The sequence below is a fragment of the Acipenser ruthenus genome, chromosome 22 (genome assembly GCF_902713425.1).
Source record: "Acipenser ruthenus chromosome 22, fAciRut3.2 maternal haplotype, whole genome shotgun sequence".
NCBI lineage: Eukaryota > Metazoa > Chordata > Actinopteri > Acipenseriformes > Acipenseridae > Acipenser > Acipenser ruthenus.
The window spans coordinates 18,787,942-18,906,012 of NC_081210.1; the positions used below are offsets into that span (position 1 = coordinate 18,787,942).

General features: G+C 41.0%; 6 protein-coding genes, 2 long non-coding RNA genes and 22 other non-coding genes across 37 annotated transcripts; 17 read left to right on the plus strand and 13 right to left on the minus strand.

Moving 5' to 3' along the window:
- The first annotated feature begins 13,548 nt into the window (after window positions 1–13,548).
- On the plus strand, window positions 13,549–13,633 carry trnal-uaa (transfer RNA leucine (anticodon UAA)). The gene has a single exon. It is a non-coding gene; the product is annotated as a tRNA-Leu (tRNA).
- Window positions 13,634–14,180: 547 nt separating this feature from the next.
- trnam-cau (transfer RNA methionine (anticodon CAU)) lies at window positions 14,181–14,253 on the plus strand. The gene has a single exon. It is a non-coding gene; the product is annotated as a tRNA-Met (tRNA).
- Window positions 14,254–14,881: 628 nt separating this feature from the next.
- LOC117969793 (protein Red-like) lies at window positions 14,882–16,530 on the plus strand. Its single transcript, XM_034917740.2, has 6 exons — window positions 14,882–14,986; window positions 15,199–15,256; window positions 15,389–15,477; window positions 15,622–15,730; window positions 15,973–16,007; window positions 16,258–16,530. The coding sequence occupies exons 1-6, from the start codon at window positions 14,952–14,954 to the stop codon at window positions 16,283–16,285; spliced, it is 354 nt and encodes a 117-aa protein (XP_034773631.2). The 5' UTR covers window positions 14,882–14,951; the 3' UTR covers window positions 16,286–16,530.
- A 1,114-nt stretch (window positions 16,531–17,644) lies between these two features.
- Window positions 17,645–17,717, plus strand: trnam-cau (transfer RNA methionine (anticodon CAU)). Its single transcript has one exon. It is a non-coding gene; the product is annotated as a tRNA-Met (tRNA).
- A 3,924-nt stretch (window positions 17,718–21,641) lies between these two features.
- trnav-aac (transfer RNA valine (anticodon AAC)) lies at window positions 21,642–21,714 on the plus strand. The gene has a single exon. It is a non-coding gene; the product is annotated as a tRNA-Val (tRNA).
- Window positions 21,715–23,000: 1,286 nt separating this feature from the next.
- On the minus strand, window positions 23,001–23,081 carry trnam-cau (transfer RNA methionine (anticodon CAU)). Its single transcript has one exon. It is a non-coding gene; the product is annotated as a tRNA-Met (tRNA).
- Window positions 23,082–25,895: 2,814 nt separating this feature from the next.
- LOC131699433 (uncharacterized) lies at window positions 25,896–29,840 on the minus strand. The gene is made up of 5 exons (XR_009308141.1): window positions 29,755–29,840; window positions 29,368–29,564; window positions 28,324–28,632; window positions 28,066–28,171; window positions 25,896–27,501 (listed from the first exon to the last, which is right to left on the minus strand). It is a non-coding gene; the product is annotated as an uncharacterized LOC131699433 (long non-coding RNA).
- Window positions 29,841–37,808: 7,968 nt separating this feature from the next.
- Window positions 37,809–37,880, plus strand: trnad-guc (transfer RNA aspartic acid (anticodon GUC)). Its single transcript has one exon. It is a non-coding gene; the product is annotated as a tRNA-Asp (tRNA).
- Window positions 37,881–41,650: 3,770 nt separating this feature from the next.
- On the plus strand, window positions 41,651–41,723 carry trnav-cac (transfer RNA valine (anticodon CAC)). Its single transcript has one exon. It is a non-coding gene; the product is annotated as a tRNA-Val (tRNA).
- Window positions 41,724–42,114: 391 nt separating this feature from the next.
- On the plus strand, window positions 42,115–42,187 carry trnam-cau (transfer RNA methionine (anticodon CAU)). The gene has a single exon. It is a non-coding gene; the product is annotated as a tRNA-Met (tRNA).
- A 234-nt stretch (window positions 42,188–42,421) lies between these two features.
- LOC117431358 (uncharacterized) lies at window positions 42,422–50,912 on the minus strand. 3 transcript variants are annotated; one of them, XM_058996067.1, is made up of 5 exons: window positions 50,825–50,910; window positions 50,447–50,636; window positions 49,403–49,711; window positions 49,145–49,250; window positions 42,422–48,581 (listed from the first exon to the last, which is right to left on the minus strand). In XM_058996067.1, the coding sequence occupies exon 5, from the start codon at window positions 46,238–46,240 to the stop codon at window positions 45,134–45,136; it is 1,107 nt and encodes a 368-aa protein (XP_058852050.1). In that variant the 5' UTR covers window positions 46,241–48,581; window positions 49,145–49,250; window positions 49,403–49,711; window positions 50,447–50,636; window positions 50,825–50,910; the 3' UTR covers window positions 42,422–45,133. The 3 variants fall into 3 exon arrangements, with proteins under 3 accessions (XP_058852050.1, XP_058852049.1, XP_058852051.1); XM_058996066.1 differs by having other exon boundaries at window positions 50,447–50,912; XM_058996068.1 differs by having other exon boundaries at window positions 49,455–49,711; window positions 50,447–50,903.
- On the minus strand, window positions 43,532–43,604 carry trnav-aac (transfer RNA valine (anticodon AAC)). The gene has a single exon. It is a non-coding gene; the product is annotated as a tRNA-Val (tRNA).
- trnam-cau (transfer RNA methionine (anticodon CAU)) lies at window positions 43,971–44,043 on the minus strand. Its single transcript has one exon. It is a non-coding gene; the product is annotated as a tRNA-Met (tRNA).
- A 670-nt stretch (window positions 50,913–51,582) lies between the features above and the next one.
- On the plus strand, window positions 51,583–51,697 carry LOC117969821 (U5 spliceosomal RNA). Its single transcript, XR_009308192.1, has one exon. It is a non-coding gene; the product is annotated as a U5 spliceosomal RNA (small nuclear RNA).
- Window positions 51,698–52,204: 507 nt separating this feature from the next.
- On the plus strand, window positions 52,205–52,276 carry trnad-guc (transfer RNA aspartic acid (anticodon GUC)). Its single transcript has one exon. It is a non-coding gene; the product is annotated as a tRNA-Asp (tRNA).
- A 714-nt stretch (window positions 52,277–52,990) lies between these two features.
- Window positions 52,991–53,063, plus strand: trnav-cac (transfer RNA valine (anticodon CAC)). The gene has a single exon. It is a non-coding gene; the product is annotated as a tRNA-Val (tRNA).
- Window positions 53,064–53,451: 388 nt separating this feature from the next.
- Window positions 53,452–53,524, plus strand: trnam-cau (transfer RNA methionine (anticodon CAU)). Its single transcript has one exon. It is a non-coding gene; the product is annotated as a tRNA-Met (tRNA).
- A 1,338-nt stretch (window positions 53,525–54,862) lies between these two features.
- trnav-aac (transfer RNA valine (anticodon AAC)) lies at window positions 54,863–54,935 on the minus strand. The gene has a single exon. It is a non-coding gene; the product is annotated as a tRNA-Val (tRNA).
- Window positions 54,936–55,301: 366 nt separating this feature from the next.
- trnam-cau (transfer RNA methionine (anticodon CAU)) lies at window positions 55,302–55,374 on the minus strand. The gene has a single exon. It is a non-coding gene; the product is annotated as a tRNA-Met (tRNA).
- Window positions 55,375–58,090: 2,716 nt separating this feature from the next.
- LOC117431227 (uncharacterized) lies at window positions 58,091–62,025 on the minus strand. Of its 2 annotated transcripts, XR_004661151.2 has the most exons (5): window positions 61,940–62,025; window positions 61,562–61,751; window positions 60,518–60,826; window positions 60,260–60,365; window positions 58,091–59,696 (listed from the first exon to the last, which is right to left on the minus strand). It is a non-coding gene; the product is annotated as an uncharacterized LOC117431227 (long non-coding RNA). The 2 variants fall into 2 exon arrangements; XR_004661150.2 differs by having other exon boundaries at window positions 61,562–62,002.
- Window positions 62,026–62,721: 696 nt separating this feature from the next.
- On the plus strand, window positions 62,722–62,836 carry LOC131699538 (U5 spliceosomal RNA). The gene has a single exon (XR_009308193.1). It is a non-coding gene; the product is annotated as a U5 spliceosomal RNA (small nuclear RNA).
- Window positions 62,837–63,343: 507 nt separating this feature from the next.
- On the plus strand, window positions 63,344–63,415 carry trnad-guc (transfer RNA aspartic acid (anticodon GUC)). The gene has a single exon. It is a non-coding gene; the product is annotated as a tRNA-Asp (tRNA).
- A 714-nt stretch (window positions 63,416–64,129) lies between these two features.
- trnav-cac (transfer RNA valine (anticodon CAC)) lies at window positions 64,130–64,202 on the plus strand. The gene has a single exon. It is a non-coding gene; the product is annotated as a tRNA-Val (tRNA).
- Window positions 64,203–64,590: 388 nt separating this feature from the next.
- trnam-cau (transfer RNA methionine (anticodon CAU)) lies at window positions 64,591–64,663 on the plus strand. The gene has a single exon. It is a non-coding gene; the product is annotated as a tRNA-Met (tRNA).
- Window positions 64,664–66,001: 1,338 nt separating this feature from the next.
- trnav-aac (transfer RNA valine (anticodon AAC)) lies at window positions 66,002–66,074 on the minus strand. The gene has a single exon. It is a non-coding gene; the product is annotated as a tRNA-Val (tRNA).
- Window positions 66,075–66,440: 366 nt separating this feature from the next.
- trnam-cau (transfer RNA methionine (anticodon CAU)) lies at window positions 66,441–66,513 on the minus strand. The gene has a single exon. It is a non-coding gene; the product is annotated as a tRNA-Met (tRNA).
- A 7,737-nt stretch (window positions 66,514–74,250) lies between these two features.
- LOC117431270 (protein Red) lies at window positions 74,251–82,414 on the minus strand. Its single transcript, XM_058996069.1, has 20 exons — window positions 82,244–82,414; window positions 81,320–81,386; window positions 80,555–80,647; window positions 80,267–80,326; window positions 79,834–80,001; window positions 79,434–79,548; window positions 79,075–79,145; window positions 78,753–78,799; window positions 78,477–78,640; window positions 77,530–77,638; window positions 77,250–77,289; window positions 76,806–77,025; window positions 76,456–76,474; window positions 76,151–76,223; window positions 75,749–75,832; window positions 75,481–75,538; window positions 75,260–75,348; window positions 75,007–75,115; window positions 74,730–74,764; window positions 74,251–74,523 (listed from the first exon to the last, which is right to left on the minus strand). Exons 1-20 carry the CDS (start codon window positions 82,257–82,259, stop codon window positions 74,496–74,498), a joined length of 1,665 nt encoding a protein of 554 aa, XP_058852052.1. The 5' UTR covers window positions 82,260–82,414; the 3' UTR covers window positions 74,251–74,495.
- A 185-nt stretch (window positions 82,415–82,599) lies between these two features.
- LOC117431283 (NADH dehydrogenase [ubiquinone] 1 alpha subcomplex subunit 2-like) lies at window positions 82,600–84,344 on the plus strand. The gene is made up of 3 exons (XM_034052060.2): window positions 82,600–82,756; window positions 83,549–83,655; window positions 84,129–84,344. The coding sequence occupies exons 1-3, from the start codon at window positions 82,653–82,655 to the stop codon at window positions 84,218–84,220; spliced, it is 303 nt and encodes a 100-aa protein (XP_033907951.1). The 5' UTR covers window positions 82,600–82,652; the 3' UTR covers window positions 84,221–84,344.
- A 141-nt stretch (window positions 84,345–84,485) lies between these two features.
- Window positions 84,486–90,924, minus strand: tmco6 (transmembrane and coiled-coil domains 6). Of its 3 annotated transcripts, none has more exons than XM_034052059.3 (14): window positions 90,749–90,922; window positions 89,904–89,998; window positions 89,612–89,721; window positions 89,295–89,404; window positions 88,915–89,098; window positions 88,493–88,597; window positions 88,309–88,394; window positions 87,712–87,828; window positions 87,497–87,611; window positions 86,803–86,983; window positions 86,496–86,590; window positions 86,241–86,408; window positions 85,475–85,597; window positions 84,486–85,161 (listed from the first exon to the last, which is right to left on the minus strand). In XM_034052059.3, exons 2-14 carry the CDS (start codon window positions 89,992–89,994, stop codon window positions 85,141–85,143), a joined length of 1,506 nt encoding a protein of 501 aa, XP_033907950.1. In that variant the 5' UTR covers window positions 89,995–89,998; window positions 90,749–90,922; the 3' UTR covers window positions 84,486–85,140. The 3 variants fall into 3 exon arrangements, 2 of the variants coding, with proteins under 2 accessions (XP_033907950.1, XP_058852053.1); XM_058996070.1 differs by lacking the exon at window positions 90,749–90,922 and adding an exon at window positions 90,276–90,397; XR_009308142.1 differs by lacking the exon at window positions 84,486–85,161 and having other exon boundaries at window positions 86,241–86,380; window positions 90,749–90,924.
- Window positions 90,925–96,017: 5,093 nt separating this feature from the next.
- Window positions 96,018–106,279, minus strand: LOC117431383 (nucleolar and coiled-body phosphoprotein 1-like). 3 transcript variants are annotated; one of them, XM_034908468.2, is made up of 15 exons: window positions 105,846–106,242; window positions 105,455–105,510; window positions 104,783–104,919; window positions 103,961–104,082; window positions 102,577–102,816; window positions 101,829–102,084; window positions 101,236–101,381; window positions 100,430–100,700; window positions 100,121–100,218; window positions 99,496–99,706; window positions 99,131–99,217; window positions 97,563–98,081; window positions 97,180–97,313; window positions 96,635–96,677; window positions 96,018–96,332 (listed from the first exon to the last, which is right to left on the minus strand). In XM_034908468.2, the coding sequence occupies exons 1-14, from the start codon at window positions 105,960–105,962 to the stop codon at window positions 96,642–96,644; spliced, it is 2,430 nt and encodes an 809-aa protein (XP_034764359.2). In that variant the 5' UTR covers window positions 105,963–106,242; the 3' UTR covers window positions 96,018–96,332; window positions 96,635–96,641. The 3 variants fall into 3 exon arrangements, with proteins under 3 accessions (XP_034764359.2, XP_058852054.1, XP_034764358.2); XM_058996071.1 differs by lacking the exon at window positions 96,635–96,677 and having other exon boundaries at window positions 101,829–102,080; window positions 102,573–102,816; window positions 105,846–106,279; XM_034908467.2 differs by lacking the exon at window positions 96,635–96,677 and having other exon boundaries at window positions 105,846–106,276.
- Window positions 106,280–118,071: the final 11,792 nt, after the last annotated feature.

Below are 118,071 nucleotides of genomic sequence, written 5' to 3' on the forward strand. Positions count from 1 at the left end.
TGTAGGCTTTGTGCTTAACCAGCCTGAGGGCTGCACTGAATACATATAATTGTATTATGTTATTGAAGTATTAAATGCTGAAGCTTGTAATAAACTTAGGATTGCTAATTATTGTTACATGTTTTCGGGTTTTGGTAGTATGCGCAAACTACTAAACCAATATTAAAGGCATTTTAATAAAACGAAGGAGCGCTGATGTTGCTCTGATTCGTAAAACTTTGAATAAATGAGTCTGAGTGATTTTCTTGATTAAATAAAAAGGTTTTAAGGACACACCGCTCGTCCAGTGCTCGAACATAAACCACTAGGAGTTTTAAACATCTCTGTCCTCCTTAACGTCTCCCCTGAGTTAAGAGTGTGTGCAGAGCGAATAATATAATAAAAGAGAACGTGAAAAGTGAAAACGTGACATTCTGCATGAAATGTCTAGAGAGAATCATGATACTCTAGAGAGTGTAGTTGATGTGGAAAAACAAATAGGGGGAGGCTTGAACGAGGGGGATTGCCATGATGATTCTTTTAGCATAAAAGTCCCGGGGGGTGGTGTATTACATGATGATCAAGTGGCTGGTCCTTCTGGTTTACAGGTCTCCCATAGGGATAGCGACGGTGATACAATTGGTAGGGAAGGTGTACAGCGTAGACATAGACCTATGTTTAACAATTTCGAATTGAAACAACCTCTTAACTTTACACATCTGTATGACTTGGATTCCTACGCTGAAGTTTTTACGGTGTTACATGAAACGTTAGAGAATATGTTGAGTGAGGTTTCTAGAACGCTAAGACCCGCAGACGTAGTGCAGCTTGAATTACGAGCAGGATCCTTAGATATACCAGTGTATGTAAAAATGACTGGAGCCAATTTAAGTCTAGACGATTTTCTCAGTCAGATTGAAGCTCTCCTTCAAAGTCATAGTGAAATTTTGGCTGATGACTCTTTGATGTTGATTGTCCAGGTTATTAGGTGTCCAGAAGGAGGTGGTGTTAGGAGATGTTTGCAGACCTTAATGAAAAGTGAGCTTATTAGAAAAAAAGCCAAGCATCTGATTATATGTTACAACAGAGACAATCAATTATGTTTTGCCTACAGCGTTCTGAGCTTGTTATTTCCAGAATTCAGGGGGCTTATGATACGTGTATGGCTGAGGCTTTAAAACTTCAACAGAGTGTGGGATTAAGTGAACATCAAATGGTGTCGTTTGTAGACATAGATAAATTTGAACAGGCCTTAGATGTTAAAATTGTGGTCTGGTACAGATGTCCTCAAAAGGATGTGTTCCTGAATCACCAAACAGATACTCGAGCAAAAAACAAAACTGTATTTCTGTTTCTTCATGAGAATCACTTCTATGGTATTGTTAACTTGAAAGGTTTTCTGGGTGCAGCCTATCTGTGTAATTACTGTTACACAGCATATAGTAACCGATCTGGACATCACTGTGAAGGACACTGCAATGTGTGTTTTTCACCAGCTTGTAACAGCGAGTCCTCAGTAAAGGTAAAATGTAACGATTGCAATCGTTATTGTCGATCACAGCTCTGTTATGATGAGCATAAGATTCTCCGAGATAAAGCCAACAGTGAAAAACAGGTTTCTATGTGTGACATTTGAAAACTTTGTACAAGGTGCTATTCTCTCTATAAATGTGACCCGACAAAGCCACAGACTCATAAATGTCTTATTCCTTACTGTAAGCTATGTAAAGCCGTGTTGTTACCTCACAGTGATCATAAATGCTTCATTCAAATGCTTAAACCTAAGGAACCCACAGACAAATATGTGTTTTATGATTTTGAATGTCAGCAGGAAGCAGGCGTGCACATTCCTAATTATTTGTACTGCATGCACATGGGTGGTGAATCATGGTTTTGGGAGGGCGAGGAATGTGTGAAAAAGTTTTTTGAGCGGTATCGTAGACCTTGTTATGCAGGCTATACTTTCTTGGCACACAATGCAAAGTCTTATGACAGTTATTTACTGATGAATTATTTAGTAACCAACGGAATTAACCCACATATCATAGCTCAGGGTAGCAAGTTGATGTGTTTTACAGACGAGGCTTTTAAGATGCGTTACATTGATTCCTTTAACTTTTTACCCATGAAGTTAAGTGCCCTGCCTGCAGCTATGGGATTTGAAGCCAAAAAATGATATTTTCCTCATTTTTTCAATACTGCTGAAAACCAGAATTATGTAGGCCCTTATCCTGAACCCCGTTACTATGGTGTTCACCAAATGATGTCTAAAGATCGTGATGCCTTTTACAAATGGTATGATTCGATTAAGAATGGCATTTATAATTTCAGAGACGAAATGGCGTTCTACTGCAAAAATGATGTTGAAATTTTGAAAGAGGCCTGTATGAAATTCCGTACCGAGGTTTATGCAATAGGGCAGATAGATCCATTCCAATGTACCACCATTGCTTCACTGTGCATGGCTATGTATAGAAGTAAATTCATGCCTAAAGACACAATAGCGATCATTCCTCCCGACAATTACAGTGAGCAGCAAAAAAGCTTTTCAAATGCCTCGATACAATGGTTAATGTATGTCGCAGAAACTGAAAATGTTTTCATTCAACATGCTTTAAACTACGGAGAGCTTAAAATAGGACCCTTTTTCTTGGACGGTTATGCTGTGATTAATGGTAAGCGTACGGCTTTTGAATTTGCAGGGTGTTTTTTTCATGGTTGTCCCTTGTGCTATGATTCGGCCGATGTAAACCCCTTAAGCAAAGTATCGTGTGGTACGATGCGTCATCACTTTGATGAAAAGATTGAAACATTGCAAAAGGTTTCACTAGTTTGTATCCGTTTGTTAACAAAACAAAAGTGTATCCCGTAGACCATCCTACTGTAATTTACCATAATTTTCAAGACTTGAGCCACTACTTTGGATTGTTCAAATTAACTGTTCTGCCTCCTAGGGGTCTTTATTTCCCTGTACTGCCAGCCCGCATCTGTGGTAAATTAATGTTTACCCTCTGCCGCTCATGCACGGAAACACTAAACCAGACTGGGGTATGTAATCATACCTCTGGAGAAAGAGCCATGACAGGGACATGGTGCAGTGTAGAGGTAGTTAAAGCTCTTGAGAAAGGTTACAAAGTGTCTAAAATACATGAAGTGTGGCATTTTCCTCAGAAATCTGACACTCTCTTTACAGGTTACATTAATAGTCATCTCAAGGGGAAACAGGAAAGTTCAGGATACCCTGCTCATTGTACCGATGAGGAGCGTAAAGAGCGTTATATTGCTGAATATTTTCAGAAAGAGGGGGTTCAATTAGATCCTCAAAACATTAATGTTAATCCTGCTAAAAGACAAATCTCCAAACTATCCCTCAATAGTTTGTGGGGAAAGCTAGCACAGAGAACTAACCAGCTCTCTACAAGCTTGGTAAAGGATCCTGACCAGTTTTTCCATTATCTCTTTTCAAAAAGATATCAGGTTTTGCATTTTTGTTTTGTAAGTGATACTGTGGCTCAGGTTCAGTGGCGTTACGCTTCTGATACCTATACTCCCACAGGTAATGTAAACGTATTCATAGCGGCCTTTACAACCGCTTACGCCCGGTTAGAGCTCTATAACCTCTTGGATCGGCTGCAGGATCGATGTCTGTATCATGATACAGACTCTGTAATCTTTGTCAACAGGCCCCGGGCTTGGCGTCCAGAACTAGGCGATTATCTTGGTGATTTAACTAGCGAGTTGAAGCCGGGGGAATACATTACAGAGTTTGTGTCAGGGGGCCCTAAAACATATGGATACGTCACAAACAATGGAAAAACATGTCTCAAAGTAAAGGGGATTACCCTAAACTATGAGAATTCCAAATTAATTAACCTCGCTTCATTAAAAGACCTTGTACAAAACTTTGTGAATCATGATAGAAACACCCCTGCAGAGCATATCATGATTCGAGGCTCCCAGATTCATCGTAATAAAAAAGAATTTCAATTGGAAAACAAACCACTCCAGAAAACCTTTCAAATAGTCTACAACTGATTTCACATCAATTCCTTATGGGTACTGTGGCAAAGTGGTAATGACGTGCAGGTGAGTGCAGTGCAGAAGAATCACACAGACAACGTTGGTACAGGTGCAAGGGTGTTTATTTAATTTAATAAATGTCCAGAGCCTTAAGGCAAAACCTGCAAATAATAATAGTGCTGGAAGTGATACAGCGGCGTGTATCACTTCTATTTGTAAATCCTACGGGTTTGCGTGGTGAAGTCCGGGTTTTTCGCTGGCCGGCGGCTGCAGCTCCGGATCGTGCTCAGTAATCTTTGTGAGAAACGACACACAAGACAAACAGTGTAAATACACAGACAAGCAATCACTCACGGTTTTTAGCACAAACAAGACGGGCTCCTTCTAGGTTATTTGGTTTAACCATCTGCAAAGGAACAGATCACTCAAGCCATGCCCCCTATTTATACCCTCGCCCATGACCCCGAGGTTAACGAGCGCATCCGCTCCTCCAGTCCTCGGATGCCACGCCGCTTACCGTCTGGGTCACTGAGCTCGGGTGCCATGGCTCCGCCCCCTTCCGAACTGATCGACTTCCATCTACCCTACGGAATAAATTGTCGTGCCATTTCATTAAGGGTACTCTGTTCCTCGTATACCGTGCTCTCACAGATCGAGAGGGAGATCTAACACTAAGACTCATTCGATCTCTGTCACAGTACTGAAGAAGGTTTTGATATTAGACTATCCGTGCCTTTTGCAGCTATAATATCGGGACCCTCCAATTCAGGGAAAAGTTATTTTGTGAAGCAGCTTTTAGAAAACTCTCAACAGATCTTTTCCAAAACCCCTGAGAATATCATTTGGTGTTTTAGTTGCTGGCAGGCATTATACAATGAATTGGCCCTTAAATTTAAAAATATCAAATTTATTGAAGGCATACCAGATTCATTAACCGATGATAATTTAATGCCTCCTAACAAAATCAATTTACTCATTATAGATGACTTGATGGAAGCAGCTAGCGAAAATGATGAAATACAGAAAGCTTTTACAAAATACGTTCATCATAGGAATTTATGCGTACTGTATTTGGTTCAAAATTTGTTTTTTCAAGGAAAAATGAGTCGCACCATAAACTTGAATGCCAATTACATTATTCTGTTTAAAAACCCTCGAGATAAACTTCAAATCAACACACTAGCCCGTCAGATGTACCCCGGTAACTCCAAGTTTTTCTTAGAAGCGTTTGAAGATGCGACAAAAAACCCTATGGTTATCTTTTAATAGACTTAAAGGCCCAAACCCCCGAAGCATATCGTCTAAGAACTGGTTTATTTACTCCTGATTGGCCAGTTGCTTACATCATGAGAAATACCAAATCAAAACACTTATAAGCGGCCGGTTATTGCTCTAAAACTTTTATTTATCTAGGCTTTGCAACAGCGCAGCATGTCGGCTAGAATAAAACGTAACCTCCATCTCTTAAAGAGCATAGTTCATAGCTCTGCTCATCAGAGAAGAGCAATCTTACAAAACGCTTCAGACGATTTTATCAAATCTATTGTGGAAATTGCCTTAAATGCCTTAAAGGGTCACATCCCCTTAACTTCGAGTCAGTTAAACACTCTCAAAAAGCAGCGGCGTGTTATAAAGAGCCTATGCAATAAGAACCATTCAATTAAAAAGAAGAAAAAAACTGTGAATCAGATTGGTGGTTTTATTGGCGCATTAATAAGGATTGCATTGCCTTTTTTATCAGGACTCTTAGCGCCTCAAAGTTAATTTGTAAAAATGACTCACTCCCAGAAAATGTTTCTGATACCACAACATCAACTCGATAGACTTAGGCAGCCTGAGCCCCAACACCCCGAGACTATTAAAAAAGCAGTTGAAAGCCGACTTGACTCTGAAATGAAAAGCATTCTACTTAGAACCGACATCAGTGACCAAGAGAAAGTTAAGCTATACACCAGCTCCTTACAGAGATATCTAAACTTGCTTAAACAGAGTGAAAAAGAGTTTAATACCCTGACATTAATTACACCCCCCTCTGAGGAAACGGCTCAACCGGCTGCTGAATCTGAATCTAAGATAGTGACTGCAGTTATGAGTAGCGTTCCCTCCAGATCTAAGAAAAATGCTAATTTTATTTTAAACGCTATGTCTCAGAATGCTTTGGTTACCTCATGGAATGATCAAGGGGAATTCATTCTTAGGGGCAAGAACATTAGAGGGTCGCATATGGTTGATTTAATCAGGGCTGCAACGGGGCATACCCATATCCCTGAACATAGGTTACCTGTAGGATGGGCCGAATTCAAACGAAGGTTTGTCTGTAATAAATGTCCCCTATTCTACAGTACCTAATTCTCAAACCCGACAACTCATAGAAGCTTATAAAAAACGACCTTAGAGACCCCAATGCCTAAGAAGCAGAAAAAAGGCAGCAGTTATGGGAAACTTATTAAGATGTTACTGTTTTTCTTGAGTTTACATATCTGTACATTTTGTTGTATATTCATGCAAATGCTGTGTAAACATTGTCTGATACATTTTGTTTTATATTTATGCAAATGCTGTGTAAACATTGTCTGATACATTTTTTTTATATTCATGCAAATGTTATATAAACAATGTCTGATATATATGTCTTTACAGCAATAGAAATATTTATTCACCATTTACATTGTCATAAGTTTTTTTTTTGAAGATTAACATTCATAACATTTTTTTAAATCATGATGAGTCTTGACACACTGCATGCATTAAAATATATTTATACAGTTCTGTTTTTTAGGGTTAGACATACAATGTATAAATTGGGACACCATCAGATCATTTTTGTTTAAATCAGAGCTGTAGAGCGCCATAACCTCAGGGTAAGTAAGTCCTTTGGCTCGATGATGTACAAAGAAAACACAGTGATGGCCGCATGTCGTGGTCATAAGACCTTGTAGAGGCTGATTATTGTACACTGTTTGTTTGACGTTGTTGTCTAAAAAGTTTGAGATAGTCTTAGGAAAATAAATAAAATCTGGAGGGTTTCCGTAAGAATCAAAAAACTCTCCCTGTCCCTTTTCTTTTAGATAAATCCCTAGCCAGTGTTCTCCCGGATAATTCTGGGGGTCCGTGTTGACAATGAGTATCGCCGGCAGTTTTTTTATTTTTCCTTTAGGTAGTTGATCACTAGCTAGAACCCCATAAAAATACTTTGCAGTCAATGGGTTGCTGGATAGCAGCGCTGTAAGCTGCGTGGTATTCATTTTTAAAAGGATCAATGTTGTATCAAACTTTTCAGTAATCAAAGAGAACAGCTCTTTGGTGGGAAACCTCAACCACGTTCTCAAAAACAGCATATACAATCATATTCACCGTCTCTGGCAGAGCATTGGCAAAACGCATTTCAAGGCGCATATTACCATTTTTCACTAAGGAAAAATGATCTCCACATTCTTGATCAGGGGTCAAATCAAATGCATAGAGCGTATAGCCTCTAATAAAGTCTGACCTATCAATTATCAGCGGTTTGTCTTTGAGATGTCTACCCGTGGCTTGTATTAGACTGTAATATTCCCTGACGGGGTTGTGTATTGCTGTATAGTGGGGTTGTAAAGGTTTTGAGGGGACTTGTTCACCATCGACGTACATAGCTATAAAGTTCCCAGCATAGTGTTTAAAGTTAAATGGGTTTTTAGCGTAGGAACCACTAAATGCGTCATTATCTGTTAAACCAATAACCACAAACTTTGGTAACTGCCCCAGAAACAAATTCTCCTGATTACATACCCTACTCCCTCTAGGAATACTAAAAACTTTCATAGACACTCTATCAATAGGATATCGGGCATTAGAGGTCATCAAGGCCTGAGCTTGGGCAATTCTGACCTCAGGGGACACTTTTACTTTTTTAATATAGAGAGAGGCCTCTCAAATTTTAAGTTTGAACTCTTCTGCGGCATCAGACATTAAACAAAAAGTGTCATTGGCCCTCACCATTTTAATTTTCAGATCAATCCTATTCAGCATGAGTTTCTCTTGAAAAAATATATCTGCATGCAGAGGTCCTAAAAGTTCAACAGTATGACTCATTCTGGTAAACGCATGCCGTTTAACTAGACCTTCATTAGCCCCTGCAGGATCAGTCTCATCCATATGTCCTGGGGTATCTTTGTAAAACAAGCCGGCAGTGAACTGTGATTCTAGAGTGTCCTTACTAAAGTTTAGCATTGCTTCTATAATGCTCCTGTAAGGATAAGTATTACTGCTTTGACTAATTAAGCGATTTCCTAAAGTTACATCCACTTGTGAAAACATGGTAGCTACAGGGTAATTGATAATACCAACTATACTGCCTCCAACTAAATCGGCGCCATCAGCCCTAGTAATTTTGCATGAAAGTCTTAAAAGAGTATTATTCAAATCAAGATAATCTTCCCCATTTCCCGCTATGTAAAATTCGATGGGGGCCGTGTCAGACAAGGCAGACAGGGGGGGAATTTCCACATAAAGGTTTTTTTCAATACTTGTCTGGGTATAAGGTATAGTAAACAGATCCAATTCTGATTTCACACATTCTTGAGACATATGATGTACCAGCGTCATGATTTAAAAGATGTTTCTCTTTTTCGCTGTTCTGTGGGTCTTTGGTTTCTTACTCCTTCTCCGGTTACCGCTACTAAATGACCTCAATGTAGCTGGTTTAGCCTTTTTGTGTGGATGATAGCGAGATCCTGGGGGTTTGCCACGTTTTCTCTTGTATCCTCGGGACATCACCATCAATCCCTCCCCTGACTGGCTCTTGTTATGGCTATGAGGGTTATGACTTGTTAGGACATTTGACACTACGTCACTAAAAAAAATTTTAGCTGCTGATTTAAAATGAGGTTTAACCCTTGCGGTCCATTTATTAATCGCGCGTCAGGCACGCCAGGTCTAATTAATTTTCACACGCGCAGTTAATTTTATACGCGCTGTTTAAAAGTATTTTTTTTCACAGTCAAACAGGTTTAAATGGCCCTGCATATCAACAAAGCACACACTAGGGATCTCCAGCCCATCCCCAGCCTTTTGTTTGCTATAGCGTTCAGCTGTGTAATAAATAAATAATAATAATAATAATAATAGTCGTACATACCGATCGATCATCTCCAGATCACTCGTTTTATCACCAAACTCCTCAATAATGCGATCCAAGTCATTATTTTATTACTATAACATCTCAAAAAAGCTCTGCAAATGTCCATGTTATTCTCAGTGCGCTGACGCACTTAGCCAGCTTGTTTATTATGGACGCCCATTATCTGATACCTGATACCATGTATGACTATTCATGAAATACGCCTTTTTTTTTTTTTTTTTTTTTCGACTTGTCTCGGCTCCTGTCGCTACCACTCGGCAATTGAATGGTTTTCTCGGCTTTTTCCGGAGAAAAAACGACTAAACACCCGTTTATTGCGTTGCTATAATGATGTCGGACCCAGTCCGACAAAGGACCTGTGAGGAATAATTGCAATGTCGGACCCAGTCCGACAATGGACCGCAAAGGGTTAACTATTTCAAAACCCCTTCTAAGTAACGGTAAAGCTTTTCTGAAAGACTTCTAAAAATACCCCCTATACCAGCTCCGTACATTACTGGAGCTCCAGAAAATCCAGGCAAACCATTATCAGCTTGATTTTTGTAATAATTAATATAAGGATTGACATATCCATTAGGGCCCATTTTCAATTATGTGTAAAAAAGAGGCTTTACAGGTCGGAAATGCAACTTCACTACAACCTTCCCAAAACGGAATGGCACTAACTTGTTTTGGTCCGTCTTAATTTGTATAGTTAACGTGTCAAAGTTGGTCTTGCTGAGGGGCACGTAATGAGGTCTGTCGTAAGTTACCGTGATTATATCGTTGTTTTTGCCTTTAATAGGGACGCATCTTAGAAGAGGCACGTAACTATCTCCAACGGCTTGATGTGTAATGATATCAGTATAGACATACAGGGTATAAAATCCCGCTCTGATATCGGCTGGGTAGAGAGTCCTCAAATGAGCACTATACACTTTAGCCTCAATAGGGCCCAATAGTTCAATAGTTTCACCCTTCATAGTTTCTCGAAACCCCAACATTTGTCCGAGATGTTCTTTGGCATAAAACATATATGGTGTAGTACTTTTTATATAAATTCGTCTTTCTATAGGTTTATAGACTAATTTCACATCATTTTTATATTGTTCATCGGGAGCTTTGTCACCTTTCTGATCTAGTCCTTTTCCGAGCATGGCATCGTTCATAGCTGTTATTACATCCTGAAGGGTCTCATAATATCCTTTTGGTATAGTATAATCACGTTTTACCACTTTTTCTATATCATAAGTAATAAAAGTGCTGTCTTTAAGGCTTATATTATCCCAGGTATGGGGATATTGAATCTCTGCTAAGCAAACTTCCCATTTTCCCGGTAGATTCAGTGTTTTAACCAATTTGATAGTAAAATTGGATATAGCGTTTTTAGGGAAAACCTCCTGTGAAGCGTTACTAGGCAGAGTTACATAAAAAGAGTCTTGAGACATCATGAATAATGTTTTAAGTGTAATTAAATACAGTCAGTTCTTGTTAACTCTTTAGATCCACCACCTGATGCTCAGCGACCCAACTGTTAAATTTTTCAGGCCAACCGGCCCATTTTATGAGATAAGACTTTTTGCCATTTTCCTTTTTCTCGGCAACTATCTTCTCTATCCTAAACAGCGTACCAGTCTTAACATTTATTTTCTGCAATTCTGGTTCATAAAAGGTGCCCATTATAGGCTCTTCATCGTAATCACATAGTTTATACACCGGTGGAAATCTTGGTATACATTCTGTTATAGTAAAAATCTCTGATGTAAACGTCTGTTCATAACCTTTTATAAAGGGAGCTCTTAACTTTGAAATTCTTACGCTGTCACCAGCGGCAAACTTAAACTTTATATGTTTAGGGCTTTTCTTCTTGGAGTATAAAGTTTTAAACACTTTAAATGAATTATCTTCATTAACTTCTGAAGGTTTCATTTGAATACTACGGTGGAAGGAGTTGTTATAAGCCTGTACCATTTCTAAACCATTAGTTTATCCATATACTTGTGCGTGTTAAAAGCGGTGAAATATTTCCACATTTTTTATTTAAGAGTCCTGTTGTATCTCTCAACAATAGATGCTTTTAGTTCATTCCCCGTGGTAAAGTGTAGAATATTATGTTTTTTTAGCATGTGCTGAAATGCTTTGTTTAGAAATTCGGCCCCTTTATCAGTTTGTAGTTTTTTAGGTTTCCTACCAGCGCTGATGATCCTCTTGAACGCCTCTGTCACAGTCGTAGATGACTTATTTTTCAAAGGTAAGACCCATGCATATTTGGATAAGATATCTATACATGTTAACATGTACTTATAACCTCCATTTTCTTTTGACAAGCTAGACATATCCACTAAATCAGCTTGCCACTGTGTGTCGATATTAGATACAAATACGGTGTTTCTTTTAAAGTTTATTTTAGAGGACTTATGCAACGTATATGAGTCTTGCTCTGATAAAAAGGCAGTTAAGACCCTCTCAGAGACTTTAGGCCCATCAGACCTCAGAGCTCTTTGAAGAGTCTGTAAACCCCCTAAACCTCCAGGATTTGAGGGATCGTAGTATATTTTTTTCATACGCTGATGTGTCATCTTTAACCAAAATAACACAACTGCGACCAATATGACTTTCAAAAAGTTTTTATTCAAAGGTTATCATAACACCTCAGAGACATGTGGGAAGTTCAAAAGTTTTATTCACAGTTTATCAAGAAGATTAGGACATTTTAGAAGAGCTATAAAGTTTTTACACAAACATTCATGATTAGTCACTAAATAATCCACGACATTTTGCACAACTATCGATATATCTTCATCTCTTAAAAACCTTGCCAGGTTATAAAAACATACATCAGTCACATAAGCATACAAAACAATGATATGTGTGCATTTGCAATCTTCTATTTCATCAAACATTTTAGGTAATATATTCATTAAAAATGCATTTAAGGGTTTACAGTGTTTTACATGTGTATTTACCAACTCTGACCATTCTTTAGTATCAATATCTTTACGGATTAAATCAGTTACACTTTTTAAATTGCTGAACATTTGTACATTTACGGGGATCAGGTTTTGAAAGAGTCTCTTACAAGCCACTTTCTCAGCTATTAACTCAAACAGCAGCCCCTCCAGGGTTTTCCTCAGTTTTGCTGGAGTCTGGACGTTCCCCATTTTCAAAGTCACAGGCCCCGTAATATGCTAATGGCGCACGAGGGTTTGTAAAACTGCGATGGTAGAAAGCTTTGGTTATTTTGTTAACGATGTCTCGGGTCTTGTCATCCAGGGTTTCTTGTAGATGAATCAGTTTACGTCTAATGCTGTGTTCAGGTCTTAGCTCTGTTAAAATATCTTCCACCAGTTTCTGAAGTTTTGTCAAAGATGGATGAAAATTGAAACACGCTAGAGCTTTAGCCACCAGAAGCTTCAGCCACGGGACGTGTATTTTTTCTAGTATTTCTTCAAAATGTTGATCAAAATAATTGGGGGCCGCTTCAAAAAGGCAGCTGTGTCTCAGCTGGCTCGGGTGGTCAATTTCGCAACCACGGCAATTTTTCACCATATCACGGTCAATGATCACTTCCAATAGAGAAGCCACGAGCCCCATAGAGATCTTTAATACTTTTTCAAAAGAGATGCCTAAGACTCCGTCAACGTCGTCAGACTCTGCAGGGTTGAGGAGCGGGACATTTTCAAAGTCTTTTATAAGCTGGGTCATTTCTTCACTGGTCCAATCCATCTCAAGATCGCAAGGTTCAAGAATGGCATTTTCAGAGAAGTATCTAAAGTTTGCAGAAGCCATGGTGTCAGACTCCTTCATTCAAAAGGACATGTGGGGAGCCCCTTTAGTATGCTCCCCATGATTAGGTTTCGGCCTATGAGGGTGTTGACGTCTCAGGCACCGTGGGGGATCCTTTGAGATGACCTATCAGAGATCCATGAATGGGTGGTCCTTGAGGCGACGCCCCTAGGGGCGTTTTCAGAGTTACCCTAATACATCCGCCCCTCTCTCTCATTGATGTTTGTTTTCAGTTCAGTCCACAGAGGAGGTTGTACAGTACACAGAGGATCATTGGGACGGATGCTTGAAGGCCCCTTGCTTGGACTCTCTCTTGAAACTTTTTTACAAGCCGTGGTTTCTTTCGCATCTGTGGAAGGGCTAATGTGCATTTTTTTAAAGGCTTTTATAAGTTCAGACATTTCCCGATCCTCAAGATCCCCTTTCTCTGAGCAACAACTAACAACGGTACGAGACATCTTGTGTAACACTCTAATAAACTGCCCAAATATTTTCCTCCTTTTTATGAGGTCTAAAAAAACATGCCCAGACTTGCCCCTTTAAAACAAAAACCCTTCGTAGTCTCCATCTGTTCAACCTTTTGCTCAACCACCATACCACCTTGATTCTCTGAAACCCCCGGTAAGCAGAATACTTATTTTTTATTTATTAATGTTTTAAGAAAAACTGTTGTGGCCGAGTGGTTAAGGCAAAGGACTTAAGATCCTTTTGACTTAATTGTCAGCGTGGGTTCAAATCCTACCAACAGTAATTATTTTTTTTTCATACTCTTTTACATTTATAAATATTTAATGTTTATAAGCACTTGTTAAATATATATATATATATATATATATATATATATATATATATATATATATATATATATATATATATATCAATACCAATATTCCATACTCCTATATAAAATCCACGGCCCCCTCATTATATATTCATAAATTCATAAATCCTCGCCCCTCATTATATATTCATAAATTCATACCTATAAGGTCAAAAAAAGGTCAAATGGGTCATAAATTAGACTTTGTATCATAGCGACAGAAAGAGAGAGGTTATGGAATATCTAGACTTCAAGGTGGATCTAGCCAATGTTCTGCTTGCTTGCAGAAAAACATTGCAATGAAGACCAGCTGCCACTCCAGAGGAAGAGCACACCAATGCCAGCAAAGGTGTTTTTTTCTGAATAAAAAATAGCAGGATCTTCGGGTCTGAGCAAATCTCGAGATCCCTGCTTTGAAACCTTTAGCATTGCATAGATCCCACATTCCTCAATCCTGGAACGGAAAACATTTTCAAGGCCTCGTTAGCGCAGTAGGTAGCGCGTCAGTCTCATAATCTGAAGGTCGTGAGTTCGATCCTCACACGGGGCAGCGCTTTTATTCTTGGGTAGGAGTTATTTAAACATAAATACCAAAATCGTTTAAGGCTGGGGTTGCCTTAAAAACTGTCAAAACGCTCTTCATGGTCGTAAATACTTAGATGTCCTTATTATTTTAAAACTGGGTATCAACAAAGCATCTGGACAAATGTAGAACTGCTACAATTTGTATGTGAGCACAGGAATGGACATTAACATGTACGCGCTTACACTATAAAACGTATCGGGGCTATATTATATATTAAGGGCTTGTATTATTTATGGTGTTAAATAAAAACTATATATGTTAGTAAGCTACTGTACATTTTAATTAAAGCACAGGGTGGCCCATTTGGAGCAGTCTTTTCTTCTCATCCAAATAAGCTACCCAGGATTTAGAGGGTTAAAATGTGTACATTTCAATTCAAACACAGGGCAGCCCATTTGGAACAGTCTTTTTCTCCAAATGAGCTTCCTCACATTGTTCGCTTTAGGTAGCTCATCTGGATTTTGTATTTGCCTCCGGAGTGAGGAATGTATTAATTACACACTTGTTATGCCCCTTCTTGGGATGAATGCAGACGATTTCAAAGCAAGAGTTGCTATGACTTTGAAATGTATTATTATTGCTGCTGTGCTGTTTTTTCCTTAACACCAAGTACTGCAGGAACCAAGCGTGAGGAGAAGAAGCACCTCGGGGATTTCTTTGGCATGTCTAACAGCTATGCTGAGTGCTATCCAGCAACGTAAGTGACCTTAAATGAAATCTATTACTGCAGTCCCATGTATTTGCTGTCCTTTTCTGTATACAGGTAGCCACAGTATCTCAGAGAAGTTATTAGGACTGTGCTAAATGTTAATACTTGTAAATAAATTTCCCTTTTGATTATCTAACACTAACATGCCGACCCTTGCACTCCATCTCCTTCACTTGTGTTGATGAGTCTCTCTTCTACAGAATGGACGACCTGGCTGTGGACAGCGATGACGAGGTTGATTACAGCAAAATGGATCAGGTAAATTTCAGCAAGATGCTGCATATGCCAGGAGGTAAAAACGGAAGGGAATGTCTAGCTCTAGATCCTGCTGTCATTTATTTTCACCCACACTGAATGAAGCTGATGCTGTCTCTCTCCTCTTCCTGGCAGGGTAACAAGAAGGGTCCTCTGGGACGCTGGGACTTTGACACGCAGGAGGAGTACAGTGATTACATGAATAACAAGGAGGCTCTGCCCAAGTAAGTGCTTGGGCAGTACTGTGCGTGATCAGACACATTTACAGAACTGCAACATGTCTTTTCATTTAAGACCTGGCAAGCTGTCATGTATTGTGCTTGGTTCTATTTGTATAAACATTGCCCATTGTCCCTTTCTCTCTGCAGAGCTGCCTTCCAGTACGGCATCAAAATGTCAGAGGGGCGGAAAACCCATCGTTTTAAGGAGACTAATGAGAAGGCCGAGCTGGATCGGCAGTGGAAGAAGATCAGTGCTGTAAGTTTTTTTTTTTTTTTTTTGTAGAGATCCAGTTGTTCAGACAAGGTCCTAGTTTCAAAAGAGCACTGCAACTGAATGATTTTTATATATGACATGCTTTTTTAGAGTAAATGCATATATTCATGCCAAATAAGTGTGTTGCCGGACTTCCATCAGTAATGAGCTTAAGGCAGAGTAACAAGTCGCAGTCCACCATGCTGTGGGAAGTAACACACATGTTGTTTGTTTGGTTTTTTTAGATTATTGAGAAGAGGAAAAAAATGGATTCAGATGGGTTAGTATTTATTTATTTATTTATTTATTTATTTGCTTGTTTGTTTTCTTAAACTACTTCACTTCATGTGCTTCATGATTTTTCCAAAAACAAGTTTTTCTTGCTCCTATAAAGAGAGCAGCACAGATAAATGTTCTTAATAATAATAATAATAATAATAATAATAATAATAATAATAATAATAATAATAATAATAATTTAAAAAATGTAAGCCCTGTTCTGCAGTAATGCTATAAATCTTTTACTACAGGGTTCAAGTGAAGAGACCAAAATATTGAAGACCCCCAACCCCCATCTCTGTTAACATCTTTATTTTCATAATTGTTCTTTTTGAACAAAACAAAAAAGTTTGTAGTGCTTTATATTTAAGGTGTGTAACTTTTTTTTTTTCATCAGCATGTGGAATAAATTAAGTAGACTGATGATATTTTACATTTAGTTTACTGTGCATATATGTAATTCCTTCATTTTCTATTTTATCTTGTGTTATGAAAAATAACTGAATAAATGTTACTGTACCAAATCTGTCCTTTTTCTTTATCAAATCAATTTCTAACATCAAGCATCAAGTGTGATGTTTCCACTGCAACATGATCAGTCTGTTGATACAGTAATTAGTTTAAACATTGTCCACATAGAACATGTGAATTGCTACACCGAGGAATACTGTGGTGTTGTTTCATTCACTACAAACATCCCTTTTTTTATTGAATCAGTTATATTTTATTAGACGTGCCTGCATTTTTGTAACAGCATGGCGAATGGCTGCATTTATTTGAGTACTGTACATCCAGATTATCCTGTGTATCATTCATCGGGTCAAAATTTGATAAATATCTTACTTGCACAACAGCCTCGTCCCACCCAGCCAAAAATCGGTGTTCAATCTCGGTAATATCTTGGTAGGTTTGACCAATCTTAGCCCGTGTCGCTACCAAGAATGGACCAGGAAAGAGCCAATCAGATTTCGCAGAGCTACCAAGAATCAAGTGACGGAATTATCCAATCAGATCTCGTAGAACTACCAAGACTACTGAGCGTTTTCAACGACGGTAGATTATTGAATCTTGAAGTCTTTTGGTTTATTTCGAAATACAATCATCTGAAGGTAAGAATTTTATTACAGTATTATTTTAATTCTCACTAGTACGGTACATATAGTCACCAATAATTAAAAAATGCCAATAATAATATATGTTCGTATTACAAATGTCAGCTGTAGAAATGCGCGGATAGTAAACTAAATATTTTGTAATATTATCAATAAAAATACACGATTGACATTTTTACAATCGGTGTCAGTTCTGAGTGTTAAAAAATGTAATATTTACAACAGCTAGAAACTTGTTTGAGAGACTGTTTTATCTAAAGCGCAATTATATTTAATACAGTTGTCCGTTATAATGGTACTGTAATACTTGTATCCGGGACAACAGAAAATGCACGTATCGCAAACTGCAATATACAGTACATTATCTGTATGTATTCAAATTTCAATGTATTTGAAATTCATGGTTTCTGAAATTCATTAAATGTGTCCTTAGTGTAGTGGTGATCACGTTTGCCTAACACGTGAAAGGTCCCTTGTTCACAAACATCCCACCTTTCTCAGCCTAGGACCAGGGAGCGTTTTCAAGGCCTCGTTAGCGCAGTAGGTAGCGCGTCAGTCTCATAATCTGAAGGTCGTGAGTTCGATCCTCACACGGAGCAGAAGTTTTATTATTGGTTAGTTATTTAAAAATAAATACCAAAAATGTGAAATGCTGTCAGAACGTTGTTCATGGTCATAAATAGTTAGATGTCCTTATTGTTTTAAAACTGAGTATCAACAAAGCATCTGGACAAATGTGGAACTGCTGCAATTTGTATGTGAGCACAGGAACAGACATTAACATATACGCGCTTATACTATAAAACGTATCGGGGCTATATTATATATTAAAGTCTTGTTCTTTCATTTATGCAATAAGTTAAATAAAAAAATACTTTGCAGAACGAGTTCAATATAATGTACTCCCTTCACTCAAGCAAGATGCTAGTAAGATACTATATGATCCTTGTGAACCCGGTCAGACAAACCAGCATAAGAGAGAAAAGAACCTCAACGGGCACAAGCCTGGAGTTAAATGGCCAAGAGCTTGTGAGAAAACTGCATGGGACACAGTAAACACAGATCTCTGCGTTGCATTGGAAAGATTAAGTGGAACAGTTGAAAAGAAGCTGGATAAATTTGGGGACATCATCTACGCATATGGAAGTGAGAGGTTTGGAGTTGAAAAAAGGAAGGAAAAAGTACAAACTATTCCTGGAAAGTCTAGACGGCAGCAAGAGATTGAACGCTTAGTTAGAGAAAGGAGACAGCTGAGGAACCAATGGAGAACAGAACAAAGTCAGAAGGAGGGACTCAATCTCTTACAAAGGGTCATAAAAGATAAGCTTGCAACATTGCGCAGAGCTGAGCGCCTACGGAAACGCTACAAAAAGAAGGAGCGTGCGAGAGCTAACTTTTATAAAGACCCATTCAAATTTGTAAAGAAGTTATTCACCAGTGAGAAGAATGGCACACTAAAAGCATCTAAGGTTGAGCTGGAGAGATATTTGGAGGAAACACATACAGATTCAAAAAGGCAGGAGCCTATGTCAATTCCGTCAGACATCCCACCTATCAATCCACCAGAATACCAAATGGAGGACTGTGCACCTAAGTGGAAAGAAATAGAGCAAGCTGTGAAAAAAGCAAGGGCTTCATCATCTCCAGGGCCTAATGGAGTTCCGTACAGAGTGTACAAGAGTGCTTCAGGAGTTCTACGAATTCTGTGGAAATTGATGAAAGTGGCATGGGAAAAACAGGTTGTACCAAGAGCATGGCGCCGAGCAGGTGGAGTCTTTATACCTAAAGAAAAAGATTCTACAAGCATCAGTCAGTTTCGTCCCATTTCCCTATTAAACGTAGAAGGCAAGATTTTCTTCAGCATTATTGCTCAGAGATTGTCAGCTTACCTATTAAAGAACTGCTTCATTGACACTTCAATACAAAAAGCGGGCATTCCAGGTTTCCCAGGTTGCTTAGAACACATCAATGTGATCTGGCAACAAACTCAATCAGCTAAAAAGGAGAGGAAGGAGCTCCATGTGACATTCCTGGATTTGGCTAATGTATATGGTTCAGTGCCACATGAACTACTTTGGGCAGCATTTGATTTTTTCAGTGTACCGATGACAATAACAAATTTAGTGAAAGCCTATTTTGGAGATTTGCAATTCAGTTTTTCAACTTCAGAATTCAGCACTACATGGCAATGCCTAGAGGTTGGAATAATGGCAGGATGCACCATTTCTCCACTGGCTTTTACCATGGCAATGGAAGTAATCATTAGGGCATCAAAATGGGTAGTAGGAGGAGAGCGCTTGGCTTCTGGAATGCGACTACCACCAATTCGAGCATACATGGATGACATGACAACCATGACTACAACAGTAGCATGCACTAATCGATTATTGGGCAAATTAACCAATAACATTGAATGGGCACGAATGCAATTCAAGCCCACTAAATCAAGGAGCATCTCTATAATTAAAGGCAAAGTAGTAGATAAAACATTCTTCATTAATGGTGAGGCAATACCAACAGTGTCTGAGAAGCCAGTGAAGAGTCTTGGGAGATGGTACGACGGGGATCTAAAGGACACAGTTCGTGTGGGAGAAGTTAGACAACAAGCAGTGGAAGGGTTGAAGAGCATAGACAGCTGCGCTCTACCAGGTAAACTAAAACTCTGGTGCTTTCAGTTTGGTCTACTGCCAAGGTTGCTGTGGCCACTGACTGTGTACGAGGTTTCTTTGACAACAGTAGAGAAGCTGGAAGCTTTAATCAGTTCATACATCAGGAAATGGTTGGGAGTTCCACGCTGCCTCAGCAGAGTGGGACTTTATGGTAAAGGAATACTGCAGCTACCAGTCTCTGCTCTAACCGAGGAGTTTAAGTGCGCCAAGGTCAGACTGGAAATGACTTTAGTAGAGTCACGCGATAAATGCGTAAGGGAGGCAGCACCTGTGTTGAAAACTGGAAGAAAGTGGGCGGCAAAGAAAGCTGTGGAAGATGCAAAGGCTGCCCTTCGAATTGGTGATATCATGGGGCAAGTTCAGCATGGAAGAGGGGGTCTTGGTTTCAGTTCAACTCCTCCTACATGGCACAAGGCGGCCCCAGCTCAAAGGAGGAAGCTGGTAGTCAACGAGGTGCAAAAGCAGGAGGAGAGGATGAGGTGTATAAAGGCCATTTCCCAGGCCAAGCAGGGAGAATGGATGAGATGGGAGAGTGTGGAACAACGCAAGATTGGCTGGAAAGACCTATGGTCAATGGAACAGAGCAGGATCAGTTTCCTCATCAGGTCAACATATGATGTTCTCCCATCACCACAGAACCTAAACCTCTGGGTAGGAGAGGATCCCTCATGTCCTTTGTGTTCATCACCTGCAACATTAAGGCACATTTTGACATGATGTAAGGTGGCTCTTAGCCAAGGACGGTTTACTTGGCGCCATGACCAGGTGCTGCGATGTTTGGCCTTAGCATTGGAAGACAAGCGTAACATGACCAATAAGTTGTCACCTGTTCCATCAAAACATTACACACAAAAGACAACATTCCTCCGCCCAGGAGAGCAACCACCAAGAAAAGGTGTTAAAACCAATTCTCGCCCAGGACAACTGGAAGCTGCTAGAGACTGGAAAATGCTGGCAGATGTTGGTCAACGGCTTATTTTTCCACCTGAGATTGCCACCACTAACCTTCGACCAGATATTGTCTTGTGGTCTGGATCAGCACGCCTTGTTCACCTGGTAGAGTTAACAGTGCCATGGGAGGATGCTGTAGATGAGGCGTATGAGAGGAAGAAACTGCGGTATGCTCAACTAGCCACTGAAGCGGAACAGCGAGGATGGAGAGTTCGGGTTTACCCAGTGGAAGTGGGTTGTCGAGGATTTGTGGCACACTCTACAACCCGGTTTCTCAGAGACGTCGGATTCAGTGGCCAAGAGTTGCGTCGCACAGTGAAGAACTTATCTGAAGCAGCAGAGAGGAGCAGCAACTGGCTGTGGTTGAGACGGAAAGATTCTGGCTGGGGACAGGTAAGTAAGCTGGGCTGAGTTGAGTGGGGGACGGAGGGGGGTGATGCTGGGATGCCAGAATCACCGTCGAGCCCTCTTGAGGTGTTGTGGGCTAGTCGACGAAACACTGAGGATGGAAGGTGCCCACTTGAAAACCCCAGAGATGTACCCTACTTAGCTCAATCCAGACGGTTGTCATGCTGATGCGCTGGGGAGGCCGCACTTTGGTTGATCCCCGGAGCCAGCATCGCAGCCGTTGTGTGTGCTGATGCGCCAGGGAGGCAAAATGAGCTGATCCCTGGAGCCAGCATTACACTTCAGCCATTAACACCAGACAGGAGGATATCTACATCATCATATGGAAGGAAACGTAAATGGATGGAGACACATATGGATCACATTAGTTTACTGTAAAGCTACGTCTTAGTTGGTGCTTATCTTGGCGAGAGCCGAGTTCAAATCAGCATGTTGTTTTAACATCTACTCTCGTGTAATGGAAATCATTATGAATAGGGGAGGTTGACACGATGTGTTTCCGTAGTGTAGTGGTTATCATGTTCGCCTAACACGCGAAAGGTCCCTGGTTCGAGACCGGGCGGAAACATTAATTTTTGTAATTTATTTTAAAATAACAACCCATTACAAATATATTTATTTTTTATACGTCTTAGATTATACTGCACGTATCGCAAATTGCACAGTACAGTACAATTCTTATTGTCTATTTGTAGGTGATTGTGGTTGATAAGTGGGTTCCATGTCTTTCCGGCGCCTCCTTAAGACTCGCCTCTTCAAACAGCACCTGTAGAACTCCTCTGTTTGTATCCTGGGGCACTATCACCCTTCATGTAAATGTGCTTTATTTTGCTCTTATCTGCCCCCTATTTTACTGCATTTAATCCTGTACTTCAGAATACTGTAATCTGCCAAGTGTTTAACCTGTAGTACTTTGTATTTAATCACATCCTGATGTAACTATCACTATTTAATCATATCCTGATTAACTATCACTATTATCTGCTGTATTATTGAATTGTGGTTTGTCACACTTGTACTTTGCTTGAACAAAAGTTATTGTATTTCTTGCTCTTATTGTATTACTTGTATTGTAACACTTGAAATGTATTTGCTTACGATTGTAAGTCAACCTAGATAATGGCGTCTGCTAAGAAATAAATAATAATAATAATAATAATAATAATGTCTTACTAAATGTTTCTGTAGTGTAGTGGTTATCACGTTCGCTTCACACGCGAAAAGTTCCCGGTTGGAAACACGTGTGTATTTTTATTATTATTATTATTATTTTAATCAGTTATATTTATTAGACGTGGCAGCATTTTTGTAACAGCATGGCTGATGGTTGCATTTATTTGAGTACTGTACAAATAATGCACTGTATATTGCAGTTTGCGATATATGCAATATGATCTAAGAAGTATAAAAAAAATGTATTTGTAACGGATTGTTATTTTAAATAAATTAAAAAAAAATGTTTCCAACCGGGGACCTTTTGTGTGTTAGGCGAACGTGATAACCACTACACTACGGAAGGACGTCTTGTGACACGGTCCACTATTCATATAGTAGCTTACTAACATATATAGTTTTTATTTAACCATAAATAATACAAGCCCTTAATATATAATATAGCCCCGATACGTTTTTTAGTGTAAGCGCGTACATGTTAATGTCCATTCCTGTGCTCATATACAAATTGTAGCAGTTCTACATTTGTCCAGATGCTTTGTTGATACCCAGTTTTAAAATAATAAGGACATCTAAGTATTTACGACCATGAAGAGCGTTTTGACAGTTTTTAAGGCAACCCCAGCCTTAAACGATTTTGGTATTTATGTTTAAATAACTCTTACCCAAGAATAAAAGTGCTGCCCCGTGTGAGGATCGAACTCACGACCTTACGACCTTCAGATTATGAGACTGACGCGCTACCTACTGCGCTAACGAGGCCTTGAAAATGTTTTCCGTTCCAGGATTGAGGAATGTGGGATCTATGCAATGCTAAAGGTTTCAAAGCAGGGATCTTGAGATTTGCTCAGACCCAAAGATCCTGTGATTTTTTTATTCAGAAAAAACACCTTTGCTGGCATTGGTGTGCTCTTCCTCTGGAGTGGTAGCTGGTCTTCATTGCAATGGTTTTCTGCAAGCAAGCAGAACATTGGCTAGTTCCACCTTGAAGTCTAGATATTCCATAACCTCTCTCTTTCTGTCCCCTAAGGAATAGCGATCTTGTCAGTATTGTAACCATGCATTTGCTGCTGACAAATCCAGCATGTGAACGATCACCTTAGCTATCCATTTCTTGATCCTGGCTTTTGCCCTGTAGTAGGATATGCAGCTGTCAATCATGTCAGCTCCTCCCATTTTTTAATAGTAATCTCTGGACAATTGACCTCGATTTATTTATCATACATTCTAAAATGATTCAGCTGTCAGGCCTACATTGTAAATGAATGAAAAGCATCAGAAAGGGGTTGTACATAAACCCCAAAGTTTAAGAAAAAACTTGATATAAAACAGTAAATAAATAAATAAAAACCCAAGTAAAACATATGAATCATTTTTATTTAATAACAAGAATTGACACCTATTGTAAAAATGTCAATCGTGTATTTTTATTGATAATATTACAAAATATAGAGTTTACTCTCCACGCATTTCTACAGCTGACATTTGTAATACGAACATATATTATTATTGGCATTTTTTAATTCTTGGTGACTATAGGTACAGTACTAGTGACAATTAAATAATACTGTAATAAAATTCTTACCTTCAGATGAGTGTATTTCAAAATAAACCAAAAGACTTCAAGATTCAATAATCTCCCATCGTTGAAAACGCTCAGTATTCTTGGTAGTTCTACGAGATCTGATTGGATAATTTCGTCACTTGAGTCTTGGCAGCTCTGGGAAATCTGATTGGCTCTTTCCTGGTCAATTCTTGGTAGCGACACGGGCTATGATTGGTCAAAACTACCAAGATATTACCAAGATTGACATCGACTTTTGGCTGGGTGGGAGCGCCAACGAGGCTGTGAGAAAGTAACCCTTCGTTGAGAGTCATAATGCAAATCACATATTAGGAATATATTGTATGGCAGAATAAAATAATTATATTATATTATATTATATTATATTATATTATATTATAATAACCATCCAACTTCGCATTAGTCAAACTCCCTCTCAAATGTAATTATTACTGTATTCTTTAGTTTGCTCTTATCTGAAGTTGGATCTTATTTGCTACTGATTTTATTGTTCTTTTTACGGCTCTTCTCTGTAATGTGATATTTTGTAACAATTGTAAGTCGCCCTGTATAAGGCGTCTGTTAATAAATAAATAAATAAATAAATAAATAATAATACAATACCTAACCCCTGTGATGTGCCTAGTGTTCCCGCCTCATTAAACGGCAATAAATGATACATTAAATGTTCATTCCGATCACCCAGTTGCAAGCACCGATCAGAATTTAATTCTTGACATTGATGTTGCGGTATAGTGTCCCAGTATGCAGCCCCCACCCCGTCTAATTCTGCCACAAACAAATCCATGTTGTTCTGGGTTGACTCAGTGGCCCTCTGTAAATCCATGAGAAGCACATTTTCTATGTGGACAGTGCTTAAAGTAATTACTGTATCAATGGATCATGTTGCAGTGGAAATATCACACTTGATGCTTGATGTTAGAAATGGATTTAATAAAGTAATTGTACAGTAATTGTGTTGCTATTTTATTCTAATACAGTTGAAGTTCATGGAACAGAATTCAAGTTATAATTTGTTCCATTGTTTTATCTCTAACGCTACTAACACATCTAATAATACGCAGTTATAACCATTTTGTTTTTCTAATCACTGTTAAAGCACCAATGTGGTGGTGCTGTGTCGGGGTCTTGCTGGTAGACATCGGCCCATATGAGTGTAACACTCGACCCAGTGTCCTCCAGCGCAGTGCAGGGGACCCCCTCTATGCTGACCAGGACGTGACTGAAGTCACGGAAATAAAATGCAACACATGGAGACCACTGAAAAATAATAATACAGAAAAAAAAAGCTGTTTCCGCCCGGGGACTTTTTGCGTGAGGCGAACGTGATAACCACTACACTACGGAAACTTCACGGAAGACAGCGCTCAAGCACTGAGCACAGCAAGTGCTACAGGTCGATGGTGATGTACGTGTTTAGTTCATTTTCTAAGTACAGGCGTATCATCACTTCAATAGTCTATATTTTTCAATGGGAAGCCATATGTCTGTTTATCCCATATAGTTGTAATAGCGTTAATTTGCTGTTCAACTTTCAAATAGTTGAGTTTTAGATAAAACATACTGACTGAAAACAGAACGACGCAGAATAGGTAGTGTAGTGGTTATCACGGGCGCCTAACACACATAACATACATACTCCTGACTTTTAAGAATGAGTTTAACATTTATGTATTTAGCTTTTTCTATTTACAGAACTGCCCGTTTAGTCATAGTCACGCCCCCCCTCTCCACGGCCTCTTTTTTATTATATTACATATGAAGTGGTGGCCAATGCTGTTTTGAGTGATGAAGAATAAGAAGTTGTCCCTTCTCATATAAGGTAAGAATGAGTTGGATGGTTAAAATAAAATTATACATGGCGATGATTAATAGATTAAATTATACCGTTTCCATGAATGTCCTGAAGAAGCCAGTGTAACAAACCGGTAGAGTACCCCTGCGTGATACTCTATTACTGCTTCCACCGACTGGCACAGACACGAAGAACGTTCAGGCAACTAACTTTTATTTACAATATTTACACAAGTCAACACTTTCTTTGTATAGATTATTGCCCTGTACGGGTCACTAACTGGCTCACTTCTTTGCCCCTCTCTAACTATTTCAGAATACCGAGTTCTACAGGCCGAGGCCTGTGCAAGTCCTTTCCCCGTGGAATTGAGTCCACTGGGATGAACTTAGCAGGAAACTCTAGCTGAGGAGCCTGGTAAGTGTCAGGAAGGATCCTTCGACCCAGGTGGGTCAGTCCACAGTTACGTACAGGCCACCTCCCTCCGCTGGAGTAGTTCTGTACGCTGGTAAGTTCAATGTAGGCTTTCCCTGCCGGGGTAGCTTTGTATTCCAAGTCAGAAGTGGCTTCCCCCTGCTGGAGTATTTCTGCAACACTGGTAAGGGTGGAACAGACTCCCTCTGCTGGAGTCTCTCTGCAACACAGGTAAGGATAGCGCAGACTCCCTCTGCTGGAATCTTGCTGCAACACAGGTAAGAACAAAGAAGACACCCTCTGCTGGAGTGTCTCTGCAACACAGGTAAGGATAGCGCAGACTCCCTCTGCTGGAGTCTTGCTGCAACACAGGTAAGAACAAAGAAGACACCCTCTGCTGGAGTATCTCTGCAACACAGGTAAGGACAAAGAAGACACCCTCTGCTGGAGTATCTCTGCAACACAGGTAAGAACAAAGAAGATACCCTCTGCTGGAGTATCTCTGCAACAAAGGCAAGGATAGCGCAGACTCCCTCTGCTGGAGTCTTGCTGTAACACAGGTAAGCGTAAGCAAGTATGGAATGGGCCCTCCCAGAAGAAGGGCTCTGTTGATAAAGAATTGTATCCAGGCTGTGGGGAAGGACCCCTGCAGCTGACGTCCCAGTCGTTCACGGAAACACGGGAGTGTCTCCGAGTTCAAGCACAATATCCATACTGTCCACACCACCTGTGGCTACTGTTGTTCATGTGTGTCACAATAAAGCACGTCCAGAAAACCAGACTGCTGCCTCAGTTCTCTCTGTTACAGCCCGCTGTTCCTGCAGCGCATGAATGCGCGCTTTCCCTCCGAGTCCCGAGTCAAACACACATACACAAATAGACGGCAGTTGTGACGGTTCCCAATCGTCACGAAAACTGCGGAACTGTTTTAAATTAACTACCGAGAGGCAGCGTTTATCTACCAACGTTTCATAAAATAAATTAAACTTTGTCAAAACAAAAGACTACCTCACCAAGAGGAAAACGCTCACGGTATAAACAAAACACAACTCTTGTTCAAAAAAGAAACCAAACGTTCACTTTACCTTACAATACTACGTAATGCACTCTCAACCTTCTGGGAACTATTCAGCAGGACAAACCGGTGGTGCTCCCCAAAATCACCCCCTGCTGTCCCGCTCCACTTCCCTTTATACCCAGAAACCCCGCCTTGCCCATTAGTGCTAAGGTTCCTGGGTTGCGTAGTCTTTCAAATGGCGTCGCCATTTCTTAAAGGCGACACCGCTCTTTCTTACACCTGTGATACGGCATTTAGTCTCAAGAGAACAGTCATCCTCATCATCATCTTCCTCCACATTCAGTGTGGGCCAGGTGATTCTTTCAAGGATCATCTTGAGGAAAAAAAAGAATGAATAGATAAATGAATGAACGGCAGGGGATCTCTTGCTGAACCTTATTGGCCATTATTGTTCAATTCCAATATTGAAATGGCTCAATACCAAGCTTCATCTCAAAGCTCTATACAAGCTGGGTTTTATATTGTAGACCAAAACACCAAAAAATATATAAACTTCAGAATTAGAAATATAACTAGTAAATCACATTATCAAAACACTGAAACAGTAACACACTACCACAGGCATTCAAAACTTAATTAGGGAACAACATGTAATAAAATGTAACACACCTGGGAGGTGTATAGTGTGTCAGAATTTCAATGTGCTGAATTAAGCAGGTGAATTTGTTAAATGAAGTCCTTTAGTGATTGTTTCAACTAAAAATTCCCTCTTCAGACCTCAATCACAAGAGTTTCCCTTTTATTGAACAAATTTGCTGGATAGGGGCTCTCCATGACTGGGTTTGGCCACCCCTGCTGTAGGTTATCAATTAATTACACAACTAACCAGTACAATGAGTAAACCGAACATGGATATGCACGAAACAAACCTACTTACAGCGTGAAGGAGGAGTTTGTCCATTAGCCAATGCCGATTTTCTTCTGTCACCCCTGGAAGATCCAAGCTTAATGCCAATTGCAGTATAATACTTTTGTCTTCTTCACTGAGAAAAAAATTTTGTAAGACAACATTAGCATAAACATTTCCTGAAACCCACTACATGCAAATTTCTTCATTTTACTGCAAGTAAACCTTTCAAAATAGTTAATGTACTGTATTTAACATTGACCAATTACATTAACAAAAACTCTATACCTGCTGCTACAGCTGTCACTGTGACTATTTCTGAGAAAGAAAAGTCTCTCACAAAAGAGGCACTTCATCAGGGGCCCAGTGGATAAGGACAGTCCAGGAGCCTACAAAATGAATTGCAGCAGACAATTTGGGTTTCTGGGTCCCTTAAATATTTTGCTGAGTACCCCTCATTAGGGCAAGGAATAACAGCCTAGATCCGGCTTCTCGTAGATCCTGAAATCTTCATTTGTTCAAATCCACCACCTTCACTCAGTTTGGGATAAGATTTGAATAACTGGCTTCTGAATCCTTCACAGCTGCTGTCACAACCTTGACATAAAAAAGAACACAAATGTAATAAATGTGAATCTAGCGAACATCTTACACACTGATACACAACCTTGTATTTTGCTGCTACTAAAGCGGCATAGGTTTTTTATTGGTTTTATTTTTGTATACCATCAACACAAAGCTGAATGGATCACTAACTGCAAAACAATCCAAAACTAAATTCCAGACATTTACTTTGAGTGGCATCTAAAAGGATTTTGGGAGCTTTATGATACTAATAGTGGTTGATGACATTTCAGTAGCATTGAGCAGTGGTTTAATAAAAAGTCTAAAATATCGAAGGTACAGGTTACATTGCATTGAACTCTACATCGCGTTATTTGTTATTATAGACCGTCTCATTAGGTTTATTTGTATCTGATTTTAGAGTCGTGATATATACTGAGCATCGAAAGAAACTTTTTAGATAACATTCTCTAGAATGACAAATTCTGTTTTACAGCAGGTGCAGTAAGATTGTAATGTGCTGATTAACAATTGACATTGTACTGTATGTAGTTATGAGGGGACAGGGTACTGTGAAATTCACAGGCAAGTACTAGCGTGTGGCCACCGTTGCTGAGCAGTAGACATTTTGTCAATGTCCATCATGTATATACCTCGTTTTTTTTCCGAATTAAATGTGTAATAATACTGATACGTTTCTTGTGATGTTCAGTATATGTACTATTAAATAAACCGTTTCATTTTGACAGAATATTTGCATAAACGTACCTTGAAAGGAGATTCTTTTCTCCCCCAGTCCTGCTACATTCAATTCGTCTTTTTCTGCTGTCTAGTCGGCACCGTGGAAATGGTTTTCCGTTAAAACTTTTAGACAGCAGAAGTTGTGAGTGTAATAACACCAACACGGCGCTGGAGTGGGAACGTTCGTCTTTTTGAAGACGATCCTCTGTATGGGGCGAAAAATCCTTGAAAAAAAAAAAAGGGACAAAAATATAAACTATAAAATATTACTATACCACTATAGCATGCAGAAATTGTGAATCTAACCCACTTAAAACAGACACAATACGGTTAAGAACAAATTGAAGGAGAATGCTCAGCAAAACAATTAAACTACTAGCTAAATGCAACTGGCGCTGAAAACAAAATGCTCACAATAATACACGGCCTTCCAACACACAGTGATCTAGCGAGCCCACATCGGCATCGATTGTGTTCCCTGGAGCAGGGAGAAACAAACTTCCTACAGCCAATAGTGTACTTGATACCGCCCACTGAATGAATAAATAAATAAATGAATAGATGAATGAATGAATAAATAAATAAATAAATAAATAAATAAATAAATAAATAAATAAATAGAATGAATGAATGAATAAATAAATGCATGAACAAATAAATGTTGCAATAAATCAATATTTCAACATTTATTTATTTATTTATTTATTTCTCTATGTATTTATTTTTAATTTTGCCATGGATAGTCCTCCATACTCCATAAAATACAGCGATCTGATAGTAAAACGTATTTTGGTAACTTGGAAAACGAATACCTTGGGTTGAGCACTACTGTTGGGTGGAAACCGCGCTAGCAGGGATGAATCACATTTGCATACCCATAATGCACGTTGCCAGAATCTAATTTCCTCTTATGTAATGTATGCTTTTAAAATATCATATTTAAATATAAATGTCAGCATACAGTACTTGTATACTGTTTTGGTTGTTTTTCTCAAGACGTAGATGTTAAAATGCTCGTTTTAAAAAAAACTTTAAAAAAATAAAAAAATAAAAAAAAAAAATCTAAAAAAACTAACCGTCCCTTGTTACAATAGCAATATGAGTAGGTTGCTTACTGCACTAACAAATGTTAATACACTCTGGCTTCTCTTCAGTTCGAATAAATCTTTCTAAGACTAAGGCTTAGAGGGTAGTGGCATTGCCCGCTCCCTCCGAGGGTCTGTGAGAGGTTTGTTCGGGTGAGGAGGAACAGAATTTTTTTTTTTATTTTTGACTGGCTTTCTTCAGCTCGGCAACTTTTTGGAAGACTAATGCTCAGTCTGGTTTTGGCTTGCCCAATCCAGGCCGAGGGTCTTTCAAGATTTTGTTGACTGTTGAGAGCAGTTTTTTCTTTTTCAGGCGGTTCCAGTTTTTTTCTTTTTCAGGCTTTTCCAGACGTTCCTGGAGTTAGAGAGAAGGAGGACCTACCATCCAGACGACCTTTGAGGACCCTTTGATGACCTAGACGACCTCATCCCCAGCCCTTGATTGTAATCGAGATCCAGACCGAGAGAGCAGCAGGCGCCCAGCAGAGGGTGCCATCTGGGAGGAGCAGAGGGCGGCCCCGGACCCCGAGGAGGCGTCACAGCCACGATTCTTCCTACGTGGTCTCGGTGCCAAGCAGCGCCCCCTACTCCGCCAGGGAAGGACACCGTTCACCTGGGGAGGGGGTCCCTCTTGCGAGGCGACCATCTCCTCAGGGACTAAAGTAATAGTTCCTTCAACTGCCCAGATTTGCTGCTTACGTTGTTTCTTTTCCGTAGAGAGAGACAACCCGGACGTCCAGAGGCTTCTCCCACCCCAATCGGAGGAGCCAGCTGAAGGATGGCGTTCCGGCCAACCCAGGAGACTAGGAGGCACAATGCGGTGCGCTTCACAAGGACCCAGCAAGAGGAAACGGAACCAGGACTGACGAGACTGGAGTTCAGCCGGACCATTCTTCAGAGGGGTATGGGTTTTTCCCCTTCTGACTTGAATTGTTTGGTGAAATTGCCAGGGCTTAAGGAAGTGTTTGAGGTCAGTTTTAGGAACCCCCAAAAGTTACAAGAAATGTGGTCCTTTTGGGGGGAGAATAAATATCTCGCTCCATACAAAGAATTTTGTGTGGATGCACTGACAGACAGAGAAATGAAAGTTGTTACTGTCCAATTTTTCAATGAGGCTGTTAGCGACTATGATATTACAACATGGCTTAACCGCTATGGGAGGGTGTCATCAGAAGGGAGGAAAATTACAGATGAAGATGGGGTTTGGACAGGAGCCAGAAAGTGGCTGGTACGCCTTAATGTTGATCCATCGGGCATTGGAGGCGTCCGCCACATTCCAAACTCCATAGTGTTAGGGCCCAACAGAGGGCTGGTATTCTATAATGGGATGCCAAAACTCTGCAGGAAATGTGGGGAATTAGGACACCTGGCGGCCGCGTGTACTGTAGTCAAGTGCAGGAACTGCGGCGCCCCCCACGAGACCAGCCACTGCAGAGAAGAGAGGCAGTGCAATTTGTGTGGAAAGAAGGGGCACCTGTTTAAGGACTGCCCCTCTTCCTATGCCAACATGGCCAGAGCCAGCAAGGCAAACACAAACAAGCCTAGGCCTGAGCAGGAAGAGGGAGCAAGTAACAAAGATCAGTCCACATCACCACCAACAGTATCCAAGACCCAGACTCCAGCACCACCATCATCACCAGCACCCCCCTCACCCCCCCGCCCCCGAGACATGTCCCGTTTTACGAGGACCCCTTCCCCCAGCCCAGAGAGAGAGTACAACAGCTACTCCACTAGCTCCTCCAGTAGCTCCTCTGATGCAGAACACGAGGCAGGGAGGGAGCCCGGACCCAGCAGCGGCCCCCCCCTGAGTAGGGCCCTCTCAGCGCCAGCACTCCCCCTCGGCTCTCGTTATGACGCCATAAGGATTGAGTCCGTGGGGGAGGAAAGCGAAAGCGACAGTGAAAGTGAGAGTGAGAAGGAGGGGAAGGGAGTGAAGAACCAGCAGAGGGTGGGGAAAAGAAAGGGTAGAGACGAGGGGGGGAAAAGAAAGAAGATCAGGATCAAAGACAGCAAGTTGCAGGTGGCCCCCATAGATCCAAAACCAGCTAATGTCCACACAAAGTCCCCAGTCTTGCCCTCGCAGGCAGAGACGGAGGCGAGTGGGACGGCTACACTGCCGCCTAGTGGGCAGGTAGCAGCCAGCCAGGGCATCCCCAGCCAGCCTTCCCAGTCGTTGGCACAAACCCTAGCACACCTCGCAGAAGAGGTGTTCACTAATGCACCGAGGGAGAGGTCGGGGTCAACACCTTCCCTGACCAGCAGTACCTCGGTAGCAATGACCCTCTTCAAGCGAAGGGCCTCCCTTCAAAGCATCCTTGACCCCCTCCCTTGTATGGGCAAAACCAGGGGCCCCCTAGAGGTCCTCCTAGATACAGCACTGGAGGACATGGGAATACCCCTGGACGCGGTAAGCCAGAAGTCTGCTAACAGCTCCAATTCAACAGACGGTAACAGCCAAAGAATGCTGTCTGTCATAACCCCCCCCCAGGACAAAGCTGACCCACACGTTCCGAGGGGCCCTGAGCAAGTTCCACCAGACTTACCTTGTGGGGAGTTGAATAGCCCCAACAACTCCACGTACTGTGCATATAAAGACGGTGCCTTCTTGGACGAGGCAGCAGTGAGTACCTTCTCAGGGTTGATGGGAGTTGCAAATAAGCCCAAGCCCCCTCGAAGCAAGCGTAGAGCTAAGAGTAGGAAGAGTGTCCCGACCTCCCAATCATAGTCGCTATGGGGTGGACGCAGCGACTCCTTTTCTTGTTAGCTACCCTGATGGCCCTGATATGTGTGTCTGTTAATGTCAGGAGCATCAGGGAGACACAAAAAAGATTTGATGTACTAAACTATCTAGCTAACTTGAAAGCAGATCTCATCTTTCTGCAGGAGTGTGGTATTTCGTCGAGCCCTGATTATAGGGACCTGAAGGAGAGTTGGACCCTGGGGGACTCCTTCTGGTCGGGCTCCAACATAGCCAGAGCCGACGGAGTAGGTATCCTGTTTAAAAACCCATTTATTACCTCCCGCAGCAGCAGGGAGGTAGAACCTGGTAGAATTCTGAGCGTGGATGTGACATACAACAACACTCCCCTCAGACTGGTCAATGTCTACGCACCCACTAACCAAAACGAAAGAGTTCAATTTTTTCCACAGCTGCGTCCACTCCTGCTGGGGAACGTACCCGTCATCGTGTCAGGTGACTTCAATTGTGCTCTGAGGGACGTAGACCGGAGCAGGCCACGCAACGACCGCTCTAGTAGAGTTTTGTCCTCCGTAATATCTGATTTCTCCCTGTGTGATGCAGGTAAGGACCTGGTGCCTCCCTTTACCTGGGTGAGCTCATCTGGGACCTCCTTCTCCCGTATAGATCTCGTCCTGCATACCAGCTCCCTTACGAAGACGGCAGTAGACACCCAGGCCGTCTTCTTCTCTGACCATAGGCTCCTGCAGGTAACATTGCAGGTCCCTCAGACCTCCCAGATGGGGTCAGGGGTCTGGAAATTAAACACCTCCTTACTCGATGACCCCTCCATAGCTGCAGCCTATAAGAGCAGGCTTGTTGAGTGGACCACTTTGCGTGACCTATTCAACTCCCCTATAGAGTGGTGGGAGATGGTCAAAATGAGAACTAAGGGTTATTTCATAGCAGCAGGCAAGAGGAAAGCAAAAGAAAGGAGGGCCAAATATAAATACCTGAATGCTGCCCTCCAGCGTCTGAGCCTGCTTCAGCTTCGGGGGTTCCCTGTAAGCGACGAGATAGCCCAGACCAAGCTAGATCTTTCAGTGCTTTGTAGGGAGGAACAACGAAAGGTCATGCACAATGCAAAAGTGCAAAAAATGGAGGAAGACGAAAAGTGTACTCGCTTCTTCTTCCAGAAAACGAGGGAGAAGCGGCACTTGATGTCCTCCATGCTCGACAGCAGGGGGAGGATAGTAGAGGATAGTGAGGGAGTGAAAAAAGTGGTAGAGAACTTCTATAGGGACCTGTATAACATCAAAGCTACAGATGACACCCTGATAGAGTGGTTCCTGAGCCAGTTGGAGCCTGACTCAGTGCGGGACGAGGAGGAGGAGGAGAAGGACCCAGAACTCACGCTGGAGGAGCTCACCCAGGCGGTTAAGACCATGAACACCGGTAAGACGCCAGGTCCAGATGGCATCCCGGGTGAGTATTACCATCTTTTTTGGGACACGCTAAAAGTCCATTTAGCGGAGGTCTACAGAGCGGTCTATAGGGAGAAGCGGTTGGGCCCTTCTATGCGGGAGAGTGTAATTACTCTCCTTCATAAGAAAGGGGAAGTTAAAGATCTACGGAATTGGCGCCCAATCAGCCTCCTTTGCGTGGATTACAAGATACTAGCCAAAGCTCTGATGCTCCGGCTACAAGTACACCTCCCTTTGGTCATTGGCCCTGACCAGGCTTGTGGCGTCCCAGGGAGGTCCATCACGGATATTTTAATGTTAACAAGGGACATTCTGGCTTATTCTAGAGAACGGAACCATCCCCTCTGCCTGTTCAACCTTGACCAGGAGAAGGCGTTCGATAGGGTAAGCCATGAATATATGTACAAAGTGATGGACCAGATGAAATTCGCTCCTGGACTTAGGGAGTGGGTTAAAACCATATATACAAACATTAGTACCCGAGTCTTGGTGAACAGGCACCTGACTGGTAAAATATCTATCCAGTCAGGGGTCAGACAGGGTTGCCCACTATCCCCACTGCTATATGTCGTGTGCATTGAACCCCTCCTGCAGGCAATTCGTAGGGATACCAATATAACTGGTTTCCAGCTGCCTGGATCCAACGGGGTCCAGGTCAAAACAACAGCATATATGGACGATGTGTCACTCATTTGCACCAACACATCGTCGGTACCTCGGATTAGTAATATCCTTGAGAAGTACTGCACGGCGACCGGGGCAGTGATTAATAAGTCCAAGAGCGAAGTCTACGTGTCTAAAAATTGGCAGGTAGATAGGGAACTGTCGGACATGTACCCTGTCAAAAAGGACAAAATCAAGATTCTGGGCCTCATTTTCGAGAACAATAGCTCGGGGGCCCAGAGCTGGACGGCGGCCATTAACCAGGTCCGTAAAAAGATTGGCGGATGGAGCACAAGATCCTTAACAATGACGGGTAGAGTATTAATAACCAAGTCTATACTGTTCCCCATCCTCTCTTATGTAGGAAAAATCTTTCCCCCAGACAGGACCACCAAAAAAGTGGTGGACCGCATTATCCACCGCTTTATCTGGGGCAGCAAGATGGAGAGGGTAAAGCGAGCCACTCTGAGTAAAGCCGACAAGAAGGGAGGTAAGGGGGTCCCGGACGTTGTGCAGCTCACCCGAGTGCAGGGGCTCACGCAAACTATCAAGAACATCCAGGCCCTGGACAGGAAGGTATGTTACATGAATCGTTTCTATTTTGCCACCTGTCTCAGGGCCTTGGGCCTCTGCACTATTGATAACACCGTGCCGTACTCCTGGGACCCCCCATTGTATTATAGAACCTTAAGGGACACTATATATAAATTGGGCTTAGATAAAGCAAAATTGGCCTCCTGGGAATACAAGGCTGTAACTAAATATCTTGCCGGTTCCCAGGAAATTGAAAAAGTAGCTACTTTCTCCCTCACCCAAAGCCAAAAAATCTGGGAGAATGTGTCTCACAGCTGCCTCAGTAATGTCCAGAAGGATATAGCATGGAACACCGTCCACAGTGCACTCCCCACTCGAGCGTTCATGTTCAGGAGGGGACTAGCCCAAGTAGAAACATGCCCCTATGCAAAGTGCCGCAAGAGAGAAACACCAGCCCATATCTTCTGGGAGTGTGATGTGGCTGGCAGTGTCTGGCTCTCTGTCTCTGTCTTCCTAAACAGGTTTGCTGACACGGCCAAGATGACCGCTGAGACTGTGCTCTATGGGCCTGCGGGAGGAATCACTACCAGCACAGCTAAGTGCGTTTGGCGTGTCATCAATGTTGTCAAGCAGATCCTGTGGGAAGGCCGTAACGTCTGTGTCTATCACAAGCAGGAGCTAGACACTATCACCACGACCAGAAGGGCACAAACTCTTATCAAGGACTTTGTAATTCTGGACATCCGGACCCTCGGGAAGGACAAGGCCTGCGCGGAGTGGAGGATCGCCGGACTTCAGGACGTGAAGATGGAATAAGGGAAAAAACTGGAACCGCTAGCTCCTAGGAGCGGGACTACGGGGCACCGCTAAGCCTTTTATTTATTTTGTCATGCCAGCATTCCGCCCTTTTTAGCTGGCATGACCGTTTTTGAACGGTGCCCTGGTTTTATGTAGTCTTTTTGTTTCAGTTTTATGGACTTTTATTTGATTTATGTTGAATGTTTTATTTGATTTTGTTTTGTTTTATGTATCTTTAAGATTTTTAATGTAAACTATTAAAAGTTACATTTTAAGTGTTTTAAAATTTTAGAATTTTAACTCACTGTTCCACACACTGTCCCTTTTCCCCTGTCCCTGTTTTAGTAATATAGTTTTATGTTCACTTTTGAACTTTTAGAGAGCACTCCCCGGCCCTCACAAGCACTGGTTTTTTATAGATGGTTCTTTTTTTCCAGTCACTTTTAAAACAGCACAGGTTTTTTTCATGTTGATTTTAATCTGTGTCTGTTTTAACCATGTACAAAGCACAATTGTCTTGGTGTTTTTAAATGTGTTTTAAATGCTTTTAAAACAAAATGTATGTCTGTATGCATGAATGTCATCTTTAAAAGAAATGTAAAATGAATGAAAAAACGAATGGGTGTAAATGTAAAAAAATGTAAAATCTCAATAAAAGAGTATTTTACTAAAGATTTATGAGTTTTAACTAATTTTTTGATGTCCTGTTTCGGCGGGGCTTCCTTGTGTTGTAAAATAATAGAACTGTGGTATGTATTGTTGGTTCGGAAAATGGGCGTGCTATTCACAGTAACCTCCGTTACAGACTGCAGACTTTTTGCTCAAACTAAGGAAGTGGGTGTTTTAGTTGTTTATGTATAGTAGAACCGATTGTACCCCACTTTCATCCAATCACTCAACCATTCGTGCAAGATGGTGGGAAGGGAAGTGAAGCCTCCGAATCATTTGGTTCGCAAAATTCACTGAGCCGAAGCAGATAAAACGCTTCATGCTCTTTAGTGCCTTCTCTTGGTAGATCTGCACAACTCAATACATTAAGTTTAGGCACAGACCTGCACAACAGCGCCAAAATCATGTTGCGGCGGCAGCAGTATTACATCCGTAGTGGTTTAGCACTACCATAAAGAATGAATGAGAAATAGTTTAGTGCGGTTTAGCTAAACAATTCTCGACAGGGGGGGCCAGTGCAGTCTTCCTGAGAGTACAGAACGGTCGCTTTTCACGCATTCCTCGTTAGTATAGTGGTCAGTATCCCCGCCTGTCACGCGGGAGACCGGGGTTCAATTCCCCGACGGGGAGATATATATTTTTTTTATTATTTTTTAAAAACTTTCCTTAAATATTTTACGCACAAAATGTAGTTGACAATTATTTACCAGATATGGTATATATTCGCTTTTTTATCTATACCTATATACGTAATCCTTACCCGCTGTACCATATTTACAGTATTATTCGTTGAGTTTAACTATTTATTATTTGACCTGTGCTTTTGTACATTTCAGAATATCATTTTTATAGACGATTTCTATTGCTAAAACAGTTTGTGCAAGAATACTCTTGTCCTCACTGAAAAAAAAGTGTTTCGTAAAAAAAAAAAAAAAATAGAAACATAAAAAACAGACCGTGGAGAGTCACTAAGGGGGCGTGACTATGACGAAAGGGGCAGTTCTGTAAATAGAAAAAGCTAAATACATAAATGTTAACAAACACATTCTTAAAAGTCGGAAGTATGTATGTTAAGCGCCCGTGATAACCACTACACTACCTATTCTGCATCGTTCTGTTTTCAGTCAGTATGTTTTATCTAAAACTCAACTATTTGAAAGTTGAACGGCAAATTAACGCTATTACAACTATATGGGATAAACACAGACCCATTGAAAAATATAGACTATTGAAGTGATGATACGCCTGTACTTAGAAAATGAACTAAACGCGTACATCACCATCGACCTGTAGCACTTGCTGTGCTCAGTGCTTGAGCGCTGTCTTCCGTGAAGTTTCCGTAGTGTAGTGGTTATCACGTTCCCTTTCAAGTCGAAAATAACCATCAAGGTATGGGACATTGCCGTCAGGCAGTAGGGATTGGCTGAGCTTTATGTCAAAGCTGCCGATAGGCCTCCGCGCAAGCTGCCGTGTAAGCCCGCCCCCTTGGGAGCTTACTATACGCAGCGCGCGGAGAGTCACTTCCTCTTTTTCCTTCAGCATCAGTAGCGGTAGGACTTAGAGCTATTTTGACTGATTGTACTCACTAAGCTTAGGCTTGAGAAGCTGGTTTATCCCCTTCTCCGAGTTTATTTCAGTTATTATTATTATTATTATTATTATTATTGTATTGTATTATTTTAGGATATATTTTGTGTCTACATTATATATTCCTTTTCGCTTTGCTTCGGCATTGCGTTCTTCGTGGTCTCCCCGTCTTTCCTCTGTTCCTTATATTTACTGTGTGGGTTTTTTGTATATATATTTTCTATATATATTATATTTTGTGTAATTATATTGTTATATATATTTACATTGTGTGTCGGACGCGTGTTGGGTTGGCCTTGGCCACGCGCAATTGCATCCTCGGTCTAGCTTTGGCTAACCGTGTGTGTGTGCGGGTAGTCTGCTCTGCAGTGTCCCCCCCCGCGGCGCGTTCCCGCCACGTGGTATTGCACTACACTCCCTTTCCTTTTGCAGCGTCCACAAAAAAAAAAAAAAAAAAAAAAAAAGTTTTTCCCTTCACTATACAGAGGAAGACAACCACCAACGTGCAAAATCCCCAGCACCTTCAGGTAGGTATTGCACAGCACCAGACACTGTACCAGCACTTTGCGTCTCCGCTTGGCGGGTCAGCTGACGCTTAGGCGTCTGTGCTAGCGTTCCACGCTCGGTACTCGCGCTTCGGCGCTCGCGCTCCGGCGCTCGCGCTCCGGCGCTCGCGCTCCGGCGCTTTTGGTGTCAGCGCTTGTGCGCTTGGTGCAGCGCTTCGGCGCTTTGTGCAGCGCTTCTGCGCTTGGTGCTTAGTGCTTCTGCACTTGGGGCTCAGTGCTCGACGCTCGACGCTTCGGCGCTCGACGCTCGGTGCACGTTCCATCAACGTCGGTGCTCGACGCTCGGTGCTCGACGCTCGACGCTCGGTGCACGCACCCTCGACGCACCTCGGTGCTCGACGCTCGGTGCTCGACGCTCGACGCTTCGGCACTCGACGCTCGGTGCTCGGCGCTTGGCGCCTCGACGCACGCACCCTCGACGCTCGACGCACGCGCCTCGACGCTCGACGCTCGGCGCTCGACGCTCGGTGCACGCACCCTCGACGCACCTCGATGCTCGACGCTCGGTGCTCGACGCTCGACGCTTCGGCGCTCGACGCTCGGTGCTCGGCGCTTGGCGCTCGACGCTCGGTGCACGCACCCTCGACGCACCTCGATGCTCGACGCTCGGTGCTCGGCGCTCGACGCTCGACGCTCGGTGCACGCACCCTCGACGCACCTCGATGCTCGACGCTCGATGCTCGACGCTCGGTGCTCGACGCTTCGGCGCTCGACGCTCGGTGCTCGGCGCTCGGTGCTCGGCGCTTGGCGCCTCGACGCACGCGCTCGACGCTCAACGCGCGACGTTCGACGCTTCGGCGCTCGGCGCTTCGGCGCTCGACGCCTCAACGCGCGCACCCTTGACGTCGACGCACGCACCTCGGTGCTCGACGCTTCGGCGCTCGGTGCTCGACGCACGCACCCTCGACGCCTCGGTGCTCGACGCGGCGGCGCTCGACGCACGCACTTCAGGTGCTTGACGCTTGGTGCCCAGCGCTTCGGCGCTCGACGCGCGCACCTCGGCTCTTCGTCATTGACGTCAATATGTCTGGGTTCCACCGTTGTGTGACCTGTCAGGCCAAGTTGCCTGCCAGCGACCCTCACGAGGACTGCGTCGCATGTTTAGGGCCGGACCATGCAGCATCTGCCCTGGCAGACAGGGCATACTGCCAGCTATGCGCAGGGTTTCAAACACGCACCCTGCGCCAGAGAGCTAGGAAGGCGGTGGGAGGTCGTTCCCCATCTTCGGGCTCGTCCCACACCGTCTCGGCCCCACCATCGTCTATCGTGTCGCTGCCGGCGACGTCTCAGCCTATGAGCCCATCTTCCCAGCTTACAGCTGGTCAAAGGTCTCCAATTAGGCGTGCTCGGGAACGTTCCCGCAGCCCCTCCTCTCGCGGGGCTCGCCCCCGTCGGCAGTCGCGATCCAGATCTCGATCGCCTCGCCGGAGAAGGCACTCCCGCTCCCCTCGAAGGGGTAGACGGCATCAGGACACATCTGGGGTGGCTGAGCCTGTCACGCGGGAGACCCGGGTTCAATTCCCCGACGGGGAGATTTTTTTTTATTTTATTTTTTTAAAACTTTCCTTAAATATTTTACGCACAAAATGTAGTTGACAATTATTTACCAGATATGGTATATATTCGCTTTTTTATCTATACCTATATACGTAATCCTTACCCGCTGTACCATATTTACAGTATTATTTGTTGAGTTTAACTATTTATTATTTGACCTGTGCTTTTGTACATTTCAGAATATCATTTTTATAGACGATTTCTATTGCTAAAACAGTTTGTGCAAGAATACTCTTGTCCTCACTGAAAAAAAAGTGTTTCGTAAAAAAAAAAAAAAAAAAAAATAGAAACATAAAAAACTGACCGTGGAGAGTCACTAAGGGGGCGTGACTATGACGAAAGGGGCAGTTCTGTAAATAGAAAAAGCTAAATACATAAATGTTAACAAACACATTCTTAAAAGTCGGAAGTATGTATGTTAAGCGCCCGTGATAACCACTACACTACCTATTCTGCGTCGTTCTGTTTTCAGTCAGTATGTTTTATCTAAAACTCAACTATTTGAAAGTTGAACGCCAAATTAACGCTATTACAACTATATGGGATAAACACAGACATATGGCTTCCCATTGAAAAATATAGACTATTGAAGTGATGATACGCCTGTACTTAGAAAATGAACTAACACGTACATCGCCATCGACCTGTAGCACTTGCTGTGCTCAGTGCTTGAGCACTGTCTTCCGTGAAGTTTCCGTAGTGTAGTGGTTATCACGTTCGCCTCACACGCGAAAGGTCCCCGGTTCGAAACCGGGCGGAAACAGCTTTTTTTTTTTTCTGTATTATTATTTTTCAGTGGTCTCTATGTGTTGCATTTTATTTCCGAACGTTTAAAACCCGCGGGTTAATTATTTATTTATTTTTTTTAAATGCAAGCGTAAATGTATCATAGCGACAGAAAGAGAGAGGTTATGGAATATCTAGACTTCAAGGTGGATCTAGCCAATGTTCTGCTTGCTTGCAGAAAACCATTGCAATGAAGACCAGCTGCCACACCAGAGGAAGAGCACACCAATGCCAGCAAAGGTGTTTTTTTCTGAATAAAAAATAGCAGGATCTTCGGGTCTGAGCAAATCTCAAGATCCCTGCTTTGAAACCTTTAGCATTGCATAGATCCCACATTCCTCAATCCTGGAACGGAACACATTTTCAAGGCCTCGTTAGCGCAGTAGGTAGCGCGTCAGTCTCATAATCTGAAGGTCGTGAGTTCGATCCTCACACGGGGCAGCACTTTTATTCTTGGGTAGGAGTTATTTAAACATAAATACCAAAATCGTTTAAGGCTGGGGTTGCCTTAAAAACTGTCAAAACGTTGTTCATGGTCGTAAATACTTAGATGTCCTTATTATTTTAAAACTGGGTATCAACAAAGCATCTGGACAAATGTAGAACTGCTACAATTTGTATGTGAGCACAGGAATGGACATTAACATGTACGCGCTTACACTATAAAACGTATCAGGGCTATATTATATATTAAGGGCTTGTATTATTTATGGTGTTAAATAAAAACTATATATGTTAGTAAGCTACTGTATGAATAGTGGACCGTGTCACAAGACGTCCTTCCGTAGTGTAGTGGTTATCACGTTCGCCTAACACACAAAAGGTCCCCGGTTGGTAACATTTTTTTTTTATTATTTATTTAAAATAACAATCCGTTACAAATACATTTTTTTTATACTTCTTAGATCATATTGCATATATCGCAAACTGCAATATACAGTGCATTATTTGTACAGTACTCAAATAAATGCAACCATCAGCCATGCTGTTACAAAAATGCTGCCACGTCTAATAAATATAACTGATTAAAAAAATAATAATAATAATAAAAATACACACGTGTTTCCAACCGGGAACTTTTCGCGTGTGAAGCGAACGTGATAACCACTACACTACAGAAACATTTAGTAAGACATTATTATTATTATTATTATTATTATTATTATTATTATTATTATTATTATTATTATTATTATTATTATTATTATTATTATTATTTATTTCTTAGCAGACGCCATTATCCAGGTTGACTTACAATCGTAAGCAAATACATTTCAAGTGTTACAATTCAAGTAATACAATAAGAGCAAGAAATACAATAACTTTTGTTCAAGCAAAGTACAAGTGTGACAAACCACAATTCAATAATACAGCAGATAATAGTGATAGTTAATCAGGATATGATTAAATAGTGATAGTTACATCAGGATGTGATTAAATACAAAGTACTACAGGTTAAACACTTGGCAGATTACAGTATTCTGAAGTACAGGATTAAATGCAGTAAAATAGGGGGCAGATAAGAGCAAAATAAAGCACATTTACATGAAGGGTGATAGTGTCCCAGGATACAGAGGAGTTCTACAGGTGCTGTTTGAAGAGGCGAGTCTTAAGGAGGCGCCGGAAAGACATGGAACCCACTTATCAACCACAATCACCTACAAATAGACAATAAGAATTGTACTGTAGTGTGCAATTTGCGATACGTGCCGTATAATCTAAGACGTATAAAAAATAAATATATTTGTAATGGGTTGTTATTTTAAAATAAATTACAAAAATTAATGTTTCCGCCCGGTCTCGAACCGGGGACCTTTCGCGTGTTAGGCGAACGTGATAACCACTACACTACGGAAACACATGGTGTCAACCTCCCCTATTCATATAGTATCTTACTAGCACCTTGCTTGAGTGAAGGGAGTACATTATATTGAACTCGTTCTGCAAAGCATTTTTTTATTTAATTTATTGCATAAATGAAAGAACAAGACTTTAATATATAATATAGCCCCGATACGTTTTATAGTATAAGCGCGTATATGTTAATGTCTGTTCCTGTGCTCACATACAAATGGCAGCAGTTCCACATTTGTCCAGATGCTTTGTTGATACTCAGTTTTAAAACAATAAGGACATCTAAGTATTTACGACCATGAACAACGTTCTGACAGCATTTCACATTTTTGGTATTTATTTTTAAATAACTAACCAATAATAAAAGTGCTGCCCCGTGTGAGGATCGAACTCACGACCTTCAGATTATGAGACTGACGCGCTACCTACTGCGCTAACGAGGCCTTGAAAACGCTCCCTGGTCCTAGGCTGAGAAAGGTGGGATGTTTGTGAACAAGGGACCTTCCACGTGTTAGGCAAACGTGATCACCACTACACTAAGGACACCTTTAATGAATTTCAGAAACCATGAATTTCAAATACATTGAAATTTGAATACATACAGATAATGTACTGTATATTGCAGTTTGCGATACGTGCATTTTCTGTTGTCCCGGATACAAGTATTACAGTACCATTATAACGGACAACTGTATTAAATATAATTGCGCTTTAGATAAAACAGTCTCTCAAACAAGTTTCTAGCTGTTGTAAATATTACATTTTTTAACACTCAGAACTGACACCGATTGTAAAAATGTCAATCGTGTATTTTTATTGATAATATTACAAAATATTTAGTTTACTATCCGCGCATTTCTACAGCTGACATTTGTAATACGAACATATATTATTGGCATTTTTTAATTATTGGTGACTATAGGTACCGTACTAGTGAGAATTAAAATAATACTGTAATAACATTTTTACCTTCAGATGATTGTATTTCGAAATAAACCAAAAGACTTCAAGATTCAATAATCTACCGTCGTTGAAAACGATAGGTTGCGGATGCAACCCCGGTTCCCTGAAAGAGAAAATAACCATCAAGGTATGGGACATTGCCGTCAGGCAGTAGGGATTGGCTGAGCTTTATGTCAAAGCTGCCGATAGGCCTCCGCGCAAGCTGCCGTGTAAGCCCGCCCCCTTGGGAGCTTACTATACGCAGCGCGCGGAGAGTCACTTCCTCTTTTGCCCTTCAGGCCGTGAAGGCCTCCAGAGCGACCTCGCGGCTTGATGGTTATTTTCTCTTTCAGGGAACCGGGGTTGCATCCGCAACCTATCGTTCCCTTTCAAGTCGAAAATAACCATCAAGGTATGGGAACAGTGTACCCAAGCCGTCGCGAGGGAGGATTCTCGGCAGTAGGACAGACTTACGTCATAACGCAACTGCGTAGGCAGTACATCTACACATATGCGGAGCTGCGCCTCAGCGTCTATGCTCGCAATGACACCTGTCCCAAGGTGGAATAGTCACACCATATTGTACCTACTCTAGACGTCCGCAACCTGAGGCGTCATAGAGTGCAACACAGATGCTCCAAATGACGGAGCAGAGGATTCCAGCACATTTAGCCTGTAAAACCTCATGAAAGTATGCGGCGTAGCCCAACTGGCTGCCGCGCAAATATCAGACACCGGCACCCCTCGAAAGAGGGCCCAGGATGTCGCCATACCCCTGGTAGAATGCGCCTTCAACTGCCCTGGTGGAGGAAGGCCTGCAGATTCATACGCTAATTTAATAGCATCCACTATCCAGTGGGAAAGGCGCTGTTTAGACAGCGGCTGACCCAAAGATCTAGAACCATGGCATATGAACAACTGTTCTGTCTGCCTCACAGTCCTTGTGCGGTCAATATAACACCTCAATGCCCTCACAGGGCAGAGCATGTGTAACCGCTCTTCCTCTGGGGAAGAAAAAGGAGGATGGAACGCCATCAACTCGACTGACTGGTTCATGTGGAACGGGGATATAACCTTTGGTAAAAAGGCCGGATTAGGGCGCATGGAGACCTTAGAACCGTCTCCTGCAAAACGAGTACAAGAAGGATGCACTGACAGTGCATGTAACTCGCTCACGCGTTTTGCTGATACCACAGCCAGCAAAAACGCAGTCTTAATAGATATGAGCTTCATATCCACGCTGTGGAGAGGCTCAAACGGCGCCTTGGCAAGGGCTTCCAGCACCACATCAAGGCTCCACGACGGTAAACTGGTCGTTCTTGGAGGCCGCAAGCGCCTTGCGCCTTTCAGAAACTGAGATGCCAAAAAATGGCAACCAGGTGATAACCCGTCAATGCGTACGTGGCAAGCCGAAATAGCGGCCAAATACACTTTAAGTGTAGAGGGAGACTTACCCTCGTCTAACAGCTTCTGCAGAAACTGTAATATCACTGCCATAGGGCAGGAGACCGGGTCATGGCCCTCAGCCAGACACCAACTCTGAAATAATTGCCACTTATACGTATATTGCGACCGAGTGGAGGGCGCCCTCGCACTTTGAATGGTCGATATAACCGCCGTCGAAAGCCCTAAGGCTGACAGGCGCTCCCGCTCAGGGGCCAAGCCCATAGCTGCATGAGCTTGGGGTTCGGATGCCATAGCCCTCCTTGGGCTTGGGACAACAGGTCCGCTCGCAGAGGGAGCTCCCTCGGGCGACCGTGCAACAACTGATAACCACTACACTACGGAAACTTCACGGAAGACAGCGCTCAAGCACTGAGCACAGCAAGTGCTACAGGTCGATGGTGATGCACGTGTTTAGTTCATTTTCTAAGTACAGGCGTATCATCACTTCAATAGTCTATATTTTTCAATGGGAAGCCATATGTCTGTTTATCCCATATAGTTGTAATAGCGTTAATTTGCTGTTCAACTTTCAAATAGTTGAGTTTTAGATAAAACATACTGACTGAAAACAGAACGACGCAGAATAGGTAGTGTAGTGGTTATCACGGGCGCCTAACACACATAACATACATACTCCTGACTTTTAAGAATGAGTTTAACATTTATGTATTTAGCTTTTTCTATTTACAGAACTGCCCGTTTAGTCATAGTCACGCCCCCCCCTCTCCACGGCCTCTTTTTTATTATATTACATATGAAGTGGTGGCCAATGCTGTTTTGAGTGATGAAGAATAAGAAGTTGTCCCTTCTCATATAAGGTAAGAATGAGTTGGATGGTTAAAATAAAATTATACATGGCGATGATTAATAGATTAAATTATACCGTTTCCATGAATGTCCTGAAGAAGCCAGTGTAACAAACCGTTAGAGTACCCCTGCGTGATACTCTATTACTGCTTCCACCGACTGGCACAGACACGAAGAACGTTCAGGCAACTAACTTTTATTTACAATATTTACACAAGTCAACACTTTCTTTGTATAGATTATTGCCCTGTACGGGTCACTAACTGGCTCACTTCTTTGCCCCTCTCTAACTATTTCAGAATACCGAGTTCTACAGGCCGAGGCCTGTGCAAGTCCTTTCCCCGTGGAATTGAGTCCACTGGGATGAACTTAGCAGGAAACTCTAGCTGAGGAGCCTGGTAAGTGTCAGGAAGGATCCTTCGACCCAGGTGGGTCAGTCCACAGTTACGTACAGGCCACCTCCCTCCGCTGGAGTAGTCCTGTACGCTGGTAAGTTCAATGTAGGCTTTCCCTGCCGGGGTAGCTTTGTATTCCAAGTCAGAAGTGGCTTCCCCCTGCTGGAGTATTTCTGCAACACTGGTAAGGGTGGAACAGACTCCCTCTGCTGGAGTCTCTCTGCAACACAGGTAAGGATAGCGCAGACTCCCTCTGCTGGAATCTTGCTGCAACACAGGTAAGAACAAAGAAGACACCCTCTGCTGGAGTGTCTCTGCAACACAGGTAAGGATAGCGCAGACTCCCTCTGCTGGAGTCTTGCTGCAACACAGGTAAGAACAAAGAAGACACCCTCTGCTGGAGTATCTCTGCAACACAGGTAAGGACAAAGAAGACACCCTCTGCTGGAGTATCTCTGCAACACAGGTAAGAACAAAGAAGATACCCTCTGCTGGAGTATCTCTGCAACACAGGCAAGGATAGCGCAGACTCCCTCTGCTGGAGTCTTGCTGTAACACAGGTAAGCGTAAGCAAGTATGGAATGGGCCCTCCCAGAAGAAGGGCTCTGTTGATAAAGAATTGTATCCAGGCTGTGGGGAAGGACCCCTGCAGCTGACGTCCCAGTCGTTCACGGAAACACGGGAGTGTCTCCGAGTTCAAGCACAATATCCATACTGTCCACACCACCTGTGGGTACTGTTGTTCATGTGTGTCACAATAAAGCACGTCCAGAAAACCAGACTGCTGCCTCAGTTCTCTCTGTTACAGCCCGCTGTTCCTGCAGCGCATGAATACGCGCTTTCCCTCCGAGTCCCGAGTCAAACACACATACACAAATAGACGGCAGTTGTGACGGTTCCCAATCGTCACGAAAACTGCGGAACTGTTTTAAATTAACTACCGAGAGGCAGCGTTTATCTACCAACGTTTCATAAAATAAATTAAACTTTGTCAAAACAAAAGACTACCTCACCAAGAGGAAAACGCTCACGGTATAAACAAAACACAACTCTTGTTCAAAAAAGAAACCAAACGTTCACTTTACCTTACAATACTACGTAATGCACTCTCAACCTTCTGGGAACTATTCAGCAGGACAAACCGGCGGTGCTCCCCAAAATCACCCCCTGCTGTCCTGCTCCACTTCCCTTTATACCCAGAAACCCCGCCTTGCCCATTAGTGCTAAGGTTCCTGGGTTGCGTAGTCTTTCAAATGGCGTTGCCATTTCTTAAAGGCGACACCGCTCTTTCTTACACCTGTGATACGGCATTTAGTCTCAAGAGAACAGTCATCCTCATCATCATCTTCCTCCACATTCAGTGTGGGCCAGGTGATTCTTTCAAGGATCATCTTGAGGAAAAAAAGAATGAATAGATAAATGAATGAACGGCAGGGGATCTCTTGCTGAACCTTATTGGCCATTTTTGTTCAATTCCAATATTGAAATGGCTCAATACCAAGCTTCATCTCAAAGCTCTATACAAGCTGGGTTTTATATTGTAGACCAAAACACCAAAAAATATATAAACTTCAGAATTAGAAATATAACTAGTAAATCACATTATCAAAACACTGAAACAGTAACACACTGCCACAGGCATTCAAAACTTAATTAGGGAACAACATGTAATAAAATGTAACACACCTGGGAGGTGTATAGTGTGTCAGAATTTCAATGTGCTGAATTAAGCAGGTGAATTTGTTAAATGAAGTCCTTTAGTGATTGTTTCAACTAAAAATTCCCTCTTCAGACCTCAATCACAAGAGTTTCCCTTTTATTGAACACATTTGCTGGATAGGGGCTCTCCATGACTGGATTTGGCCACCCCTGCTGTAGGTTATCAATTAATTACACAACTAACCAGTACAATGAGTAAACCGAACATGGATATGCACGAAACAAACCTACTTACAGCGTGAAGGAGGAGTTTGTCCATTAGCCAATGCCGATTTTCTTCTGTCACCCCTGGAAGATCCCAGCTTAATGCCAATTGCAGTATAATGCTTTTGTCTTCTTCACTGAGAAAAAAAATTTGTAAGACAACATTAGCATAAACATTTCCTGAAACCCACTACATGCAAATTTCTTCATTTTACTGCAAGTAAACCTTTCAAAATAGTTAATGTACTGTATTTAACATTGACCAATTACATTAACAAAAACTCTATACCTGCTGCTACAGCTGTCACTGTGACTATTTCTGAGAAAGAAAAGTCTCTCACAAAAGAGGCACTTCATCAGGGGCCCAGTGGATAAGGACAGTCCAGGAACCTACAAAATGAATTGCAGCAGACAATTTGGGTTTCTGGGTCCCTTAAATATTTTGCTGAGTACCCCTCATTAGGGCAAGGAATAACAGCCTAGATCCGGCTTCTCGTAGATCCTGAAATCTTCATTTGTTCAAATCCACCACCTTCACTCAGTTTGGGATAAGATTTGAATAACTGGCTTCTGAATCCTTCACAGCTGCTGTCACAACCTTGACATAAAAAAGAACACAAATGTAATAAATGTGAATCTAGCGAACATCTTACACACTGATACACAACCTTGTATTTTGCTGCTACTAAAGCGGCATAGGTTTTTTATTGGTTTTATTTTTGTATACCATCAACACAAAGCTGAATGGATCACTAACTGCAAAACAATCCAAAACTAAATTCCAGACATTTACTTTGAGTGGCATCTAAAAGGATTTTGGGAGCTTTATGATACTAATAGTGGTTGATGACATTTCAGTAGCATTGAGCAGTGGTTTAATAAAAAGTCTAAAATATCGAAGGTACAGGTTACATTGCATTGAACTCTACATCGCGTTATTTGTTATTATAGACCGTCTCATTAGGTTTATTTGTATCTGATTTTAGAGTCGTGATATATACTGAGCATCGAAAGAAACTTTTTAGATAACATTCTCTAGAATGACAAATTCTGTTTTACAGCAGGTGCAGTAAGATTGTAATGTGCTGATTAACAATTGACATTGTACTGTATGTAGTTATGAGGGGACAGGGTACTGTGAAATTCACAGGCAAGTACTAGCGTGTGGCCACCGTTGCTGAGCAGTAGACATTTTGTCAATGTCCATCATGTATATACCTCGTTTTTTTTCCGAATTAAATGTGTAATAATACTGATACGTTTCTTGTGATGTTCAGTATATGTACTATTAAATAAACCGTTTCATTTTGACAGAATATTTGCATAAACGTACCTTGAAAGGAGATTCTTTTCTCCCCCAGTCCTGCTACATTCAATTCGTCTTTTTCTGCTGTCTAGTCGGCACCGTGGAAATGGTTTTCCGTTTTAGACAGCAGAAGTTGTGAGTGTAATAACACCAACACGGCGCTGGAGTGGGAACGTTCGTCTTTTTGAAGACGATCCTCTGTATGGGGCGAAAAATCCTTGAAAACAAAAAGGGACAAAAATATAAACTATAAAATATTACTATACCACTATAGCATGCAGAAATTGTGAATCTAACCCACTTAAAACAGACACAATACGGTTAAGAACAAATTGAAGGAGAATGCTCAGCAAAACAATTAAACTACTAGCTAAATGCAACTGGCGCTGAAAACAAAATGCTCACAATAATACACGGCCTTCCAACACACAGTGATCTAGCGAGCCCACATCGGCATCGATTGTGTTCCCTGGAGCAGGGAGAAACAAACTTCCTACAGCCAATAGTGTACTTGATACCGCCCACTGAATGAATAAATAAATAAATGAATAGATGAATGAATGAATAAATAAATAAATAAATAAATAAATAAATAAATAAATGCATAGAATGAATGAATAAATAAATAAATAAATACATAAATAAATGAATGAACAAATAAATAAATAAATAAATGCATGAACAAATAAATGTTGCAATAAATCAATATTTCAACATTTATTTATTTATTTATTTATTTCTCTATGTATTTATTTTTAATTTTGCCATGGATAGTCCTCCATACTCCATAAAATACAGCGATCTGATAGTAAAACGTATTTTGGTAACTTGGAAAACGAATACCTTGGGTTGAGCAATACTGTTGGGTGGAAACCGCGCTAGCAGGGATGAATCACATTTGCATACCCATAATGCACGTTGCCAGAATCTAATTTCCTCTTATGTAATGTATGCTTTTAAAATATCATATTTAAATATAAATGTCAGCATACAGTACTTGTATACTGTTTTGGTTGTTTTTCTCAAGACGTAGATGTTAAAATGCTCGTTTTAAAAAAAACTTTAAAAAAATAAATAAATAAAAAAAAAATCTAAAAAAACTAACCGTCCCTTGTTACAATAGCAATATGAGTAGGTTGCTTACTGCACTAACAAATGTTAATATACTCTGGTTTCTCTTCAGATCGCATAAATCTTTCGCCTTTTACTAAAGATTTCCGTGGAGAGGAACATTTATGAGTTTTAACTAATTTTTTGATGTCCTGTTTCGGCGGGGCTTCCTTGTGTTGTAAAATAATAGAACTGTGGTATGTATTGTTGGTTCGGAAAATGGGCGTGCTATTCACAGTAACCTCCGTTACAGACTGCAGCCTTTTTGCTCAAACTAAGGAAGTGGGTGTTTTAGTTGTTTATGTATAGTAGAACCGATTGTACCCCACTTTCATCCAATCACTCAACCATTCGTGCAAGATGGTGGGAAGGGAAGTGAAGCCTCCGAATCATTTGGTTCGCAAAATTCACTGAGCCGAAGCAGATAAAACGCTTCATGCTCTTTAGTGCCTTCTCTTGGTAGATCTGCACAACTCAATACATTAAGTTTAGGCACAGACCTGCACAACAGCGCCAAAATCATGTTGCGGCGGCAGCAGTATTACATCCGTAGTGGTTTAGCACTACCATAAAGAATGAATGGGAAATGGTTTAGTGCGGTTTAGCTAAACAATTCTCGACAGGGGGGGCCAGTGCAGTCTTCCTGTGAGTACAGAACGGTCGCTTTTCACGCATTCCTCGTTAGTATAGTGGTCAGTATCCCCGCCTGTCACGCGGGAGACCGGGGTTCAATTCCCCGACGGGGAGATTTTTTTTTATTTTATTTTTTAAAAACTTTCCTTAAATATTTTACGCACAAAATGTAGTTGACAATTATTTACCAGATATGGTATATATTCGCTTTTTTATCTATACCTATATACGTAATCCTTACCCGATGTACCATATTTACAGTATTATTCGTTGAGTTTAACTATTTATTATTTGACCTGTGCTTTTGTACATTTCAGAATATCATTTTTATAGACGATTTCTATTGCTAAAACAGTTTGTGCAAGAATACTCTTGTCCTCACTGAAAAAAAAGTGTTTCGTAAAAAAAAAAAAAAAAAAAAATAGAAACATAAAAAACTGACCGTGGAGAGTCACTAAGGGGGCGTGACTATGACGAAAGGGCCAGTTCTGTAAATAGAAAAAGCTAAATACATAAATGTTAACAAACACATTCTTAAAAGTCGGAAGTATGTATGTTAAGCGCCCGTGATAACCACTACACTACCTATTCTGCATCGTTCTGTTTTCAGTCAGTATGTTTTATCTAAAACTCAACTATTTGAAAGTTGAACGCCAAATTAACGCTATTACAACTATATGGGATAAACACAGACATATGGCTTCCCATTGAAAAATATAAACTATTGAAGTGATGATACGCCTGTACTTAGAAAATGAACTAACACGTACATCGCCATCGACCTGTAGCACTTGCTGTGCTCAGTGCTTGAGCGCTGTCTTCCGTGAAGTTTCCGTAGTGTAGTGGTTATCACGTTCGCCTCACACGCGAAAGGTCCCCGGTTCGAAACCGGGCGGAAACAGCTTTATTTTTCTGTATTATTATTTTTCAGTGGTCTCTATGTGTTGCATTTTATTTCCGAACGTTTAAAACCCGCGGGTTAATTATTTATTTATTTTTTTAAAATGCAAGCGTAAATGTATCATAGCGACAGAAAGAGAGAGGTTATGGAATATCTAGACTTCAAGGTGGATCTAGCCAATGTTCTGCTTGCTTGCAGAAAACCATTGCAATGAAGACCAGCTGCCACACCAGAGGAAGAGCACACCAATGCCAGCAAAGGTGTTTTTTTCTGAATAAAAAATAGCAGGATCTTCGGGTCTGAGCAAATCTCAAGATCCCTGCTTTGAAACCTTTAGCATTGCATAGATCCCACATTCCTCAATCCTGGAACGGAACACATTTTCAAGGCCTCGTTAGCGCAGTAGGTAGCGCGTCAGTCTCATAATCTGAAGGTCGTGAGTTCGATCCTCACACGGGGCAGCACTTTTATTCTTGGGTAGGAGTTATTTAAACATAAATACCAAAATCGTTTAAGGCTGGGGTTGCCTTAAAAACTGTCAAAACGTTGTTCATGGTCGTAAATACTTAGATGTCCTTATTATTTTAAAACTGGGTATCAACAAAGCATCTGGACAAATGTAGAACTGCTACAATTTGTATGTGAGCACAGGAATGGACATTAACATGTACGCGCTTACACTATAAAACGTATCAGGGCTATATTATATATTAAGGGCTTGTATTATTTATGGTGTTAAATAAAAACTATATATGTTAGTAAGCTACTGTATGAATAGTGGACCGTGTCACAAGACGTCCTTCCGTAGTGTAGTGGTTATCACGTTCGCCTAACACACAAAAGGTCCCCGGTTGGTAACATTTTTTTTTTATTATTTATTTAAAATAACAATCCGTTACAAATACATTTTTTTTATACTTCTTAGATCATATTGCATATATCGCAAACTGCAATATACAGTGCATTATTTGTACAGTACTCAAATAAATGCAACCATCAGCCATGCTGTTACAAAAATGCTGCCACGTCTAATAAATATAACTGATTAAAAAAATAATAATAATAATAAAAATACACACGTGTTTCCAACCGGGAACTTTTCGCGTGTGAAGCGAACGTGATAACCACTACACTACAGAAACATTTAGTAAGACATTATTATTATTATTATTATTATTATTATTATTATTATTATTATTATTATTATTATTATTATTATTATTATTATTATTTATTTCTTAGCAGACGCCATGATCCAGGTTGACTTACAATCGTAAGCAAATACATTTCAAGTGTTACAATTCAAGTAATACAATAAGAGCAAGAAATACAATAACTTTTGTTCAAGCAAAGTACAAGTGTGACAAACCACAATTCAATAATACAGCAGATAATAGTGATAGTTAATCAGGATATGATTAAATAGTGATAGTTACATCAGGATGTGATTAAATACAAAGTACTACAGGTTAAACACTTGGCAGATTACAGTATTCTGAAGTACAGGATTAAATGCAGTAAAATAGGGGGCAGATAAGAGCAAAATAAAGCACATTTACATGAAGGGTGATAGTGTCCCAGGATACAGAGGAGTTCTACAGGTGCTGTTTGAAGAGGCGAGTCTTAAGGAGGCGCCGGAAAGACATGGAACCCACTTATCAACCACAATCACCTACAAATAGACAATAAGAATTGTACTGTAGTGTGCAATTTGCGATACGTGCCGTATAATCTAAGACGTATAAAAAATAAATATATTTGTAATGGGTTGTTATTTTAAAATAAATTACAAAAATTAATGTTTCCGCCCGGTCTCGAACCGGGGACCTTTCGCGTGTTAGGCGAACGTGATAACCACTACACTACGGAAACACATTGTGTCAACCTCCCCTATTCATATAGTATCTTACTAGCACCTTGCTTGAGTGAAGGGAGTACATTATATTGAACTCGTTCTGCAAAGCATTTTTTTATTTAATTTATTGCATAAATGAAAGAACAAGACTTTAATATATAATATAGCCCCGATACGTTTTATAGTATAAGCGCGTATATGTTAATGTCTGTTCCTGTGCTCACATACAAATGGCAGCAGTTCCACATTTGTCCAGATGCTTTGTTGATACTCAGTTTTAAAACAATAAGGACATCTAAGTATTTACGACCATGAACAACGTTCTGACAGCATTTCACATTTTTGGTATTTATTTTTAAATAACTAACCAATAATAAAAGTGCTGCCCCGTGTGAGGATCGAACTCACGACCTTCAGATTATGAGACTGACGCGCTACCTACTGCGCTAACGAGGCCTTGAAAACGCTCCCTGGTCCTAGGCTGAGAAAGGTGGGATGTTTGTGAACAAGGGACCTTCCACGTGTTAGGCAAACGTGATCACCACTACACTAAGGACACCTTTAATGAATTTCAGAAACCATGAATTTCAAATACATTGAAATTTGAATACATACAGATAATGTACTGTATATTGCAGTTTGCGATACGTGCATTTTCTGTTGTCCCGGATACAAGTATTACAGTACCATTATAACGGACAACTGTATTAAATATAATTGCGCTTTAGATAAAACAGTCTCTCAAACAAGTTTCTAGCTGTTGTAAATATTACATTTTTTAACACTCAGAACTGACACCGATTGTAAAAATGTCAATCGTGTATTTTTATTGATAATATTACAAAATATTTAGTTTACTATCCGCGCATTTCTACAGCTGACATTTGTAATACGAACATATATTATTGGCATTTTTTAATTATTGGTGACTATAGGTACCGTACTAGTGAGAATTAAAATAATACTGTAATAACATTTTTACCTTCAGATGATTGTATTTCGAAATAAACCAAAAGACTTCAAGATTCAATAATCTACCGTCGTTGAAAACGATAGGTTGCGGATGCAACCCCGGTTCCCTGAAAGAGAAAATAACCATCAAGGTATGGGACATTGCCGTCAGGCAGTAGGGATTGGCTGAGCTTTATGTCAAAGCTGCCGATAGGCCTCCGCGCAAGCTGCCGTGTAAGCCCGCCCCCTTGGGAGCTTACTATACGCAGCGCGCGGAGAGTCACTTCCTCTTTTGCCCTTCAGGCCGTGAAGGCCTCCAGAGCGACCTCGCGGCTTGATGGTTATTTTCTCTTTCAGGGAACCGGGGTTGCATCCGCAACCTATCGTTCCCTTTCAAGTCGAAAATAACCATCAAGGTATGGGAACAGTGTACCCAAGCCGTCGCGAGGGAGGATTCTCGGCAGTAGGACAGACTTACGTCATAACGCAACTGCGTAGGCAGTACATCTACACATATGCGGAGCTGCGCCTCAGCGTCTATGCTCGCAATGACACCTGTCCCAAGGTGGAATAGTCACACCATATTGTACCTACTCTAGACGTCCGCACCCTGAGGCGTCATAGAGTGCAACACAGATGCTCCAAATGACGGAGCAGAGGATTCCAGCACATTTAGCCTGTAAAACCTCATGAAAGTATGCGGCGTAGCCCAACTGGCTGCCGCGCAAATATCAGACACCGGCACCCCTCGAAAGAGGGCCCAGGATGTCGCCATACCCCTGGTAGAATGCGCCTTCAACTGCCCTGGTGGAGGAAGGCCTGCAGATTCATACGCTAATTTAATAGCATCCACTATCCAGTGGGAAAGGCGCTGTTTAGACATTGCAATGAAAAATAACCATTTTGTTTTTCTAATCACTGTTAAAGCACCAATGTGGTGGTGCTGTGTCGGGGTCTTGCTGGTAGACATCGGCCCATATGAGTGTAACACTCGACCCAGTGTCCTCCAGCGCAGTGCAGGGGACCCCCTCTATGCTGACCAGGACGTGACTGAAGTCCAGCACCGAGTCCTGCCTACAGTACCACCACCATGGCCAAGGAACATGATAGTAACTGGAAGGTACGGATTCTGTGAAGATTTATTTTTTTATTATAATTTGTTTTCTTAAAATTTGAGAGCCTAGTTATTCCTGTGCTAAAAAAAATAAATAAAAGTCAGGGCATGCCTTATGATTGCTATAATTAATATTAGTCCGGTTGAGCACATTTTCTAGTAAAATCACAAATAGTGTTCCAGGTGGCACTGCCTACACAACACAAACTTAGAAATCAGTCAGACTCGACTCAGAATGAATGCATTGGTCGTAACAAAAAGTTACAAGAAGTGCTGCTATCGCTATGATACATTTACGCTTGCATTTAAAAAAATAAATAAATAATTACCCCACGGGTTTTAAACATTCGGAAATAAAATGCAACACATAGAGACCACTGAAAAATAATAATACAGAAAAAAAGCTGTTTCCGCCCGGGGACTTTTTGCGTGAGGCGAACGTGATAACCACTACACTACGGAAACTTCACGGAAGACAGCGCTCAAGCACTGAGCACAGCAAGTGCTACAGGTCGATGGTGATGCACGTGTTTAGTTCATTTTCTAAGTACAGGCGTATCATCACTTCAATAGTCTATATTTTTCAATGGGAAGCCATATGTCTGTTTATCCCATATAGTTGTAATAGCGTTAATTTGCTGTTCAACTTTCAAATAGTTGAGTTTTAGATAAAACATACTGACTGAAAACAGAACGACGCAGAATAGGTAGTGTAGTGGTTATCACGGGCGCCTAACACACATAACATACATACTCCTGACTTTTAAGAATGAGTTTAACATTTATGTATTTAGCTTTTTCTATTTACAGAACTGCCCGTTTAGTCATAGTCACGCCCCCCCCTCTCCACGGCCTCTTTTTTATTATATTACATATGAAGTGGTGGCCAATGCTGTTTTGAGTGATGAAGAATAAGAAGTTGTCCCTTCTCATATAAGGTAAGAATGAGTTGGATGGTTAAAATAAAATTATACATGGCGATGATTAATAGATTAAATTATACCGTTTCCATGAATGTCCTGAAGAAGCCAGTGTAACAAACCGTTAGAGTACCCCTGCGTGATACTCTATTACTGCTTCCACCGACTGGCACAGACACGAAGAACGTTCAGGCAACTAACTTTTATTTACAATATTTACACAAGTCAACACTTTCTTTGTATAGATTATTGCCCTGTACGGGTCACTAACTGGCTCACTTCTTTGCCCCTCTCTAACTATTTCAGAATACCGAGTTCTACAGGCCGAGGCCTGTGCAAGTCCTTTCCCCGTGGAATTGAGTCCACTGGGATGAACTTAGCAGGAAACTCTAGCTGAGGAGCCTGGTAAGTGTCAGGAAGGATCCTTCGACCCAGGTGGGTCAGTCCACAGTTACGTACAGGCCACCTCCCTCCGCTGGAGTAGTCCTGTACGCTGGTAAGTTCAATGTAGGCTTTCCCTGCCGGGGTAGCTTTGTATTCCAAGTCAGAAGTGGCTTCCCCCTGCTGGAGTATTTCTGCAACACTGGTAAGGGTGGAACAGACTCCCTCTGCTGGAGTCTCTCTGCAACACAGGTAAGGATAGCGCAGACTCCCTCTGCTGGAATCTTGCTGCAACACAGGTAAGAACAAAGAAGACACCCTCTGCTGGAGTGTCTCTGCAACACAGGTAAGGATAGCGCAGACTCCCTCTGCTGGAGTCTTGCTGCAACACAGGTAAGAACAAAGAAGACACCCTCTGCTGGAGTATCTCTGCAACACAGGTAAGGACAAAGAAGACACCCTCTGCTGGAGTATCTCTGCAACACAGGTAAGAACAAAGAAGATACCCTCTGCTGGAGTATCTCTGCAACACAGGCAAGGATAGCGCAGACTCCCTCTGCTGGAGTCTTGCTGTAACACAGGTAAGCGTAAGCAAGTATGGAATGGGCCCTCCCAGAAGAAGGGCTCTGTTGATAAAGAATTGTATCCAGGCTGTGGGGAAGGACCCCTGCAGCTGACGTCCCAGTCGTTCACGGAAACACGGGAGTGTCTCCGAGTTCAAGCACAATATCCATACTGTCCACACCACCTGTGGGTACTGTTGTTCATGTGTGTCACAATAAAGCACGTCCAGAAAACCAGACTGCTGCCTCAGTTCTCTCTGTTACAGCCCGCTGTTCCTGCAGCGCATGAATACGCGCTTTCCCTCCGAGTCCCGAGTCAAACACACATACACAAATAGACGGCAGTTGTGACGGTTCCCAATCGTCACGAAAACTGCGGAACTGTTTTAAATTAACTACCGAGAGGCAGCGTTTATCTACCAACGTTTCATAAAATAAATTAAACTTTGTCAAAACAAAAGACTACCTCACCAAGAGGAAAACGCTCACGGTATAAACAAAACACAACTCTTGTTCAAAAAAGAAACCAAACGTTCACTTTACCTTACAATACTACGTAATGCACTCTCAACCTTCTGGGAACTATTCAGCAGGACAAACTGGCGGTGCTCCCCAAAATCACCCCCTGCTGTCCTGCTCCACTTCCCTTTATACCCAGAAACCCCGCCTTGCCCATTAGTGCTAAGGTTCCTGGGTTGCGTAGTCTTTCAAATGGCGTCGCCATTTCTTAAAGGCGACACCGCTCTTTCTTACACCTGTGATACGGCATTTAGTCTCAAGAGAACAGTCATCCTCATCATCATCTTCCTCCACATTCAGTGTGGGCCAGGTGATTCTTTCAAGGATCATCTTGAGGAAAAAAAGAATGAATAGATAAATGAATGAACGGCAGGGGATCTCTTGCTGAACCTTATTGGCCATTTTTGTTCAATTCCAATATTGAAATGGCTCAATACCAAGCTTCATCTCAAAGCTCTATACAAGCTGGGTTTTATATTGTAGACCAAAACACCAAAAAATATATAAACTTCAGAATTAGAAATATAACTAGTAAATCACATTATCAAAACACTGAAACAGTAACACACTACCACAGGCATTCAAAACTTAATTAGGGAACAACATGTAATAAAATGTAACACACCTGGGAGGTGTATAGTGTGTCAGAATTTCAATGTGCTGAATTAAGCAGGTGAATTTGTTAAATGAAGTCCTTTAGTGATTGTTTCAACTAAAAATTCCCTCTTCAGACCTCAATCACAAGAGTTTCCCTTTTATTGAACACATTTGCTGGATAGGGGCTCTCCATGACTGGATTTGGCCACCCCTGCTGTAGGTTATCAATTAATTACACAACTAACCAGTACAATGAGTAAACCGAACATGGATATGCACGAAACAAACCTACTTACAGCGTGAAGGAGGAGTTTGTCCATTAGCCAATGCCGATTTTCTTCTGTCACCCCTGGAAGATCCCAGCTTAATGCCAATTGCAGTATAATGCTTTTGTCTTCTTCACTGAGAAAAAAAATTTGTAAGACAACATTAGCATAAACATTTCCTGAAACCCACTACATGCAAATGTCTTCATTTTACTGCAAGTAAACCTTTCAAAATAGTTAATGTACTGTATTTAACATTGACCAATTACATTAACAAAAACTCTATACCTGCTGCTACAGCTGTCACTGTGACTATTTCTGAGAAAGAAAAGTCTCTCACAAAAGAGGCACTTCATCAGGGGCCCAGTGGATAAGGACAGTCCAGGAACCTACAAAATGAATTGCAGCAGACAATTTGGGTTTCTGGGTCCCTTAAATATTTTGCTGAGTACCCCTCATTAGGGCAAGGAATAACAGCCTAGATCCGGCTTCTCGTAGATCCTGAAATCTTCATTTGTTCAAATCCACCACCTTCACTCAGTTTGGGATAAGATTTGAATAACTGGCTTCTGAATCCTTCACAGCTGCTGTCACAACCTTGACATAAAAAAGAACACAAATGTAATAAATGTGAATCTAGCGAACATCTTACACACTGATACACAACCTTGTATTTTGCTGCTACTAAAGCGGCATAGGTTTTTTATTGGTTTTATTTTTGTATAGCATCAACACAAAGCTGAATGGATCACTAACTGCAAAACAATCCAAAACTAAATTCCAGACATTTACTTTGAGTGGCATCTAAAAGGATTTTGGGAGCTTTATGATACTAATAGTGGTTGATGACATTTCAGTAGCATTGAGCAGTGGTTTAATAAAAAGTCTAAAATATCGAAGGTACAGGTTACATTGCATTGAACTCTACATCGCGTTATTTGTTATTATAGACCGTCTCATTAGGTTTATTTGTATCTGATTTTAGAGTCGTGATATATACTGAGCATCGAAAGAAACTTTTTAGATAACATTCTCTAGAATGACAAATTCTGTTTTACAGCAGGTGCAGTAAGATTGTAATGTGCTGATTAACAATTGACATTGTACTGTATGTAGTTATGAGGGGACAGGGTACTGTGAAATTCACAGGCAAGTACTAGCGTGTGGCCACCGTTGCTGAGCAGTAGACATTTTGTCAATGTCCATCATGTATATACCTCGTTTTTTTTCCGAATTAAATGTGTAATAATACTGATACGTTTCTTGTGATGTTCAGTATATGTACTATTAAATAAACCGTTTCATTTTGACAGAATATTTGCATAAACGTACCTTGAAAGGAGATTCTTTTCTCCCCCAGTCCTGCTACATTCAATTCGTCTTTTTCTGCTGTCTAGTCGGCACCGTGGAAATGGTTTTCCGTTTTAGACAGCAGAAGTTGTGAGTGTAATAACACCAACACGGCGCTGGAGTGGGAACGTTCGTCTTTTTGAAGACGATCCTCTGTATGGGGCGAAAAATCCTTGAAAACAAAAAGGGACAAAAATATAAACTATAAAATATTACTATACCACTATAGCATGCAGAAATTGTGAATCTAACCCACTTAAAACAGACACAATACGGTTAAGAACAAATTGAAGGAGAATGCTCAGCAAAACAATTAAACTACTAGCTAAATGCAACTGGCGCTGAAAACAAAATGCTCACAATAATACACGGCCTTCCAACACACAGTGATCTAGCGAGCCCACATCGGCATCGATTGTGTTCCCTGGAGCAGGGAGAAACAAACTTCCTACAGCCAATAGTGTACTTGATACCGCCCACTGAATGAATAAATAAATAAATGAATAGATGAATGAATGAATAAATAAATAAATAAATAAATAAATAAATAAATAAATAAATAAATAAATAAATAAATAAATGCATAGAATGAATGAATAAATAAATAAATAAATACATAAATAAATGAATGAACAAATAAATAAATAAATAAATGCATGAACAAATAAATGTTGCAATAAATCAATATTTCAACATTTATTTATTTATTTATTTATTTCTCTATGTATTTATTTTTAATTTTGCCATGGATAGTCCTCCATACTCCATAAAATACAGCGATCTGATAGTAAAACGTATTTTGGTAACTTGGAAAACGAATACCTTGGGTTGAGCAATACTGTTGGGTGGAAACCGCGCTAGCAGGGATGAATCACATTTGCATACCCATAATGCACGTTGCCAGAATCTAATTTCCTCTTATGTAATGTATGCTTTTAAAATATCATATTTAAATATAAATGTCAGCATACAGTACTTGTATACTGTTTTGGTTGTTTTTCTCAAGACGTAGATGTTAAAATGCTCGTTTTAAAAAAAACTTTAAAAAAATAAATAAATAAAAAAAAAATCTAAAAAAACTAACCGTCCCTTGTTACAATAGCAATATGAGTAGGTTGCTTACTGCACTAACAAATGTTAATATACTCTGGTTTCTCTTCAGATCGCATAAATCTTTCGCCTTTTACTAAAGATTTCCGTGGAGAGGAACATTTATGAGTTTTAACTAATTTTTTGATGTCCTGTTTCGGCGGGGCTTCCTTGTGTTGTAAAATAATAGAACTGTGGTATGTATTGTTGGTTCGGAAAATGGGCGTGCTATTCACAGTAACCTCCGTTACAGACTGCAGCCTTTTTGCTCAAACTAAGGAAGTGGGTGTTTTAGTTGTTTATGTATAGTAGAACCGATTGTACCCCACTTTCATCCAATCACTCAACCATTCGTGCAAGATGGTGGGAAGGGAAGTGAAGCCTCCGAATCATTTGGTTCGCAAAATTCACTGAGCCGAAGCAGATAAAACGCTTCATGCTCTTTAGTGCCTTCTCTTGGTAGATCTGCACAACTCAATACATTAAGTTTAGGCACAGACCTGCACAACAGCGCCAAAATCATGTTGCGGCGGCAGCAGTATTACATCCGTAGTGGTTTAGCACTACCATAAAGAATGAATGGGAAATGGTTTAGTGCGGTTTAGCTAAACAATTCTCGACAGGGGGGGCCAGTGCAGTCTTCCTGTGAGTACAGAACGGTCGCTTTTCACGCATTCCTCGTTAGTATAGTGGTCAGTATCCCCGCCTGTCACGCGGGAGACCGGGGTTCAATTCCCCGACGGGGAGATTTTTTTTTATTTTATTTTTTAAAAACTTTCCTTAAATATTTTACGCACAAAATGTAGTTGACAATTATTTACCAGATATGGTATATATTCGCTTTTTTATCTATACCTATATACGTAATCCTTACCCGATGTACCATATTTACAGTATTATTCGTTGAGTTTAACTATTTATTATTTGACCTGTGCTTTTGTACATTTCAGAATATCATTTTTATAGACGATTTCTATTGCTAAAACAGTTTGTGCAAGAATACTCTTGTCCTCACTGAAAAAAAAGTGTTTCGTAAAAAAAAAAAAAAAAAAAAATAGAAACATAAAAAACTGACCGTGGAGAGTCACTAAGGGGGCGTGACTATGACGAAAGGGCCAGTTCTGTAAATAGAAAAAGCTAAATACATAAATGTTAACAAACACATTCTTAAAAGTCGGAAGTATGTATGTTAAGCGCCCGTGATAACCACTACACTACCTATTCTGCATCGTTCTGTTTTCAGTCAGTATGTTTTATCTAAAACTCAACTATTTGAAAGTTGAACGCCAAATTAACGCTATTACAACTATATGGGATAAACACAGACATATGGCTTCCCATTGAAAAATATAAACTATTGAAGTGATGATACGCCTGTACTTAGAAAATGAACTAACACGTACATCGCCATCGACCTGTAGCACTTGCTGTGCTCAGTGCTTGAGCGCTGTCTTCCGTGAAGTTTCCGTAGTGTAGTGGTTATCACGTTCGCCTCACACGCGAAAGGTCCCCGGTTCGAAACCGGGCGGAAACAGCTTTATTTTTCTGTATTATTATTTTTCAGTGGTCTCTATGTGTTGCATTTTATTTCCGAACGTTTAAAACCCGCGGGTTAATTATTTATTTATTTTTTTAAAATGCAAGCGTAAATGTATCATAGCGACAGAAAGAGAGAGGTTATGGAATATCTAGACTTCAAGGTGGATCTAGCCAATGTTCTGCTTGCTTGCAGAAAACCATTGCAATGAAGACCAGCTGCCACACCAGAGGAAGAGCACACCAATGCCAGCAAAGGTGTTTTTTTCTGAATAAAAAATAGCAGGATCTTCGGGTCTGAGCAAATCTCAAGATCCCTGCTTTGAAACCTTTAGCATTGCATAGATCCCACATTCCTCAATCCTGGAACGGAACACATTTTCAAGGCCTCGTTAGCGCAGTAGGTAGCGCGTCAGTCTCATAATCTGAAGGTCGTGAGTTCGATCCTCACACGGGGCAGCACTTTTATTCTTGGGTAGGAGTTATTTAAACATAAATACCAAACTCGTTTAAGGCTGGGGTTGCCTTAAAAACTGTCAAAACGTTGTTCATGGTCGTAAATACTTAGATGTCCTTATTATTTTAAAACTGGGTATCAACAAAGCATCTGGACAAATGTAGAACTGCTACAATTTGTATGTGAGCACAGGAATGGACATTAACATGTACGCGCTTACACTATAAAACGTATCAGGGCTATATTATATATTAAGGGCTTGTATTATTTATGGTGTTAAATAAAAACTATATATGTTAGTAAGCTACTGTATGAATAGTGGACCGTGTCACAAGACGTCCTTCCGTAGTGTAGTGGTTATCACGTTCGCCTAACACACAAAAGGTCCCCGGTTGGTAACATTTTTTTTTTATTATTTATTTAAAATAACAATCCGTTACAAATACATTTTTTTTATACTTCTTAGATCATATTGCATATATCGCAAACTGCAATATACAGTGCATTATTTGTACAGTACTCAAATAAATGCAACCATCAGCCATGCTGTTACAAAAATGCTGCCACGTCTAATAAATATAACTGATTAAAAAAATAATAATAATAATAAAAATACACACGTGTTTCCAACCGGGAACTTTTCGCGTGTGAAGCGAACGTGATAACCACTACACTACAGAAACATTTAGTAAGACATTATTATTATTATTATTATTATTATTATTATTATTATTATTATTATTATTATTATTATTATTATTATTATTATTATTTATTTCTTAGCAGACGCCATGATCCAGGTTGACTTACAATCGTAAGCAAATACATTTCAAGTGTTACAATTCAAGTAATACAATAAGAGCAAGAAATACAATAACTTTTGTTCAAGCAAAGTAGAAGTGTGACAAACCACAATTCAATAATACAGCAGATAATAGTGATAGTTAATCAGGATATGATTAAATAGTGATAGTTACATCAGGATGTGATTAAATACAAAGTACTACAGGTTAAACACTTGGCAGATTACAGTATTCTGAAGTACAGGATTAAATGCAGTAAAATAGGGGGCAGATAAGAGCAAAATAAAGCACATTTACATGAAGGGTGATAGTGTCCCAGGATACAGAGGAGTTCTACAGGTGCTGTTTGAAGAGGCGAGTCTTAAGGAGGCGCCGGAAAGACATGGAACCCACTTATCAACCACAATCACCTACAAATAGACAATAAGAATTGTACTGTAGTGTGCAATTTGCGATACGTGCCGTATAATCTAAGACGTATAAAAAATAAATATATTTGTAATGGGTTGTTATTTTAAAATAAATTACAAAAATTAATGTTTCCGCCCGGTCTCGAACCGGGGACCTTTCGCGTGTTAGGCGAACGTGATAACCACTACACTACGGAAACACATCGTGTCAACCTCCCCTATTCATATAGTATCTTACTAGCACCTTGCTTGAGTGAAGGGAGTACATTATATTGAACTCGTTCTGCAAAGCATTTTTTTATTTAATTTATTGCATAAATGAAAGAACAAGACTTTAATATATAATATAGCCCCGATACGTTTTATAGTATAAGCGCGTATATGTTAATGTCTGTTCCTGTGCTCACATACAAATGGCAGCAGTTCCACATTTGTCCAGATGCTTTGTTGATACTCAGTTTTAAAACAATAAGGACATCTAAGTATTTACGACCATGAACAACGTTCTGACAGCATTTCACATTTTTGGTATTTATTTTTAAATAACTAACCAATAATAAAAGTGCTGCCCCGTGTGAGGATCGAACTCACGACCTTCAGATTATGAGACTGACGCGCTACCTACTGCGCTAACGAGGCCTTGAAAACGCTCCCTGGTCCTAGGCTGAGAAAGGTGGGATGTTTGTGAACAAGGGACCTTCCACGTGTTAGGCAAACGTGATCACCACTACACTAAGGACACCTTTAATGAATTTCAGAAACCATGAATTTCAAATACATTGAAATTTGAATACATACAGATAATGTACTGTATATTGCAGTTTGCGATACGTGCATTTTCTGTTGTCCCGGATACAAGTATTACAGTACCATTATAACGGACAACTGTATTAAATATAATTGCGCTTTAGATAAAACAGTCTCTCAAACAAGTTTCTAGCTGTTGTAAATATTACATTTTTTAACACTCAGAACTGACACCGATTGTAAAAATGTCAATCGTGTATTTTTATTGATAATATTACAAAATATTTAGTTTACTATCCGCGCATTTCTACAGCTGACATTTGTAATACGAACATATATTATTGGCATTTTTTAATTATTGGTGACTATAGGTACCGTACTAGTGAGAATTAAAATAATACTGTAATAACATTTTTACCTTCAGATGATTGTATTTCGAAATAAACCAAAAGACTTCAAGATTCAATAATCTACCGTCGTTGAAAACGATAGGTTGCGGATGCAACCCCGGTTCCCTGAAAGAGAAAATAACCATCAAGGTATGGGACATTGCCGTCAGGCAGTAGGGATTGGCTGAGCTTTATGTCAAAGCTGCCGATAGGCCTCCGCGCAAGCTGCCGTGTAAGCCCGCCCCCTTGGGAGCTTACTATACGCAGCGCGCGGAGAGTCACTTCCTCTTTTGCCCTTCAGGCCGTGAAGGCCTCCAGAGCGACCTCGCGGCTTGATGGTTATTTTCTCTTTCAGGGAACCGGGGTTGCATCCGCAACCTATCGTTCCCTTTCAAGTCGAAAATAACCATCAAGGTATGGGAACAGTGTACCCAAGCCGTCGCGAGGGAGGATTCTCGGCAGTAGGACAGACTTACGTCATAACGCAACTGCGTAGGCAGTACATCTACACATATGCGGAGCTGCGCCTCAGCGTCTATGCTCGCAATGACACCTGTCCCAAGGTGGAATAGTCACACCATATTGTACCTACTCTAGACGTCCGCACCCTGAGGCGTCATAGAGTGCAACACAGATGCTCCAAATGACGGAGCAGAGGATTCCAGCACATTTAGCCTGTAAAACCTCATGAAAGTATGCGGCGTAGCCCAACTGGCTGCCGCGCAAATATCAGACACCGGCACCCCTCGAAAGAGGGCCCAGGATGTCGCCATACCCCTGGTAGAATGCGCCTTCAACTGCCCTGGTGGAGGAAGGCCTGCAGATTCATACGCTAATTTAATAGCATCCACTATCCAGTGGGAAAGGCGCTGTTTGCCTCACAGTCCTTGTGCGGTCAATATAACACCTCAATGCCCTCACAGGGCAGAGCATGTGTAACCGCTCTTCCTCTGGGGAAGAAAAAGGAGGATGGAACGCCATCAACTCGACTGACTGGTTCATGTGGAACGGGGATATAACCTTTGGTAAAAAGGCCGGATTAGGGCGCATGGAGACCTTAGAACCGTCTCCTGCAAAACGAGTACAAGAAGGATGCACTGACAGTGCATGTAACTCGCTCACGCGTTTTGCTGATACCACAGCCAGCAAAAACGCAGTCTTAATAGATATGAGCTTCATATCCACGCTGTGGAGAGGCTCAAACGGCGCCTTGGCAAGGGCTTCCAGCACCACATCAAGGCTCCACGACGGTAAACTGGTCGTTCTTGGAGGCCGCAAGCGCCTTGCGCCTTTCAGAAACTGAGATGCCAAAAAATGGCAACCAGGTGATAACCCGTCAATGCGTACGTGGCAAGCCGAAATAGCGGCCAAATACACTTTAAGTGTAGAGGGAGACTTACCCTCGTCTAACAGCTTCTGCAGAAACTGTAATATCACTGCCATAGGGCAGGAGACCGGGTCATGGCCCTCAGCCAGACACCAACTCTGAAATAATTGCCACTTATACGTATATTGCGACCGAGTGGAGGGCGCCCTCGCACTTTGAATGGTCGATATAACCGCCGTCGAAAGCCCTAAGGCTGACAGGCGCTCCCGCTCAGGGGCCAAGCCCATAGCTGCATGAGCTTGGGGTTCGGATGCCATAGCCCTCCTTGGGCTTGGGACAACAGGTCCGCTCGCAGAGGGAGCTCCCTCGGGCGACCGTGCAACAACTGCACCAGACTCGGGAACCAAATCCTCCGAGGCCACCGAGGAGCGATCAGAATCACTGTCGCTTGCTCTACCCTGACCTTCTCCAAGAAGGCGGGGAGCATCGAAATCGGTGGAAATGCGTACAGGAGCCCTGGCGGCCATTCGTGAGCCAGTGCATCGACTCCTAGGGGGCTGTCGAGGTCCTTCACCGAGAACCATAGGGGGCAGTGCGTGGTCTCTCGCGAAGCGAAGAGATCGACTTGCGCTGTGCCGAACCAGTCCCAAATGTGCTCTACCACCCGAGGGTGAAGACGCCATTCGCCCGCAAGAGGACCTCCTCTGGACAGGAGATCCGCTGCGTAATTGACTCTGCCCGGCAGATGAACTGCACGCAGAGAGGCTAACCGCGGTTGAGCGCACTAACACGTGCTTGTCTAGAAGCACTGGCAAGAAGTGCCGAAGGGCGAGGTCCACTGCTCTGAGTTCCAGAGCGTTGATGTGGGCTGACCTCCAGGGTCCTGACCACACTCCACGGGTCCCTGTCCCGTTCCAGACTGCTCCCCAACCTTGGTTGGAAGCGTCGGTTGTGATAACTTCCCTTCGGAAGATGGGACCCAAGCGCACGCCCTGGCGGATGTTCGACTGAACTCTCCACCAGCGTAATGCTTCCCAGCAGGTTCGGGATACCCTCAGCCTGCGGTGCTTGTCTCTCCGCGGGTGCAACGCGAAGGCATTGAACCAGGCCTGCAGAGGTCTCTGGTGTAGTAAGCCCAAAGGAAGGGCTTGTGAGGCGGCAGCCATCAACCCCAGCATGCGCTGACAGAGCTCCATGCTGACTGTTTCTCTCAACCTGAATAGGGAGAGACACCGCTCTAATGAGGCAACTCTTTGTGTCGATAGGGTCGCTTCCATGGACACTGAGTCCAGATGCAGACCCAAAAACTCGGTCTGTTGGCTGGGCACGAGGCGGCTCTTGTCTGGATTGACCTTCAGACCTAGCCGCTGAAGATGGTCTGTAACCATCACTGTGTGCTGTGCCAACTGCTCCTTTGACTGCGCGCAGACGAGCCAGTCGTCCAGATAGTTCAGCAGTCGAACGCCTTGAACCCGCAAGGGGGCTAAAATGGCGTCCATACACTTCGAAAAGGTTCGAGGAGCTAGAGACAGGCCGAATGGCAGGACACAAAACTCGTAGACCCTGCTCTGAAATGCGAAACGTAGGTACTTCCTGTGACCCGGACAGATGGGAACGTGAAAGTACGCATCTGTGAGGTCTACGGTGGTAAACCAGTCGCCCTGCCGGACAGACTGGACAATGTGCCTGTGCGTAAGCATCTTGAACGACAACACCCGTAGGTATTTGTTCAGTACACGCAGGTCTAGAATAGGGCGGAGCCCGCCGTCCTTCTTTGGCACAAGGAAGTATTTGGAGTAGAACCCCTGGTCGGTCAGAGCAGGGTCTACTAGTTGAATGGCACGCTTCTTGAGCAATGCCTGTATTTCTGCATTTAGAGCTGAGGACTGAACCGAGTCCTTCACTGCAGTTACCACCACTCCCCTGAAGGGGGGGGGGGGTTTAACCGGAATTGAAGGGTGTACCCGGTGATTATAGTTTTGCGCACCCAGATGTCGTTGGTGCATTGTTGCCAGAACAGGAGCTGTGGAACAGTGTAGGGGTGGGTTAACGGCTGCCGGGGTTTCTCAGGGCTGCTTAGGCTGCGCTCGCTCACGAGGGGCCTGACCAGAGCCACGAGGACGTGGTCTGCTACCTCCTCTGGGGCGCCACCCTCCGCGCTGCGGTCTCGCAAATGCGGGTTGGCTGCGTGCTGCAACCCCCGAGGGGGCGGTTTTACTGCCCTGTGGGTGCGCCTGCTGCTGCGGCAGCGCCCTGCGCCATTGGCGCTCCTGCGGCCGCCTTGGCTGGAAAGGCTTGCTTGGCCACATCTTAGCCAACTGCTGCGAGGCCTCACGCGCCTTGACGGAGCGTTGCAGCATCTCCTCCACCGCTGGGCCAAACGTGTGCCCCGGGGATATAGGAGCATCTAACAACGGGGCCTTATCAGGCTCCTGTACCCTGGCCTGTGAGAGCCATAGCTGCCTCCTTGCTACTACTAGGGAAGCAATGCTCCTGCCCTGTGCTCGCGCATTTAGCTGAGCCAGCCTGACCAAAAGCTGTGCAACTGCACCCAGCTCGGTCCTGAGCCCGACGGGTGGGGATTCAGGCAGGTCGCGAATCAGCGCCGCCTGGTAGACTGTCAGGAGGCTGGCCACGTTGGACAGTCTAACTGCCTCTGTAGCCGCGGCATAACCCTTTTTTAGGTGGGCCTCCGTAATCCTACACTGCCTGTTAGGGCAGGAAGGGTCCTTAGCCAGCCCCGAAAGTGTCGGCGTCTTTACTAGTGCGGCGAACGCGGCGCCCACTGGCGGAAACAACGCCAGCCCAGCTTCGCTCGCCCCGTGCATGGTGAAGGCCGAAGCATTGCGAGAAGTCGCAGGGGCGGAGGCCGGTGCTCCCCAGGTGGACTGCACCTCCTTAATAAAATCCGGGAATGCCGGGAGCATCCTGGACTGAAGGGGCGGAGCCGATGGCAATTCAAACAGAGAGCGACGTGTTGGCTCTGATGCGGGCCAGTCCACGCCTAGATGGCAGGCTGCCCTCTCCACCACTGACCAGATAGGGTCATTAGTATCCAGCACTTCAGGGTCGTCCTGCCCAGAGTGCTGGGATGCCACCTCAGGCTCTGTGTCTTCAAAGAGCGGGTCTGCATAAGATGCGTCCCTTGAGACAGCATCGGCGTCCCACTCTACTTCCTGGGGAACTGGTGGAGGAACCATCGGCTGACTAGCGCTGGGTCCGGTAACCATCTCTGGGGCCCGAGGCGCCACGTTCGCTAGAGTCATGAGGAGGGATTGTTGTCCCATCATGAGCTCCATGAACTGCGACATCTTGGAGGTGAGCTCAGCCACCCCAGATGTGTCTTGATGCCGTCTACCCCTTCGAGGGGAGCGGGAGTGTCTTCTCCGGCGAGGCGATAGAGATCTGGATCGCGACTCTCGACGGGGACGAGCCCCGCGAGAGGAGGGGCTGCGGGAACGTTCCCGAGCACGCCTAATTGGAGACCTTTGACCAGCTGTAAGCTGGGAAGATGGGCTCATAGGCTGAGACGTCGCCGGCAGCGACACGATAGACGATGGTGGGGCCGAGACGGTGTGGGACGAGCCCGAAGATGGGGAACGACCTCCCACCGCCTTCCTAGCTCTCTGGCGTAGGGTGCGTGTTTGAAACCCCGCACATAGCTGGCAGTATGCCCTGTCTGCCAGGGCAGATGCTGCATGGTCCAGCCCTAAACATGCGACACAGTCCTCATGAGGGTCGCTGGCAGGCAACTTGGCCTGACAGGTCACACAACGGTGGAACCCAGACATATTGACGTCAAAGACGAGAGCGAGGTGCGCGTCGTCGAGCGCCGAAGCGCTGGGCACCAAGCGTCAAGCACCTGATGTGCGTGCGTCGAGTGCCGCCGCGTCGAGCGCCGAGGCGTCGAGGGTGCGTGCGTCGAGCACCGAGCGCCGAAGCGTCAAGCACCGAGGTGCGTGCGTCGACGTCAAGGGTGCGTGCGTTGAGGCGCCGAGCGCCGAAGCGTCGAGCACCGAGGTGCGTGCGTCGACGTCAAGGGTGCGCGCGTTGAGGCGTCGAGCGCCGAAGCGTCAAGCACCGAGCGTCGAGCGCCGAAGCGTCGAGCGTCGAGCGCCGAAGCGTCGAGCACCGAGCGTCGAAGCGTCGAGCACCGAGCTGCGTCGAGGGTGCGTGCACCGAGCGTCGAGCGTCGAGGCGCGTGCGTCGAGGGTGCGTGCGTCGAGGCGCCAAGCGCCGAGCATCGAGCGCCGAAGCGTTGAGCACCGAGCGTCGAGCACCGAGGTGTGTCGAGGGTGCGTGCACCGAGCGTCGAGCACCGACGTTGATGGGAACGTGCACCGAGCGTCGAGCACCGAGCGCCGAAGCGTCGAGCGTCGAGCACTGAGCCCCAAGTGCAGAAGCACTAAGCACCAAGCGCAGAAGCGCTGCACAAAGCGCCGAAGCGCTGCACCAAGCGCACAAGCGCTGACACCAAAAGCGCCGGAGCGCGAGCGCCGAAGCGCGAGTACCGAGCGTGGAACGCAAGCACAGACGCCTAAGCGTCAGCTGACCCGCCAAGCGGAGACGCAAAGTGCTGGTACAGTGTCTGGTGCTGTGCAATACCTACCTGAAGGTGCTGGGGATTTTGCACGTTGGTGGTTGTCTTCCTCTGTATAGTGAAGGGAAAAACTTTTTTTTTTTTTTTTTTTTTTGTGGACGCTGCAAAGGGAAAGGGAGTGTAGTGCAATACCACGTGGCGGGAACGCGCCGCGGGGGGGGGGGGGGGGGGACACTGCAGAGCAGACTACCCGCACACACACACGGTATAGCCTAAGCTACCCGCACACACACACGGTATAGCCTAAGCTAGACCGAGGATGCAATTGCGCGTGGCCAAGGCCAACGCAACACGCGTCCGACACACAATGTAATATATAATAAATATATAATTACACAATAATACAATATAAATAGAATATATATATAAAAAACCCACACAGTAAATAATAAAAGAACAGAGGAAAGACGGGGAGACCACGAAGAACGCAATGCCGAAGCAAAGCGAAAAGGAATATATAATGTAAACACAAAATATAACCTAAAATAATACAAATACACAATAATAACAATAATAACTGAAATAAACTCGGAGAAGGGGATAAACCAGCTTCTCAAGCCTAAGCTTAGTGAGTACAATCAGTTAAATTAGCTCTAAGTCCAACCGCTACTGATGCTGAAGGCAAAAGAGGAAGTGACTCTCCGCGCGCTGCGTATAGTAAGCTCCCAAGGGGGCGGGCTTACACGGCAGCTTGCGCGGAGGCCTATCGGCAGCTTTGACATAAAGCTCAGCCAATCCCTACTGCCTGACGGCAATGTCCCATACCTTGATGGTTATTTTCGACTTGAAAGGGAACGCTCAGTATTCTTGGTAGTTCTACGAGATCTGATTGGATAATTCCGTCACTTGATTCTTGGTAGCTCTGCGAAATCTGATTGGCTCTTTCCTGGTCCATTCTTGGTAGCGACACGGGCTAAGATTGGTCAAACCTACCAAGATATTACCGAGATTGAACACCGATTTTTGGCTGGGTGGGACGAGGCTGTTGTGCAAGTAAGATATTTATCAAATTTTGACCCGATGAATGATACACAGGATAATCTGGATGTACAGCACTCAAATAAATGCAGCCGTCTGCCATGCTGTTACAAAAATGCAGGCACGTCTAATAAAAAATAACTGATTCAATAAAAAAAAGGGATGTTTGTAGTGAATGAAACAACACCACAGTATTCCTCGGTGTAGCAATTCACATGTTCTATGTGGACAATGTTTAAACTAATTACTGTATCAACAGACTGATCATGTTGCAGTGGAAACATCACACTTGATGCTTGATGTTAGAAATTGATTTGATAAAGAAAAAGGACAGATTTGGTACAGTAACATTTATTCAGTTATTTTTCATAACACAAGATAAAATAGAAAATGAAGGAATTACATATATGCACAGTAAACTAAATGTAAAATATCATCAGTCTACTTAATTTATTCCACATGCTGATGAAAAAAAAAAAGTTACACACCTTAAATATAAAGCACTACAAACTTTTTTGTTTTGTTCAAAAAGAACAATTATGAAAATAAAGATGTTAACAGAGATGGGGGGTGGGGGTCTTCAGTATTTTGGTCTCTTCACTTGAACCCTGTAGTAAAAGATTTATAGCATTACTGCAGAACAGGGCTTACATTTTTTTAATTATTATTATTATTATTATTATTAAGAACATTTATCTGTGCTGCTCTCTTTATAGGAGCAAGAAAAACTTGTTTTTGGAAAAATCATGAAGCACATGAAGTGAAGTAGTTTAAGAAAACAAACAAGCAAATAAATAAATAAATAAATACTAACCCATCTGAATCCATTTTTTTCCTCTTCTCAATAATCTAAAAAAACCAAACAAACAACATGTGTGTTACTTCCCACAGCATGGTGGACTGCGACTTGTTACTCTGCCTTAAGCTCATTACTGATGGAAGTCCGGCAACACACTTATTTGGCATGAATATATGCATTTACTCTAAAAAAGCATGTCATATATAAAAAATCATTCAGTTGCAGTGCTCTTTGAAACTAGGACCTTGTCTGAACAACTGGATATCTACAAAAAAAAAAAAAAAACACTTACAGCACTGATCTTCTTCCACTGCCGATCCAGCTCGGCCTTCTCATTAGTCTCCTTAAAACGACGGGTTTTCCGCCCCTCTGACATTTTGATGCCGTACTGGAAGGCAGCTCTGCAGAGAGGAAGGGACAATGGGCAATGTTTATACAAATACAACCAAGCACAATACATGACAGCTTGCCAGGTCTTAAATGAAAAGACATGTTGCAGTTCTGTAAATGTGTCTGATCACGCACAGTACTGCCCAAGCACTTACTTGGGCAGAGCCTCCTTGTTATTCATGTAATCACTGTACTCCTCCTGCGTGTCAAAGTCCCAGCGTCCCAGAGGACCCTTCTTGTTACCCTGCCAGGAAGACGAGAGAGACAGCATCAGCTTCATTCAGTGTGGGTGAAAATAAATGACAGCAGGATCTAGAGCTAGACATTCCCTTCCGTTTTTACCTCCTGGCATACGCAACATCTTGCTGAAATTTACCTGATCCATTTTGCTGTAATCAACCTCGTCATCGCTGTCCACAGCCAGGTCATCCATTCTGTAGAAGAGAGACTCATCAACACAAGTGAAGGAGATGGAGTGCAAGGGTCGGCAGGTTAGTGTTAGATAATCAAAAGGGAAATTTATTTACAAGTATTAACATTTAGCACAGTCCTAATAACTTCTGAGATACTGTGGCTACCTGTATACAGAAAAGGACAGCAAATACATGGGACTGCAGTAATAGATTTCATTTAAGGTCACTTACGTTGCTGGATAGCACTCAGCATAGCTGTTAGACATGCCAAAGAAATCCCCCAGGTGCTTCTTCTCCTCACGCTTGGTTCCTGCAGTACTTGGTGTTAAGGAAAAAACAGCACAGCAGCAATAATAATACATTTCAAAGTCATAGCAACTCTTGCTTGGAAATCGTCTGCATTCATCCCAAGAAGGGGCATAACAAGTGTGTAATTAATACATTCCTCACTCCGGAGGCAAATACAAAATGAGACCTATCATGAAAAAGTACGTTTTTAAAAATATTTTATATATATTTCATGAAGGAATAGATCTTCTAATGTGATTTGCAATTTATCCTTCAACCTCTTCAAAAGTGGACATCTCCAAATAGTAGAGAGACTTTAAAATCCAAATCCGACAGAAAGGATATGTCTCTGGCCAACCAGCTGCTCCAGTAAACTTATCGTTTATGGATTTGATCAGATCCTTCGTAGACCCAGGACCTAGACGTGAATACAGGAGGAAGAAACTGTTCATAAACCTGTGAACATCTGCCTCTGGAATGAATTCCAGATCTCTGCCCCCAAAAAACATTCCTTTATACTACCACCAAACTGTAGCTTAGTTTCCTCTGCTCCAAACCTGATCACAAGCAACATACCACCAGTTAAATCACAGGGAAATACAGTTGATATAAAGCAGCTGATGAGTGAAAAAAATATATCAATGTCTTACCTTTTTCTATGTCCAAAACCTGAAAAACAAAAACAAAAAATAAATATTAATTCTTCTAAACCTATTCTTAAACATGGTGCTGTTGGCCATTACATGAAACTGGTACACAGAAAGTGATCGATATCTAGCAAGCCTAAGTTTACAGTGATGGGTCTATACAATAATGTACACAGAAGTTGTATAAATAAGAATCTGATATTAAGGACTTTTCCAATGTAGTAGCACAGTGTACATTTTCCACGGAATGGTCCATTTGTACAGTAGCACTGTGTATGTGTTCACAAATACGATTTACCTGTACGGTAGCTGCCTTAAATCCATAGTGTATACATTTATTATAAAGATCTTACCTCATCATCCACCCTGGGTTTCTCAAAGTAGCTATGCCTCCTCTTCTCCTCCTCCCTGTCCCTTTCTTTCTCCCGCTCCTTCTCTCTTTCACGTTCTCGTTCCCTGTCCCTTTCTCGCTCCTTCTCTCTCTCTCGTTCCTTCTCTCGGTATCGCTCTTTCTCCTTTTCCCGAATGGCCTTCGATGTTGATGGCACGTAATCTCCAATGTCATCAAAGATACTGGAGGTGCAGCAAACAGTAAACATTATGAAACGACTGCATACCTTCTGTAGTTATTCTCAGGGAAAGATGCTATGCAAATAAGTGCTCCAATCACAACCCAGTTCAATCTTTATTCCTAGTTCAACAAAAAGTAGTGGTGTGTAAAATCCTAAAGGAAATGTGAAACTGCAGAATTCGTTTTTCAAGTTGTAATGACTGGGAGAAGTGATGCTTGTGCTTACCCCAAATCAGCTTCAGGGGGTTTCTTTTCATCAAGTTTTCCTGAAAATAAAACCAGACAGAAATTAATAACACACACTCTCTCTCTCTCATTAACAAGGCGTTTCTACCTGCACACTTTCATTCTCTTCATAAGGACTCACTCACAGTACATCCCGCAACCATAATCATCCTCCACCCTCTCCTTAAAGAGGGGTTGGGACTGAAGGTTTCAGACAAGGTACAAATGCCTCGAGACTTTCAAATCAAAGTTTAGATTGCACCTGACTGACTGTGCCATACCCTTTTCCTTCTTTTTCATCTTCTTGTTGCGTGTTCCTTGTCGCAAGTAGGACAGGATCTGAGTCAGTTTACTGATCACAATGTCGTTTGTTGTCAGAGTTGTCTGGGCCTGAGAAAAAGATTGAAGATGTTTAATATTATACACCCAAAAATGACTGGGTAATAATTTGTCTTGAAGGACGGCATAATTGAATCAGTATTTCTGTATATTTAAATATTCTTAACCCTTTGCGGTCCATTGTCGGACCTGGTCCGACATTGCAATTACTCCTATCAGGTCCATTGTCGGACCCTGTCCGACATCATTTTAAAAACACAAAAAACGGGTTTCTATTAGTTTTTTCAGCGGAAAAAGCCGAGAAAATCATTCTATTGCCGAGTGGGAGCGACAGGAGCCGAGACAAGCCGAAAAAAAAAAAGTCGTATCTCATGAATAAGCATACATGCCCCTGGCATTACAATAGGGGTGGGTATAAGGACACACGCTATGTGATACCACACCAGCGCACAGAGGCTATCACGGACATTTGCAGAGCTTTTTTGAGATGTTATAGTAATAAAATAATGACTTGGATTGCATTATTGAGGAGTTTGGTGATAAAACGAGTGATCAGGAGATTATCGATCGGTATGTACGACTATTATTATTATTATTATTTATTTATTAGCATCTGTGAAAGCAATAGCGAACAAAAGGGTGGGGCGGGGCTGGAGATGCCTAGTGAGTGCTTTGTTGATATGCAGGGCCTTTTAAACCTGTTTGACTGTGAAAAAAAATACTTTTAAACAGCGCGTCTAAAATTAACTGCGCGTGTGAAAGTAAATTGGACCCGACGTGCCTGACGCGCACTTAATAAATGGACTGCAAAGGGTTAAAGATCATGATTTGAGTAACTGAAACAGGGTGTCAAACAGAATGGCACCAGAGTACAGAGAGGGTGCATTACCTCCATGGTGGGACAGTCAGCTTTGCTCCGGATCAGTGTTGTAGGAATATCAGTGTCAGCGTATTCATCTTCCAGATCTACCACATAGGCCATCCTGCCAGGCAGGAAGAGCTCATTCCTCTCATACTGCCTGCTCTTGAACACAATGCGATAGATGTGCCTCCCTGAAGAATGACACAACAGAGGCTTTACATTAATATCTACCAGCAATGGATCACATGGTGCAAAATGCTATCACACATTTACAAACTGCAGCAAAAGTATTATGGTTCTTACCAAGACGGGTCTTAAATTCAATTTTCTGTTCTGGGTCTTCATCTTTCCTGGTAAAACAATACTGTATAGTGTTACACACCAGGAGTTACTGATTGCTACTTTAGATAAGTCATCATTGTCCAATATCAGACTTGTTACCTGTCTTGTTTTATAGTCAGCATTAAATGGTACAAACTGTCCAGCCCCTTGAATACCATAAAGCAAGGAACAACTACATCAGGTTAGTACATGTGCATATCGGACCTTCATTTCTCTCTATCCGCCAAAGCAGTAAAAATGGGTGTAAGCAGAGGTAAATAGGAAAACTAGTATGAATACCTACTTGACTTCCTTTTGCACCTTTTCCATTATATCTTCCTCCTCCCTCTCCTTACTGGTGATCTCAGCACGTACCTGAAACACAGATCAACCACATCAAAAATAATCTTTAAAGGTCCTGGCCCAAGGCGAGGCAGCTATGGCATTGTTTCTGGTGTTTATCTGGGGCAGTATAATACAGCAGTCACACAAACAGCTGGATAACCTTTTGGTTTCTTGTTTGTTTGTTTTTTTTTCTCTCCTCAGAAACCAGGCAACTACCACAAGACAAGCGCAACTGTACCGTCTCCTTTAATTTATTTTAAAGACCCAAATTCATTACTAACCCTGTTTTCAATGCTACTCCTATTTAACAAGACTCACCTTTTGCAGCAGGGCAAAATCCAACCCTTTCACCAAGTGAGTGTGCTCCATGTCACCACCCAAGAACTTGGACTCCTGGATCAGCTGCCTTCTCTTTTCTGCTGCCGATTTGTCTCTGTCAATTGGGGGAAACAGTATAAGGAAGTGATGAATGCTGACAAAACAGCGGTCACAGTACAAAACTACCTGTCAACTCTGTATCTTGAGTCCAATAAGTAACAATGCTGCCTTTAGAGTTCTGAAACATAAGCAAAGGGGGTGGAAAAGCTCCTTTACACTTTTAGTTTAACCTGTTCTGATGACGATAAAGTTGAAATGACAGGGAGCCCTTGCATACATACTGGGTCCTGAAACCCATGTTCCAATGCAAAGACCGTCTTACTCTTTCCCCCACACTTACGCCTCAGCCGTGGGGCCCACAGCTCTGTAGTTGGCAGTGGTGCTGATGAGTTCTGTCTCCTCATAATCCTTGTTCACACCGTCTCTTCTCTCCCGCGCTCTGTCTCTGTACTTCTCCGCCAGTTCACGTTCACGCTCCAGTTCCTGCTGCCGCAGCTTGGCATAGTAGCTGGTTACCAAAAGAGAAAGAAGAATTCAAATTATTATACATAAGAAATCAAACCAAAACAAAAAAAGAAAAATTGTTTCTACAAAATGTAAACACAATTATAAGTACTATCCATCTGACCATTTTTATGTGTAACAATAATGATAAGACTAATGGGTTGTAACACTGCAAAATCAGACAGTTTTAACTATTTCAGCTCAACTACCAGGATTACCAGTTGAGAGATTGCATACACTTCAAATCAAACTGGAAATCAAAAGATTACCTTTTCTTCTTCCTCCTCCGGGCAGCTGGGTCCTCATCTTCATTGTACTCCCTTGGCATTCTAGAGGATACAGAGCGCCATCAGTTAACTTATCTAGGCACTCTCTAAATCTCTCAGAAATGACTACATGGATCAGTTACAGACATTTGCACCAGAAGATACAGTTACATAAAAAAAAAACAATAAAATACATATTTTATGGATGCTATACAAACACTCCTAACAGATTTACCAAACATAACTATTTTACAAGCACAGACATGAGAAATACAACGTTATGCTACTCACTCATGATGGCGGGATTTGGAAGGTGGGGCTGAGGATGGCGTTGCCCGTGGGGTCATCAACAATTTACGGAAATCCTCATTGGTCAGCTTGGACCTTTGAGAAAAAAAAAAACAAAAAAAAACACGAAATTCACTACTCAAGAAACAGATCAGGATCACACACCTTCAAATCTGTTTGAAACAACTTCATAAACTTAACTTAATAAAGGGGTGTCATCACAGATGAGAAAGAATGCTTTCTGTACCTTATTTGTTTCTTTTTTAGAGTCAATCAATGCTATTGGGTTATTATTGCTTTCCCACTGTAATTTCTGCAATTATAAAAGACTATTTTTCAAGATATGCCCATTTGGCTTCTTTTTCAAAATATTAATCTGAAACAATGTTACTTTAACCACTAAGAGTTTTTTTTTCAATGTTGTTATTATAATCATGATCAATTTATTATTATTATTATTATTATTATTATTATTTATTTTTTATTTTTTTAAGCCGCAGATGGGCAATAAAAGTGATTATCCCAGATCAATCAAGAAACTATTTTAAATGGGATCTAAAAAAGGCTAGTGATTAACCTAGACATAATCAAACTCACACTGAAAATAATATTCAAAAACGTGACATGAAACTGTTGTTAATTTCTTATTCAACTGAATACCTACTGTAATTAAAGCACCAATATCGCCTTCTATGGGTTAGCAAGATTTTACTTTTAACAGACAATTCCAGTAACAGTATTGCAACGTTTAAGAGATGAGGTACTTACTGGAGGGCTGACAGATGGTCCTCCACCTCATGGTTATCTGGAGCCAGAGGGTTTGAATACTGCTCACCTGGAAGAAGAGGAAGTTCATCAGTAATGGGTTTGACCCTTATATGCAGGGATTACAAGCTGCTAGGGGTAAACAGGACCAGTCAAGTGCCAGGTTGCATTCTGTTTTTTTAGATACTGATTAAACGCATATGTAACGAGTGCAGAGAAATAAAAGAACTGGCATTAGTCACTGACTTCTGACAATACAGTTTGTCCAGAGCCTATCTATATATGTAGAACATTTGGAACATGCTGTATATTTTTAAACCTACACAGCAATTTCTTTAATCAGTATGATGCATCAACAAGAAGTCAAACTACACAAGCTACTGTAAAACAAATAGATATACAAGGAACTGAGATGAAATTGTATAATAATACTACTAATAATAATAATAGTAATAATAATAATAATAATCTGCATTTTACAATAGATTACATTTAATAAACTACCATTTTTAGACTTATGTATATTGTACAGTACAGGGGATCCAATAATAATACATCTAGCGGCACGTTATTTTTATTATTATTTTTTTTATTTATTACCTCTTGAATATATCTATACAGCTTTAAAAACATGAATAAAAGCGGTATTTTCATGTAAATCTAATTTCATCGTACTGCATTTCCAACATAACAACCCCAAATATAAACGGTACTAAATACAATGTATCCTTCTTTATTTATTTTACTGATGTTCACTATTGGAAGTAATCTCCTAAACGTCAGCAATGCAGAACTTTGGACACATTACCACTGCAAAACTGAACTCTTTAGCGCAGCCGTGTACTTTCGTGCTTACTGGGCAACGACAAAATACGGGTTCGGTGTTAATTATTGTTTTAGAAGGTAAAAAAAAAAAACAACACTTACTGTCTCTCTCAGGCATCTTCAGGCAGTGTAGATCTCCTTATTTTAATTAAAACTAGTTTATGCTGTTTTTAAGAAGAAAAAACACCATTGAAAAGGTTTTACACGGCAAGACGACGCACAATACAACCCACTTCCCACTGTGTACACCACTGGCGGAAGTGAAAGGAAAAGTAATCAAACCTGCGCGCATATATGATGCTAACAAACATTGATTAATCAGGGCTTGAAAAAGACTGGCAAACCATTGGTCAGTGGGACTAACAAACGATGCGTTGATTGGTAGTTGAAGGTAGGATACTTGTAGGTTATTGGTTACATTAGATCCGTCGTAGTTTCATTGGTTTATGACGTGCCTCTTGGACAACTAGTAGGCGGGATCCAAACTCGATCCTAACTAAAGGTGACCATCATGGCAGCTTCTGTAGTGAGAAATGTGGGGTCAAATCTGAGGAAAAACCTGAGAGAAATACGCTTACATCTGTGTCAGACATCCGAAGCTAGTCAGGGGGTCAGGTAACTATCAATTAATAACATATGTGGCCGGGTAATGTTAAGGTGTATTATGGGATGAAACAAGTCTATTTTAGATGTAAAAAATATATTTTGAGATGAGTTGTTAACGTATAAATAAAATAACCTAATGCTTCCAATTGTGTGCGAATCGTTAGTGCTAAAACAGTGCAGTATAGTTTCAGTACATGATTATCAACTGCTTCTTACACGCTCAGATACCGACAAGCCAATGCTACAAACACTGTAGTTTCACTTGGTGGTTGCACTGTGCACAGTACATGGAAGCATTTTGGTGGATGTGCATAATTTAAACTGCTTTCCCAATTACCATTCTCTGTAACATAATACATTAAGGTACAAAAAAAGAACATTTTAAATCAAACAATTGAGTAAAATATGTTCCCACCCAACATTCAGGAATGGACTTGTGTTGAAGTACTTTTTGGACAATTGTCCAGTTTGCATCATTATTGCACCTCCTTACAAAAATATAAATATAAATGGATTTAAGGAATTGTGAGCTACCAGATCACCCCAGGCATCCTGCACCGTGTGCAATCACAAAACAATGGGGCAGATTCACGAAGCAAGAGAGTCTGAGGGATACTGCAAAACCTTCATTCTAGGGCCTGTGCAGAGATTTGTTATTTAGTAACATTAACCCTTTATTTTTCTCTGAGACAAACAGGTGTAAATGTTGCACTTGCATAAATTTTAGTAAATATGAAGCACCTATTTTTTAAAGGTCTTGGAGTGCATACCTTGTAACTGTTTGCCTTTTTGTTTTAACAGGAATTTCATTGAACAGCATTATGTGACTTTGAAGAAGGCTAACCCTGAGTTTCCATTCTTAATCAGAGAATGTTCTGGAGTCAAAGCTAAACTATGGGCCAGATATGGTAAGTTGAAAAAAAAATAAAAACACTTTGTAACAATGAGACAACCCTCTCGGGTGGCTATGCCTTGTGCTTCTGCAGCCGTGCACCTTCTCATTTGTTATTGCTTAAGCAAACATGTAGTTTAGGACTGAAATCCGTCATGAAACAGGAACACTGACTGCATCATCATCTGCATGATTCATAGACAATCCAGCCATGTGTAGTCTCACCATTGTTTATGGTTGGTTTGATATACAGTAAATCTAGCATACAGAATGTAAGGAGGGAGTGAGCTGCCTTTCTATTAAGGGACATCGACACTGGGGGCATTGCTTGTTCACAGTAGAGCAAGACATCTAAAGTAGGTTAGGACTATGGGGGTGGGGGTCTTGCAAGAGCATAACTGTCCCAAAGCAGCATCATTGGAAAGCAGTCCACACCTCCTGCCTCCAAGCGACTAAGTTTAGTATTATGTTAATTGTTCTGTTTTGTAGATTTTGGTAAAGAGAGGAGCGTACCCCTGGACAACATGAATGCAGACCAAGTTCTCAAGGCTTTGGAAGCAGCAGTCAATGTCAAACCATGAAGATCCATCACAAAGTGGTTGTAGATGTGGGCTCCTATTATATAGACTTTACTGGAACATAGTTTGTGTCAATGTAATGCATTTGAAATCCCAGTGCATGTTAATAAAATTAAGTCCAATTGTATATGCTGATTATTTTATTTTAAATATCCATAACTATTAAATGCTCAACAGTGCTAATCTAAACTTAGTTTCTCAGTATTTCTTATTTTTTTTAATAATAATAATAAAAATATAGAGGCAACAAATGACAGGAATGCAGTAATTATGCACAATTGATTTTTAGTTGACTTCATGAGAGGACAAAACAGACATTTTTAATATAAGAAGCCTGAACACCTACTGTATGCAATACTCTTTGCCATCTTGTACAAAAAAAAAAAACATGGACAGAATACACATCTCAAAATAGAAAAAAAAATAATGTTGGCATATAAATACTATGAAATACAGTATGATGTTTATAAGAGGATTAAAATGTTTAAAATATTTGAGTAAAATATGACAGTCAATCTCCAGCTGCATGTGAGAGGACTAGGGGTCCAAATAAGGCTTATTCTGTGCTCTTGCATTAATTCAACCGTTCCCTTTCCCTGTAAGCATGGAATTTTTTTTTTTTTTTTTACAAGAAAATACTCCATATTGGAGCATTCATAAAATCCCAATTTTCATTATCACATCATTTCTGTAGCTTACTTACAGTGCAAAGGTAAACTAAGGGATTTTAACACAGTAATGGCAAAAATATCAGTTTGCTGTTGCTTTAAATTAGAAAGCTCTATCCACCCTAGGGTTGAAATCTATAAATAGGAAATGTCATGTTGTAATACGATTAATTGGGTTCCACAACCAACTCAATGTGATTCCTGAGGTGAACTGTAAACATTCTCCTTGGAGCAGACCTCCTCGGTGTGCTGTATTTATACTGCAGGAGTATTAACCTGAAAAGCAAATATTGAAAGACACAATTATACATGAAACATGCAGAATTAGATACCACAAATTTCACCCCAGTGCTAAGTTTGCAGCATTATTTTTGCCACGGTCTATGAAAAATAACATCAGTGTAGGAGTTCTTAAATAAACCCAGTTATTAAAACACTTTGACATTTATTTATAAAATCAGAACTGGAGCAAATGCTTCATGAATATGATTAATGACATCTGATATTATTCAAATTACTGACTTGCTATCTAATCAATGCTATCAGAATAAACCTGTTTTAAATGGGATGTCTTGTGTTGGAGCCCTACCTGGATGTGCTTATGAAGGTAGCGGTCTAATATGTAATTGGCTCGCAGTCGAATCTCCTCATCACTGTTGTACTGAATGGCCTCCAGGGCTGAGATTCCCTTCTCAGTAAACTCATCAGCCACCTGAATATAAAGGGAAGGACAATTCCTTGAGTGAAGCCACAGTGTCAAAATACATTGCTGTGAAATCCAACTTAAGAAGCATTCTATGCCTCAGAGTATTAATAAGATTGCAGTTCCGGTGAATGTTTTTGAATCTTTACTGAACGTATAACCGTGCACATGGGCTTATAGTGGTACTGTACGTGCTGTATTCTGTGAAAGCACAGCTTGGATTCACATACAAGCCCATACGTCCCTACTGCTGAAAATAAGGGTAAATGCAAGGAGAGGGGGCTAAAATGTTTATAAAGCTGCAGTACTTTACACCTGCATGGACATTCTTTTTTGTAAAACCTGTGATGCCTACACGAAGGGCCCATTAAATTTAAGTTTGTTTTGTATTAGGCTATAATGTCAGAAAATGGATTTTAAAACCATGGCTATCACTCATTTTAAGGCTGTGTATATCAGGACTTAATTCCCACCAGTTTATTAATTTATATATTATGTTCTTAAGTGCTCAAATAAACTTGAGAGAGCATCAAGTTTTAAATGTGGGACTGAAAGGCAATTACATGGTCTCAAGACGTTTTGATCATAGACTAAAACAGCCACCAGTGAGTATCACTGATGTAGGTTATGAGAACAAGGTAATGATCCTTACCTGCGGGATGCTTGCCACAATAATGTGGAGCAGTTCCAAACTGAGACGGACTACCTCGGGCTCGGCCATTCTGAGGGTTGCATGGAGTGCAGAGAAGATCTCTTGTTGCTGCAGCTGCTGGCAGTACACAGGCCCTTTCTCTGCAATGTTACACAGCAATCTGAGGACCTAAACCAACATGGCATGAGATTACAGGCACACTGAAAACTCGCCTACGGAATTTACAGCAACAAAATATCCCAAATTCCCTCGTACCATGATATTTATCCCCTTGGAGAAAGGGAGAAGCTGCATGAACACAGGTACCAGGTTCAGGTAGAACACAGCTGAGCAGAATACAGGATCGTCAGCTAGAAAAAAAAGAAGCAAAATATCACTTAATACAGTAGAGGTTTTTGTGAGCTAGTTAGCCAAGCAGGGTGACATAGGCATGGTCAGAGTCAATCCTGATTGCAGTACAAACTCTCGCTTTTACTGACTGACAATCCAGACACATGGGACCTGACCACACAGTGCTGAAGGGGCACTGACGGGTCCGATCACAACAGCCGCTTGTTCTTACCTGTGAGGTTGTTGATGACCCACAGGCTTTCCCGTGCCACAGATGGACGTTGCTGTAAAAAGCCTTGGATGAAAGCACACAGCGCCACCAGCACTCTGCTGTCCCTCATCTGCTCTCTGCAGCTCTCCATCCCATGATTGGCCAGCAGGTTTCCAAGACAACGGAGCACAGGAGAAATCACCTGCCGGGTTTTGTTTATTGAAATGGAGGAAACTAGCTAAGAAGCTGGCAACGTCAAGGTGAAACAAAGCTAAATGCCACCAGAATGGGCTGTCTTTCATGGAACATAAAGTCATGCAAGGCTTTAAGGGGCACCATATCTCTCACCTCTTACCTTTTATAAGCATTACAAATGTTTTACAAGTAATTTACTCTTTTGAACATAGTTCAGTATTCCAGACTATATTTTCACTTTGGTGAAGTCCGTTTAACCTGTCAAAACTCAGTGGATTCCCTGCCTGTGCAACAGAAGAACCCACCCTGAAACTCCCTTTCCTACACAAAAGACAGAAGGAATGAACCTGCAGTGTGGTGGCAGGATAAACAGGCTTCATTCAAATGTTAACGGACCTTCAAGAAAGTTGAAATGCTAGTAAGTGACCTTTTTATACTCCATCGTGGTCTGGCTAATGGAGAAGTTAATTAGCAAAAGTTAATGTCATGTTCATTTTATATGCAGCAATAAAAGGCTTACCAGATCCATTCCCTCTGTTGCGGTGCCTGACGCTACAGCTCCACCTAGTGCTACTAGCAGGGATGTGCACTTTGAAACAGCACCTTGAACCATCAGAAGGTTTGTGTTTGCATTGCTGTGCAAAAGGCAATAAACAAACAGTCACATTCCCTGTGATTAAAAACACAAGAGTTTGATTTCACAAACACCAGGGTTTTGAAGGATAAATGTGTTACCTTGAGATAATGTAGTGCAGACACCAGGCACACTCAATCGCTGCCCCAATCCCAAACTCTGAATCAGACTGCAGCAACCTCAGCAGATGGGACGTTACACCAGACTCTAAGACTGACCTGAGAATCAGAGAGGGTCTAGTTAGGACCAGTGGTGGTGATATTGAAAATGAAACTGTACCTAGTTGAGCATAAATACTGTAATATACTGTCACGGATAGCAGCGCTTTGTTTTTGTTAAATGTTACATTCATACATCTTTGAAAACGAGAGTAATGCATTTTGTGTGCGGATATTCATAAAGCATTAGTGTGCCATTAAATGCATGGGACTGCTAAGTAAATACTGGTACTGGTATGAATGTCTCTGGTTGAAACAAAAACTATAAGGTCTATGCAGTTCAAATAATTGATCAAATAAAACATTCTTGTACCTCCCGAGCCAATTTCTTTCATCACCTGACAGCAGAAAAACAGCACTCAGGTGGGAGGTAAATATTACTCACAATCACAACAGGAGTTGTATGCTACTTACTCTTGGACTGTGAAGTAGTGGTACTGCTCCGTGTAAAGTCAAATAATCAAACTATCATCTGCTTACGGTATAATTTTCTCAGGTGCTTCTTTAGCCTGTAAAAGCTGGGAGAGTGTGTAGCCCACAGCTTCCACCACTGCTGCATGAGGTGACTAGAAATACAGAGTGAATAAGAGACTCAATATCTATAGTGCTCTAGAGCAGTCTGTAAATCATATATCAAAGTTGAATAAATACTGAGGTGTATTACCTGTATACAGGAGGCCAGTGCTGGGACGATGCCCTGTGCCAATAGCTGCTTCCGAACAGCTTCACTCTCTGCAGTCAGGTTCCCCAGAGTGTACAGACACAGCTCCTAAAGAAACAGGCACAATACAAACAGCCATGTGGGTTCATTGATTCGATTGACTTGATTATTTTAATACAAATCAGTGCCCAAGATTCCAGCACTAAAAAATCAAAGCCCAATTCACTTCTTCAGATATTTCTGTACTATTGTATTTATCAGGATTATGCTTCTCTATTGTATAGAATCTCATGAAAGTGCAGTGTCTAATACAAAAGTTATATACTGGCCCGAGTTGAGTTAATAAACAAATTGTACAAAATCAACATAGCCGAATCAGTCAAAGTATATTTCTTAGTATGTTAATCAAGGGACAGCATGCTCACCGTGAACTTTGCACTCTGCCCTGAGAGGTAGGTCAGTAAGTATGGGGTGGCTGGAAGGCAAGCTAGGGCGATGCTGGGCTCGTCTGAGTGTGAGAGTTCATGCAGACAATGTGCAGCTTCCAGCTGCCAAACCGCATTCGAGCCACTGAACAAACCCACCAGCAGATGCATACTGTTCTCCAACCTGCAAATTACAAGAGGAACAAAACAGAGTATCACAAAATAACATCCATCTAAAGGGACTGCACATGCTGGTTTCCCTAGGACAGATGTAAAGAAACAGAGGAAGCTCCACTCAGCCTTTATGGCAGAAAGTGGTGCCAGATTTGGCAGTCACCATTGCACCCCACATTAGTAACGCCTGAGATGGCTTCACTCACTTGACAAAGATGTGCTGTGTCTCTTTATGTCGCAGTGCCCTCCTGAAATCACGCAGAGCATTAACCCTTTCCTCACCGCTCTGCTGGATCCCTCGGAACAGCTGCACAACCTATGGATCCAAATCATAAAGTTAACCCATTCCAAAACTCACAGCAAACATGATACCCCAAGTATTACATTTTTATGCGCCTTGGAGAGATCAGAAATCACTGTTGAAAGCTCATCTAACTTTTTAAATTCTGCATTTATCAAGTTTCACAATTCATACCTGGCTTTTCTATTGGGTGTATGTACTCTCGGTAATTCAGTGACCAACCTCTTTCTTTGACAGCACTTCAGCTGCAATCTCCATTCCTTCATGGTCACCCTCCTCCTGTAGCAATCGTTTACTGACCAGCAGCTGGTCCTTCCTAGCCTTCCTTAGCGCTGGAGAGAAACGTAGCATTATTAAAAGTGAACTGAATAGCATTGGTATCACTGAATCAGACTAAAATCTATTTGACGTGTTTCAAAAGAAACAAAGCTAAAACAATATAGTGCTCCCTGGCTCATTGTTTCACGACTCTGATAACCAGGCAAGTTGAATAGCTCCTGAGGTTTGCGCTCACCTTTCTCATACTCCCTCCTCTTGAATTGAAACTCCTCCAGGTTGCCACATTGAGGATGCACCTTGTGCCGCACAGCTTTTAACCTCCACATCTCCCTGCACAAAAAAAATATTCGAAACCATATATATTGCTTTAAAGGCATACTAATAACTACGACTTTAAATCCTTTTACTAGCATATACACATTACCATACTTTATTTTCATTTATCCTGCCACAGCGAATGTACACAGTTCCCCCCATAACGTTTTGCATGCAATTTTTGTATCTGTCTGTATACGAACCCATATACAGTCGTTATCTATACTGAGTAGAGAACGCAAGATTGAGTTTGAATTGGGTCAAAGTAAGAAAAACAAAATCGCTCCTCTACCTTTTCCCAACTGTATGCAAATAGTTTGGTTTTCTGTAATTTCATGTTCTTCTACCATGGTACTATTTTAGTTTTATATTTATCGATACACGTTATTAACTTCCAGGGAAACAGCATGAAACCTAAATCAGAATCTTTTTTATGTGTTTTTTTTTTCTTGATTTTTATATTTTGCGAACCATTGAAACGTGCTTTTAACACATTGCAAACTGTAGCCATGTTGGCAGTATGTTGCCACCAGTTACCTACAGTACACGTCTTTGTTTCGAGTATGTTCGGGTCAAATGGTCATTGTAGTAGGTTTTTCATACACAGCCTGACAAGTAAAAACCAGTGAATTATATCTTACAACAGCAGCATCACTAGTGCAAATACGATAGCGCTGCTAATTTAATTTACACTTGGAAAACGCTATGACTGAGTGATTGACACAGAGAACAACACATTAAAAAGATACAAACGAGTGTACTCACACAGGTCACTAACAATAAATCTCATTAATATAAATTCATTCAAATATTAATAAACCACATTTTGAGTGAAAGAAACGACTAATAAAACAACAAACAAAAAAAACCCCTGTCAATCCACGGGTCGCAGGTTGATGAGCTAATGAAAAACAGTCTAACGGCAGTGACTGAAAGGCGAGAGGGCCACCTAGTGGTGAAACAATGGAACGTCACGAAGTACAGTCACGTTGGAGATAAATACATACATACATACATACATACATACATACATAATTAATTATTTAATTAATAAAATTAATTAATTAAATAAATAAATAAATAAAAATCTTAACGATTGTTTAAACTAGTATGGGTCACTAAACTTTTAAAATAGTACCAAACCCAGGAAAAAATGTTGAGGCAATATAACGTCAGATCTACAATATATATTTCAGATGTCGTTTATAAAGTATTTTAAATATTTATCAAAATGAACAAAACAATACACTTTTAGTTAAATGATTATTTTATGTTTTCATATTTTACAGATATCTTAGTAATTTTGACATACTGTACTATACAAATGATCTATGTCTACATAATTCAATTCAGAGTCAGTTGAAATTATATTTGCTAAAATACATTATCACAGTAAACAGCAAGTCAATCTAATAATGATGGAGTCATGTGTCTAAAACTGTGATTTTATATATGACTGTGTAACTTTAAAACACCCTACTACACCCCAGGAAATCACTTTAAATACGATGTTACATCTCAGTTGTGTAGTTGGTGTGTAATTGGCAATAACAGTGAAAAAAATAATGTACCGGTAAGAGCATAACATTTCTAACAAATCAAATGTCATACAGACCCAATCTTCACTGTATTTTAATAAAAGGAGATCTTATCCTCAGAAAAGTGTACAGGAAGCCATAATAGTTGTACAGTATCATGTTAGATTTCAATGTGTCAGTTTTTCGGCAAGTATATGGAAAACTACAAAGCAGTATGTAATTCAATGTGTTAACGTAACATTATTCAGCAGGTTTCATTCAACTTTATGAAGCAAAATTAGTTCATTTTATAGGGTGATGCAAAATGTTTGGCCACAGCTGTAGGTGTAAAAGACTGCCAGACAGGCGCCTCTGTATACCCCCAGATGCTGATACAATAACTAAAGAATGTCCGAAGTTTCTACACAATTAGATTAACAGCTCTCTAGGTAGCTGCAAAACTCTAGAATGTGCCGTGCATACAGATATACATAGGCATCTATAATAGAACAGTTCCATAGTTTGAAACACTCCAGAGTACAAGGTTATGTGTATATATATATATATATATATATATATATACACATAACATATATATATATATATACACACACAGACGTGCTCAAATTTGTTGGTACCCCTCCACAAAAAATGAAGAATGCACAATTTTCTCTGAAATAACTTGAAACTGACAAAAGTAATTGGCATCCACCATTGTTTATTCCATATTTAATAGAAATCAGACTTTGCTTTTGATTTTTTATTCAACATAATATTGTAAATAATAAAACAAATGAAAATGGCATGGACAAAAATGATGGGACCGCTAACCTAATATTTTGTTGCACAACCTTTAGAGGCTATCACTACAATCAAACGTTTTCTGTAGCTCTCAGTGAGACTTCTGCACCTGTTAACAGGTAGTTTGGCCCACTCTTCCTGAGCAAACTGCTCCAGCTGTCTCAGGTTTGATGGGTGCCTTCTCCAGACTGCAAGTTTCAGCTCTTTCCATAGATGTTCGATAGGATTCAGATCAGGACTCATAGAAGGCCACTTCAGAATAGTCCAATGTTTTGTTCTTATCCATTCTTGGGTGCTTTTAGCTGTGTGTTTTGGGTCATTATCCTGTTGGAGGACCCATGACCTGAGACTGAGACAGAGCTTTCTGACACTGGGCAGTACGTTTCGCTCCAGAATGCCTTGATAGTCTTGAGATTTCATTGTGCCCTGCACAGATTCAAGGCACCCTGTGCCAGGCGCAGCAAAGCAGCCCCAAAACATAACCAAGCCTCCTCCATGTTTCACTGTAGGTATGGTGTTCTTTTCTTTGAAAGCTTCATTTTTTCGTCTGTGAACATAGAGCTGATGTGACTTGCCAAAAAGCTCCAGTTTTAACTCATCTGTCCAAAGGACATTCTCCCAGAAGGATTGTGGCTTGTCAATATGCATTTTAGCAAATTCCAGTCTGGCTTTTTTATGTTTTTCTGTCAAAAGTGGAATCCTCCTGGGTCTTCTTCCATGGAGCCCACTTTCACTAAAAAAGCGACGGATGGTGCGATCAGAAACTGACGTACCTTCACCTTGGAGTTCAGCTTGTATCTCTTTGGCATTTATCCTTAGTTCTTTTTCTACCATTCGCACTATCCTTCTGTTCACTCTGGGGTCGATTTTCCTCTTGTGGCCGCGCCCAGGGAGGTTGGCTACAGTTCCATGGACCTTAAGCTTCTTAATAATATTCACATCAAGCTGCTTGGAGATGGTCTTGTAGCCTTTACCTTTACCATGCTTGTCGATTATTTTCTTTCTGATCTCCTCAGACAACTCTTTCCTTTGCTTTCTCTGGTCCATGTTCAGTGTGGTGCACACAATGATACCAAACAGCACAGTGACTACTTTTCTCCATTTAAATAGGCTGAATGACTGATTACAAGATTGGAGACATGTGTGATACTAATTAAAGAAACTAATTAGTTTGAAATATCACTTTAATCCAATTATTTATTATCTTTTCTAAGGAGTACCAACAAATGTGTCCAGGCCATTTTAGAATATCTTTGTAGAATAAGCAATAATTCATCTCTTTTCACAGCTTCTTTGCTTTATTCTATGACATACCAAAGGCATGCAAGTATACATGATAAAATAGCTTTTAATTTCATCACTTTTCAGGAGGAATGAAGCATTATTTCAATGAGCTGTAAGGGTACCAACAAATTTGAGCACATCTGTATATATATATATATATATATATATATATATATATATATATATATATATATATACACAGTGCCTTGCAAAAGTATTCAGACCCCTGACCAATTCTCTCATATTACTGAATTACAAATGGTACATTGAAATTTCGTTCGGTTTGATATTTTATTTTAAAACACTGAAACTCAAAATCAATTATTGTACGGTGACATTGGTTTTATGTTGGGAAATATTTTTAAGAAAAATAAAAAACTGAAATATCTTGCTTGCGTAAGTATTCAACCCCTGTGCTGTGGAAGCTCCCAGTTTACACCGATGAAAGAAATTGCCCTAACGAGGACACAATTACCTTACCATTGGCCTCCACCTGTGAACCATTAAAGTTGCTGTCACATTTTCTGGATAAAAACCCCACTGTTGAAGGATCATTGGTCAGGCTGTGAATCTGAAGACCAAAGAGCATTCTACAGAAGTTAGAGATAAAGTAATACAAATGCATAGATTAGGGAAAGGGTACAAAATAATATCCAAGTGTTTGGATATCCCAGTGAGCACAGCTGGATCAATAATCAGGAAGTGGAAGCTGCATCACACCACCCAGGCACTGCCAAGAAAAGGCCGTCCCTCAAAACTCAGTGCTCAAACAAGAAGGAGACTTGTGAGAGAAGCCACAGAGAGGCCAACAATCACTTTGAAGGAGCTACAGAGTTCAGTGGCTGGGAGTGGAGTAATGGTGCATCAGTCAGCCATATCAAGAGCTCTGCATAACACTGGCCCGTATGGGAGGGTGGCAGGAAAGAAGCCGTTACTCAAAAAGTGACCCAGCTGCGATGAGGGAAAAGGTTTTGTGGTCAGATGAGACCAAGATAGAGCTTTTTGGCCAAAACTCAAAGCGCTATGTGTGGCGCAAACCTAACACTGCCTATGCCTCAAGACACACCATCCCTACAGTGAAGTATGGTGGTGGCAGCATCATGCTGTGGGGATGCTTCTCATCAGCAGGGACTGGGCATCTTGTTAAAATTGAAGGAAGAATGGATGGAGCAAAATACAGGGAAATACTGCAAGAGAACCTGCTTCAGTCTGCCAAAAAACTGAAGCTTGGGAGGAAATTTACCTTTCAGTAGGACAATGATCCCAAGCACAAGGCCAAAGCAACATTTGGAGTGGCTCAAGAACAAAAAGGTGAAAGTCCTACAGTGGCCCAGTCAAAGACTTGATCTAAATCCTATTGAGAATCTGTGGCACTATTTGAAAATTGCGGTCCACAAGCGTCATCCAACCAACCTGAACAACCTGGAGCAAATCTGCCAAGAAGAATGGGCCAAAATCACTCTGACACTGTGTGCAAAGCTGGTACATACTTACCCCAAAAGACTTAAAGCTATTATTGCAGCGAAAGGTGGCTCTACCAAATATTAATGTGTGGGAGTTGAATACTTATGCAAGCAAGATATTTCAGTTTTTTTATTTTTCTTAAAAATATTTCCCAACATAAAACCAATGTCACCTTACAATAATTGATTTTGAGTTTCAGTGTTTTAAAATAAAATATCAAACAGAACGAAATTTCAATGTACCATTTGTAATTCAGTAATATGAGAGAATTGGTCAGGGGTCTGAATACTTTTGCAAGGCACTGTGTGTATATATATATATATATATATATATATATATATATACACATAACCTTGTACTCTGGAGTGTTTCAAACTATGGAACTGTTCTATTATAGATGCCTATGTATATCTGTATGCACGGCACATTCTAGAGTTTTGCAGCTACCTAGAGAGCTGTTAATCTAATTGTGTAGAAACTTCGGACATTCTTTAGTTATTGTTTCAGCATCTGGGGGTATACAGAGGCGCCTGTCTGGCAGTCTTTTACACCTACAGCTGTGGCCAAACATTTTGCATCACCCTATAAAATGAACTAATTTTGCTTCATAAAGTTGAATGAAACCTGCTGAATAATGTTACGTTAACACATTGAATTACATACTGCTTTGTAGTTTTCGGTGTTTTAAAATAAAATATCAAACAGAACGAAATTTCAATGTACCATTTGTAATTCAGTAATATGAGAGAATTGGTCAGGGGTCTGAATACTTTTGCAAGGCACTGTATATACACCATACACTATTTCCAAGCAATTTGAAATTTGGGCCCAAAGATGGTTCATGCTTTATTGCTTTAGCCCGAAAGCTGATCCTACTGAAAAAAAGCAACCGACAAGAGTGTACTTGTTAGCAGATTTAACATTCAACCAAACAAACAGCAGCAATTTTAAACAAACAACAACAGAAATGATGTCTGCTAAACTGGAGCTAAACCTTTATTTCCTTGTACACAAATATAACAAAGAGTTTAAAATATACATTGTCATTTACTTCACAAGCTTGTAAGAAACCTACAAAAAGCACAAGCCGGAACAGAAAACGTTAGAACAAATAGAAAGAATCTTGTCAAGTTTTTTTTTTGTTGTTTTTTTTTTATACAAAAAATATATAAATATATATACAGGAGCATCTGTGGACGGGGCTTCTTTTCCCTTCAGCTCCATTGCGATTAAATTTTTCCAAACCTGAAGTCCATCTTATCTGACGTAAAGCAAACTTCCACCTTTAATACAAAAAAAACAAAACAGAAAAAGCCACTACATTAATATTGAAATCTGCATTTCCAGCTAATTAGAGTACTTCCATGAGCTTAATAGCACCTACAAAACACTGATAAATCACAGACTTGCATATAAAATGACACATTGAGGATGCAAATAAGTGTACACACAGGTCACAAACAGGGAGTCTTCTCATTGTAAAATAGTTTTTTTTTTTGTCTTTTGCTGCAGAGGGGACTTTTCCTATTAACCATTAATAGCTGACACATCTGAAACCACAGTTTAATGTTCTTCCCATACGTACCTGCGGTTTACTGGGACAGTGTCAATTTACTCTTCTTTTTTTTCTATAATACAAACAAACAGTTATTCTGCTTACATAAGTCGTACGCAATACAAAACTGTTTATACAAACCCATGCCAACTTTTCCTATTTATTAACTCAACAGGGATGGTCAACAAACAGGTGCTGGACACAATATGTGTGGCTTGTTCATCCCCACCAAATATGTATTATATATAAAAATAAAAAAAACACACTATTTGTATCTGTTGCCTGGCAGGAAATTTGGAGGGATGGACAGCACACAGCTTAATATTTCCTCTGAAAGGGACACACTGTCCAGTAGGACAGTGCGCTGGGGGACTTCTATAGCTGCGGACTCCAATTGTGAGATGTTGAAGGAGTTGCTAGTAATTTAAACTACACTAAGGGGACAGTGAAATGGATACCACATATATTTATGGCTCGGACAATAGATTTTACAAGACTACCTGAATATCTTAAATCTAACGAGCCATAAAACTCACAACACAGTTATGCCAAGGCAGGGATCCTTCGCTCCTTACCTTTGCTGACTGAGACTGTGTTAGTACGGGGCTATTACCAGCCGAGCGGGGTGTGCCCAAACTGAACCCACGAGCAGGCCGGAAAGGGGTATTCTTAAATTTTTTCTTCTTCTTGTCTTTCATTGACTTCTTTTCTACAATTTCCAAAAAAAATAAATAAATAAATAATAACCACCACAACTGAAAAATAGGGCTGTTCACAAGTAGGGGTGTAGCAGTTGTTTTCAGTTTTTAGATTAATTACTGTTTAAAATAACCAATCAAAGTTAAAAGACGAACCCTAAATAGTGTAAACCAGCAAGTGCCCCAGTAATTTCACCCAGTAGTAAAGAGTAATGGTCTCTTGACGATAGGAAGACGGACTGTTCTGATTGTACACTTACTTTTCTCCCGCTTTTCTCCCTTTACTGAAATAGGGCTTGGCTTTGTAGCCAGCTTTGACTTCTTCTCTTTCTTCTTTTCTTTCTTTGTCCCTGCAGCAGCAGTGCCAGCAGGTCGTTTTCTCCTCTCCTCAGATGAAGACTGCTCCGATTCGGTCATCCCTGACGCTCTCTTTCCTCCAGTGTTTTTTTGTTTCTTTCCTCCAGTGGTTTTTTGTGTCTTTCCTCCAGTGATTTTGATGGCCGTAGTGGCTTCCTCATCCTCAGCATCGCTGTCAGAGGGCTCTGGTGACTCGCTGTCCGCAATGGAAAGCAGCTGCTGGATCGTCTTCCCCACGGCAGTCTCTTTAGTCCTGCCCCCAGTAGGTTTGGGACTCCTAGGTGCTGCCTTGGCTTTTGTTTTCCTCTCAGCTTTCACTGCCAGTGCTCCTTTCTCTGCTCCCTTTTGGCTTGTCTTCTGTGCCAATGGGTTTACAGTTAAAGTTGGCTTTGTCGCGGCTTCTTCCTCAGAAGAGTCACTGTCTGCGAGAAACAATTTTGCAACACATGAAAAAAAAAGAAAATCAAGACATATCAACTATCAAGCTTTTCAATATAAGATACATTTCCCTGTACACAAATAGAATATAAAAAACCCCAGTAAAGCACAAGACACAATTACTACAAAGAGAGGTTACATTTCAATGCAAGGCATTTCATTATCATAGGAATAAGACAATGTTAGCAGTAAAAAAAAACTTGGAGGTAGGAGATGAGCATTTATTCTTCCGCAGACGATTTCCCTCTCAATCCAATTCTAAATTATTGCACCAATAAAGATGACTAAAGCCTCTATACCTTGTTGTGGCAGACTGGCTGGGCGGTGACATCAGGCAGAGGCAGGAACTAAAAATACTGACACCAATACTGCAGATTTCAAATTAATAAAGACGCGGCATGCCGTTTTATTTTTACATAACAAAAATAAATAAAAGGTTTAAACAAAAAACTCTTGCTCACAGAGCAAAATAAAAGGTTTAAACAAAACAAATCTCGAACACAAAATAACACGATCAGGCTGGGCAATAGCCTTCACTGATCCTGGGAGTTATTCTGTTTTGTTTCGTCTTTGCTCGCTGCTTGCTCTCTCCTCTCTAACACCCACCCCGAGGGTAGAGAGCTGCAGGCTTTTATGCAGGTGATCATCTCCCGATTTAGCAACAAATTAATCACTTAATTAATTCGGGAGATGGCCACCTTCTGCACGAGGTTTTTATAATAGTGGATGGGACTTCCGATCCACACTACCAAACAGTATGAAAAACAACCGGCTACGCCATCACTAAACAAAACAATAACAAAACATACGGCGCTCGCTGTCATTTACACACAATAACTAAATCATAAACAAATACAAAACAACACAGGGGCGGAGGGGCAAACCCCGTTCTATAAATAAATAATACGTACAGGGCTGCTCGCCCTGTTACACTTGTATATTCCTACGCTGAATAATTAGTATAATAATCTAAAGTCAGAGAACCTATGGAGGGTTTGTAGACCGGCGATGTTAAACACTTTTGTCCAATTACCTGAGTCACTGTCCTCCTCCTGTGGTTGGCTCTTCCATGCAGGGGTTACCTTCTCCTTTTTCTGATTGGTGTTTGCAGGAGTTTTCACTGAAACAAACAGTTAGCAGTGTGGTCCAAATTAGAAAATCACTGTTTTCATTTTCATGTCACTGTCAGAGTGGGCCTCATTAATTCTGGTCTTTACATCCAAATAGAATTTTCACCCTTTTAAAGCCAAGAATAAAAAAAAAACAACATTGTAAAACACAGTCTAACTTTTCAGAATAAGGCCTTTTGTATTTATTGAAAGAAGGAAATTTAAGAACAAGCCTTTTTTAGTGAGGGGTGAGAAGCAGTTTTCCCCACGCTGCAATGTTTCAGTGTACCTGTAGGCGTGCGAGCCGGCTCTCTGCACTTCTCCAGATCCGTGTCACTGCTGTCGCTCTCAGAGCTGTACTCCCCTGCTGGAGTCTCCGCTGGCCTCACGGGAGTCTTGTTCCTGCTCCATGCAGGCGTCACTGTGCCGGGTTTCAGGGGGGATGGGTTCACTGAACACTTATTCTGCTGCAGTACTTTGGCAACCAGTGCTTGAAGGGTCTAAACACGTATTTCATTAGTACTAGAACTATAATCAATAAAAAACAAAGTCCACAAAATCTTTACCATAAATATAACATGCAAAAACAATAGTTCCACTCACTGACCCCCCCATTTAATATTACAAGTAGAACTTATTTTATTTTAGTATCATTTATTCCCCCCTCAGTAATTCCACTTAATATAATATACCAATGTTCATACTCAGGATAGAACGACCACTACACCAGGGGGTCCAGAGTATAAAGGGTTACATTGGCTCAACGTACAACCATCTTTTGGACAGTTTACAGGCAGTACCCCACTGTAGTATGGTGTATGCATACTTTAACATGACGGGAAAACCAAAAGAGCAACTGTCCTAGTTGGAGTATTCACCAGAGCAGGGCCATTGCTATAGGCTGTCTTCTATACCTGTGCTGGGTCTTCGTCGCTGGAATCCTCAGTGCTCTCACTCTCACAAGCCTTTGTCTTGGAAACCGTGGGCACAGCTAACTGCTTCGGGGTAGCTTCTGGAGAAAAAGAAAACAGAGCTTCATTGGGTCAAACGTCTTTTACCGCGCATCTGTGGTACGGCAGAAACTTAAGCTATTGTTAGATGTAGTGTATTTTTTTTCAGATATATACATTTCATACTAAACAAGTGTATGTATTTCTGTATAGCAAGGGCAATATAAACTGGCTATCACTGTAATGGAATTCCAGACTGTATTGGTACAGTACCAGGTTTCTGCTGAAGCTTTACTACTGGTGTGACTGGCGTGCGCTCCTCCTCCTCGCTCTCTGATGAATCGCTGCTCTCATCCTCTTCCTTTCCAATCCCTGCCTTGGGGGTTACTTTGGCCTGGCTGGGTGTGGTCTTTGCAGGCTGGGCCAGAGCTGAAACCTTCCCTGGGGTTGGCTTTGCTGCCCCTGGCTTTGCAGGAGTGCCCTTGGCGAGTGTTTTCAAAGGAGTTTTAGAAACAGGGGTGGTTGCCTTTACAACAGATGCTTTCTGTGAATAAGAAGTTTACATTATACATTACGAACCACAGTCAACCATTTAGGAATCAACACCTGGCTGACATAATGTAATACTCTCCACTACTTCAAAACCTCATTTACTCACCAACCAGTTGCATTCCCAAATGACCGACATGCTTTTTTACTCAAGCAAGCAAGACCGTTCCCTAGTCTCTACCCCAATATCCTGGTTTATACTGAAGACTCGTAGCAACTACCTGAACACACTATAGCACAATCAAAATACATGTGCTCCTTCACAAACCTAAAGGACATAGAGTTCATGACAATGAAATCTTACCTGCATTACAATTCTTATGCAAGACCCCCATATCACAGTTAACATATGTTTTTTTGCATACCAGTTAGTGAGAAGGAGTTGTACTTGAGTTTCCAGGTCATATTGAATGGCAATGAGACACAGGTAAGGTTTATGAATTGCTTAATCATTGAATATGTTTTAAAGGCTTTAACACCCACCCAAGCACTCCCATGCTCATACCTCTTTATATAAAGAGTCTTTGTACCTGAAGAGGTTTCTTTGGGGTTTCCTCCTCCTCCTCACTGGAGTCATCACTGTCGCTGTCGGACTCAAAAGCCGCAGGTTTGGATGCAGCAGCAGATCCCCTTTGTTTTACATGAGATTCTGGAGTCGCTGCAATAATCTTGAGAGCTAAAGGGGGAATCAGTGAGGTCTATTAGGCTGCGTTATTACAGTTATTACGAGTAGCAGTAATAAGTAGCTTACTAGGTAAAAAAAAGCTGCTTTCAGGTCATTTATGTTTGTACTGTCATTTGCAGGTCAAACGTCCATTCAAAGTTTCATGAAATCTGAGGCAACTGGTTCTTAAACATTAGCCCCCATAAGCTCAAACAATCACAAGCCAGAACTGATTAATAAAAAACAGCCAATCAATACTTTGCATCGACCAAAGCAACCAATCCTGTACCTGCAACTGCCGAGTCAGCCAATCAGACACAGCATCTTTCAACAACAACAAAGAGAGACGCAGACAGTTCGGCTCCTGTCACGGTCAACTATCACACGGTAGAGCCATCATCGACGGGCACTATCGCTTAATTAGATCCAAGCCTACAAATAATAAAACAGAATGTATACCTGGCTTCAGGGGAGTTTTGACAGCACAGGGCTTCTCCTCCTCCTCCTCACTCTCTGAAGAGCCACTGCTGTCACTCTCTGAACTCTCCTTCTTCCCCGCTGCAACTGTCTTTGGGCTGGCTTTGACCTGGTTTGAAGCTGGCTTGGGGGATTTGCCTGGGGCTGGAGAAGAAGCCTTCCCCAAAATATGTATTTTATTGACTTGCTTCGCTGGTGTTCCTGCCAGTGAATTTGCTATTGGCACCATGACTGCTGCCTGCAACAGAAACCAAGCTTGCAGTTAATATAGTGAGATACAAGAACTGGGATACTGTGGAAACCTGGATGACCAAGCACAGCAACTTCCAAACAGATCACAGTGTGGATTGCAAAGTTGCAACACTAACCTAACTCGCAGTCAACTGATCGGCAGACTTGTAGCAAATAACTGCATAGCAAACAAACTTCAATGACTATGGATCACCATGAAAAAAAAGTATGTTTACCATATGGAAGTTGGCCAGATAATTAATTTTTTTAGAGAGCAACATGGTCAATTGAGTCAGTAGAACATCCTCAAGATGCACTCCACTCTGGGATTTCAAATCAAGTACCTGATGAATTAACTCTAACAACCTTTCAGAAATCCATCTTCTTTTCTCTTATTATAAGTAGCAATATAAAATCCCTGGTCCCCCTTTTGTTATGTTATACATACAGGTCAGGAACACCAGACTGGCTGAAACCTTGCAGACAGACTGTTACTCGCCTGTGCAGGTGGCTGCTCCTCCTCACTCTCTGAAGACTCACTGCTGTCGCTCTCGGAGCTCTCCTGTCCCTTCTTCTTCCCCACTGCAGCAGTCTTTGGCGTGGCCGTGGCCTGGCTTGGAGCTGGCTTGGTGGATCTCCCTGGGGCTAAAGAAGAAACTTTTCCCGGGGCAGCCTTTGCATCAACTTGCTTCCCAGTTAGTCCAGACACTTGATTTGCCTTTGACTTGATGAAGGATTTCTACAACATAAACCAAGTGAATATGGCTTCAAATGACAATATAATGGAGTACAAAAAACAGGAATATTCTTCTTGGTTTTAAACAGGTTCCTTCAAGATCAGGAAGACATCGACAGATTTTGGGAGGTAGCAAAAAATCTAGCTATCAGAACAAGATTATTTAATATTATCATTTATTGGATTATAAATACAATGAAGGCACTAAGTATTACTTAAGATAACTTAGTTACACAAATCAGCCAGACTATTGTACAACAGAACGCTGGTCAAATGCTGAAGTAATTCAAAACTACCCGTGAAACACTATGCCAACATGTCTGGACTTAAAATATCTTCTCTTGTTAAGTGGTTAAAGAAAAGGGCTTGTAACCAGGAGGTCCCCGGTTCAAATCCTACCTCAGTCACTGACTCATTGTGTGACCCTGAGCAAGTCACTTAACCTCCTTGTGCTCTGTCTTTCGGGTGAGACGTAATTGTAAGTGACTCTGCAGCTGATGCATAGTTCACACACCCTAGTCTCTGTAAGTCGCCTTGGATAAAGGCGTCTGCTAAATAAACAAATAATAATACTCACAGGTTTGCCACACAGTTGCTATGGTAACCCTTACATGATGAGTTTACTTTTAAATGCTGCACAGCATTATCTTGAAAAATGAAATAAAAAATGCATGTTCAATTTGAACCACATAGTGAATGACAACGCGAAAAAGGCAACATACTGGATCGTTATGGTCTTTCCAATTTGTGAAATTAAATGGAATGAACAAAAATAAAATAAACATAAATCTTTTATTATTATTTTTTTTTTTTTGAAAATGTACTGATAAAAAAGTAGGTATTAACATTTAACAGGTTACAATTTCTTTACCGTTCTTACGCGCTGTAGATTTCAAAACCACTAACCAAACTGATTGTATTCAACAGTTAATACCAGAACATTGTAAAAATGTCACTGACAATGCTCACAGTGGAAAATATAAAACAATAGTCAAAGCATTCCCACCACATTTAGTAATTCTGACATTCCAGATCAGGCGTCTGCAACGATGGGGCAACATCATACAAATATGAAACCACTGCAGCCATTTCCCAGTGTGAATTATTCTCGAAATGCAATTACAAACACGTGTAATTATGTTATTACCGGGGCAGCTTTTTTCCCTGGTTCTTCCTCTGAAGAGTCTGAGTCCGAGTCTTCATCGCTGCTGCTCTGAAGTATCTTTTCCAAGACAGCAGGGCCTGGAGACTTCCCTACTGCTTTACTGTCTGACAGAGCAATGAAAAACAGCTCAAAATATATTCCTGTGCCATCAGTTTTGATCAAACAATACAGCAGCAACTGAAAACACTCTAACAAAAACATGTCACAGTGGAAAACAAATTGAAAATGTATATTATATGTACATTTAAAATATGCAGGTGAAAAACCTTTTACACCGACTTCCAAGATTTCTATATTGGGAAAACATTTCCGGCAGGACCCTATGACCCTTAAAGGCCTGCAACATGGTGTATATACAATTTGTATGAGTAGTAGACAATTTGGGTATCACTAATTTGCTGTAGGGTTCCAACTAGAAATGTGCCATTTGCTAAAGGTGTAGACTTAATCACAGCTCAGCATCACTCCAGTGGTCTTGTTGCATAGACCATGGATCCCACAGCACAGGTACCAGGATGCAGCACTTTAAAAGAGGTGAGAAAACTGAACACTCCCTAATGTATATTGCACGCAAGGCAAAACAAATATGAAATTGCCTGTTTGCTCCATAATTTTTGTTACTCTTATAATATTTTATAGAACACACCAAAACGCTGTCATATTTTCAATATCAGAAGGTAACAACCTGCAATATAGATCTTGTAAAGCTGTATGGGGCATTGCGCTTTGTGATTTTCAGACAGAATTCAGGCTGCTTCAGTCTTCATGGTAACAGTAAAGATCAGGAAGCAGTCTGTGAGTTACCCTTTGCCTGAGTTTTGCTTGCATCCTCCTGGTCAGAGCACTCACTGCTGCTGGCAGGATCGGATAGGCGAGGCTTCTTGCGCGGAGAAACACTATTAACCTGGTTTAACTTTCTCTTCCTCAAATGTTCCGGGGCTCTAGAATGTAAAAAAAACACACAGTTTATATTGAAACACCACGAAACAGGGATAAGAAACACCTGCTAACACAGCATCCACCATCAGCTGTCAAGTCTGTTAGATATGACTGACACCGACATGCAACAGGGAGATGCAACTTTTATATATTACACAATGAACAACACAATTTGCATAACAAATAAGTCATGTTAGGTACATTGCACACTGTGCGTGCTTTATGTTAGGTGTTAATAATTTGGCCTACAACCCCTACACACAGCAATACCTTAACAGCTATCAAGTTCATATATTTATCTTTGCATTTGCAAATGTATTCTGTTGATAATAGACTAGATTAACGTTGATCTTTATTGACGTTTTAAAGCGCTGAAGCTATTCTGCTGCTAAGCTGATTCACAAAAACGTCACTGTGATCCAGTGCGGTGTTGCTAGGGGGGTTGTTTCAGCGGTTTGAACACCCCCACCCACCCGTTATCTTCTTAGTGGCGTTAAAAAAATCTGCATCAACTGTGCCTTGCTTTAGTTGCCTTACTTTGCCCAGTAAGAGTAGATGTCTTGCAGGGAAGCCTCCTGCGTAGGTACAGCCTTCTGTAACAAATTAAAACCGCAAGAAGTCAGTCATTTCAAACAGAAACCTACTTACAGGTGTGCAGGGATGTGGGTTACAAAATAGCGGCTGATCCACATGGACACAGAAACTGCGTGTTATATTGGGTTCATCATAGTTCATGGACCGTTTCACCTGTCCCTTTTTAAAAACATTTCTTTTTTTGTTTATAAAGGCAAGCATTGTTACTAGTTGTTCAACTTCATTTTCCGTGCAGAATTTTCTAGAATATTCACTTTTTTTTATAAAACGAAATATGTGCACAATGCAGCAACAGTTTATTAATAATCGAATATCAATCAATACATAATATTACCTGCCCAACGTGCAGTTTGAGTTCTTTAGCTGCTTTCTGGTACCCATTTTCATTAAGATGCTGATAAATCAAACGCAATAATTCGTTTCCAGAAGGGTCCCTATCTTTAACAGACATCACGTACGGTTACAACTAATCCTAATTATTTAATTAAAGTTGTTTCTACTGTATCGTTCTCCCCTGCCCTTAAAATCTAATTCATTTATCTCTTCCGTATAACGGAAGCTTTTCCGGCTTCCCTTCAATATGCACTCTGGGAAATGCAGTTTTATTTTCTATCACAGTTTCAACTTTGTTTACTTCTGCTGACCACGGTGGGAGTTATTTAATGCTAATCAATCCACTTCGAACAAATACAACTTGCGTCTGATATGTTTCCCCCCCTGCAAAACGCTGACGCAGTAATCATTTCAGTATAATCTCTCCGTGTCTTGACTGCCAGTATCTGCGGGGCAGCTTGGATTGCTTTAATTAAGAAAACCACTGCTTGCAGGAGGTCTGATAAGTAAATGTCGAAATAGACGGCCACCACTGCTGATAGAAAACGAAACGTGGTCTTTGTCCAGTAGGCAGTAATATCCAAGTAAACACACACTCATATATATATATATATATATATATATATATATATATATATATATATATATTAACGACTGTGGTAATAAACTTTAACACATGTACTGTAACTTGACATCTGCTTTAAGTGCTCTTTAAAATAAACAAACTGGCAATAAAGGGAACACTGCTTTACAATAAAATGGAGAAACAAAGTGGAATCCTTAATTCCACTGGAATTTGTATTATGCAAGCTGTCCTCTGAAAGTTTTTCTTTCACCTCTTTTGATGTCTCCTGCGGCTTACTGACTGCCTTAAAAGAGAATATTAGCTCCTTATCACTTCCTACAGTAAATAGGAGTTCTTTCTCTCACCCTGTAGATTTCTCATGGTATAAAAGGACTGGATAAAGACACCTGTCATAACACTGACAATAGAGTACAAGACCACCATTGGACGGTAGGAGAGCATTCGTTCAACGTGAAGTCTGCATTGTTCAGGAAAGATATGTGAGTGTGATTGTACCTGGCGATGCAGCTTTATATCCTACTCAAGCTCTGGGGCTATACATGTGGCCATGTCACTTATAGGCCATGTTGCACATGAATGCACAGGTTTGAAGGGTCAGTTGGTAATGTTATTTAGCCATTACTGAAGAACCCACTCCTGGGAAGTTTTGACTTCTGGTGGTGAGAATACTGCACTGTTGTCCTGCTTTGCAGGCAGTGGCAGTCCAATACTGTAGCTATTGACCCATAGCACTGCCTTACAGTGTTGTCCTTGGAATTGCCAGCTCACAGTTCCCCACTAATACAAAAAAGTAATGTATCAGAGTTCAGCTTCATGCTACAATTTATTATCAGTGGTGCTTCAGTTCTGATGAAGAATTAGTCATTAAAGGTTACCTTCTTGTAATTTTTAAAAGCATACCTCAGCTTCCCAATTCAGTACTTAAAATTGATGAAAGCCTTGCTGGATAACTGCCAGTAAAAATAAGCCAGGCACCACTACAAGAAGTTTGTTACCTCTCTAGCTGTAAATGAACAAGATCACTTTTCAAGGAGGTACGTTTGAAGTGCCAGCCAGACTTGAAAACAAACAAACCCAATTTGGTGCCAATGGACAAACTGAGACTCATTCCCTTAAGGATATAGACTATAGCACAATCTGAACACTGATTCCAGTCCTCAACTCAGGACCTTTCCATTTCGAAAGTCAACAATCTTGTAAATGGCTGTATCGAGCCATTGTGCGGCCTGCTTCCTCTTTCCTTTTTCACTGGAAGGGCTAGCTTTAAGAACAAAAGACTTCTAAACATTCTTGAAGAGAAGCAGCTTTCACCAGGCCATCTGTTAGTAATTATGCTGCAGGCTGAGAGCTGATAGATATGCAGAACCGATAACCCTGTTATTAATTTATTCCAGCTGGACTGTAGATTTTCTGTGTCTTTCTCGCCTCCCCATCTCACATCTTTCTATCTCTTTATTGTCTCCAGATTTCCTTAACAGTATCACTGAGACTTGGCACAATAAAAGTCTTTTTGCCAATAGATTTCCCAGCCCTTGTGCTGTGAATTGAGTTTGAGACAGCCCTTTTATAAACACAATACACATGGAAAATTCAAAACTTCTTGGCTAATTTGTTTCCTTGCTCATGGCGAAGGAAGTAGTTATGATTTTGTAGCATTATGCTAATTTTTACAAATTGTTCTCAATATTTAGAACATAAATCATATTGTACACTTTGGCTCTCTGGAATAACATCTTTAGGTGAATATTGGTGATTGTGAAAAGGTCTGGGTTAGCCGATATGGAAGTCCTTTGTATTTTGACAAATAGTCGGCATAACACTGCCTCCAATTGTCCTGTAAGCATGTCTCAAGTGGAACAACCACATTCTTAGGCCCAAATCCTTGGCCTCTCTTTGTAGAACTGCCTGCAATGGGTTCTAAATGGCGTGTGTTTTGTTTTTGTCCTGTGGGCTGCTGTCCACATAAGGCTGAGACTGAGGCCATAAAAATATTTTCATTTATGACCTACATTTGAACCCAGCCTTCCATTAGTACAAGTGCATTCAAACACATTTAAATAACATCCAGATGATAGGACGGTAATGCTTTGTATTAACCAGGTTACAATTACCAGTAGTCACCACTGGTATTACCAAGTCATTTCATACTTCTTCATTGTATTACCCTAAACATTGCCTCAATCCAAACCTTCATCTAGTCCTCCTTATTAATAGGTATATTACTGTGTAACTTTACTACACACATATTTTTCCTCCCTGTAATTCCAGGACATTCTTCCCATGTTAATAAAAAGCTTGACCAAATGGGCATACATACAAGCATTTTATATTTTACAGACTAATAAAGGGCCTTTTTATGGTCTATAAATCTCACAGGTTTAATGACAAAATGAGATAATGAGAAAAAAAGAAAAAAAAAACAGAACATTAGGTTACATAAATCTGTTAGGACTGTAAATGAGGGGAGTAATTGACATTTTTCAGAAGTATTATTTTGAAGACAGTCTTAGTGTTGCCAGGAAAGACTTGGCAGAAGATACTTGATGTAAGGAGATGTATTATATATCAAGTTGCATTGTTTCCATGTTCCCCTGTAATAGTTATTTATTGTAACAGTGCTAAGCCAGACTGGAGAAAACATCTGGGGTTTGTTATCCCTCTGTATACAGTTCTTTATTTCAGTGGACAGTCCTGGAATTCAACCTAGTTTCATGTGTTTGGGCTGAGCGGATGAAAGTGCCGGTTTTCAGTTTACTGAAGTTGATGAGTAGGTGTGTCTTAGGTTTGATGAGCATGGTACATTAAAACTATGGAAGGAAATTCTTAAGAATAAATGTAAACCATATATAAGTGGGAAGCATGGAAGGTTGAATCTTGAAGTAATGCAAAGCAAATGTCAATTCTGTAAATGGTTAAGTAGAGGAGAGCAGTTGAGATACTACTTTTAGAAGCCAATACCAAAGCAATCATTTAAACCAAATTCCAAAACATTACTTCTTTAGTAAACCTGCACTAGAATAACACTATTGGGTCTAAGAATAGACAACGTCGCCCCTGCACTGGGGGAGCTATTTTGACATGTTGTTGCTTGTTCTTTCTGGGCTCTAAGGCAGAAATCTAACACAGGTTTGACTAACCTCAAGAAGGAATATTTATAATTCAGGCAGCAGTGCCAGCTCATATGTTTATCATCCATTAGCTGACTAAGACAAAGATAAACTGCAGGTGTAATGTGTTGTGTGGCCCACAGCAGTCTTTATACAACATGATAACTCACTCATACATTGATTACTGCAAAACTTGGAATTAAGAAGGCTCTGTTTAGACCATAAGACTGGATATGTCCACACATCAGTATCCTACTTTATTACTATTAGGAAGCTTGTCACATCATGGACGTTTTCATGAATGCCCAGAAAGTAAAAAATAACATGAAAAAGACCTTCATGACAGTTGAGTCATGTCAGTAAATCCCAGCTATGTTACTCAGCCAGGATCTCTTTGAAAGACTGAAGGAATAACAAGGTGAAATGGCTTTGCTTGCGCCGCAGCAAACGTCAGGTATTCAACAAACAAGCTTCCTTTCCATAAAGAAGTGGCAAAACAAGCTGTAATAGAAAGCCTGGGTGTTTAGTTTGTGTGGTTCAGAGGACGAGGGAGGACGGGCGTTTTGAATAAACACGAATGCCAAGGTGTGGCCTCATTGGAATGGGAAGGTATTCTTACTGAACCAGCGTTGATGAAAAGAACCCTCTTGATGTTATCTGGCTTACAGTATTGGAAATGAGAAGGTGTGCTTTTGGAAAATGAATTCCAAATAACTATATATCAGTTTTGGTGCTCCTACATACAAGCCCAGCAGTATGGTAAAGCATGTTAAGAAACATTGTAAATCATGGTACACTGTGGTAAAGCATAGTCTCAAAATGTTAATCTTGTTTATATAAATTGAATAAAAATCAAAGGAAAGCATTCCTGAGGGTACGATCAGTCTCTGTAAGTCGCCTTGGATAAAGGCATCTGCTAAATAAATATGTATGTATAATGTTCTATATGCATACATTTTAGCAGCTGTCCAAACCAGTGGGATCTTGCATGGTCAAATGATCACAGAGTAACATCTTGAATGATTTGGATATGAAGACATAGAAAATATTTCTTGAAGAATATACTGGGTTCTGTTATCAGAAATCACAGATTAAATGGAAATCAGGCTATTCTAAAGCATAGCAGTATTCTTATGAATTAAAACAGCCAGCCCATCCACACCCAAAACTTCTTTATACTATATTGCTGTCAGATGTGTTTTTTTAATCCAATGGTTTAAAAATAGGTATTAAATCAAAGACTCATGATGATAAATCAACATCTGCAGATTCCTCTGAAGAATATTACAAACTGCCAAATGCTGGATTAAAGCAAGGGTTTAAAAAGAATGGTGAAAGCAATGATTTGCTTTGATTACTTCACCCAGTGTTTATTAAATAACATAACAGGTTATAGAGCAGGAAATTATAGTATGATACCTGGTAGTAATTGTTCCTACAATCCAATAACTCAACTGCAAACATTTAGAATGAAGGCTGTACAATGATTTTCTAAGCTGTTTAGAAATTAATTTAATATTCACATCATACTTACGGACGATATATTCCAATGAATGTTGACATCTTAATGTTATAAAGAATGTTGATACCATGAGCCTTTATTGACATTGTGAAAGTCAAAGTCATGATGTCACACCCCCAGAGCAAGACCGCCTCAAAAAATAAATGAAAACACCTGCCATAACACTGTCAATAGAGTACAGGCTAGCTATAGACAGAATGATGGGTCTGCCAGTTGTTTTTTAATGTTCTGGAGTGATAGATGATCATTCCTCAATGATGACTGTCTCAGTTCGTTAAGGGAAGTTGAGATGGATATCTGCAGCTCAGAATGCCACATACTTTCTTCCTCTTGAAACACAGCAGTCATTTCTACAGTCAACCAAGTACCTATTATCACCAGCCCTCTATCAAAGTCCCTCAACTCTGCTGTGTTGCTCATTTAGACTTGAAATTGACATGAAATGGGGAGATGCAGAATACATGCCGAGAATGCAAAAATCAATCAGCCACGTGCTACATATGGCAGGTGTTTACATTTCTATGTGCACACCCTGTGTGTGTGGAATAGGAGCAGTCTGTTATTCAATCAGGAGGCTGTGCCCATAGAGTTGTCACATATATTTTAAATGAATACTAGCTTCATCAAGCTGCATGGCAACACAACTGGAAAAAAGCTGAAGATGTTTCCCTAGCTGCTGAATAAACAAGGCAACGACTGTCACTTCATGTTCCCAGCAGCTGCTATGTCTGCAAACTATTTGAAGAGCTGGGGATGTGGATTAGATTAACTAAAATGTGTTCAAATTCGCTTGTGGAGTACATAGAAACAGCAAAGACCTGGCTGGACGATATTTAATTACTTGACTCACTATAGTAACTTGGCTGAATATTGAAGAATGATTTAAAGGTGTAATATCCTGTATGGTTTGAAAACTATATTTAACAAGTTCATAGAAAATAAATAATAATAGTAATGTTATAATTATAACACAACAGGCCATCGCTTCTTAAATTGATTCCTGTTGGGTTTTTTTATGGTATCAAAGTCCTTGACAATGTCATTATATCCTCTTATTGCTGCAAATCATAACCAGAACATTTTCATCACAGTGGCTTAATGGCAAACAGGTTTCAAGTGTGGGTCCCTTCTGCTGAAGCTACATTTGGAGAATGTAAGCAAACTGAACCATAAACAGCCTTGGTTTATGAAGAAATGAGATGTACAGGTTAAACAGTGGAAGAATATATAAGAGAAAAGGAGCTGATGTAAAATCGATCATAATCATTGGACATGAAAAACTGGAGGCAGTTTGTATGGGCAATAACATGTGTTTGTCACAAACAGGATTTGGTTAATTGTATACAAACCTTATTAACGCTAAATTTGATATAAAGCAATGATTTGAGAAATGTGATAAAGCTAACATTTATGTATTCACTCAAGTGTCAAATATTGTAATAAAAAAACACCAGCTATGAATGAGTAATTATATACAAAGTGCTTTCAGTCACAGCGCTGACCTTTAAGAGCCCCGCTGCGGTTACACTGGCAGCTGGCAGCGTTGTTAACAATCTGTAAACAAACCCCCACCTGCCCAGATACCTGCGGTAGATCATTTGGGAATTCTCCAAATCACTTTGCAAATGCTATAAAATCTGTGTCAACAAATAGAATGGCTGGCCCCTGACATGTTTTTTTTTTGCCAGGGTTAATAGTTTTTTTTTGAAAAGTCTAAAAAATAACACACAGAATGCCAGATATCTAGAACTAAGATACAAAGGCACACCCACATTTTTATTTAAAAACAGTCAGAAAATGCTGACCTGCAGTCACTTGTCCCTCAAACTTGGACATGCACCGCAGTGCACATTGTTTGAGTCTTGTCCCATGTTGAAGGCTGTGGGGTGGGCCACAGTAGTCTGCTGAATGTCAAATTACATTACACATGTTTACAGGCTTGCACATGTCTGCATGCCATTCCAAGAACGCCCAGGAGAATCATGACGGACACGTTGGTCAACGCTGCATTGAGGGCTGGGCTTGTTGCACTGGCATCATGCCCTTTGTAAACCATGTCCCTTGCAAAGCCAATGAGATCTTTCCGCTTTTCCTTGTTGCTGAATAGCTGCACACATAACTTATAGACGTCTAATTAATCACATGTCACTTGACCAGATACAGTGCAGGATGATTTCAAATTTTACTGACATTCTACAGTGTTTTGGCCAGTCGATGCATTGTTAAAATTCAGGCAACTTTTTTGCTTACAGACTTATATCCAACTCCATGTCATAATGGCAAAGAACAGACACCAACAGATCAGAGTGCACAGTACTAATAGCACACAGTATCTGTTTATCTCTCACTCTCACTTAAGCAGCACTTGCAGCATGATATCTAAGCATAGGCTGCATAGTGTTTGCCTATTTTACACAGATAGGCATTTAACACGCCAGCTTCTTCTTCTTCTCTTCCTCTTCTTCTTCTTCTTCTTCTTCTTCTTCTTCTTCTTCTTCTTCTTCTTGACTGTAATTCTATATGATAAATCACTCGAGCTAGCACTATCCTGATTTATTAGCCTGATTATAGCCTTATTATGCACAGTTGGGTGTACATTACTATTATTACTATAAACATTAATACTGGAGATTTTTCAAAAAGGATAACATGTTCCAGTCCCACCCTAGAGGGTAACTCACAAAAAAAAGGAAATATCAAGGAAAATGTAAACACAGTTCTATGAACAGCAAAGTTTCATATCAGCCTGTAAGAAACAGTTTTTGGCTGCAGTACCAACTCCTCAATTGGAGAAAAAGCAGACGCGATCAAAGGATTCAGCTCAAATTAACACCTAATTTAGCACAGTCACCTGCCAACACTGAGAGAGACACACAAGCTTATATACATATCTAAGGCAGAGACTCCTTCCAAATTTCAAACACAGTCTCTCGAACAGGGTAATGATCTGGGCTATGTCTGGTCCCAATGCCCAGGTGCATTGTAAATACAGAACTCTTGCCAAACCAAACAGAAGCTTGCTGTTGCATCCCAGTCCTGAGCTGCTGATCCTGTCTGTGTCTGCATTCGGGTAGCCTGGTCCTTCATTTACTCCATAGCGCAGAATACAGAAACAGAATAACAGAAACGTGAGAAGAGGTAAAATAGAAGACTTAGTAATATAAAGCGAGCAGGAGTTTGGTAGCTGATGCAATGGGAGACTTTAGGTTAGGGTATAGTATAGAAACAGGTGGAGCCAGCAGAAAGGATTGACACACTATCACGTGATTTCTCAAGAATCAGGCACCCAAGACACCAACATATGCCTGTAAGCAAAATGTCAGCCAGTTAAATGGAGGATTAGAGAACAGTTATCAAAATCTATGTTTAGGGATTCCTTAAAAGGGATTATAAAAACGAATCATGTAATAAGAAGCATTATTCCCAACACAAAAAAAAAAGTTTTCTTACAAATTCAAAGCTTTTGTGTTATTAGGAAAAAAAATAATAATAAAACGAACTATTTAATCAACGTGGAAAACCAGAATACCTTTTGAAAGAAAACAGAATACAATTGCAATTGGTTATGCCAGAATGCATAATCACAAACATAAAACAAATGTCCTGTATGGTGAAAAAAGTGTAATTGTTCATGAACTACCGGTTCATAGCATAAACAATAAGATGAATATAATCACTTATATTATAATTGATTCCTAAAGTGTTACTAAAACCTCAATATTAGAGCAACGTGACTCAGAGCCATTCAGAATGATGGCAAACATCATAAAAAGATATGGTAGGGTGAAACTGTCTTGCTTTGTGTCGCACAGTGATTTGCCTTTGTACAGTAATTACAGTTACATCATTACAGTAACTGAAAAAGAGTTCAACCTCACCACCCTTTCGTAATCTGTGTTGGAGTAAATTGGTCAACAGGAACAATTATAAATATCGTCACCCAAGTTGTATGTTTTCTTTAAGATGTGGTAAACTTGCTGAGAGGTAATGAAATCTGTCACAAAATTGCCACCAACTAGCAAGAAAACAATGACCTAATCTATGACCATTTCTTGGATAAACATGTTAGCTGGTGTATTCTAATTCAAAACATATTTAATTGAAACATTTGGAAACTGACTAATTTCACTTGCATGTAATTTTATTTTTGCTGATAAAACAAACTGTTAAAACATTATTTACTAGAACACTCAGGAGAACTTACAAACTACCTATGAAACCTTAGATAGATTATGAGTAAAAGCTTACACAATGCACACAATAAATGCAAACAGGACTTAATGAGTTTCTGGAAGGCTCTGTTTAGTAGGGGAAATTGCCCAAGAGCTAAGTCTTTTAGAGCAGTCTTTGCTTCAGCCAAACCCAACATCTGGTGCTGACACAGGGCTTTCATTTGAAAAGGGCTTTCATGTAATCACTACCTTTCATGTTTTTCCTACATCACTTTAAAACCTTGTTGCTGTGGGAAAGGGGGACATACCAGGAGCCAGGTCTGGCAAGTACATTAAATCTTTTACATTTTTATGTTTAGCAGGTATATATATTTTTTTCTTAAAATAACTGTTTAATGTTGTTAATGACTTAGTGGTGGAATGCAAAAGGAAGGGGACAAAGTTTAGGACTTTTTTGGCTGTGTTCAAAGTGCTGTTAGTCATTTAGCCGTGTTAAATGTAGTTAATTTTGTAAGCGAGATTTGATAGCCTCTGTAATAGCCCCTTCTCAAGCTGGTAGAGATATAACTCAGTCAAGGTTGGTTAAGACTCTACAGGAATCTGCACACAATTTGTTGTCGTTAGTTTATATTTTAATATACTTGTTTTATTACATATTTTAAAAAAATGGACAAACTTACTTAAAAAATCTGATGTATGTTTACAACAGAATTGGTAGGTTCACAAGCAGACTGGTCTTTGCTGGGGACTCCAAAGGGAGCGTTGCATTGGCAAAAAGGATAAAACTGGCAGGGACTGTTTCTCCTCATCACTCTACAGCAAACCCTGCTGGCCAGGCGCCAAGTGTGCTCAGGGCAGACACCTGCAGGGCTGGTCTTTGTCCTCCAGAGGTCGCTAGCTTGCTGACATCCACTCCCGAGTTCCTGGGTGACAAAGGAAGCTGGTTTGGTCATGGGTCTCCTGAGCCATGTGGGGAATTGCTGTGGTGAGGAGAAAAGCGATTGGGCATTCCAAATTGGGAGAAAATCAGGGTGAAAATTATAATTAGACACACTAAATTATATATATATATATATATATATATATATATATATATATATATATATATATATATACAAAGAATTGATACTTTCATTAAGTAATTATATTACTTCTTGCTTCTTGTAAGCACAGAGCTTTATCAGCACCCCTATGGGCATTGTTTAATTTGCATCATTGCGTTCCCTATGGCTTGTTGGTGCCAGTATTCAGCTATCTACATCAGCTAGATAAACGATTACTTCTTTCAGTTTTCACAGGTGGGTTTCTCTATTTTCTCAATTTAAAATTAGATTCAGTTTCTAAATGTTGGATGATCTACTGAAACACTGTTTTATATTGAAATAAAAGCCTAATTAAGTGGAAGATGTTATATGTAATACCATCACAGTATAGCATACACAAGCACACAAACAGCAACTCCTTCAAGTCAGAAGTACAGTTAATGCATTCCAGTTGTACTCGTTACTGTACATGCACCAAGCGGCATAGTCATTTAACACGCAAGTGAACTGCTGTGCAGAAAGGCTGTTGGACTGCCAGCAACAGCAGTGCCAATGGAACCCTGGCCTATGAGCTTGCCTCATTCTGCCCTGGACAAGGGGCCTCACTCTTAAGCGGGTTTGGGAGCAGCAAAGCTTTAATTGCCAATTATACTGAACTGTGCTTTGTGGACTGAGGGCTAAGGTGAATCATCAAACTTTTTCCGCTTGTGAATTAAGCTGGATTTGAAGCCAGTGCTCCAGAGGTAAAAGGTTTGTGCCTTAACCCAAATGGGCTAAATGAGCGATGAGCAGAGTTTATAATGGAGTTTATTCATGGTGACTACTTCTGGACCCCAATAAAAAAGACGATTTAGCCTTGTAAGTCTGTGTGAGGGTAGGTCCAGGATGACCCGCTGTAGCAGCAATGCTTAGTGGTTTGGTCAAGTAACATCCTGGTATTTTTAACAGAGGGTCCATTGTAGAGCCCAGGAGGTGTGCTTTAAATAATTCCTGATTTAATGTAATCACCCATTGATTTCCAGAAAGAAACTGTATTGAAGAATCCTAGCCAGGTCCTCCAGAAGAGTAACCCCCTGTATGCTGTTTTACTCCCCACTGCTTAACTCTTCTTATACCCTAATATACAGGGTGAGCACATCAAGTGAGATGATCATGTTGTGCTGCTTTTGGGGGAAAATATGGCTATTTTAAGAGGGACTAGTTTAAAAGTCTTTATCAGCTTTTATCTTTCAGCTATTTATGCAATAATAAGGTCCACTAAAACAGCAAATTACAGATTCTAAGTCAATTATATTATTGAAATTGGGTTACATTTGTCTTACAGCACTGTTAAAGATGTGACTGTAGTATTATTTAGTATATGTGATCAGTTTTTTTATGTAATTCATTTAGTTTATGCAGATTTTAATTGGTTAGATATTTGTTAATATATTAGAAAACTGCTTGTTGAAAAAAATAGAGTGCCAATAAAAAGCTTTTCCTGTGTCCCACATATTTTTGTGTTGTACTGAAACAAAAATGTTTTTCAACGCACACTTACTTTGGACCCATTCTCAATGCAACATTGATTATGGAAAGTACAGTGGTGTATATGTCTTCAGGAGAATGCCAACATCCCATAACTCATGCCTGTCAGTGCTCGTTCCTCTTGAAAAACCCAACAGTAATTAAAACATGGAACTGGTGAAAGTATTACATTATTAAACATTTTCTGTACTGCTTTCCACTCTTGAAATGCTCTAATATTAATTATACAAAAGCAATTCAAAAGTGCCTTAAGTACAAGATAAGTACGTA

Coding starts and splice junctions, on each gene's coding strand:
- LOC117969793 (XM_034917740.2), top strand. CDS start 14,952: ATGTCTAACAGCTATGCTGAGTGCTATCCAGCAAC. Junction 14,987..15,198: donor GCTGAGTGCTATCCAGCAAC/GTAAGTGACCTT, acceptor TCTCTTCTACAG/AATGGACGACCTGGCTGTGG. Junction 15,731..15,972: donor AGTGGAAGAAGATCAGTGCT/GTAAGTTTTTTT, acceptor TGGTTTTTTTAG/ATTATTGAGAAGAGGAAAAA.
- LOC117431358 (XM_058996066.1), bottom strand. CDS start 46,240: ATGGCATCCGAACCCCAAGCTCATGCAGCTATGGGCTTGGCCCCTGAG.
- LOC117431270 (XM_058996069.1), bottom strand. Junction 77,290..77,529: donor GATGAAAAAGAAGGAAAAGG/GTATGGCACAGT, acceptor TTTTATTTTCAG/GAAAACTTGATGAAAAGAAA. Junction 74,524..74,729: donor AAAAAAATGGATTCAGATGG/GTTAGTATTTAT, acceptor CTTTTACTACAG/GGTTCAAGTGAAGAGACCAA.
- LOC117431283 (XM_034052060.2), top strand. CDS start 82,653: ATGGCAGCTTCTGTAGTGAGAAATGTGGGGTCAAATCTGAGGAAAAAC. Junction 82,757..83,548: donor GAAGCTAGTCAGGGGGTCAG/GTAACTATCAAT, acceptor TTGTTTTAACAG/GAATTTCATTGAACAGCATT. Junction 83,656..84,128: donor TAAACTATGGGCCAGATATG/GTAAGTTGAAAA, acceptor TCTGTTTTGTAG/ATTTTGGTAAAGAGAGGAGC.
- tmco6 (XM_034052059.3), bottom strand. CDS start 89,994: ATGTGGAGGTTAAAAGCTGTGCGGCACAAGGTGCATCCTCAATGTGGC. Junction 86,984..87,496: donor CAACAGAGGGAATGGATCTG/GTAAGCCTTTTA, acceptor AAAACCCGGCAG/GTGATTTCTCCTGTGCTCCG. Junction 85,598..86,240: donor TTGTGGCAAGCATCCCGCAG/GTAAGGATCATT, acceptor CTTTATATTCAG/GTGGCTGATGAGTTTACTGA.
- LOC117431383 (XM_058996071.1), bottom strand. CDS start 105,962: ATGTCTGTTAAAGATAGGGACCCTTCTGGAAACGAATTATTGCGTTTG. Junction 99,218..99,495: donor GCCGGCTCGCACGCCTACAG/GTACACTGAAAC, acceptor TGTTTGTTTCAG/TGAAAACTCCTGCAAACACC. Junction 98,082..99,130: donor GGAGGAGGACAGTGACTCAG/GTAATTGGACAA, acceptor TGTTTCTCGCAG/ACAGTGACTCTTCTGAGGAA.